The sequence below is a fragment of the Bufo gargarizans genome, chromosome 2 (assembly GCF_014858855.1).
Source record: "Bufo gargarizans isolate SCDJY-AF-19 chromosome 2, ASM1485885v1, whole genome shotgun sequence".
Classification (NCBI taxonomy): Eukaryota; Metazoa; Chordata; class Amphibia; order Anura; family Bufonidae; genus Bufo; species Bufo gargarizans.
This window is the reverse complement of record NC_058081.1, coordinates 134,304,628-134,448,806: the sequence shown is the minus strand read 5'-3', so window position 1 is coordinate 134,448,806 and position 144,179 is coordinate 134,304,628. Positions and strand designations below refer to the sequence as shown.

The 144,179-nt window shown below is 45.7% G+C and overlaps 1 protein-coding gene across 4 annotated transcripts; it reads left to right on the top strand.

Annotated features, from left to right (window-relative positions):
- The first annotated feature begins 62,240 nt into the window (after positions 1–62,240).
- TICRR (TOPBP1 interacting checkpoint and replication regulator) lies at positions 62,241–128,794 on the top strand. Of its 4 annotated transcripts, XR_006387803.1 has the most exons (23): positions 62,241–62,980; positions 71,342–71,588; positions 74,696–74,934; positions 76,299–76,518; positions 86,557–86,686; positions 86,941–87,074; positions 89,559–89,744; positions 90,243–90,394; positions 90,474–90,571; positions 90,651–90,744; positions 101,861–101,940; positions 104,343–104,576; positions 104,660–104,747; positions 105,165–105,246; positions 106,498–106,635; positions 110,511–110,601; positions 111,648–111,709; positions 113,571–113,705; positions 113,789–113,922; positions 114,089–116,210; positions 116,306–116,425; positions 125,935–126,042; positions 128,185–128,283. XR_006387803.1 is itself a non-coding variant. In XM_044279474.1 (22 exons), exons 1-22 carry the CDS (start codon positions 62,318–62,320, stop codon positions 128,322–128,324), a joined length of 5,586 nt encoding a protein of 1,861 aa, XP_044135409.1. In that variant the 5' UTR covers positions 62,241–62,317; the 3' UTR covers positions 128,325–128,794. The 4 variants fall into 4 exon arrangements, 3 of the variants coding, with proteins under 3 accessions (XP_044135409.1, XP_044135410.1, XP_044135408.1); XM_044279474.1 differs by lacking the exon at positions 125,935–126,042 and having other exon boundaries at positions 113,792–113,922; positions 128,185–128,794; XM_044279475.1 differs by lacking the exon at positions 125,935–126,042 and having other exon boundaries at positions 114,089–116,201; positions 128,185–128,794.
- The last annotated feature ends 15,385 nt before the right edge of the window (positions 128,795–144,179 follow it).

Here is a 144,179-nt window from a genome sequence, read left to right as displayed (position 1 = left end):
CAAACCACTTTAGGCCCCCCCAAAAACAGGAACATATCACTTGTAATGAGAAAAAGGATTGCGCTGCAGGAGAAGATTCTTTAAATGTTCTTTTTTTCTCTCTTTTTTTCTTTTCTTACATTTGGAAAAATCTTCAGTTAGATGGACAACATTCAATAAAAAATTCTTTAACAAAAAAATACACTATGGTGTAGTATGTTCTAACACCTATCGCATCAGGTGCATGCGATATACTCACAAAACTCGCTCGTGATGCGCATAGAAAAAGACCGATGCATCTTCAACCAAGGAGCTCTAGTTGTAAAGCAGGCAGGAAAACAGGAGCCGTCGATTCAGGAGATCTTTGTCAGAACCACGATCCCACCAGCAGAGCGTCGTTTTGCGGTATCACCCGTCTCACACTTCCATAGGGCTCAAAGAGGAAGGAAGGCGCAGAAATGGTGAAGTACGTACAAGTGGTTGTAGATAGAATTGGTTTATTGTACTTACAAAAATACAAAGGTAAAATCGTGTTTAAGAACAGTCTTGGTTGCCCGACCCGGGTTTCGCCATAATGCTTCGTCTGGGGCGCCCAGATGAAGAAAAGAAAAAAATGTAAGAAAAGAAAAAAAGAGAGAAAAAAAGAACATTTAAAGAATCTTCTCTTGCAGCGCAATCCTTTTTCTCATTACTTCGTTCAACGGACTTTTCCCACATTGTCCTAGGATGTGCAGCGCTTGAGGGGACTAATTTCCTATACAGAGATTTTTGTGTTTTTATTCTAATAGGAATATATCCCTGCTTACACTGTGCTCAATGCACTAACGTGATTAAAGGGAATAGATTTACACATCCCCGTTCTGGGAAAATATACTATTCCAAGGATTTTTATACATGCACATCTTCTTTTGTGGTTTATCTTATTAAATGTTCATGCGGACTAGCATATGTGAGCGAGACCACTCAAAACGTACACGATTGGATCTCAAAACACAAATCAGACATTAGATGCCAGAAAATGGAACAACCAATTCCACATCACTTTATTTTAGCAAAACATCAGGTTAATCAACTTAGATTTCAAATCTTGGAACATATCCCTGCGGCAAGAAGAGGCGGAAACCGGATTGCGCGTTTGAAATAACGCAAATCCTTTTGGATTTTTGAATTGAATACCCTGTCACTACATGGTATGAACAGGGACTTTGACTTCTGTACCTCATAACTATATTTAATTGCATAGAGGGGCGGACATTTCATCTATGTGATCTTTATCTGTACCAACATATGAATGCTTAAGCTATATTGATGCTAGGATATGACTACTAATATTTTGTTTTCTTTCTTATCTACCCCTAACGGACAAAATGACTCATAAAGTCCATCCCAGCCAGGTAGTATGAGTGATTTGATACAACACTCTGCATTACATAGTCATATAGTCATATGCCTTATTTAATACATGTCTTATAGTTGTTTTACTTACTAATCATGTAATTTCACCCATATCCCTATACTCAGTGAATGTCTATGATCTATGGCTCCCTTACTATAGTTTGCCAGTGCCCAGACTTAATACTCTACTGCTGCCTATGGACCGCACATGCGTGGCTGCGCCGCTAGCGTGGTGACGTCACGCGCATCAGCGAGATGACGTCACGCGCGCGGCAGCCCGGCGGGATGACGCATGACGCAGGACGCACAATGCCACATGTGGTGCACGTCGGCACCCACATTATTTAAACTGTATCTTAGCGACTGCCCAGAACGCCATCCAGCAGACACCATGCATTTAATACTAAGGTACAAACGACATCTGTGACATTTACTCTATACAATGAAATAGATCTGTTTATCTATTTGTTTATCTATTTGTATGTATAGGTGCCTAGGTCCATGTCTGTTTATGTACCTTACCAAACAGATGCCTTACACTTCAGCCATTACAGGCACAGGCATCCATGCTCTCATATATATACAGACATCCCCTACTCATAACTATATGGGTTTCCACACTGAAATTTTTTACTTCTTGTTCCCCACAGGAGACATCCAATCTACCCTGGGATCTTTCATAGCTTGCGATATTCTGCAATCCACTACTGTCTATATAATTGGATTTTTCTATAGCTGGCATCTAACTGCAGCTGCTCCTCTGTATATTGTATTTTATATTATATTATACTACAAAATTATTCTCATGTATATATTCTGTATGATTGTCTTGACATCCCAATGCATGTCATTGATTGAATTAAGTGAAAAATATATCTAGGAATTTATAATTGATTATGCACAAATACCCATGTGTATTATATTTTCTACTTTACCCCCAGGCCGTGAGCAAGGTCCAGAGATAGGACCGAAACATTGGCCAGTTTATATTACTTATTCCTGGATGGATATATGATTAAAAAGCATAATTGATTCAACTCTATATAAAGAGTGCCGTGGTTTATCTTTACTACGTTGACCCTAATTACCACTGAGCACCGTACTGAAGAAAAAGAGGAGTGCCGTCCAATTAAACTTTTAACACTGATTTAATTATCTTTGTAACTGAGCACCCTCCTGATGTCTTCTACCACCTTCTCATATGACAACTCCATAGCAGAGGAGATCGTCTCCCGAGTTAATGTATCCAGCAATTTTCTACACTTCTCTCCGCTGAATTACACTGCGCAACACTTGCAGAGTACCACAAGCAAAAAAAGATCCCAAAGGGGTCTGCCAGTCCATCTTCGCCCAACCCTCTTTCCATCAAACACTGATTACTGTACCAAGTTTGAGTCCATCATCAACAAGTGCTCCCTGGATATTATTGTCCTAAGCATTGAATTCTTGCAACAATCAATCAACGAATCAAAAAAGAAGTTAACGGCTATCGAAACACAACTAGTCTCTACAATTTCCAATGAAGAATGGTCAGACCTCAAGAATAAGATGGATAAAATCCTAGAAGAACACCGCAAATACCTAGAGAATACTAAAAGGAATAAATTCATCCACGACTCAGAAGATTACCAGCTACAAAGAGTCTACCGCTGGCAATGGCAATGTACTTCCAAGGGCTCCGACTACACTGCCTTCATGGGATATGTATCCTCTTCCTCAGGGAGCTACAGATCCACCAACTATCGCAATCAACGTTTTTTTCACAGGTGCGGCTACCAATCCAGGAGAAGAAGACCCACCACATACGTCGAGGAAGGGGCACCCACCGATCGAAACCAGATGGGCATCCAAACTCGCTCGCAGGTAGGAACATAGTTGTGAATATTGCCTCCGGCACACTTTCACCTGCCGAACTCAATGTACTTTCTAAGGGTTTATCCTTTTGCCCATATGGCAATTTGAGACATTTCTCCATGGAACAAGAACTACAAAGATTTTACAGGTCTATAAGACTTAAAGCTCACTTCTCTCAACACTCCACACTGCCATCATCCCCTGTCCCTACCAGTTCCACAGACCTTTCTATTAGATCTCTAAATCTTACAAACAAAAGTAAGTTTGTGCCACCGAAATACTACCATGCGGCAGAAGCTTTTATTAATCTCGTACAACTAGAGATCAATAAAAATGTAAAAGATCTTAAAAGCGGAACTATAGATACCCCACAGAACCTTCCTAGTGAAGAACGTATTGCACTTAATATACTTCAGGAAGATAAACCCATTACTATCAAACCTGCAAACAAAGGTTCAGCCATTGTGGTTATAGATACTTCGGCATATATAGCCGAAATCCAACGCCAATTGACAGACATATCCACATACGAAAAGGTGATACATAATCCTCTCTTTCGTATCAAAAAATAAATTTGTTGTTTCCTTGATCACCATCTCCAGATAGGCACCATCGATAAGGACACGTATACTTTCCTTACTAATGAAAATCCGGTCACTCCAGTATTTTACACACTACCAAGCGAAAAAAATATATCTAGGAATTTATAATTGATTATGCACAAATACCCATGTGTATTATATTTTCTACTTTACCCGGGGCATGCGCAGTAAGTTTGAGTGCACGCTAAAGCTGATATTGCCACAGGTGCTGGATCGCGGTTCATCAGGTCAGTTTTTTCCTGGTTGTCATGTTACTCTTCATCGACATCACTGTTTAAATGCACACGTCACTTTTTAACCATTTCAGCACTTTGTCTATGTAAGATTAAGACGTTTTGGAAGCTATTTAAATGAATGAATTTTACACATATACACGTATGTTACATGTAACTTCACTGATCATATTTGTAATAGCTGGAATAATTTTATTGACACTATCATGCAAGTTTGGAGATCAAGATATGTTTTTATTTTTGTATTCAGATGTTAAGGAGTTAATGCACTAATTATGTATTGGTCACATGATATGACGCAATCAGTTGTGGGTGTATATATATTGTTTACTATGTCCTGTTACTTTGCTTGAGAAAGGCTCTGGTATAGAGCCGAAATGTCGCCATTGCCACTGAGGTGAATAAAGTGTTTTTTTAATTTCATTTTTTTGGAGTGCTGCCCTTTTCCTACCTATTGTTGTGGGATTGACTTTTCCCAGTGGGAAAAGGCTGCGCTGCCTTTTTTTTTATTTATATATATATATATATATATATATATATACACACACACAATATGTGCATTTAGAATGTTAACATTTGTAATAAGCATAGTTTACCTCTCCACTTGTTGCATGATTTCGATGATCAGATGTATCTGGTAATAGGACAGTATACATGTGAATAAGGTTAAGTTTCTCAAATCTGTTATCCATTGAACTCTTAATTTTTTGGGAAGCCATCTTTAGCCTTTTTTCTGTGTTTTTAGAAACCTTAAAATTAAAGAAATAAAAAATATATTATAAAAAGTAAAAATAAAAATAAAAATGTGGACGTGTTATATTTAAGATTCACAAACAAGGCAAAGCAAATCATTTCTGCATCCCTCCCTAATTTTTTTTCTTTAAAGCTAAATCACATTATTACAGATTAAAACAAACAAATGTCCATTCTGTTTTTGGGTTATAAATACTGCACAATACTGTACATAATGCTGCAAATTCCTTTAAATATAAAATTAGAATTTTAATTTACATTACATAAGCATAGTCTTACCTTAAGGTCTGTAAAGTTTAATGTATGATACATAAAAATTTTTGCTGAACAGTCCTTTTTTTGGTGTTCTGTATTATGTTTTTTTTTTATAAAGGAATGATCCTCTGCCTAAAAAAAATGAAAATACTAATACTAAGATATAGACAACTGACTCAAAACCTTTGTATTTTTTAATGAGCTAATCAGTTCTTTAATATAACAATTAGATGAGCATTAGGCCTGAGCTACATGCCAACATGAGCAGAGACACATCACAAATTATATTGCAAAATAAAGATGAGAGATGCATACAACATTACATTTGACATTTACAGCGTAACATGTGATTTTAGCTGTAGCAATTAAGACCTGGGTATTATAATTAAAGTTTATTTTGGCCTACATTACTTGCTCAACTAAAACCAACTGGTTGCATAACTAAACGGCTTACGGCTTTGTTGCATAACTAAATGGCATATGTCATAACTATAGCAGGGAAGGGATGCAAATGAGCTCTTAACAAGCTCTGCCTCTAATGCCACCAGATGTAAGGTAGCTATCCTATGACTTTAACTATGGCAGGAATGGCCAACTTGCGTCTCTCTAGCTGTTGTAAAACTATTACTCCCACCATGCCCTGCTGTAGGCAGTCTAGTCAAGCTGTGAGTTATAGTTTTGTAACAGCTGGAGAGCGGCAGGTTGGCCATCCCTGAACTATAGCTATAGTGACTACTTGGTCCAGAGGTTGAGGGGCCACACTCAGGCAAAAGAACATTGTTGGGTTCTCTGACACATGGCACTATTATTTATACCTCTAATTATTGTTACGTATTCTGCTGTTTTAGTTTATTGTGATTAGGTTGGGGGGCCCCATTTATTTTTGCTATAATGCCCGATGAATTCTAGTTACTCTGCCGATACCATCCTAAGACAGAATTGTACAGTAATATATCCACATAAATCTAAAAAGATAACACAAAGTTCATGTACAAAAGCATTGTAGTCATATACAAATACAGTTTAGTAGGGATAAAATGGTAGCATGTTTCATAAATCAACTATAAACCTTTACCTGTACTCTCACTGCGTTTTTTTCACATTTACGGGTCTTGAAAATAGACCAATCTTTTCCTAGATGACAGTTAAGAACTCTTTTGCCAACTATGACATAAGGAACACTGGAAAGTTCACTGTCAGGATCAACTATTTCAAACAGACTCCTCCAATGTATCCTCAATTTTGAACTAGGCAAAAATTCTACTTGAAGAAACACAAAAAATAAATAAATAAAACATATATTTATATATTCACACACACACGCGGTAACCTATACGAAGATTATTATATTTTGCATATAGAAATGAACAATAGTGTTTCAGAAACAACTGACAACAACTATTGTCTATCCACTGGATATGGGATAAGTGTCTGATTAAAGGTGTGTATGTGCGTGTGGGGGGGGGGGGGGGGGGTACTGTATCCCATTTAAATGGAGAGGCCAGTCTAGTATATGCACTTCTGGTACACATAACTATGGGAATTACGGAGATAACCGTGCTTGTCTATCTCCATAAGCCCTATAGAGTTGTATGGAGAAGCAGCATGCATACCCGACCTACCGCTGCATTCAAAGTAGGTGGACAACGGGGCAGACCAACCACGTACATAATACGAATGAAAAAAATTACTTTGTTTTCTTATAGTGATATAAGTTATACTGGAAATCTAAGTGTTATTTGAAAGTAGCAATTTCTTATTTGCTTTCCTTAGCACACACCCACGCCATAGAACTATCAAATTGTATTAGAATAATTTTATATGACTACACAGTATATCATACCTTGCTTGGCAAAGTTCTTGGTGTGCTTAAAACAAACAAAGTTTGACTTTGTATTTTCTTCATGGTCATTTACTGCAGCGATCAGCTCATCATATGTGTTGTAGCGTTTCAGTAATTTTTTATGAACCAAACCTTCACTGGGCTAAAAGACCAAATAGGAAAATAAAATAAAAAATTAAATCACTGCAAGCAAAAAAATGGATATTATATACACAATAGGCCCATATTTTTAATTAGCTATCTATCTATAAAGATTTAACACTAAACATTTGTATACCTTTTGACAGTACTTTGGCATGAAACATAAGCAAATTTTTGTTGAACCGACACTTTATATGCACGGAGGCCTCATACTTTAAGTGGAAATCCCTTGCAGCGTGGAGCGGGGGCTCCACTCTTGCATGAGAGCCAAGATCCTATTCTAACAGCCTGAACCGGCAGAGGTGCCGATCCGGGCTGTTTAACCCCTTACATTACGTGGGAAATGGCGCCCATCGCATGTAAGCGAACTCCCACTGTCTCCTATCGGCACCACACAAATACGATCGCAGGGTGCCGATGTGTGTAAAGGCTGGCTGAGGTCTAGTATAGGCCCCACATCTGCCTTGAGTGTTTTACAGCAGACTGTGCCTCTCTGGTGCAGCCTGCTGGTCAATGTCAGTAATATACAGACATTAAAATGCAATGATCTATAGAGGTGAATATTGTCTTAAATTCCCCTTGTGGGACTATTAAATTGGTAGTTACATGTAATTACAATGTTTTATACTAAAGTATTTATTATAGAACTAATTCTAACCTTTTCTTTGTCTTCAATTCCATGATCAATTATAGACGCTATTTCGCCTTCTGTTTTATTTGACTCTGTGTCCATGACTAAATGCATAATAAAACAAGGTAGATATAAATAATCAGACACACTGAAATAGTCATTTTTAGAGTTTTATATATAAAGGGAATTTTGTGGACTTGTAAACTGATGAAACATGCTTAGGACAGGCCACAATTATAACTTAGGTGAGCACAACCCCAAAAACACTGTATTCCCTTAATTGTTAAACACCAACATTTTCCTATTCGTAGTAGTGGCTGCATCTGCAACCAGCCAGTAGCGCAGGGGCAAGACGTGAGGTGCACGGTGGACCGATGAGGGGTCAAGTAATAAAACACAGTTCATCAGTTTACTCACGGTTAGCAGAAAGCCTCCCTGGGCTGGCAGCACAGTGTTGAGGTGGACAGCACGAAATCCTCCGGGGCACGCTCTGTGGTAGGGAAGCATCAGCCAAAATGGTGGTTGAGATGCCCTTGATGTTAGGGATGCTTAGGCTGCTTGTTGCAGCTGAGTCCCGTGATGGTTTTTGTCGTGACGCCAGTACCGTTAATGGTGGTACAACCAATAGTAGTAATAATAAGGTAGGCAGTGGTAAGATGCAACTCACAACTTTTACTGTTGATGACTTTGGTTGCAGCAGTACAAAATACAGTCTCTTGATGTTATCAGAGTTGGGCTGCAAATCTACTGTTTCTAGGCTTTTTATGTTCGATTTTAAGCTGTGGTTAAGGTGTACCTTGTTCCTGTTGATGTGCTCAGTCCTATTCCTTGTCCTTTCCCTACAAGCTGAACATTGGGGACAGGTAACATCTGTTTCCCAGAAGCTATAAATCCTCCACCATGTGCAAAGGTGTCTGTGGCCCTGAATAATGGCTCTTATCACCGATGATTCCTTAGGAAGCTTGTTTCTATTCCAGGGAGGCAAACTCTCTCCTACTGGTCAGGGATGCAAGTGTATAGTCCGGCCACAGAAGGAAAATGGTCTTCTGTGCCTCAAATCTTAGTACTACCTCATGGCAAAGTTGGTTCCACTCACTAACCTGTGGCATGGAGTCTTCACTCTACATTCTCTCCCACTCATCTAATCTGATCTACTCAGATCTGCTCTAATCTCCTCCAAAACCGTCTCACTAGGCCTGAACTAGGTATATATAGAACCTAAGTTTTATCCCCATCTAGTGGTGGGATGTATAAATTACACCTAATCTGCCTGGTAACAGGGATTTTGCAGGTACATTAATACAAAGTCACACAATACAGCATAATACAGTTTCAGAGTAAAAAGTGCTTTTAAGCAGTGCCGAAAATTTTCAAGGGTCTCTAGGACCATTTGTGGCCCTTATTCCTCACTGACTGATTATTAAAACTTATACTTTTATTGTATCTTAGTTAAAAATTGTCCTATTATATCAGGAGAACACACTATTAAAATTCCTCAGGATCTGGAGTAGGGGTTCTGTGTTTCACACTTTCAAGTACATTCAAGTACATACACTTTCGTCACTATACAGCTTGCTCTGGAGGTGCCTGATACTTCTCAGGTATCCCTCCTATCTCTACTTCTCTATCTAGCTAAGCTTGGTCTCAGCTGTTTATTTAATTGTATGCGTCTCTGTTTTTTTACCCTATCTCCCAGATCTTGAACTAAAATCTACCTAAAAAATGATAGTTTAATTTCTAAAGAGGAATATAAAGCATTGCTAAACCCGTGCCCCACACTGGCAACTTTTTACGCCCTGCCCAAGGTGCACAAAAATCGAGATCCATTACCGGGGTAGACCTATCGTCTCAGGAAATGATAGCTTATGTGAAGGCATCAGTACATATGTAGATCAGGTGATCAGACCCTTCGTCGCAACCCTTCCGTCATATATAAAAGACACACTTGACATGGTGAGGAAACTCAAGGATGTTGAAGTGGGCTCTAATACTCTCGTAGCAAGCCTCGATGTCGAGGCATTATACACTAGTATAGAACATGAAGTGGGGGTTGAAGCGGTCAAGAAATATCTGTACACGAAAGGGACACAATTCTACAATCACAATGATTTTGTATTACAATTATTACAATTTCTTCTCACGCACAATTACTTTATATTTGATGGCACTTATTATTTACAGACACATGGGACTGCGATGGGCACGGTTTGCGCACCGAGTTTCGCCAATTTATTTTTAGGGAGGACAGGCACGTATTCACAGAGGATAATACACAGTACACAGATTTAATTTTATTTTGGGGTCGATTCATAGATGACATCCTGATCTTCTGGGATGGGACACATACCGAATTCAACCACTTCACGGAAAAATTGAATAACAACAATTTGGGCCTCAAATTCACCAGTGAGATCCATAAAGAGAGTATTAGTTTCCTGGATTTGAAAATCCTACTTCATGGCAGTGGTAGGGTAAAAACTGAAATTTATAGGAAGCCCACTTCCACCAACAGTTTCTTACACTGGCAGAGCTTCCATCCACAGCCATTAAAAGAAGGGATACCCATAGGTCAGTACTTAAGGGCAAGACGCAATTGTACAGATGATGAAGCCTTTCAAAAAGAATGTGAGACATTATATTCCCGATTTCAGATGAGAGGTTACCCGACGAAAGTATTACATCGGGCCTATAATAGAGCACGCAACACAGAGAGGGATAACCTTTTGGTGGAAAAACGAGGAATGGGAGAAAAAGTGATTAGATGTATAGGAACATTTGATGTTCAAAACAGGCAAGTATACAAGATCATGAAGAAACATTGGCACATCCTTAAATCGGATAAAGATCTAGTTCAGATCCTTCCTAAGAGTCCCAGCATCACATATAGACGAGGAACCAACCTGAGAGAAATGGTAGTAAGAAGTCACTTTCAAAGAAGCTCGTCTAAAAAAGAAACCTGGCTCAAAACTACAGGCTCATATCCGTGTGGAGCATGTAGTTTCTGCAAATACATGATACCTAGGAAGGAATTTGTGAACCCAGTAGACGGGAAAACATACAAGATCAGAGAATATATGAACTGTAGGAGCACAGGTTTAGTATATGGCATACAATGTGAATGCAATATGCTGTATATAGGCAAAACCATTCAAGAATTTAGGAGGAGACTTTCAAAACATTTCAGCGTTCTGAACACCAATGAGGAGACACCATTGTCAAGACACTTGCTGAGATTCCACAATGGTCAAACCACAGGATTAAAGGTCTGGGGTATACAGAAAATAAGGCCCAGCCCGAGACAAGGTGGCATTGATAAGAAACTACAAAAAGAAGAAACAAGGTGGATATACCGCCTCCATTCCCTGGCACCGAATGGTATAAATGAAGGGTTCACGTTCGCTCCTTTTTTGTAAATTGGAGATTATAGCATGAAAAATAAAGATTGGTATAAGGATAGAAAATATCAAAGTAAGAAATAACTTAGAGAACACCCCAAAGGAGGGAAAAATAAGGGGGAGAACCCGATCAATAATGTGAATTTAATAATAAGATAAAAATGAACATGGTTTAAAATTCGCATAAAAAGATATAATTGATAACAAGTGATAAATAGTGTATGACAACTTACCAGAAAAAGACGGGAGGACAAGGCATGACATTTTGGCAAGTTAACATCTGCAAGATAAAGAAAGAAGGGAGGTGGTCAGGAGTAATAAAAACAAAAATTTGACCATCAAGAATGACCGAGACACAGGACCCCGGAGATACAAAATGAAGAAAAGAAGCGCCTACAGTAAGAATGGGAAGAAGTAGAATCATGACAAATTAAAAAAGAAATAATAAAACAATAAAGAAAAAATAATATACATATATAGAAAAAAAAATATATAATAATAATAATAATAATAAAAAAATGAACAATATATAAAAAATAATAAAATAATAATTAAAAACAATAAAATAAATATAAAAAAAAAAAAAAAAAAAAAAAGAACATAAATGGGGCTGGTCTCCAAAATAATAGAGTAATAAAGAACACAGATTGATAAATGGGGAATTAAAGGAGAGAACTCACGAATAAATGAGATAAAAGTAAAAATGGAATGAATAGACGTAAAAGAAATAATAATAGAAGAGAAAACTAGTTATTTAAAGAAGCATAAATAGTATTAAAAAAATAAAAATAAATAATATATAAGGAAATAAAAATAAATATACACATAAAAATACTCATATAAAAACAATAACTTAAAATAAATAAAATAGAGAATGAACAATTACTAAATCAACACAAAAGAATGAATAAGTCATTAGAAATAGACACGAAGTAAATAAGAAGGAAGAAAATTCACAAATACAATCATATAAAATAATAGAATGTGAGAGTTAAGTTAGGGAATAGGTGCTATAAACATAATTCTCTCATAAAGTAATACACAATATAGATGATAGGTATAATGTACATAATAGAAATAATGAGACCTGGGAACATCCATAATCAAATACAATAACCAAAGAGTTGACAGGTAGTGGAGTACCTGACATTCTTCCAAGTAGGAACGCAGGTATAGTGTAAATAATTGAAGATAAATCGCAAGTGATAATATAGGAGGAGGTGATCCGGAATGTTTCTAAGTCCAGGCGCATGCGCACTACGACATGCGCGATGTGATGAGGTCATTGTAGGGAGTCGGATGCTGAAAACTGGCCGGAGGGAAGAAGACGATACGTCATAGGTAAGAGACAGAGTGTCATCAGTGAGGGACGGACAGCACTACCATAAGACGCCCTCTGATTGGCCGAGGGATACACCGACAGAGAGAAACGAGTGCCGATTCGCCTGCTGAGTTCCGCCCGCACAAACAGAGGGTTTAAAGGGCCGGGACCCGCCCCCTTATTCAGTAACTGCAATTCCCCTGAAGACGCCGTGGAACGGCGAAACATGTAGGGAAGCAGTAGGTAGATTTTAGTTCAAGATCTGGGAGATAGGGTAAAAAAACAGAGACGCATACAATTAAATAAACAGCTGAGACCAAGCTTAGCTAGATAGAGAAGTAGAGATAGGAGGGATACCTGAGAAGTATCAGGCACCTCCAGAGCAAGCTGTATAGTGACGAAAGTGTATGTACTTGAATGTACTTGAAAGTGTGAAACACAGAACCCCTACTCCAGATCCTGAGGAATTTTAATAGTGTGTTCTCCTGATATAATAGGACAATTTTTAACTAAGATACAATAAAAGTATAAGTTTTAATAATCAGTCAGTGAGGAATAAGGGCCACAGATGGTCCTAGAGACCCTTGAAAATTTTCGATTTGAATAATAATGTGGTCACCTCCTGAGAGACCTATATGTATGTTGGTCGTATATTTAAGCAGTGCCCACACACGTAGTGGGACGCTGCATGGTAAAATGTAAGTCGCCCTCAATGTTGGTAATGTCTGAAGCTGTGGATCTCTAAGCCGTGTCCTAAATACACCAAACAGACACCTCCAAATATGCACATGTGAATATAGACATTGCAATGTATTATCATGACTCTTCAATAACCTCCTGTGAATAAAGGCTTATGCACAAAAATACATTCTAGGCAAATACATAAAATATATCACATACATTTTTCCTTTATGGTAGATGTGTTACGGCCAAAAATGGTTATTAGAGAATGATCTCACAAAGGGCAGTAAAGTCCATGATATGGGTCAGAAGACAAAGTCCATACCTAAAATGGGGTATAAAACATGTATAAAAACATTTTAAAGTGCAAAAATTTTGTTGTCGAAAGGATAAGCACAGAAAAGTATTTCTGGGTATTACACTTTAAATGTTGCGTTAACAAAGTCCCTTGATAACCTGAAAATGGGGTAATAAGGGGTTAAACATGATAAAACACAACTGTAGTGCAAAACTTTCTTGATTCAAGTGGAGTCCTGGATGGAGTCCTTGCAAGAACATAGAGAGGGGCTCAAAAACAAAAACAATAAGAGAAGTCCTCTCAAACAAATGACAGCTCCCGCTCCCGGATCAGAACATGATGACATGTCTGTCGAAATTGGCCTTCCAGAATCTCATGAATCAGGGGATGATCCCTCTGGTTGTCCCTCCATCAATCTCTGTTTGGGTGTAGAGGGCAAGTTAAGTTCCTGCTTCACTTTCTCAAAGATAGGGGGCAATTCCTTTTTCACGTTACAAGCCAGCCAAACTGTAGGGTCACTCCTGGTCATAGAATTTGATTCTGCAGATGGCTTTTTCAGTGTTGAAGAGCCAGCAGGTTCCTCTCCATAATGTGGGATAGCAAATCCCTGTTGTTGCTGTACAGCCAGTTGTTGAAATAGCATAGCACAGTCCTCTGTAGCTGTAGTGATGTTTTGTGGCTTCGGTCTTCTTCTCCTAACCCTTTCCCTTTGAGGTTTAGGCTTCTCATCAGGGTCTCTGGTGACAATGGCAGCTTGCCAAAGAATACTGGTTCCTGCGAAACCAGTAGCATACTGATTCTGTGTAGTATTTGGTGGCACATATTTTGCATCAGACCGCACGGGGGCGGTAGAAAGTTCCTTTTCTGGATCTTCCTCAGACTCAGAGTCCCTATCAAGCTCATGGGTCTCTGTAGGTTGTCCTGGCCGACGTACTGCAGTGGCATAGGGTCTACGTGTACCCTCTGCAGGGGTGAATTCGACCACTTCATTTACATATAAGCTGTGTAGCCAAGGGGGAAGATCTTTTCTTTTCATCGGCGGTTAACATAATAATCACAGTTAGTCGCCATGTCGCGAATAAATCCAAACCCCCGCTGTTTACAAAAGTCCAGCACTCGGCTCAGTTTTCGTACTGGTACCGGGAAATCTTCTACCGGTGCCTCCAGTAACTTGCGAGTCAGTCCCTCATTGTACTTTTTGCAAGCATGGGTGCGCGGAAGTCGAGCGACTTTATCGCTGCGGACAATCTAGCCCCGAAGCACGGTTTGTTCCGTGGTGGGCCACGCTATGGCAGAGACATTATCAACCAAACCGGACCTTTCGTCAACTTTCGGTGGCTGGTGTCGCGGCATCGCGAGTGCATGCTGACCTGCTCTGCTCTCTGCAGATTCAGGGCAGCGGTCCCCACTACGCTCCCTCCAGTGACGGTCCCACAACTCCTGCACACAAACCTGTAGCTCCGGAGTAATATTCGTGGGGATCCAAGTCGGAGCAGCGACCGGGTCCCGTCCGGATTCGATTTCAGGTGCAGAGCTCTCTTGTCTTTCCATCATGCTGCTCCAGCACTTGGCTTCTCTCTCCGTGCAGCAATCAGCGTCTCTGCTTCCAACGTGCGCACGCACGTCACGCTCTTCCTGAGTACTAGGCCCGCCTCCCAGGTCTGTTTGAATGACAGGAGCGGCGCAACCATTATCCACCATACAAGGGGCGGTCTCAGTGAATCGGGCGCTCGGAACAACACTGGTTAGTACTCCAATTGGGTTTGGTGGTTTGGTGACACACAATAATGGAACAGTCTTTTGGGTATCAAGATATTCATAGACGGCAGTGTCTCGGTCACAATATTTAACAGGTGGGCACATTGATACTCCACACATAGTTCCACCCATTCCACTCTGCAGCAGGACTTCTCATAGGGCAGAGGGGGCGGTGCTGCATTTTGCATACAGGTCTGGCCTCTCAGAAACAACAGAGGAAAGGTAGGATGGGCTTGACCAGACAATTTTGCATAAATGGGCGGCACTGCGTTTCCCGCTCTTCAGGGGGTGTCGCTAACTTGTCCACAGTGATGGCGCAGTATTTTTTTTTCAAACAAGAGCTCCGGCGGCCATCTTAAGTGCATATAAACAGTCTATTCACTGACAGCAAGCAGTTTTAATGGCACACAAATGTTGGATTTTCTCACTTTTAACACTGTGATTTTTACTAGTTTGACAAAGGGCAATTCCTAATGTAAGCCCGAAACCTTGCTGCTACACGTCTGCACTAGAGATGAGCGAATCGAAGTTGAACAATTTGATTTGCATCGAATCCGAATTTCCTGACGCTTCGTGGTAACGAATCACATTTTTTCCTAAAATGGCTGCTGCACATGTTAGAATGTGGAGCAAAGAACTCTGGGAATGAGGGATCACCCACAATGCCATGCATGCAGACAATCAGCAGCTAGCCAGCCATATGATGTCACAGCCCTATAAATAGTCTCAGCCATCTTGGATTCACCCATTTTCCAGTGTACTTAGTGCAGAGAGAGACGTCAGTAGGCGCTAGGGGAAGTGCTCACTCATAACTTATTCCTATTTAACACACGTGTGTACCACCAGCTCAGAGGTACTGCAATGGGGAACCCCTGTGCCCCCACCTATACAAATCTATTTCTAGGCTATTGGGAGGACACGATTGTCTTTCCGGACCACCGAATGTGGTAGCATAATAACATCTTACTATGGACTCGTTATATCGATTATGTTTTCATCCTGTGGAATGGCAATAGGGCTCAATTTACCAAGTTCGTTGATGTTTTGAACATGAACGAGGTTGGCCTTAAATTCACGCATGAGATCCAGGAAGATTCCATCACGTTCTTGGATGTGAGGGTCTCCAAACTAGGGGAGAGGCGGGCGCCACTATATTCAGGAAACCAACCACGACCAATAGGATATTGCATTGGGACAGTTGCCACCCTCTCCCCCAGAAAAGGTGTATCCCAAAGGGCCAATATTTGAGAGTAAGGAAAAATTGCTCTAATCCAGAGGAATTCCATAGTGAGGCTAGGAAACTTTACACTAGGTTTCGGGACCGTGGCTATCCACAGGGGGTTTTGAGGAAGGCCTTCCAAGAGGTACAGGCCATGGATAGATGTGACCTCCTTATCCCCAAAACACCAACACAAAATCAGACTTCCATCCAACTGATTTCTACATTTGACAGTGCCAGTGGGGAGATGAAAAAGATCCTCAACAAATATTAGCTCATTTTGTTAATGGACCCGGACATCACTGATACCATTACGAAGTGCCCTAGCGTTACTTATCATAGGGGGAGGAGCCTTCTATGTGACCCCACCTGGAAAAGACACCTGGTTGTCCAGGAAACCCATCGGAATGTTTAAATGTGGAGGATGCAAGGCTTGCTCCTTCATTTCTATCTCTAAAACTGTTACTTGTTCGATCACCAACTGTATTTTTCCAAATTAGGGACTTTATTAATTGTAGGACCAGGGGGATTGTCTATGTCTGCCAATGTCCCTGTCCAAAGGACTATGTCGGCAAGACTACCCGTGAGTTGAGGAGGAGAGTCTGTGAACACGTGAATGACGTCTTGAAGAAAAAGGATACCCTTGTGGCTAGCCATGTAGTGGAGAAACATTCAGGGGACCCCGGTGTACTGCGTTTCTCAGTACTGGAGACGATTCCCCCCAGCACTGAGGAAGAGGCCTTAACGAGAGGCTGATCTTCAGCTGTTTCTTGTAGGTAGATTGTTCCTTTTCCTCTTTCTGAAAATACAGGAGACCCGTGAGTAAAATATATGTTTTCCCTATAGCGGCCATGGATGTGCGAAGCATGTAAATTTTCTTTTGGGTGACGTGTATTTTTGTCACCTGTTTGTAATTAATGGGTTTTGTCCTGTATGAATTCTATGGTATCTATGGGATTAATTTCTTCCCTCCCCATTTTTCGTCTGAGCCAGTGGGGGGATGTGCTTGGATGTGGCATGTGGAGCATTCACTTGAGTGGGTAAAGATGTCCCCATTTATTGAGAATGAGCAGTACATATAATGTAAGCGGAAACTATTGACACTACCATCAGTTGTGCTTTTTATTTATTTTATCACGACATCTAATATCTTTTCTGTTGGAATATTAATTTCCTTTCCCCCCTCCCCCTCCTGGTGATTGGGGAGGTGATTCTGTATTACTATAGCACGGCACTGTAGCCTCCGGTATGTTTATTAACTCAGGAGGGTGGGATTACAACTTACCTCTCACAGTAAAGCGTCAGTGAGCTCAATTGCGTCTCCCTAGCCAGAAGCCAGGTGCGTTCCATGCTGGAATACACCATAAACCCCAACCGGAAGTCCAGTCATTGGGGGCACTATCGTGGCACACTCTACGCCGGCTACTTAAGCGTGCGCCTTCAGCCTCACCGCAGGGCCGCTTTATCTCGGCACCTCCGGTGGGGCTCGACTCATCTGCACACTGACACGTGTGAGTACTGCTTGGACTTCTTTTTCCCCTTTCCTTTACATATATCAGTTTTCTCTATGTTTGTATTATTGACGGAAGTCTTCCTCACTTACCTTTTTAAGAGGAACCTTGTCATCCAGTCTGGATATCACATGTCCACACCAAATATCTTTGCATCAACCGGACCTATCTTCTCCGGGCTGAGGATCAACTTAGGATCATTGTAGGGCAAGAATTTTATCTCCCTTGGTCATTTCCTCATTATTACCCGCTCCTGGACCAAATGATCATTTAAATTAGGGGAGACCAATCAGGGTCATTTTTTTAGAAGGATATCAAAAAAAGTATATATGTTTCAAGGGTTCTAATTGCTCATGTAGATTTTTGACGTGCTAGGAAAGACTTGAAAACTTTTATTTTGCTGAATAGAAGTTCAGGGAAAGATCATTAGAAGTGTAGGGAAAGGATAGAGAGGAATTATTACACAGTATTGAAGCAGAACAGGTTCCAATAGGGGAGTGTACAGCCTGGGTAATAGAAACAATCCTATTACACCTTGCTGCACTGACTGAGGATCCAAATTGCCATTATACAGCTACTTTCAGGTTTGCAATAGATGATACCTCTAATTCCAGCAAACATTACCAGGGTGTATTACCCATGTTGGAAATATGTCTATCTCTTATTAGCCCTTGTGTGGTGCAGTTATAGGTTCTAAAGCCTTTTTGGGGTGTTTTAGTGGAAAAAAGAGCTTATTAGCCATTGTGTGGTGAAGTGAGAAAATGACAGCCTTTTTTGGCGTGTATTAGTGGAAAAGAAAAAGTATTATATACCGTTTAACGGTGAAGTCATATGTTCGATAGCCTTTTTTGGCGTGTATTAGTGGAAAGAAAAAAGGGCTTAGTTGCCATTCAACAAGGCCTAAAGCCTATGGCAGTGATCGGCGACGGGACAGGGAGCTATGCGCTCCCGTGCCCCGCCGCAGTATGTGGGCGTTCGTGTCAGCGTTGGGCCCCCCAGCGGTGCTGGGCCCGGGGCTGCCGAACCGAACGTCCCTATTGTAATCCGCCACTGATGGTGACCGACAACGGGAAGAACATGGTGTCGGCTCTGTGTCAAGGAGGGATAATCCATGCGCCCTTGTGGGGCAGGCAGCGCATGCTTCCTACGCAGCACCGCTGGCAACCTGCGCAAGGCAAGGGACAAGGAGGTAGCCTGCGTTCTCACCTCCATGGCAGCAGGCAAGCAGCAGGGGAGCCGAGCGCCGATAATGATGATCGGTGCTTGGCTGAATTGGGCTGCTGTAAGTCACGTGACGCTGGCCACAGGTTGCCTGTGATTAAGCTCTTTATACGCTCCTGTATTCCTGGCATTGTCTTCCTGAATCCTGACCTAGGCTCTGCTCGTTTGACCTCGCTTCCTGCTCATCCCCTGTTGCTTGTCGTGATCTCCTGGTACTGACTTCCGGCTTGTGTTTGGACTCGCTCTTGTTGCTCCCTTGTTCTGATTTGACTTCCTGGTATTTGACTTCGGCTTGTTTGACTTGCTTTGTGTTCTGTTTGTCCTGTCTTTTGTTTTTCACCTGCACTTACTTAAGTTAGGGACTGCCATCCAGTTGCGCCCCGTTACCTAGGACAGATCGTGCAAGTAGGTAGGGACAGAGGCGTGGGTGGCAGTCAGGAGTGCACGCTTCCCTACCCCCGTTCATGACAGACTCACAGGCGCACCTACATTATGGATCCGATGGAAGTGCTCACTGATCAGGTCCATAACCTTGAGCAAATTGTACAGGAGTTAGGGGGAAAATTACAGCAACAGGAATCTGCTCAGACCCTACCTGTACCGGGTCCCTCCGTACAGCACATGGAACCCCATGTTAAGTTGCCGGATCGGTTTTCAGGGGACTGCAGATGTTTCCTTGCATTTAGGGAGAGCTGTAAGTTGTACTTCCGTTTATGCCCCTATTCGTCTGGATCCGAACAGCCTCCTCATGCTGCTGCTGCTGCGACCTCTACACTATGCCACCTTGCCATTCTGTGGTCTCCTCATGCTGCTGCCACCTCCACACTGTCATTGTGCCACTCCTTGGCCTCCTCATGCTGATGCCACCTCCACACTATGTCACTGGGCCACTATGTAGATTCCTAATGCTGCTGCCACCTCAACACTATGTAAATGGGCCACTCTGTGGCAGTGGCGTTGCGAGGGGGGTTCGGTGGGTGCAGGCCGCACTGGGTGACACCAGTGATGGGGTGACACCAGTAGTGACTCTGATGGTGGCAGCGGCAGGGCACAGGGAGATGAGCTCTTCCATTGTGGAAGCGCTCATCTCCATAGTCATCTGTATCGCCGTCCTCAGATCAGCGATACAGATGACTGTGCTGCGGCGGGAGCAGGGAAGGGAGAGGAGTGTCCCTTCCCCTTCCTCTGATAGGCTGCTGACGTCATCACACCGCCTGAGCCGTACAGCGCGGGACACAGGCCGGAAGAGGCCTGCATCACATCACTGACATGGAGGTAAGTATAAGTTTATTACTCCCCCATGGTATGACCCCCTAGTAGCAGCACCAGCCTCTCCCTGCTCTGCTCTCCCTCTGCCCCTTCTCCAAATCCTTATTATGAAATCTTTCTCATTAGGATAAAACACATCAGCTCCACCAAGCCCCCCAGTCAAAGTGCTGAAGTGGTGTCCGAGATCCACAAGGGCCAAGCCAAGTAATTGTAAGTTTTCATGTGAAATATGTTTATGTTATACACATATAGCATACACTGTGCCACACAATATACAGTATACCTCTACACTGTGTAGTCTGTTCTATAAGCACCATAATCTGGAAGTGCCCCTCCCAAGACCGGGCTCTGGATCCGCCACTGCCCGGTAAGCGATCTGACTGACTGCTGGCAACCCCCCACCGTCGGCAATCTGGGAGGGGGGGTCTGCTGAGCTAACGGATGCCTCTCTGCGGCAGTAGCACCCCCATAGCCCCCATACATGGCTAAAAAATTATTGCTTCGGGGGGGGTGACACTATTTTCTCCCGCACCGGGGGACACCAGCCCTAGCAATGCCACTGCTCTGTGGTCTCCTCATGCCATGCTGGTGCTGCTGCCACTTCCCCACTATGTCACTGGACGACTCTGTGGTCTCCTCATGTTGCTGGTACCTCAACACTATGTAATTGGGCCACTCTGTGGACTTCTCAAGCTGTTCTCCCACCCTCCCGACTCCATGACTGGGACACTATTTTGCCTTTTTGGCCTGGTTGACATCATCATTTATTTGACCCTTGTTCTGATCTGTCAGAAGGAAGGAAAAATGAGATGCACAACGGATCCTGTCTGTGTAGTAGCTGTAAGGCCTGCACGGTCCCATCAGAATAGCATACCTCCCAAGTGTCCCTCTTTTTGACCCAAGTTCCTCTGTCCCTCTTTGATGTTTGAATGTCCCTCTTTTTGACTTGGGGAATTAATGCATAAATGTGCATTAATAAATTTACTGAATTGCTCCTTACTAAAGTCTCGGTATGGTTTCTACCTGTATATTAGACCAGAACTTCATTATATGGTGGAATTTGGACCTTAAATTATCTATAATATTTAAATCGATATTGAAGCGCAAGAAAATAATTGTCCCAGGGGCTCCACACACTTTAAAAAATAAAGGAACTTATACTCACCTTACCGATGCCCAGCTGCAGCCCAGAGTCAGTAATTATGCTTTGGGTGGAGCTAGAGGCGTGGCCTAGTATGAAAAAATTTAAGCTATGAACGCCACACATATTGTCCCTCTTTTTGCGATTTTAAAAAGTTAGGAGGTATGGAATTGGCTTATGATTTGGTAGCCAAAAGCAGGAGTGGGTACAAAACACAGAAGGCATGCAAACATTCCATTCACGTGCCTGTTTTTTTTGGCTTTAGCAATACTGATGGATTACTGACCAAATGCTGAAGGCGGATACTCAAAAGACAGGATCCAATTTTTGGGGGGTTATTGTTCTGACAGATCAGAGGAAGGGCAAAATAATCAGTGACGTCAACACAAACTTACTGCTTAAACCCTCGGCATTCTGTCAGGGGGGCTCTACTTGTATAAGCGTTTAATAGAACAGGTTCTGTAGACATCTATGTGAAATCAGCTGACGACGGTGTAAAAGGAGTGCGCTTTTTCATGTTACAGTAGGATCTTGAGTCTCTGCACGGTTCTTTATACATGGCACTGCGCTGATATCGACCTGTAAGGATGAGTTGACACTTTAATTATTTGGTTAGTTTTGGCCCCGTAACTGCCCAAATAAGTGAAGTGTGCAGTGGTTCTAAGAGCGACGCATGTCATGTGCATGTCATACAGACTCACAGTATTGTTTCACTACCACAGCAGACTCCCTATGCGTGTTACTGCAAGGCACAGTGTTCTACAGGCTCTGTGCAGCCAGGAAATAGCAGTTTTTAACGCAATTCGCCACAAATAAATTCAAATCAAATCTTTTCCGAAAATTTGGCGAACCGGCCGAATCGAATTTTGGAGAAATTCACTTATCTCTAGTCGTGGAGATGGGTCTAGAAAGGGACATGCACCCAACTATAGCCAGTTTTGGATGTGTGCTGTAGCCACCGCTGAATAACCTCAGACGGAAGTGGCCACTGAGCACAGAGTATCTCAGATTGTTATCAGCAGGTTGCAACAGAGATAGAGAGAGACTGGAAGAGTCACAGAAAGGCATAGAAATGGGCGTTCTTTGGCCACATCCCACACTGATAACCACTTCATTGTGAAAAATGCCCCTGCCAAACCAGATGATGAATGCTACACAACTCCAGGCACATTTAAGGGAGGTGAGAGACATTAAAGTGTCATGTCAGACCATTCGAAACGATATAATATACTTAAGCGTAGTCTGCATGCTAGATAACCTGCAAGGGTACCTGACCACACCAGAAACATTCGTAATCGTCTTGCATGGGCTGGCCAGAGAGCATCTACCCTTGACAAGGGACCTGTGGGTCTCAGTGCTGTTCACCGATGAAAGTCGAATTACGCTGAGCATAAATGATGGCCGCCAAAGATGTTGGAGACGTCAAGTAGAGCGCTATGCATGAGCCACTGGTGAGCCTTTGCTGACGGTGATGTTAGAGTGTGGGCAGGTGTGTCTAATCAATACAGAACTGCACTACACATTGTGAATGGTACAGTGACAAGCCCATACTACTTGAAAAACATCATTAATCCAATCATTGTGTCTCTGCATGAACAACACAGGCCTAATTTCATCTTTATGGATGACAATGTGCAAGCTCATCAGGTCACAAACTTAGGGAACGGCTGCTGGAGACTGGGGTACCTCAAATGAAAGGGCCTGCACTTTCCCCAAATCCAAATCCTATTGAAAACCTATGGGGTCAGCTGAGTTACTGTGTAGGGGCTCGTAACTCTCTACCCCAGAACCTCAATGACATGAGGGCCGCCCTTCAAGAACAGTGGGATGCCATGCCCCAGCACACAATAAGTCGACTTTAAACAGCATGAGATGTTGTTGTCAAGCTGTAATTAATGCTCAAGGCCACATGACAAGTTATTGAGACATTGACATTTTTGTGGGGGTGTACCCAGGGGTGTATCTATCACAAGGCAAACAAGGCATTTGCCTAGGGCGGCACTTGCCAATGGGGCAGCAAAATGCCTTGCTTGCTTAGTGATAGTTACACAATATGCTAAATATTTTTATTGCTCCTTGTCTGATCCAATCCTTCACTATGCGAGCGGTATCGCCGGCGCCGCATAGTAAAGGAGTTGAAAGACTTACTTCCTCCTCCTCCTGACTTCCTCCCAACCTCCCCTGCCTTTTGTGTCCGCGCGCTGCCGTCCAAGTGCAGAACGGAACCTGCACACTGTCACCGTGAACACTGAGGCCAGGCCCCGGCCACCAATGCACTGATCCCTGAGCCTGCTGTCTTCAAAAACTGTAAAAGTACTTGAATTACAGTAATTCACAAAAAATCTATTACTTAGTTGTTTTGGGTTAAGGGGGTTGGGACCCATTGAGTGGTTAGAGGGGGGAGAAGGGGTGGATCAAATTTATATTAGGGGGGTGCCCGAGTTTAGTCTCGCCTAGGGCAGCACAAAACCAAGATACACCACTGGGTGTACCTACCGCTGTTGTTGGCTTTTGTTTCAGTAAATAGTTTGAGATGAGGAAATCACCATTGCATGCTTCTACTTACCTGTAAATGCCATACATTCATGATATAATATCAGTGTAGCATGAACTTTTTACATTTTCCATAAATTTCACCCCAAAGCCAAATATCCCTTTTTGTGAGTAGTTGTTGTTTGAATGTATTGATGTCTGTGAACTGATGCAATGGGAGTTGGCATTTTCTTCTATTTTGAAGATTTTGTTGTTTTTTCTTAAGTTAATTGGTGGTCAGCCTTTAAACAGTTTCTTTCCGGTCAAGCAAGTTTTGAAAGGTTACAGTAGTCAATTTCAGCCAAGGATAGGAGAAGGCCTATTTCTGTGGAGTTACTGTGCAAATTATGCTTTTCTTTGTTTTGACGTGCTTGAAGTGTCATTAATCATGGTTACTTTTGTTATTGCATTCTTTGTGGCCTTAAGGTTAAGTGAGGTGGTATCGTTTAACCCCTTGTCACATATTGTACTTCTTGACAGTGGTAAAATTGAGACAAAATATTTCATTTTTATTTATAAAAATACCAAATCTAGCAAAAATTTGGAAAAATTGGCAAATTTACAAATTTCTATTTCTATACTTTATAATAGTAATACCTCCAAAAATAGTTATTACTTTACATTCCCCATATGTCTACTTCATGGGTGGATCATTTTGAAAATAACATTTTATTTTTTTGGGACGTTAGAAGGCTTATAAGTTTAGAAGCAAATCTTAAAATTTTGAAGAAAATTTCCCAAACCAAATTCAACCAGTTCAGTTAGGAAGTCATTTTCTGGGGCTTACATATTAGAAACCACCCATAAATCACCCCCTTTTAAGCTATTCAAAACTGATTTCACAAACTTTGTTAACCCTTTAGGTGCCCGCGAGAATTAAAGGAAAATGGGAATAAAATTTAACTTTTTTTTTGCAGATTTTAAATTTTAATCTATTTTTTCTGCAACACATCAAGGGTTAACAGCTAAACAAAACTCAATTTATTACCATGAATCTGGAGTTTACAGAAACACCCCAAAAAACAATGTATGGGCGAACAGCAGGCTTCAGAGTGGAAGGAGCGCCATATGGCTTTTGGAGAGCGGCTTTAGCTGGAATGGTAATTGGGAGCTATGTCGCATATGAAGACACCCTGAGATGGCCCTACAGTGGAAACCCCCAAAAAGTGACCCCATTATGGAAATTACACTCCTCAAGGTATATTTCAAGATGTGTAGTGAGCACTATGACCCATCAGGCGTTTCACAGAATTAGGAAACACTTGGCTTTGAAAAGGAAAAATTTTAATTTTTTTCAGAAAAAGTTGCTTTACACCCACATTTTCCACTTTCATAAGGGGTAACAGGACAAAATGCACCCCACATTTTGTTCCCCATTTCCCCCCAAATATGGCTCAAAAAATGATGTATGGGCGCACAGCAGGGCTCTAGACTCAAACATGGATTTTGCTGACCTGAATTGGCAGACATTGATTTTAGGTGCCATGTCACATTTAAAAGATTTCTGAGGTCCCCAGAAATTAAAAACCCCAAGAAGTGACCCTATTTTGGAAAAAGCACCCCCGTATGAACATTTTAAGTGGGATAAAGGTTACTTTCCGGCAAACAGGTGTCCCACAGAAGGCAGAAACACTTGTTAAAGGATTTCAAAGCACACATTTGTTTTTAAAAAAATGATTAGCAGACCCTAATTTCTTTTTCACAAGGGGTTAAAGGATAAAATGTACCCCAGTATGTGTTCCCCATTTTCTCCCCATTCAGGAAACACCCCATATGTGCTTGTAGCCTGCTGTATGGGCGCACAGCAGGCAAACAGCAAAGTATGGATTTTGCTGACAGGCCTGAATTGGCAGACATGCATTTTAGGTGACATGTCGCATTTAAAAGATTCCTGAGGTCCCCAGAAATTACCCCCGTACGAACATTTTAAGTGGTAGAAAGGGTACTTTTCAGCTAACAGGTGTCTCACAAAAGGCAGAAACACTTGCTAAAGGATTTCAAAGCACACATTTGTTAAAAATAAAAAATTACTAGCAGACCCCAATTGTTTTTCACAAGGGGTTAAAGGAGAAAATGCACCCCAGTATGTGTTCCCCATTTTCTCCCCATTCAGGAAACACCCCATATGTGCTTGTACCCTCCTGTATGGGCGCACAGCAGGGCTCTAGAGGCAAAGTGAAAAATTTGTTTTTTGCAGGCTTGAATAAACAGACATGGATTTTAGGTGCCATGTCGCATTTAAAAGATTCCTGAGGTCCCCAGAAATTAAAAACCGCAAGAAGTGCCCCCATTTTGGAAAGCGCACCCCTGTATGAACATTTTAAGTGGTGAAAAAGGTACTTTTCAGCAAACAGGTGTCTAACAGAAGGCAGAAACACTTGTTAAAGGATTTCAAAGCATACATTTGTTAAAAAATAATTACTAGCAGACCCCAATTTTTTTTTCAAAAGGGGTTAAAGGAGAAAATGTACCCCAGTATGTGTTCCCCATTTTCTCCCCATTTAGGAAACACCAGTGGCGTACCGCCAATATAGGCAGGGTACGCCACTGCTATGGGGCCCGCGGCACAGGGGGGCCCGGAGCGCACGGAAGGCCCCACCCCCTGCAACTGCACTCACTGCAGGCTCAGCTTAGGGCAGAGGCGGTCCGGCTCCCAGCGCCGCCAATAACACCCAGTCCGCCCCCCCCCCCTTCCCGAGTTCTCACCGGCTCCGCCTCCCAGTGCTTCCTAGTACTTAGCCTGGCCGTGCGCTCCCTCGGCTCGTGCGCCTGCACAGCTTCACACAATGGGCCAATCAGCATTAGGAGTGTGCAAAGATCCTGCTGCTGATTGGCCCAGTGTTTCGCTAGCAGGCAGCAGGTGCGCACCCAGAGTGGAAGAAGTTGAGAGTGACTTGTGCTGCCCGCCTCGCCAGTGTCACCAGCCAGTCCGGACCTGAGCCACTGCCAGCCCGCCCACACAGTAAGACTGCCCCAGCCCCTAGTCACTATCTTTCAACCCCAACCCGGATCATTAAGCTTCACTGGCGTAATTATAAATTACTGGGCCCCACAGGAATTTTTTTGAACGGGCCCCACAGCAAATTTTTGAATGGGCCCCTGCAGTTGTCTGTTACCTCTGAATGGCAGAGACCCTTGACTTCTTCCCTAATACAGTCAAATTATTGTGCAATTGACAGTGTTAAAATATAGTATTACAGTATACATATATTTCCATGACTTGTCTATTGGACAATAATTGGACTGTATTAGGGAAGAAGTCAAGGGTCTCTGCCGGACAACTGGGGGGGCCCATTCAAAAATTTTCTGTGGGGCCTAGTCATTTTTAATTACGCCAGTGTCCCTAACGTATTCAATAGGTCATGTATACATTTCCTTATTGGCAAATAGGGGTGTGGAAGGGGAGGAGCCAGGTCAGGAGGTTGGATGGGCCAGGGTAGTGGGCGGGGTTAGGGGGCCTAATTCAGATTCTTGCTATGGGGCCCAATGATTTCTATGTACGCCCCTGGGAAACACCCCATATGTGCTTGTAGCCTGCTGTATGGGCGCACAACAGGCAAACAGCTAAATGTGAATTTGGCTGGCCTGAATTGGCAGACATGGACTTTAGGCCTCATGCACACGACCGTGGACGGAATGGCACGGACAGCCTTCAATGTAAATGCCTATTTTTGTTCGCAAAGCGCGGACAAGAATAGGACATGTTATATTTTTTTTAGCGGGACCACGGAACTGAGCAACGGATGCGGACAGCACACGGAGTGCTGTCTGCATCTTTTGCAGCCCCATTGAAGTGAATGGGTCCGCATCCGAGCCGCCAAAACGGTGGCTCAGATGCGAACCCAAACAACGGCCGTGTGCATGAGGCCTTAGGTGCCATGTCGCATTAAAAAATTTCCTGAGGTCCCGAGATATTAAAAAACCCATTTGGAAAGAGCACCCCCGTACGAACATTTTAAGTGGTAGAAAGGGCACTTTTGACCTAACAGTTGTCTCACGGAAAAGAATATGTAGTGGTTATTGGAAAGTGGATATACAAGAGAGGTGGACTAAATCAGAGATATAAAGTGGAAATATTACAGGGAGCATAAAGGATAAAATTAAATTAATACTCCATGGATGAGTGTTAGATTTTAAAACACTCCTGCATGCACAGGACAGGTTTTTCAGGGCAGGTTTCGCAGTGGCAAATGGTTAACCTGCAGTACAACAGATTTTTTTGCACCTTAGGCCTCTTTCACACGACCGTTTCTTTTCCCCGTTTATGGGCCGTTTTTTGTGTTCTGTATACGGTCCGTATACAGAACCATTCATTTCAATGGTTCCGCACTTCCATTTTTCCATATGACATATGCAGTATACAGTAATTACATAGAAAAAATTGGTCTGGGCATAAAATTTTCAATAGATTGTTCCGCAAAAACGGAACTGATACGGAAGACATACGGATGCATTTCCGTATGTGTTCCGTTTTTCAGGGTTTTTTTGCGGAACAATTGAAATGAATGGTTCCGTATACGGAACACAAAAAACGGCCTGTAAACTGGGAAAAAAAACAGTCATGTGAAAGGGACCGCACATTGCCGGCACTATAGAATATGCCTATTCTTGTCCGCATTTGCGGACAAGAATAGGACATGTTCTATTTTTTTCGGGAATGGAATTGTGGACCCGGAAGTGCGGGTCCGCAATGAATGGGAATGAATGGGTCCGCAATTCCGTTCTGCAAAATGCGGAACAAAATTTCGGACGTGTGAATGGAGCCTTAGAGCGAACTTTGGAAAAAGACTGAAAAGGTATCGCCGGTCTTTTCAAGATACGAACCACTCAATACTCAGCATCTCTAACCATTCTACCCGAAGGACAAACACCACGCCGCTGCTCCCGCTCATGTGGGACGCCACTTCACGGGCAGGTAGAGCTCGGACGGCCAGTACTTCATCTTCCCACAGACATCAGGATGGGTAACATAATTGACAGCCTGTTATCTGCATAAGTCACTAGCTCCAATCAACTAAATATATGAGCTTGCCCCTGGAGCGGCATATCGCTATCACAGTGGATATTATAAATTACTTTTACCATACACCAGATAGCGCTAGAAATATGTTTTCAAAACAACTTAATTATAGGACAAGGAGTGCATCTAATGTGTCACTGTTATTTAACAAGATATATCGAAACATTCTCTTTCTCGTCATAGATATATATATATATATATATATATATATATATATATATATAACCATCATTCAGTCAAAAGGAACTTTTTTCAAATCAAAAGTAGAGGGGAGACTTTTACAACATTGTACTGCCGCTTACTAGGCTACTGAATTATAAGTGATCTGAATGAATCTGGATTACTGATAACTTCGATGTAACTGCTCCCCCTACTGGACATTAAGGAGAATTACTCCTTTGAAGACTTATTAACAGTAAATCATTTTTATATACTGTGACTTTATTTTATCATTTTTTTACTTTTTTTCTTCCTTTTTTAGCATCTTCTCTATACATTTTTGAAAATTTTAGTTGATCAACTACAATATATTTTTTAAATAATTTTTAATTTTTTATTAATAGAATCAATAAATTGTTAACAGTATTATATATATTGTGGTTATTATATACAATGCTAGGTATTTATGAGTGCCTCTCACATTTACAATTTACTATAATCTATTTATTTTTGTGACACAGGGGTGAGTCGCTGGGTAGAGCACCTATCGAGAGGTTTCTCAGTTTGGTGTAGCCAAAGGTGTCTTTCCTTATCCCCCTTTTGGAACACACCCTGCATCTTTTGGGGGTCCTTCTTTTCCTTGCTGTCTGGGGGACTTGACCTGGAAAATGTTAGGGCCTTGATAACGACCTCTTGGAACTGAAGGAAAGTTCCTGTGTGGTACGTACACATTGCACATTGCCACCTGTACTATGTGTACGGCCAGCTTTTTGTACCACACTTTCGTTTTTCGTATGCCACTGTAGGGCTTCAGAAGTTGATCTGAAAGATCCACCCCTCCCATGTGCCTGTTGTAGTCCAGGATACAAACTGGTTTGGGGACATTGGTAGTGGTACCACATACAGGGGTAGCGGAGCTGGCGTTAGTGTGAATGGTGGTAAGTACAAGGACGTCCCTCTTGTCCTTGTACTTAACCACCAGCATGTTATCATGGAGGAGAGCCCTACTTTCACCCATTGGTTTCACCTCAGTGGTTGCCCTACCAGGGATCTAGGGAGGCCTCTCTGATTTTTGCGCACTGTGCCGCAAGCCACAGTACCTCTGGCAGTTAACTCCTAGGATGGGGGGGGCATTCTGGGGCTTCTGTCCAGGAATCTTTCCCTTCATAAATGCGGAACTCGTGTGTGTACCCGGAGTGACTCTCACAAAGTTTGTAAATCTTAATGCCATACTTTGCCCGTTTGCTAGGCAGGTGCTGGCGGAATCTAAGAGACTCCTCTACACAGACATTTTTATCAGGGTTGTACACCTCAGCAAACTTGGTGTTAAAGTGTTCAATGACAGGCCTAACTTTGAACAGACGGTCAAATGTTGGGTCGTTTTGGGGTGGGCACTGTGAATTGTCATTGTAGTGTAGGAATTGACTCAAATCGCTTCCGGGTCATGATGTTACTGTAAATTGGAGTCTGGAAGAAAATGTTCGAACTCCAATATTGTCTAACATTTTTTTATTTTATTTTTACAACACCCATATGCAGCACGAGTCCCCAAAACTTCATCATCTCTGCTGCACTTACTGGGGTCCAACCTAGGTGTCTAACGTATGGCGATGTAGGGTTCTGAGCAATGAATTGTTGGGTGTATAAATTGGTTTGGACCACCATTACATTTGCAAAGTCTTCAGAGACTTTGAAGAAGATTTTGAAAAAATCTAGTTCAGTGAAGCCCGCACAATCTATTTGTATTCGGGAGCTGCCCTCAAAATGCGGAATTTGGGGCTGATAATCGTCAGGGGGTGGGGTCCATAAGGGTTCACTCTGGGGGGCTGCCTCTGCCGCTACCCTGGGGCGCCTTCTGGAACAGCTGCAAATGAAAAAATAATCAGTGCAGCAATTCCAGATGTTCTTCGTTTCTTCTATCTTCTTTTTTTCTTCTTTGAGCAGAAAAGAGTTAAAACTACACAACTCACATATCGGTGCACTGCTGTATATAATATATATCTGCATATATTATACTTCCTACATAACATATCAGAACACTTCTCTATATACTATATATATATATATATATATATATATATATATGGAAGAAAATTTACCAGCAGCACCACCAGGCCAAAAAACAAATATAGAGGGTGCACTGTCCGAGTATGGTAACTGGTGCTTACCCACTAATACGGAACAAAGAAATCGGACTGCACTCCAGTTGAATCTTCAGTGAAAAAAAGGTTTATTCACCCATAGGTGGCACAAGCGACGTTTCGGCTCGCATATGAGCCTTTCTCAAGCATTGGTAAGATGTGAACAGGTTACATATAAAGGTGTGTCAATCATAACACTTAGTGATTAAACTTAATTGATACTTAAAGACATATCTGCAGAAAAATATTACAAATAAAACAACATACTGCCAATTCAATGTGATTAATAAAGTGAAAGGTACAATAAGTGCATAAAGTGCATAGTGCATCAAAATTATATCTAGATTCATCCAACTCCAAAAGTAATCTCAGCTGTATTCTACTCGGAACGTGATGATTACATAAATCCTAATGATACACATGTGTGGGAGGAGAAAATGAGTTGATTGATACCTTGGGTAGTGCTAGCGACCACGCTGTCCATCGCGCTGTACAGCGCGTCCTTGTACTGTCTATGCGCATGTCCCGACCGGCTGTTGCGTCACTCTCCAGCGCCCTCCATGAGACGCACGTGCGTAATCCAGACACATATCAGTGACGTGGGCGATGCTTGCTGCAATAACTCACGTCAACCTGTGTGTCTATCAAGGGAGGGAGCGCATGCGCATAAGTAATCCCCAATATACTAGCCACCATTTTGGATAAGGGAATACTGTCCTATTGTTAATATGTACTATATACTATATGGACTGCCGTTTTTCGTTCCACATTATGTCACTCCAATATGTCTGCAGGTTGGAAGAGTCCCCTCCCTTTCCAAGCAGGAGACTCAATTCCAATCGTTACCCCAGTCCTGTAAGCGCGTCAGTGCCATCAGTGCTGCGGGTTCCTCACCTGCTGGAATACGTGACAGGGGGATTCTCCCCATCTTCATGTATCAGAACGTTACCTATTAGCAGGTCGGCACCAGAAAAAAGTTATAGACATGAATTACATCCTATTTAAAGATTGGGAGAAAAAGGGGATGAATCAAGGAAAATTCCCTATTTTCAACCTTCGGGACATGTGCAAGACACCACAAGACACCATTATATGAAAGAAAAAAGAAAAAAATATATATTTTTCAACGTAGGCCTCTCATCCACTGTCCAGGTCCATCAACTTTACAAGATACCTTCTCCAAAACTATAAGTGCGCCTAAAATGATAAAATAAATATATATATATATACACACTGTATATTTTTGCCCTATAAGACGCACTCTCCCCCCCCCCATAAGTGTGGGGGAAATGGACGTGCGTCTTATGGGGCGAATGATGCAGTTTACACTGATACACCACCGACCGCATGCTGCACAGCACGGTCGGCGGGTGTATCAGTGGGGAAGGAGGAGGGGCTGGGGGCCGGAATCTTGTTTTGAATGGCAGCGGGGCCCGGTGCACAGACATATTTGTATTCTATGGCACCGGGCCCCGCTCACTGTAGTAATCCTATCTATAACTGTAGGCATTGTTTAACTATAATCTTCAATACATCCATTACTCTTCACTTACTAACGTCCGTATCAGGCAGGAGGCCGGGCGGGTGGTTACTGGCTGCGTAACTCACTACGTCACTGACCTGCTCCGCCCACTTTATGAATGAAGCGGACAGTCCGGGCGCATGATGTAGTGAGTTACGCTGCCAGTGCCAGCCCACCCTCCTGCCTGATACGGACGTTAGTAAGTGAGGATTAATTGATTGTATTGAAGATTATTATAGTTAAACAATGCCTACAGTTATAGATAGGATTACTACAGTGAGCGGGGGCCTACCTCCTTGAGATTGACAGCTGCTCCACTATCTACAAAAATCTCACAAAAAATGTTCTTGCTCTCTAGCGCCACCCTGGCAGGCAGGACAAAACGGGAACTACAAGCAAACGGAAAACCTTCAATTTCCGCATCAACCTTGCCAATAGTAACAGATGGAACGTCTTTAGAGGATTTTTTTCTTTTTGTTTCTTTATTACTCTCAAAAAACTCCCTGAATCTCCTAGAGGGACAAACACTTGCCAAATGATTTATACCTCCACAACAGAAACAAACCCTCCTCTGAGAGCTGAATCCTCTGTTGTTAGAGGCAAGCAAACCCAGCTGCATGGGCTCCTGCTCAGAGGGGATTGAGAGAGACTGAGGCTCCTGCGCACTGAATGAGACCACCGCACTGTCCCTGGACTGAGTATGACAGGAAGGAGTGATCTCTCCTCTCTCTCTCTAAGACACCTGTCAATACGAACGGGCCGAGACATGGCAGAGTCCAAGGAGGTAGCTCTCACATGAAAGTCAAATGCTTCTTTCAATCCCTCTGAAAGACCATGGCAAAATTGACTTCGGAGTGCAGCACCATTCCAACCAGTATCAGCTGCCCATCTCCGAAATTCTGAACAGTATATCTCTGCGGACTGTTTACTCTGGCATAAAAGACTTCAAGCTTGAAAAAGGCTCAAGTTTAGAGCCGAAACGTTGCACCACCTGGGTGAATAAAAGGTTCACTTACTTTTATCCATTGGAGTGCCGCTCGTTTTTCCGGATTTATATATATATATATATATATATATATAAATATATATAGCAGATAGGTGCAAGCCCAAAGGGAATAAGCTATTACCCAAAATACCCCCCCAAAAAAACAGGGCAGCACTCTTGAGAAGAAAAAAAGAGGCCCTTTATTCAGTTCAACAATAAAGCCTTTCTCAAAATAATGGCTCTATTGTTGAGTGAAATGTCGCTGTTACCACATGGGTGAATAAAGGATCTCTTTTTTTCTTCTCAAGAGTGCTTCCCTCTTTTCATTTTTTTAAATATACACATATATATATATATATATATATACATATATATATATATATATATATATATATACGCCGCTCTATGTAGCCTGGTAACTTAACTAAGTCTGAACCCCTAAAAACGGTCGTCCTATTATTGCTGGCGCAGTGCGCCCTCCCCTCCTCCACCCCTCTCTCCCCATCGGTGGCAGCGGCAGCAGCGGCACAGGGGGGAGGGAGAGACTGCTTCCTTCTCCCCTGTGCTGCTGCTCATGTTCAGAGATACTAGACTGCGCAGAAGCGCAGGCCAGTATCGAAAAAATGGAAATACTGGAATCGTATCAATACCGGAACAAGAGTATCGATTGGGTATCAAAATTTCGAGACCCGCAAAAACCCTAATTAGAAATATTCGCAAATTCTCAAAGTTGCGATATTTGCAATAAATATTCGTAATTCGAATATTCGCGCTCAACACTAGATAAAAAAGTTATGAGGGTCAGAATATGGTGATGTAAAAAAGTAAACACATTTTTTGTTTTCAAAGTTGTAATACATTTTTACAGTATTTAGACATAAAAAACCTACATATATATATATATATATATATATATATATATATATATAGTATCATTGTAATCGTACTGACCCAGAGAATGAAGAGCACAGGTCAGTTACCTGTCAGTTTAATATAGCCACTTACCACTACATTGTATGCTATATTAAAGTACAACTTCTCCCGCAAAAAATAAGCCCTCATACATCTATGTGAACGGGAAAAAAAAAATAATTATGACTCAAGGAAGATAGGGAAAAAAGAACATGCAAAAACGAAAAACCTCCGGTATCCTAAGGGTTAAAGGGGCTATCTACCCCTATTATGCCCCCCAAAATGCCCAGGCACTGCATACAGATAATACTTATGCCCAGTGTGGGGGGGGGGGGTGCAGCCAATAGCAGGCCATGTTGGAAATGAGCCTCCCTAGCATCACCCGCGATGCTAGGGAGGCTCGTTCCCATCGAGGCCTGCTATTGACTGCCCAGCCATGTCGCTGGATATTTTCATCTGTGTGATGGGAGGGAGGCAGTGGCGGCTGTGCGGGCATCAGGAGCAATGCGGGTGTCAGGAAATTAGGTAAGTAAGGTGTCTGGGCATTTTGGGGGCATTACAGGGGTTGGATAACCCCTTTAACTCCTTGCTGCTGAAGAGGGAGGGGGAGGAGAAGGAGGAAAGCACACTGTCCTCCTGAGTCCTCTATGAGCCTACAAAGCCCCCCGCTCCCCCCCCCCCCCAAAAAAAAAAGAAAAAAAACACTGCTTGCTGCTGCCCTCCGTCCATCAAAAATATCCAACCATATATGAATTACTGCTGTCCTCTTACTGTGGCACACTACAGGCAACCATGTGTTTATTCTGGCTGGGTTCTTCACTGTGCAGTGACCGGTCCGGGGTGTTGCACTCACTGGCTGAAGTTGAGGCAGCTGGAGATTGCTGGCAACACCTGAGCCCAGAGCTGGAATAAGGCTTAATTTACACATCCGTGGAACACGGTCCGTGAGATACCGGACTGGCATCCTGTTTAGTGCAGGAGTGCACAGCGTCATTGGTTGCTATGACGCCATGCCCTTTGTGCCGCCACCGCAGTACAGTAATGCATTCGTATGATCTATACGAATGTATTACTGTACTGCGGCGGCACAAAGCGCACGGCGTCATAGCAATCAATGACGCCGTGCACTCCTGCACTAAGCAGGATGCAAGTCCGGTATAGATCATACAAGTGTATTACTGTACTGCGGTGGCGGCACAAAGCGCACGACGTCATAGCAACCAATGACGCTGTGTGCTCCTGCACTAAGCAGGATGCCAGTCTGGTATCTCACGGATGGTGTCCACGGACGTGTGAATGAAGCTTAACTGCCATGACGGGTGCGCGCCTCTGTGTGTGCTAAGTTGAGCTAGCTCCTGCTGCCTGCCAGCGATACACTGGCCAATCAGCAGCAGGATCTTTGAGCTGCTAAATGCTGATTGGCCAGTGTGAAATGCAGCAGAGAGCAGACGGGTGGCCCTAGGGTGGCCAGACATCCGGTTTTAGACCGGACAGTCCGGTTTTCTGGCTCCCTGTCCTCCGTCCGACGCAGTGCCTGGATGGATACAGGGATGTCCATCCTTTCAGTAGTTCACACTCAGACAGCAGCACTGCGCTATCTGAGCGTGAGCAGCAGCAACTGACTGAGGCTTCTCTGACCCCCAGTCAGTCACTAGAGCCGCAGACATGGCTCCCTGTGGCTGACTGAGGGAGAGAGAAACACCCCAGCTGCCCCCAGCTCACCTTCCCCTCACCTCCCTTCTTCCCTCTCCTCCCCCCTTTTTTTCACAGCTGGAGATGGGGGGGTGGCTTCACTGGTGCAGGCGTGGCTTCACCAAGGTGGGCGTGGTTTTGGGCGTGGCCGCTGAGGTCCAGCTTTTTTTGGGCAAAGCCAGTGGCCACCCTACGGAGCCCGCAGCCCGGATAATGGAGGTGAGACAGCGGTCGCATCAAAGGGAGGGGGGGTGATGTTGGAGCCTGAGCTTGGAGGGAGAAGTGAACACAAATGTGCGGGCCACTGTCTGTGTCTTGTGCAGAGGGGGTGGGGCCTTCCATGCACTCCTGGCCCCCTGTGCCGAGGGCCCCATAGCAATGGCGTGGTCAGCCTATATTGGCAGTACGCCACTGCCCACAGTGCTATATGATCTCCTTATCACATTTATTGAGATGAGTCAGGGACAGGACTCATCTCAGGTTAATTTGCATATGTATCAAATCGTTTTTTTTACACAATAAAATCACACAGAGCTACGGGGACTGGGTATTGCGGATGTGCTAGCGGCCATCTAGCAACCCATGTCCTTAAGCTCTATGCACAATCCCGGTGACAGGTTCCCTTTAATTTTCCAAGGGTACTTTCACACTTGCGGCAGAGAATTCCGGCAGGCAGTTCCGGACGCAAATGGATGGCATTTGTCAGTCCGTCTGACAAATGCATTGAAATACCAGATCCATCTCTCCGGTGTCATCCGGAAAAACAGATCTGGTATTATTTTTGTTTGCCTTTTTAAAGGTCTGCGCATGCGCATACCATTTTGCCGAAACAATGCCGAATCTAGCACTAATACACTTCAATGTAAATTAATGCCCGATCTGGCATTCCGGTAAGTGTTCAGTATTTTTGGCCCGAGAAAAAACTGCAGCATGCTGTGGTATTTTCTCCGTCCAAAAATCGTAAGAGGGACTGAACTGATGCATCCTGAACGGATTTATCTCCATTCAGAATGCATTAGGATAAAACTGATCTGTTATTTTCCCGCTATTGAGCCCCTGTGACGGAACTGAATACCGGAAAACAAAAACGCTAGTGTGAAAGTACCCTAAAACTTTCACATCTAAGAGGGTTGTGTGTGTTTTATAATTTGCGTTATATTTCTTTTCTATATTCACAGTGAATAAAATAAAAACAAGGTGGCAGTCTACACCACTACTGGCCAAAAGTTTTGAGAATTACATAAATATTGGAAATTGGAAAAGTTGCTGCTTAAGTTTTTATAATGTTATGAAGAGTGATCAGATGAATTGCATAGTCTTTCTTTGCCATGAAAATTAATTTAATCACAAAAAAAACTTTCCACTGCATTTCATTGCTGTCATTAAAGGGATTCTGTCACCTCCTCTAAGCCAAAAAACGATTTTAAAGCAGCCATGAAGCACAGCTTACCTGGATTAGGCTGTGCTCTTTTATCTTGTAATCCGTCCAGCAGTTACTGCAAAAAACGACTTTGATTGATATGTAAATGTGTCCTGAAGGTGCCCAGAGGGGCGTTTTTTTCTTCTTAGAGAGCCCAGTACCGCCCCTCTTTCAGTGCCCAGCCCGCCTTCCTTGTACTGTCTAACCGCCCCCAGCCTGCCACAGCCTCTCCTCCCTCTCCTCCCCCTCCCTCACGCCGAACGAACTCTCGCACAGGCGCAGTACCCACTGAGGGCTGCGCCTGTGCGATCAGCAGGAGACTGAGGGCAGGAGCTTCATCCTCGTCACTGGGCATGCGCCGAGCCCAGTGACGTCCGATGCTCGCTCTTCCCTGCTGACTGAGGGAAGAGCGAGCATCGGACGTCACTGGGCTCGGCGCATGCCCAGTGACGAAGATGAAGCTGCTGCCCTCAGTCTCCTGATGATCGCACAGGCGCAGCCCTCAGTGGGTACTGCGCCTGTGCGAGAGTTCGTTCGGCGTGAGGGAGGGGGAGGAGAGGGAGGAGAGGCTGTGGCAGGCTGGAGGCGGCGGTTAGACAGTACAAGGAAGGCGGGCTGGGCACTGAAAGAGGGGCGGTACTGGGCTCACTAAGAAGAAAAAAACGCCCCTCTGGGCACCTTCAGGATACATTTACATATCAATCAAAGTCGTTTTTTGCAGTAACTGCTGGACGGATTTCAAGATAAAAGAGCACAGCCTAATCCAGGTAAGCTGAGCTGCATGGCTGCTTTAAAATCGTTTTTTGGCTTAGGGGAGGTGACAGAATCCCTTTAAAGGACCTGCTGAGATCATTTTAGTAATTGTCTTGTTAACTCAGGTGAGAATGTTGACGAGCACAAGGCTGGAGATCATTATGTCAGGCTGATTGGGTTAAAATGGCAGACTTGACCTGTTAAAAGGAGGGTGAGGCTTGAAATCATTGTTCTTCCATTGTTAACCATTGTGACCTGCAAAGAAACGCGTGCAGCCATCATTGCATTGCATAAAAATGGCTTCACAGGCAAGGATATTGTGGCTACTAAGATTGCACCTCAATCAACAATTTATAGGATCATAAAGAACTTCAAGGAAAGAGGTTCAATTCTTGTTAAGAAGGCTTCAGGGCGTCCAAGAAAGTCCAGCAAGCGCCAGGATCGTCTCCTAAAGAGGATTCAGCTGCAGAATCGGAGTGCCATCAGTGCAGAGCTTGCTCAGGAATGGCAGCAGGCAGGTGTGAGCGCATCTGCACGCACAGTGAGGCAAAGACTTTTGGAAGATGGCCTGGTGTGAAGAAGGGCAGCAAAGAAGCCACTTCTCTCCAAAAAAACATCAGGGACAGATTGATCTTCTGCAGAAAATATGGTGAATGGACTGCTGAGGACTGGGGCAAAATCATATTCTCTGATGAAGCCTCTTTCCGATTGTTTGGGGCATCAGGAAAAAGGCTTGTCCGGAGAAGAAAAGGTGAGCGCTACCATCAGTCCTGTGTCATGCCAACAGTAAAGCATCCTGAGACCATTCATGTGTGGGGTTGCTTCTCATACAAGGGAGTGGGCTCACTCACAATTTTGCCCAAAAACACAGCCATGAATAAAGAATGGTACCAAAACACCCTCCAACAGCAACTTCTTCCAACAATCCAACAACAGTTTGGTGAAGAACAATGCATTTTCCAGCACGATGGAGCACCGGCCATAAGGCAAAAGTGATAACTAAGTGGCTCGGCGACCAAAACGTTGACATTTTGGGTCCATGGCCTGGAAACTCCCCAGATCTTAATCCCATTGAGAACTTGTGGTCAATCCTCAAGAGGCGGTGGACAAACAAAAACCCACTAATTCTGACAAACTCCAAGAAGTGATTATGAAAGAATGGGTTGCTATCAGTCAGGAATTGGCCCAGAAGTTGATTGAGAGCATGCCCAGTCAAATTGCAGAGTTCCTGAAGAAGAAGGGCCAACACTGCAAATACTGACTCTGCATAAATGTCATGTAATTGTCGATAAAAGCCTTTGAAACGTATGAAGTGCGTGTAATTATATTTCACTACATCACAGAAACAACTGAAATAAAGATCTAAAAGCAGTTTAGCAGCAAACTTTGTGAAAGCTAATATTTGTGTCATTCTCAAAACTTTTGGCCATGACTGTAGGCTTGACCAATTCAGAAGAGAATTGGTGCAGACGAAGGGCCGTAGTGGGGATGGGGGCCTTCGGAAGAGGTTATAACTGTACACCACACTGCTACAGTTTTTGTGATGGAGATGATAAAGTTCAAATACTCAGACACTTGCCACTAGTGTGTTGTACATTTATAATATGTTTGGCAAGGATGTACATAAGCCTGTTATTAGTGGCATACCTGAAATAGAGGCAAACCTTGTGAGTGCTATGGGGCCAGGAACTTTATCTTCTATTCGCTGTGTTAAAACACTGCATCATCACACATCCATTACTAGAGAGAGCTACTTGATTATTACAGCTTCCTAGGTGGTTGTATTAATTCCTATTCATTGAGCTCCCCCTAGTGGTGGCTGATGGCAGACACCTAGCACTTTGTAAAAAAGAGAATCAAGGGAGGTCTCACACTTTTTTTTTAGCACGTTTTATGTTGAAAATAGATAAAACAATTATTGGTTCACATATTTTTATAATATCATGCGCATGTATAAGGTGCCATAAGAAATTGTTATAACATAATGAAAATATATAAAGCAAAATAGCGTAACCAGGTTAATAAAAAAAAAATGCACATAGTTCAATACATAATATTACAGCCTTATAATTTCTTTATTGGTACAAATGGATGTATTATGTTTTATAAAAAACAAGTGACCAAATTGCATCATCATTACATGCCCCTTAAAAGAAGTACAAATCAATAACCTTAGGTAACATAATAAAAAAGTATTTTTTGTTATAGTTTATACAGGTGAAACTCGAAAAATTTGAATATTGTGCAAAGTTCATTTATTTCAGTAATGCAACTTAAAAGGTGAAACTAACATATGAGACTCATTACATGCAAAGCGAGATATTTCAGGCCTTTATTTGTTATAATTTGGATGATTATGGCTTACAGCTTATGAATCCCCAAAGTCACTATTTTGAGGTCCCCTTTGCTTAGGGTGTATGGATTAATTAGCGGACTAGAGTGTGACACTTTGAGCCTAGAATATTGAACCTTTTCACAAAATTCTAATTTTAAGCTGCATTACTGAAATAAATGGACTATTGCACAATATTCTAATTTTTCGAGTTTCACTTGTATATAATCAGGTATTAGAGGGTATTTGCTGTCAAATATCTAGTCACTTTAATATAACATTTACTCATGTACGTGATATATGCACACAAGCTTCAGTGGAGATAATGAGAATATTTGCCTTGAATATATACCCCAGCCTGCAAGCCCATGTCATGGGTCCCAATACTCTACGCGAGTCTCTACTCTATGCGAGTCTCTACACTATCTACATCAAAATAAATGCGTCCAAACTAACAGAAAAAAAAAAAACTATTGTGATCAGAGTCCAGAACCATTTAACGCCTGCCATGTACTGCATCCATTTGCCATTGCAATGCCCCCTAAGGGCTGGTGAAATAGTCTGCATAGAGTTCGAGTACTGATAGTCCAGTGGTTCTAGGTCATCCATGTCAGAAATTGGTCCAAGTCATCATCTGAGGGAGCATCATGAATCCTGATGAAGCTGTGCAGGATCACACATACTTTAATCACCAGGGTTGCATCGTCTGGTGCCATCTGTAAGGATGACAGGAAGACTGTCCATTTGTTGGTAAGTATTCCAAACACGCACTCAACATAACGACTAGAAATGAGTGAATCGAATCCCACGAAGTGACATTCGATCCGAATAAGGAATTATTCAATTCGCCTAGAAGCCGAATTTCCTCGTCCTTCGTGTCAGCGAATTGATTAATCCAGCCTCCATCTTGCTTAAAGATCTTGGCCGTAAATCCCGTGCGGCGCAAGGTTTTGGACGAGATCTTCAAGCAAGATGGCGGCGGCCAGCCCGTCGTGCACAAATGGATGCGGTAGGTTTGATGTAATGTGTTTTTTTTTTTATGTTAATTTCACACTGTTTGTACACTCAGATGCCACGATCATGTATGAATGAGGCATCGGAGGGGTACAATGATAGGGGCGGCACTATCGCAGCTCCCTGTCATTGAACCTGCTACTTACAAAAAAATGCGCTTCGTAGCGAAGTAATTCGCCACAAAGCAATTTTTTTTATTTATTTTTGCCGAATCAGCCGAATCGAATTTTCAAGAAATTCGCTCATCTCTAATACTGACAGGTTCTTGTCAGCTGATAGTTGAATGGTGTCATCCAAGTCACGTCTGAGGAATGGCCACATAACATGGGGTGCCAAAGCAAATCCTTCATTAGCCATGATTACAAATGGAGCCAATGGACTGTTATGGAATATATTAATATAATGGACACTTGCTTGCCACTGTCCGAGACACAACCCCCAGTATGCATTCTCACTATGACGTACTATTAATTGACGTACGTCATAGGTCGGGAAGGGGTTAAACTTATTTCCTGTTTACATTCCTTCTTGCGAAAAAAACAATCATGTGAGCCCATTCCTCGCACTTATATGGAGGGTATATCATGTGAAGCCCCCACCTAATAAATTAGAGTTATGCTTTGACCTTATATAGAGGGTCAGTGTTATTTCTCTCGCCGTGCATGCACGTATCTATCTATCTATCCAATTTGGAGCAGTGTATCAACCTACCTGACCATTGATCAGAACCAGAACAGGTCCAGGACATCCTGGCAGTCTTCTAGGCTCTGGCAGGGCAAGTTGGTTGGCTTGATACTGATCACCCATTCAAGAAGCACTGAAGAAGCGTGCATCGGCGATATCCTTAGTGCAGCAGGATAAAAACCCCAGCTATTTTTAAATTCCAGACCCTAGAATCCACTTCCATAATACACTTAAAGGGGTTGGCCACTTTCTGGCTAGTTTTGACCAATGTGTATGTAAGATGGATATGTGGCACTTACTAATATAGCCATTGTTAATACAAACACATTGTCAGCAGTAGCCAGAAAGCGGCCAACTCCTTTAAATGTTGCCCAGTGCCCAAATCCTTATGGGATTAATAAAACAAAGGGTAGCAGCCTCAGGACTAGTTTACATTTCCATCAGCCAAAAACCAGCTGCGGGTCAAAAAACACGAATGCCATATTTTTCACCCTATAAGATGCACCGGCCCACAAGACGCACCTAGGTTTTTGAGGAGGAAAATAAGAAAAAAAATTTTTAACCAAAAGGTGTGCTTTTGGTGGGTTTTGAACTAATGGTGGTCTGACACTATTATGGGGGATCTGTGGATGACGCACTGTTATGGAGGGGATCTGTAGATAGTACTGTTATGGGGGGGATCTGTGGATGGCACTGTTATGGGGGGATCTGTGGATGGCACTGTTATGGGGGGATCTGTGGATGGCACTGTTATGGGGGTATCTGTGGATGGTACTGTTATGGGGGACCTGTGGATGGCACTGTTATGGGGGGTGGATCTGTGGATGGCACTGCTTTATATGTGTGACCCACAGGTCCCCCACCCCATAACAGTGCCATCCACATATCCCCCACCCCATAATAGTGGCATCCACAGACGCCCTAATATACCATAGCTAAACCTGTGGGAGGGGGAGGGGTCGGTGGCATGCAAATGTGGCGGGGCGGTGCGGTCACTGTACTCCGGCCCCAGCGCTCACTAACTACTTTATTGCTTAAACATTTTATAATAATAGCTTTAATTGACATTCCGATCCCCAGCCCCATCTGTACTACCGTACTTACTAAATGTCCTGTAGCAGGCAGAGCAGGGCGGGCGGCCGGAACTCACTGATGTCACGTGACGTGCCTGCGCCGCCTACTTTATGAATGAAGTAGGCGGTGCAGGCACGTGACGTCAGTGAATTCCGTCCGCCCGCCCTGCTCTGCCTGCTGCAGGACATTTAGTAAGTACGGTAGTACAGATGGGGCTGGGGATCGGAATGTCAATTAAAGCTATTATTATAAAATGTTTAAGCAATAAAGTAGTGAGTGAGCGCTGGGGCCGGAGTACAGTGACCGCACCGCCCCGCCACATTTGCATGACACCAACCCCTCCTCCCTCCCCCGTCCAGCTGATACATCGCAGTCTGTGATGCTGCAGCATCGCAATCTGCGATGTAAAATGGCAGCATTCGCCCCATAAGACGCAGGGGCATTTTTCCACCACTTTTGGGGGAAAAGGTGCGTCTTATGGGGTGAAAAATACGGTAGATGCAAATCAAGGATGTGTAAATCGATTTGTAACGAAACAGGTTCCTTACGAATTTCACAAAAATGTGACCGCCAAAGGATTCCAAAGCTTTTCAAGTTCGCTTTGGATAAATCTACTAAATCAGCACACAGCACTATTTTACTGCACATGTTGGTGGACAAAACCACAAGGGAGGAAGAAAAAAGATGCTCACATGACCCTGGGAGAAAGTGAGGGGCTTGCCCTGATTGACTGAGAGGCTAAAAAACAAGTGTGGCAGCAGGCAGGGAGATGCCTATGCAAAGCGAGCAGATGTCATTCCATGTTGGGGTTGGACAGGGGCCACTCCTATATTCCTATTGCTAGCCTGTTTGCCGCCATTGTATTGGCTTGCACCACCAGTTGTACCACCACCAGCAAGTATCATTTTGTTATAGGCAAAAACTCTCATTACACGTAATGTGCCTGGTTGTCCTGCAGGTGGCAGTGTACCTGGCAGAGATCTTGTCACGGTTGTTCCCGTGACAGGTGCCAGGACATCAGTGAGACTGGCAACACGTGGTTTGATCTAACAGGTTCCTTGTGGATCAATTCTTGTCTGTGTTATTTCTGGTAATGGCAAAACCCTTTGCCTCAGGTGTTGTTTATGTGGTCATTTTACCTTCCCTATTTATTGTGGCTTCCCTCACCATGCTGTGCAGTTTGTAGCTTCAGTCTTGTTGTAGATTGATAGTGTTTGGATCCCAGCGGAGTTCCTGTTCTTCCATATCCATTTGAAGTTAAGTGTCTCCTTCCCAGTTTGGAGAAACTGTTTGTCTCTTGTCTACAGGGTGATTTAGGACTCTAGGTTCCTGTGTATGTACTCACCTACCTCTGGGGTCAGTTCATACTTGCAGTCAGTCAGGACTTGGATTAAGGTTGCTCTAGGAGGTGACCTGCTCCTTTTCCTAGTTTCCAAGCCTTTCCCCTCACCCCTTTCCCTCCTACTTTCGGAGTGGTTTTCCCTCCTTCACTGAAGAGTGACATTATAAACCGACAAACCATCATTCTTTTGCTTGTGTCAGTACAGCCATAGATCCTATCGCTGCACTGACCTAACAGCTGCAGGGGCTGTTTCTGGAGGTAGCTGACCTCTGCATGACCATCTCGCAGATCCAGAGACCACAGGCTGCTGGTCCTAGTGGTGGTTACCAGACCTGTCCTGAACAAAAAGTGGCCCTAGCAGACAGATTCTCTGGGGGTAGTGATAATTTCATTTTGTTCAGAGAGGTGTGCAAATTGTATTTTAAGCTACGTCCACATTCATCTGGGGATGAGAGTCAGAGAGTTGATGTGGTTATTTCGTTGCTTAGAGGGGACGCACAGTCTTGGGCTTTTTCTCTGCGGACCAGATAGCAGTCCCTCCAGTCGGTGGATGAATTTTTCAGAGCCCTGGGTCTCATTCATAATTACCCAGACCGGACCTCCCTGGCTGACACCAAGTTAAGTGGTCTTCATCAGGGAGAGCGCTCTGCTGAGATCTATTGCTCTGAGTTTAGGAGGTGGGCTACGGATACTGAGTGGAATGATCCGGCTCTCTGTAGTCAGTTCTGTCAGGTATTGTCAGAGAGACTGAAGGACGCTTTGGCCTTTTATGAGAATCCTGAGTCTTTGGAAGCCGCTATGTCTCTTGCTGTACGCATTGATAGACGCCTGAGAGAGAGAAATCTAGTGGCCCCCACTCTCAGGATGTACTATCACGATACGTACCGTCTTCCTCTGACAATTTGGGTAAAGAAACTCCTGAGTTCAGGTCTGGGGACGAACTCATGCAATTAAGGGGAGCTACTCCTGGATCTGCTTTTAAGAGTATTAGTTGTAGGAAAGGAGTGCATTTTTTCTGCGGACAAAAGGGACATTTTATCAATGTATGTCCACGCATTCAGCATCAAAAAGAAAAGGGGACGTCTAATTCCCATCTGACTCTTAGAGGAGTAAGAGGGGAGTCAGAGAACATGCATTTGTCTTTGACTGGTAGTACTCCATTTCCCCTGACTTCCGAGGTGGTGCTAGAGTCCAAGACTGTGGGGATTGAGGTGTGTTGTGCATTTTCATAGGTAAATGCATTGATATCTAATTATTTTAGTTAAGATGAATGTTCATTACCTTTAAGAGCCATGCTCGACTATAGTTACAATTTTGTATGTCTTGAGAAGGCCAAAGTAAGGTCACACAAAGGTTTCTACTTTTTAGTGTTATTCTTCTCATGAATGTACCAGTCTGAGAAGAATCCTCCTTGTCTACTGATAAATTTATGAAGGGAGATAAAGATAAGCTCTATGCAGCTGGTGATAATTACCTATACAATTAGGCATTTATTAATGAAGCAAAATATATAATATTCATGTATTCATTTAATGAGCCTTAGTCCTTAGCATAAGACAATCAGTAGAACATATAATATATATTATATTATACTGTTATATGTTATTAAGACAACATATATCCAGTATATTATATATATTTCTCATTAGGAGAATCTTTGTCTCTAAAAGAGTGTCTGTGAAGATGTGTGTTTTGTAACAATTATTCACCTCTTTGATATGACAGGAGGTACTGATATCTCTGTGAGAAAACAAGGCCATTCAAGTTATTTATGATTCACAAATCAACAGTGTGAGAAAGATTCAGAGAGACGCCTAGAGGTCTGTCTCTAATTGCTACAAGTTTCAGAATTAATCCCTATAGCTTTGAATTAAAGCTTCTAAGGTCAAAATGTATAGAATACGTTTTATTCAGACTTACATAAGTTAACCCTTTATACTATGATGCAAATAGCTTACACAGCAGTGCCACCTAGGTATCAGTAGGTGACACATAAGTGCACTCTGGGTAAGGTTATGATGTCATATTTCTTATCAATAGTCACACCCATCCAACAATGATTGGAAAGTTCCAAACTAGGAAGGTGTGTCTAACTGATAAGTTTGTGATCATAAACCATACACAGGGGGGAGACACACACACACAAGAAAGAGGAGAGGAGAAAGAGAGGAAAGAGAAGGTAAGCTCTTTAGAGGTGTCTATCAGGATGAAAGCCATGGTTACATGCGCTATGATGGACCACCCAGCTTTCCTAGGAGCAGAAGTGAGATTTCTACTAGGACTTGGTAAGAGACACAGAAAATGATATTTCATTTTATTAAGACTAATTTGATAATGTGGGTGAAATTATACCATCTAGATTGGCGAATAAATAAATACATTAATTAATTGATCATCTCCATTTTGAGATGAAGTCTTAGGATATTGTGAGACTTCATTCTACCTGCAGAAGAATCAAGACTCATAATCTAGCAAAGCATAAAATGATTTGCTTTCATATATATATATATATATATATATATATATATATCGATAGAACATTCTTCGCCAAGCTAAATGATGGATTCCCACAGGAAAGACTTATTTCAAGTCCTTCCCATTTATAATATGGTCTAGCAAGATCCTAGATCCCTGTTATTTGTCTTAATAGTCTTACCAAAGTTATATGTGTGAAAATAGTCCAAGATGGGGCGGAAGGACACAGTTATCTCTTTTAAGTTATATCCTTGATTGGATTTGCCCATGCCTGAAGTCATGTGATGTGTAGTTGGTTAGAGGTGGGAAGAATGTATTTAGCGTTCTATATTGATGTCTAGGATTAGACATGCCCGTCCTGATAGCATGAGGTTTTCCCTGAACAGAGGTAATATATATAACTTATGTTCCTACTTTGATATCCTAACCTAATAGCTTGGTTATAATGTGACAAGTTATTTCCACTCACATGTATTGTTAAGCTTGTAATGCTTTATATTAATGCTATATATTCATTTGCATATATCATTGTGTTTATTTACTTATATATGTTTATAACCTGGTAACCAATAAATCTGCATATTTTTATTAACCTGTGTATTATTGTATAATGCAGAACTACAGTTTTATCATTAACGTCATATCACGTCAAAAAGAACTCATTTATCTGAGGAAATAGTCAGACTCAGATGGGAATTGTATCAATTAGGTTGTCTACAATTCACCAGGTCATGATTTTAAGAATTTATGACAAATTTTATAAATTTTATTTTTTTATGGTTAATTATTTTTATTACCATAATTAATAATTCTTAATTGAATTATTACCCCCCCCCCCCCCGACAGGTGTTTATCAACAATGGGGCAGGGGTGAATCTGATTGATGGTCAGTTTGTCCGTATGCACGGGTTGTCACGAGTGCATTAGAGAAGAACATTACAGTTTTTGCCATTGATTCTGCACCTCTAATGCAGAAGTGTTTGTCTCAGATGGTGCATGACATCCGATTAAGAGTGGGTGACTTTTATCAGGAGTTCATCTCGTGTTTTGTGATGGAAGGTGTCCCTGCTCCGTTGGTTCTGGGTTTACCATGGTTAAGCAGGCACAATCCAACCATAGATTGGCAAGCTAGACAGATTCTGGATTGGGGTGATTTATTGCGTTAATAATTGTCTGAATATATTTTTTTCTGCTTTAACCACTAAAACATTACCCTCTTTTATATCTGATTTTTCCGGTGTATTTTCTAAAAGTGGATGCCAAGATTTACCTCCACATCAGGAGTATGATTGTCCTATCAACTTTATTTCCGCAGCTAAATTGCCCAAATCTAGGTTGTATAAAATTTCTGGACCCAAAAGAACGGCCATGAGAGAGTATATTACCGAGAGTTTAGCTAAAGGACACATAAGACCTTCCAAGTCTCCTGTAGCAGCAGGGTTTTTCTTTGATAAAAAAAAAGGATGGAACCCTTAGGCCATGTCTGGATTTCCATGAGCTCAATCGGATTACTGTCCGTGATCCTTACCCCCTTCCTTTGATTCCTGATTTGTTTAACCAGATTGTTAGTGCCAAGGTGTTCTCTAAGTTGGACTTAAGGGGGGCATATAATCTGGTCAGGATCAAGGAAGAGGATGAATGGAAGACGGCTTTTAATACCCCAAAGGGTCACTTTGAAAACCTGGTCATGCCTTTTGGATTGACCAATGCTCCTGCAGTTTTTCAGCCTTTTGTGAATGACATTTTTCATCACCTGGTGGGGAGGTTTGTTGTTATGTATTTGGATGACATACTAATTTATTCTCCAGACGTGGAGACTCATCAGGATCACGTTAGACAGGTGTTACAGATCCTAAGAAATAATAAATTGTATGCAAAATTGGAAAAGTGTGTTTTTGCTGTATAGGAGGTGCAGTTCTTGGGCTACCTGTTGTCATCTTTGGGTTTTCGAATGGATCCAGAGAAAGTCCGTGCTGTATTGGACTGGGATCGACCCGAAAATCTATAAGCTCTTATGCGGTTTTAGGGGTTCACCAACTATTACCGAAAATGTATTAAGAACTATTCGACAGTGGTGAGACCCTTAACTGACATGACTAAGAAAGGGACGGATGTCTCAGCATGGTCCAATTTGGCATTACAAGCCTTTTCTGCAGTTAAGGAGTGTTTTGCTTCTGCCCCTATATTGGTGCAGCCAGATGTGTCACAGCCTTTCATTGTGGAAGTTGATGGGTCTGAGGTGGGGGTAGGAGCAGTCTTAAAGCAGGGCCCGTCACCTGGTAAATGGAGCCCATGTGCATTTTTCTCAAAAAAAAAAAAACTCTCTGCCACAGAGAGAAATTACAATGTGGGTAGCAGGGAGTTACTGGCCATTAAGTTGGCTTTTGAGGAGTGGCATTATTGGCTGCAAGGGGCGATTCATTCGGTCACGTTGTTCACAGATCACATAAATCTGGCTTACCTGGAATCGGCTAAACAACTGAACCCGAGGCAGGCCAGATGGTCTTTGTTTTTTACCAGATTCAATTTAATTGTCACTTATCGTCCTGGGGACAAGGACGTCAAGGAGGATGCCTTGTCACAAAGTTTTTCTGGAGGTGGCGATTTTGAAAATCCAAGTCGGATACTTTCAGATGGGGTGGTGATATCCGCTCTATACCCTGACCTAGAGGTGAAGGTGTTAGAGGCTCAGGGAGACGCAACAGATTCTTATCCCTCTAGAAAATTGTTCCATCTGAATTGCATCACAAGGTGTTTGAGGAACATCACTGTACGATTCTTACGGATGACCCTGGGAGCAGATCCACTGCTGACCTCATTTCTCGTAGATTTTGGTGGCCGGGGTTGCGTAAGTGTGTTGAGGACTATATGTCAGCCTGTAGCACTTGTGCATCAGCTAAGGTGACACATACTCAGCCTTCCGGATCTTTACTTCCATTTCCCATCCAGTCCAGACCATGGGTTCATTTATGCATGGATTTTATCACTGATCTACCTAATTCTTCAGGAAAGACAGTGATTTTGGTGGTAGTTGATAGCTTTAGTAAAATGGTGCACTTTATAGCATTGCCGAGCCTTCCTAATGCTAAAACTCTTGCACAAGTGTTTGTTGCTAACATTGTGGAACTACATGGCATTCTCTCTGACGTGGTCTCGGATCGTGGAACTCAGTTTGTTTTGAAATTCTGGAGGGCATTCTGTACTAGACTGGAAGTACAACTGTCCTTTTCTTCAGCTTTTCATCCTTAGTCTAACGGCCAGACGGAAAGCACTAATCAGACTCTGGAGAATTACTTGAGATGTTTTGTCTCTGAGAACCAGGAGGTGTGGTCTTCATTTTTGTCTTTAGCAGTTTGCCATAAACAATCGTAGACAAGAGTCCATTGATAAGTCGCCGTTTTTTGTGGCATATGGGTTTCACCCACAGTTTGGCACATTATCTGGGTCTTATAATTCTGGTATTCATGAGGAGGAGCATTTATTTTGTCATTATTGTCATCTATATGGCGGAAAATTCCAAATAACTTGAGCAATATGGGCAACAAGTATAAACGTATGGCTGACTGGAAACTAATGAATGGTCCGGACCTAAGAGTGGGTGATTCTGTATGACTGTCCACAAGAAACATTAAAGGGGTTGTCCGGGATCAAGATTTTTTTTTTAAACCAGTTAAATCACTATTACTAGCAGTTTGAAGGTCCCCCCAGATGTTTTTAGGTATTTGTACACTTCAGCAGGGCTCCTACAGTCCCCCACTGATTGTTTACCTTTCTGTTTATGTGTCCGGTAACTTCCTGCCTCAATGCTTTCTGGGTCCTATCGGGAGGGGGGGGGGGTCGTGGCTTAACGATGCGATGGGTGTGGCTTCGCGCTGTGAGGGGGCGTGGCTTAGCGCTTCTGTTGCCGCATAGTTACTGCCCCTCCATGCGCTTGGAATAATTAGAGGCTGACTGTGACGTCACCGGGCTCCTTGTGAAGCGGAAGGAGAGGCTTTGCTATGCAGAAAGGGACCCAGTACGTCACTGACTGTATAGAAACTGCACTTCCGGCTGAAAATTTGAGAAGTAAAAAAGGGCCATCAGAAATGTCTGGTAAGGGAAGGACAGGCATGAATGTAATATTTAGGGGACCATTGTACATGTAGACCCAGGTCCCCAATCCCGGACAACCCCTTTAAGTTGAAGGTAACTTCTTGGAATATAAGATCACTGCCATTATTAATCCGGTAGCCTTTCATCTTGAACTTCCTCAGGCTCTAAAAATTCCTAACGTGTTTCATAAATCTTTGTTGAAGAGATATGTTGAACCATTGGAGCAGTCTTCCTTGCCACTCGCTCCTGTCATGGTGGACGGTAGTTTAGAATTTCAGATCACCAAGATAATTGACTCTTGAGTTCTCCGTAGATTTCTTCAGTATCTTGTTCACAGGAAGGGTTATGGACCAGAGGAGAGGATGTGGGTACCAGCATTCGACGTGAATGCCAGTCGTTTGAAAGCTTTTCACAAGTCTCACCCAGAAAAGGTCAGTCCTGGGTGCCCGGAGGTCACCCATAAAAAAGCGGGGGTACTGTCACAGATGTTCCCGTGCCAGGAGATCAGTGAGACTGGCAACACCCCTTGCCCCAGGTGTTGCTTATGTGGTCATTTTACCATCCCTATTTATTGTGGCTTCTCTCACCATGCTGTGCAGTTGATGGCTTCAGTCTTGTTGTGGATTGCTAGTGTTTGGATCTCGGTGGAGTTCCTGTGCTTCCATATTCATTTGAAGTTAAGTGTCTCCTTCCCCTGTTGTTTTATTGCTTGGGTTTTCTTGTGTTGCTCTTTTCCCTGCCATTTGTGTTTAGGCCTGAGGGAGACTCCTGTTCGTTCTACGGTTTGTTGGAACAGGTTGTATCTTGTCCTGACATTAGTACCAGGGTCCTACAGGGTGAGTTAGGACTCTAGGTTCCTTTTTAGGAACTCACCTACCTCTGGGGTCAGTTCATACTTGCAGTCAGTCAGGACTTGGATTAGGGTTTCTCTATGAGGTGACCTGCTCATTTCCCTAGTTTCCAGGCCTTTTCCCCTCACCCCTTTCCCTCCTACGTTCGGTGTGGGTTTCCCTCCCTCACCGAAGTGTGACAGATCTTTAGTCAGAATGGAACTTAATATTCCATTTTCTCCCTTTTTGAGCAGAAGTGGGCTAGTCCTGCTTCCCACCAAGGAAAGGGTGCAGGAAGCTGTAGTTAGTTGAGAGTTGGAAGGAGACCAGACAACATAGTGCATTAAGGGGGCAGGAGTCTTGCAGGGAAAGCAGCTTGTAAAGCACCAGGACTCCTTGCAGTTCATAGACTGAGTATTATAAAGGGGTCAACGGCCAAAGGCTCCGCACTCAACAGTTCCAGAACCTCTAGAAAGTTCAGTAACAAGACTGCCAGTTTACCCTTAGCCTGCTGGAGCCAAGAGAAGGATCAAACATTGTTTGGATGCAGGGGTCGAGTCGAGGGGGAACGCGTGGGAACGGCGTTCCTACACTTTTTTAATGGCAGGAACGCCGTTCCCTTTCATCATGGTCTGTGTGCGGTGGGGCAGGCAGTGTGCGGCGGCAGGCACTGAGATGAGCGCTTCCATTGTGGAAGTGAAGCGCTCATCTCCATGGTGATCTGTTTCTGTTTATATCGCTGTCCTCAGGACAGCGATACAAACAGAAGGCTGCGGAGGAGCAGGGCAGGGAGGTGTGTCCCTTTGCTGTTCCTCTGATAGACTGCCGGCACTACTAGGCCGGCAGCCTATCAGAGGCCGGCGTAGGCGGCGCGATGACGTCATCGCGCCGCCGGCCTGAGCCGCACAGAGCTGGAGTCAGGACACAGGCTGGAAGAGGCCTGCATCGCTCCAAAGAGGTAAGTATAAGTGTTCATTTTTTTAACTATATTATACTGGCACATGATTGGGGAATTTTGGGGGGGGGGGGGGCTGGTATTATACTGGGCTGGCACATGATTGGGGAATTTGGGGGGGGCCTGGTATTATACTGGGCTGGCACATGATTGGGAAATTTGGGGGGGCCCTGGAATTACTGGCACAGATTGGGGGAAGGGGGGGTGTCTGGTATTACTGCCACATGATTGGGGGGTCTGTCTGGTATTACTGGCACATGATTGGGGGGGGTCTGGTATAGTGGCACATGATTGGGGGGTCTGGTCTGGTATTACAATACTGCCACATGGTTGGGTGGGTCTGGTATTACTGGCACATGATTTGGGGGGGGGGGGGTCTGGACCGTCTGGTATTACTGTCACATGATTGGGGGGTCTGGTATTACTGGCACATGATTGGGGGGGTCTGGTATTACTGGCACATGATTGGGGGGGGGTCTGGTATTACTGGCACATGATTGGGGGGGGTCTGGTATTACTGGCACATGATTGGGGGGTCTGGTATTATACTGTCACATGATTTGGGGAGTCTGGTATTATAATGGCACATGATTGGGGGGTCTGTTATTACTGGCACGTGATTGGGGGGTCTGGTATTATACTGGCACATGATTGGGGAATTTGGGAGGCTATGGTAATACTGGCACATGATTGGGGGGGTCTGGTATTACTGGCACATGATTGGGGGGTCTGGTATTACTGGCACATGATTGGGGGGGTCTGGTATTACTGGCACATGATTGGGGGGTCTGTATTACTGGCACATGATTGGGGGGCTGTTATTACTGGCACATGATTGCGGGGGCTGTTATTACTGGCTGATGAGAGGCGCTGGGGGGCTGATGAGAGGCACTGGGGCTCTTATCTGAGGTCTGATTGGGGGTCATTCATATTGGGGTCTGAGCTGAGGTGTGATCTGAGGTCTTATTAACATTGGGGGTCTTATTGGGGCTGTTAGCTGAGGTCTGATTAACATTGGGGGTCTGATTGGTGGTCTGACCTGAGGTGTAATGAAAAATATTTTTTTCTTATTGTGCCCACTTCCAGCCCGGAGCCCAGCTGCCCAGAGCACTGATCCGAAGCAGCTTGGAGAAAAAAGGCCTCACAGTCCCACACTCCTTCTGCTTGGCCAAGCCTGTCAGCACGCCTGAGTCTTCAGAACTGTAAGTAAATTATATATAAGGGGAGTTTTTGTTTTGTTTTGATCACAATGTGTACATTTGGCTCAGTCCGCAGCGACACAAATTACAGCATGCTAGATTTTCTGTGCTTTTTTTTCTTTTCCGCTACACGTAGCTTTCAAAAGCCCATTCACATGTATTGTATTTTAAAGGGGTTTTCCCATCTCAGACAATGGGGGCATATGGCTAGGATATGCCCCCATTGTCTGATAGGTGCGGGTCCCTATAAACTGGCACTTTACAATAAATGTTGCACTGAATTTTCAGCAAAATATTTTTTTTTTTGGGGGGGGGGGGGGGGGTTTGCAGTGGATCTTGGGTGAGTTCTCACACTTTTTTTTTCCCAGGACTTGACCCCTGTTTGGATGAAACAAGTTTATTCAAGTAAAACCATTAAACTTCACCAAGTCTGGACTCTACTTATTCCACCAACAGAATATATATATATATTAGCGGCTCACCGCCCTGCCTATTCTGAAAAAAGATGCCCTGTCTGTATGACTCACCCTGTCAATTCAATGAATATATAGTGTTATAGACATGCACTCTTCACCTGGACCCACTCAGAGACAGTAAATGCATATATATATATATATATATATATATATATAAATTGTATCTGACATATACGTACAGTACAGACCAAAACTCTTCTCATTCAAAGAGTTTTCTTTATTTTCATGACTATGAAAATTGTAGATTCACACTGAAGGCATCAAAACTATGAATTAACACATGTGGAATTATTTAAATAACAGAAAAGTGTGAAACAACTGAAAATATGTCATATTCTAGGTTCTTCAAAGTAGCCACCTTTTGCTTTGATTACTGCTTTGCACACTCTTGGCATTCTCTTGATGAGCTTCAAGAGGTAGTCACCTGAAATGGTTTTCACTTCACAGGTGTGCCCTGTCAGGTTTAATAAGTGGGATTTCTTGCCTTATAAATGGGGTTGGGACCATCAGTTTCGTTGTGGAGAAGTCAGGTGGATACACAGCTGATAGTCCTACTGAATAGACTGTTAGAATTTGTATTATGGCAGGAAAAAAGCAGCTAAGTAAAGAAAAATGAGTGGCCATCATTACTTTAAGAAATGAAGGTCAGTCAGTCCGAAAAATTGGGAAAACTTTGAAAGTGTCCCCAAGTGCAGTCACAAAAACCATCAAGCGCTACAAAGAAACTGGCTGACATGCGGACTGCCCCAGGAAAGGAAGACCAAGAGTCACCTCTGCTGCGGAGGATAAGTTCATCTGAGTCACCAGCCTCAGAAATCGCAGGTTAACAGCAGCTCAGATTAGAGACCAGGTCAATGCCACACAGAGTTCTAACAGCAGACACATCTCTAGAACAACTCTTAAGAGGAGACTGTGTGAATCAGGTCTTCATGGTAGAATATCTGCTAGGAAACCACTGCTAAGGACAGGCAACAAGCAGAAGAGACTTGTTTGGGCTAAAGAACACAAGGAATGGACATTAGACCAGCGGAAATCTGTGCTTTTGGTCTGATGAGTCCAAATGTGAGATCTTTGGTTCCAACCACTGTGTCTTTGTGTGACGCAAAAAAGGTGAACGGATGGACATTACATGCCTGGTTCCCACCGTGAAGCATGGAGGAGGAGGTGTGATGGTGTGGGGGTGCTTTGCTGGTGACACTGTTAGGGATTTATTCAAAATTGAAGGCATACTGAACCAGCATGGCTACCACAGCATCTTGCAGCGGCATGCTATTCCATCCGGTTTGCGTTTAGTTGGACCATCATTTATTTTTCAACAGGACAATGACCCCCAAACACACCTCCAGGCTGTGTAAGGGCTATTTGACCATGAAGGAGAGTGATGGGGTGCTGCGCCAGATGACCTGGCCTCCACAGTCACCGGACCTGAACCCAATCGAGATGGTTTGGGGTGAGCTGGACCGCAGAGTGAAGGCAAAAGGGCCAACAAGTACTAAGCATCTCTGGGAACTCCTTCAAGACTGTTGGAAGACCATTTCAGGTGACTACCTCTTGAAGCTCATCAAGAGAATGCTAAGAGTGTGCAAAGCAGTAATCAAAGCAAAAGGTGGCTACTTTGAAGAACCTAGAATATGACATATTTTCAGTTGTTTCACACTTTTTTGTTATGTATATAATTCCACATGTGTTAATTCATAGTTTTGATGCCTTCAGTGTGAATCTACAATTTTCATAGTCATGAAAATAAAGAAAACTCTTTGAATGAGAAGGTGTGTCCAAACTTTTGGTCTGTACTGTATCTATTAACACATCTCTAGAGATATATAAAATTGAAAAAAAAAAAAAAGTCAAATAATGAAATAAAAATGATCAAATAACTATCACATTAATTATAGACTGTATCAGTGATACATCCGATAGAATCGCAATGTCTGTCATCCATACATCGACCATAACCATAAGACTACAATATGTCTGTCATGGAAGGTGTACAGAAAACTAGAAGACACAAAATGAAGATCCGACTGACTGGTTCCAAAACTAAGGAACTAAAGGGAGAGCCCTGCAACAGACCTGGCTCTCTCCCTAACTGCTCAGCCTACGCAAAAATCTAAATGGTAGATGATCGCATATCCTCGTTCCTCGACTGTATAACACCTGAACACCCTATAATAGTGAGGGGACACGACCACCGGCTCCCTACACTTGATACGGAGGGAGTCAGGGTCACCTGGGATCCAGCAAACAGGAAAACACAAATGAATGAACAAAACTTATCTGTAGAAGACTCAGTAGTAGCATCCAGCATGCACACACTCCAGGAAGTTGTATAAACCGCAAAGTGATGCAGTATGGGAAGGGATTTAAAGGGATGCAATCAGTGCAACTACATGACAGCTGAGAGAGGCTAACGAGATGAGAAAACGAAAGCAAAACAAAAGGAACCTCAAGGAGGAGGTTCTGAAGAACGTCTGTAAGAGCTTCTCAGATGTCTGGTGGTGACAATGTCTTAATGTAGATGGTTCATTCTAATCACACGTAAAATAAATGTTAAAAGATGTAACTCAGTATTCTGAATTAAAATGTTGCATATTCAGCCATCCCAACCTGCAAAAACTCATTTCAGGGAGGTGCACTTCTATTTCAGGGAGGTTTTCTTTTCTTTTTTCTTTCACAAACTTTTTATTACATTTTCCAAACATATGCAGTATCTGCACACTTTGCTCTATGGTGTGGAGGACTGGGCTCATTACCCTGTCCCAAATTATCATATTTATGTATATGATTAAAGGGATTCTGTCACCACCTATAAGCCCTGTGAGCTAAACATATACTCATGTCCAGGGTAGCATTCTGATTTCTAAGGTGGCCTTATAAAAGCTATTTGTGGCTTTATTCTGCGGAAAAACAGGTTCTACTGTTGCACTGTGCACACGCGCCGAGAAGGGGACACTGCTACAGGTTGCCGGAAAGGTTTACTGCGAGTAAACCTTTCCGGTATATATTGTTTCACATGCGGGCGTCAGGGAGCCGCTATATAATAGCGGGAGACTCCCTGAATGTCCGGGAGACTTGAGATCCCTACATATTTATACACTATACTGTATATGCGACAGACACAGTATTGAATGGATGTCATCAGTGTCTGTCACATAAAATATAGCAAATATTGTGAGCTCAAGTGTATTATTAAAAGAAGGGTGGAGCGCTCCACGGACATTGCAAGTACCACTTTACCAAAGCTGACGGCTTGAGTGTATCTGCGCTGCACCACGTGGACCGCCGGGAACTGACAGCGGTACCACGTGAGACGCCGGCACAAGCGGTCGCAGCTGGGAATAGCCAGCATCACTCACCAATCATGGAGTTGTGGCGGTAAGGCAAGTTACATTGTCTCCTCATTGTTACCACGTGGGATGCACGGTCGGTTTACATAATACCACTAACAGCGAGTACACTATATGGATCGTTATTAAGAACTTATTATCAAGGAAGGAACAATAAAAGAGAACCTTGAACTGAATACAATAACCAACGCCAATGTAATGCATTGAAACAACCATATTTCATATATCTTTATATTTCGATATGCGGCTACAGTGAATAATCTATTTAAGAAATGGAAAGCTATTAATCTTTCACTTGACCCCACAATATTTGCTATATTATGTGACAGACACCGATGATATCCATTCAATACTGTGTCTGTCGCATATATAGTGTATATATATGCTACATTTTAATTTAGAATACCGAGTTACATCTTTTACCACTTATTTTACGTGTGATTAGAATTAAGCATCTACATTAAGACATATTCAAGTCTTATGGTTACTGTCTATGTATTTTTTAACACTTTATTATTTTATTTCATTATATTTGTTTGATATACTTTTTTTTAATTTTAACTTTTATATATCTCTAGAGATGTGTTCGTAAATACATATATGTCAGATACCATCAAATATATATGCATTTTAGTCTCTGAGAGGGTCCAGGTAAGGAGTGCATGTCTATAACACTATTTATTCCACCAACTCCATGCCTTCATTGCTGCTGAGCCTGACCCCAGAGAGCGACAGTATCCAGGTAGGAGCACTGTAAAAAAAAAAAAAAAAACTATTAGGGCTACCGCATACCACTTGGCAGCCTAAGGATCCATTCACACACCTGCAATTCTGTTCCGTATTTTGCAGAACGAAATTGCGGACCCATTCATTTCTAGGGGGACGCACGATGTGCGGCCCGGATCCAGAAATGCGGACCCGCACTTCCCTTCCTGAAAAAAATAGAACATGCCCTATTCTTGTCTGCAAATGCGGACAAGAATAGGCATATTCTATTAGTGGCGGCGATGTGCGGTCCGCAAAATGTGGAACGCACATTTCCAGTGTCCGTGTTTTGCGGATCCGCAAAACACACGTGGACTTGTGAATGGACCCTAACACTGGGACCCGATTGCCCTGGGGGTCAGCCCACTGCAGAGTGTCTGACAGAAGGTGATTTTACACAGTATACACAAGCAAGCATTTATTCTAGTGTAACAGAATAAAAGAAATAGAAAGAAATAATTGAGGAACTTTGATTAGGGAAAGCTCTGAAGGAGTGAGGGTCTGGGCATATTGCTTAATACAGCTGCTGCAGCACCTCATTCCAGCAGTTTTGTGTTACAAGACCAACCACCTGCAAGAAAAAACATTTTTGTTTTCTTCAAAATTTTAGGTATCTATGTGGGCGTATTGCCAGCACAGCACTCCAATAGTATTCTGCTGCTGAGAAATCGCACATTTTTTTCAAATGCATTTTATTTATTTTTTAAATGCGTTACATTATAGCAAATACTTTTTATTCTAGTGAAATTAAGTGCAAATTACACCATAGACAGAAATATTACCGGCCTTTCCTGCATTTTTATATTAGTGGAAGGGGGAATAATCGCATTACAAGTTTGCAATGTGTGTTTTAACAGTAAAGAAGTATTTTGTGAACTTGCATTTTTAAACGCTAGTATCACAGTAGACAGAAGTCTTACCGGCCTTTCCTGTATCATTATATTGGTGTTTAGTTTTTTTTTAGTTTTTTTTTTTGGGGGGGGGGGGAATAATTGCATTATGAGTTTGCAATGTGTGTCTTAATAGTAAAGAAACGTCTTTACACAAATAACCCAGTAGGCAGAAATCTTAAAGGGGTTGTCTCTTCATGTACAGTGGGGGCATATCGCTATGATATGCCCCCATTGTCTTATAGGTGCAAGTCCCACGGCTGGGATCCGCACCTACACTCACCTAAAGAATTATTAGGAACACCATACTAATACGGTGTTGGACCCCCTTTTGCCTTCAGAACTGCCTTAATTCTACGTGGCATTGATTCAACAAGGTGCTGATAGCATTCTTTAGAAATGTTGGCCCATATTGATAGGATAGCATCTTGCAGTTGATGGAGATTTGAGGGATGCACATCCAGGGCACGAAGCTCCCGTTCCACCACATCCCAAAGATGCTCTATTGGGTTGAGATCTGGTGACTGTGGCGGCCATTTTAGTACAGTGAACTCATTGTCATGTTCAAGAAGCCATTTTTCCAGTCTTCAACAGTCCAATTTTGGTGAGCTCGTGCAAATTGTAGCCACTTTTTCCTATTTGTAGTGGAGATGAGTGGTACCCGGTGGGGTCTTCTGCTGTTGTAGCCCATCCGCCTCAAGGTTGTGCGTGTTGTGGCTTCACAAATGCTTTGCTGCATACCTCGGTTGTAACGAGTGGTTATTTCAGTCAACGTTGCTCTTCTATCAGCTTGAATCAGTCGGCCCATTCTCCTCTGACCTCTAGCATCAACAAGGCATTTTCGCCCACAGGACTGCCGCATACTGGATGTTTTTCCCTTTTCACACCATTCTTTGTAAACCCTAGAAATGGTTGTGCGTGAAAATCCCAGTAACTGAGCAGATTGTGAAATACTCAGACCAGCCCGTCTGGCACCAACAACCATGCCACGCTCAAAATTGCTTAAATCGCCTTTCTTTCCCATTCTGACATTCAGTTTGGAGTTCAGGAGATTGTCTTGACCAGGACCACAACCCTACATGCATTGAAGCAACTGCCATGTGATTGGTTGACTAGATAATCGCATTAATGAGAAATAGAACAGGTGTTCCTAATAATTCTTTAGGTGAGTGTATATCGAGAACAGAGCCCACAAGGTGCTGGCTGGAGGACTCCGGTTCGGCCACCATTAAGCCAGCTCCCCATAGAAGTGAATAGGAGCGAACCGCGCATGCACAGCCTCCGCTCCCATTCATTTCTATGGGGCCAATGGAAATAGCCGAGACAGCGCAGTGTCCCGGTGTGAAGCTGAACTCCGTTCAGATTTTCCATAAACTGTCGGTTTGCGCATGCGCTTTTCGTCAAAACTCAGAAACGCCTCCTTACGTCATTAGCAGTGCAACCGGAAGTTTGGCGGTAGGGAAATCTCATGAAGTAGGGTAATGTAACGCTACACCCGGACCCTCAGAAAATGATTGGAGGGCGACTGCGCATGCGCAGTGCACCCTCCTTCACTTGCGGGCTCCGTACTGGATATAGCAGTGACAAAGCACAACTTTTTAACAAGTGACAACTGCACACCTTATATTCCCCAGGCTCACTGTCACTGAAATAGGTGCAACTACATTGCACTTGCACTGAATTTATTACCATGCCCAGTGTTCATAAACTCAGAGCAACTCCGCTCTAGAAACTATTGACTACAACTACAATGACAAATCCCCCTTTGCGCCTCTGCCGCGGTTATTCAGTCGCACTGCGCAGACACGCTCTATTATCTCGCGTTCGGGTGAGCGCACTGACTGCATGTGCTTATTACACCCCCTTCCAACAACCAAAACCTCGCACACCCGCTCCTATGACGTTACTGACAACTAGGACCCTTTAAATCCGAGCACCAGCCAATCACAGAGCTGCTACCGCAAAGTGTCATTCGCTAGGACCAATCAGCACAGTTCAGCGGAACAACTTCAGTCACGTGTTCCTTCCACTGTCGCGTTTTAACTTCCAGCTACAGATTGACCAATCAGACGTGAGCATTCCACGCTCCAGCCAATCAGCGCTTACGTTAGTCTAACGCGCGGCCGGTTTGATCGCAGTGACTGAAGTTGTGGAAAATGGCGGAGACGGTGGATGAGGCGCTCTGACCCCGTTCTAGGAGGGTGTAATGGCGTCCTCTCACAATGTGGTGTTACTGGTAGACGCCGCGGACTCGTCCCTGAAGAGCCGGGTCAAGCTGCTGTCCTTGCGGCTGCTGAACTTCTTGACGTGCCGTGCAGGCCTCGGCCAGGTCCGCTGGAGTTACCGCTTCTTGAATTCGCTGGGGGGCCGGTGTAGGCCGCCGCGACGCTCCGAGCTCCGAGAACTGGGCCCCCGCAGCTGGGATGAGTTTGAGGAGGAGCTGGAGGCCTGCTGGGAGCGGGCCCGGAGCAGCCGCAGCTCGAGTACGCAGAGCTCCCGGGCCTCCCTCACACACACCGCGCTCATGGACACCTTGTCCGACTTCCAGTGGGACCGGCCGGACATCACGTCTCCAGCCAAGCCGGCAGTGCTGAGGGCCCGCCGGGGAGGGCGGCTGATGGCTGCGGAGGAGGCCCTGAAAGCAGACTCCGCCTCGGAGATGATGGCCAGCCCCGGCTGTAGGAACGCGGTGTTCATCCTGTCTCCGTGCCCCCACTCCCGGGCACAGCTCACAGACTTCACAGCCCCCGGGGAGGAGGAGGCCGGCCTCCAGCAAGTGACGGACAAGCTGCTGTCCCGGGCCCTGCAGAACATGGTCAGCAACAAGAGGGTCACCCTGTACTGGCTGGACACCTGCGACTGGGCACAGGTGAGGACTGGCGCTGTGCACTGCTGGGACCGTGTCCTGGTTCTATACCATAGACTTCCCAGACGGTAGCACATTGTGGATTGTGTCCGGATTTAGGGCTCTCACCTCTTCTGATCCATGATGAGACCAGAAAAAGTGAAAGAATCCGTTAAAGGGGTAACTAACCCGTATAATGCCCGGGCCCCAGTGTATACATTCTGCTTACCAGCTCCCTGGCACCTGCGTCACTTCTGATCCCCACACGGCTGCAGCTGCATCTCCCTGGCGCACAAATCAAAATATCAGATGACGGGGAGCAGTCGATAGCAGGCCGTGGCAGGGGCGAGCCTCCAAAGCGTCACGTGTTATGTATGGAGACTCGCCCCTGTGGGTGCTGGAAGGCGGGGTAAGTATAACCTATGAGGGGCCCAGGCATTGGGGTGGTTGGATGACCCCTTTAAAGAGGACCTGTCACCTCTCCAGACTTCTGTTTTATTACTTGCAATTCTGGAGAATCTATTCTGATCACTCTGGTGTTCCTGTATCATTCCTGCTATTGCCAGCAGTCTGCAGTAACAGTACTGCTGGGTGTTACCAGTAGAGGGTGTGTCTGACTCTGTCCAATCAGTGCTGCTGGTGTCACTGTGCAGGGATACACCCCCCCCCCCCCCAACTGGTAACACCCATCTGTACCTTTACTGCAAACTGCTGACAATTCATTCATAGACTTCTGACAGGAATAATACAGGAATGGCACATCATGGAGCAGGCATGCTCAACCTTCTGCCCTCCAGCGGTTGCAAAACTACAATTCCCAGCATGCCCAAACAGTCTACAGCAGGGCATTGTGGGAGTTGTAGTTTTACAGCAGCTGCAGGGCCGCAGGTTGAGCATACCTGAGTTCTAAGAATAAGTGATACTGAATAGTTATTACATGGTGGATGCAAGTATTTATATACATATCGGGCTACTTTCACACCTCCGCTTCCGTCACAATAATACAACAGTCTACATCAGTTATGAACGGATCCGGTTGTATTAGCTTTAAAATAACCATGATGGATCAGTCATGAACACCATTGAAAGTCAGTGGGGGATGGATCCGTTTTCTGTTGTCCGAGAAAACTGATCCGTCGTCATTGCTCTCTGAGGCCAGTGAGGTCTTCTCAGAGAAGACCCTGGTACAGAGCAAATACGCACCCTCGTTCAAAGCAGCCTTTAAAGATCTCACCAATATCTACAAGGAGCAAATATCCTCATGGTGGGAGATAGTTTTTCTATCGATTGTATCTTAAAAATAAAATCGTACCTAGAGGCCTGAGGATCACTTTGACTCCAGCAAGTAGATGTAGGTCCACCTCTCTAATGAGTAAGTGGGAGGACGAAGCAACCAAAAGCTCGCTGCGATTTATGCAACTCTTGCTGGAAGAAGAGAAGGTCAACCTGGTAAGCCTTGAGAATAAACTCAAGGATCAGATTGAACTTACACAAAAATTCAAGAGTGAGACAGAATTTAATAACAAGGAACTTCAACTTAAAAACACTATAGACAAGATCCAGTTTCACCTTAAAGAGCGTAAACATCGCCAGTTCAACAGGGACCTACCAGAAGGATTTAATTGTTATATTACGGCTAAGACTGAAAACCTCATCTCAGAGAATGAATTCGACTTTTTGTATAAAAAACATCCCACTGTAGCCACCTTTTATAGTCTACCTAAAATTCACAAGGGTGGCATCCTGGTCAAAGGGCGCCTGATTGTATCAGGTGTGAATAGTCTAACCCAGAACTTGGGAATTTATCTAGATCGCATTCTAGCACCATTTGTCAAAACACTGCCCTCATACCTGAGAGACACGAGTGACCTTTTAGGTCGCCTTGAGGGGATATCTTTGGAGGAGGGTACATCTCTGGCCTCAATTCATGTAGAGGCCCTCTACTCGTCCATACCCCATGCACTGGGAATGAGGGCAGTGGAGTCATTCCTCATTACCAGAGGACAACAATTCTATCCCCATATGCTTTTATCTTGCGTTTACTCAATTTTGTCCTGACAAGGAATTATTTCTTGTTTGACGGGGTCCGTTACCACCAGCTCAGGGGCACCGCGATGGGGAGTTTGCGTGCCCTGTCGTATTCGAATTTGTTCCTGGGCTGGTGGGAACGGACCCTATTCTTTAGTGATGTACCCAGCAAATATATCCCATGTATCGCCACATGGGCCAGATTTATAGACTACATCTTTGTTGTCTGGACGGGGGGAGAAAAGGATTTCTCAGAATTTGTGAAGGAGCTGAATGTCAACTGCCTTAACATGAAATTCACTTCAGAATTTAAAACAAACCTTGCCTTTTCTTGACATCGTGATTTCAAGGGGCAAGGAGGACATGATAGAAACGCTATAGCGATTGTATGTGCGACAGTTATTTGAGGACCAACCTTATAAACTCTGATACTCCATCCGGGGGTCTGCAGACCAATGGAAAATGGATCAGAATTGAACCTATGTAAAGGGTTAACCAGATTTGCCCACTGCTTTAACCATTGTATTGTAATATACTCGCCTCATACATGTGCAGCATTGAGCATGCGCTACTAGCAACGGCTGCTGCTTCTTTTGTCATTCAGATGTTCGAGTCTCCGCCTCTTGGAGACGTCTGGATGGTTACCTAGCAGCAGGGATACGCCGCTGCATCAAGCACTTCCTGAAGCAGCTCTGTCATGTGACTGGGGGCCGAACAGGTGACGCCTCACGTGACTATTTTGATGACGCTCTATGACGTGGGGGGGGGGGTGATATGGGCGGAGCTACACTGCTTTTTAAACGAGCCGCGAATGCTGCTCCATTGCTACTGCCACATGCGGGACACCGAGGAGCAGCATCTGCCTCTCTTTATCTGGGGACAGTTGACATCTAGAACTGGACAGATAAGTTATGTCTTTGTGCCTGTACATCATAACTGTTCAGCACTAGGACACATATCCATTGAATAGTCTTAACACGTACTGGTGATATCAATACCAGGAGGACTGTTGCAATGTGTGTCAAGTAAACATTTCAATGAATAATATTGTTTGTAATCAGATCCGGGTTGCGTTAATTATACCTGGACAGCAGTCACACTGATATATAGATTTACCTATCAGTTGTGACTGGTGACCTAAAAGTTTGTCTGGCCACTAATCCGGGTTGCGCTATTTGTACCTGGACAACACTCACACTGATGGTTAAATCTATGTCAGTTGTGACTGATGACCAAAGAACTTTCCGGTCACTTGAACGAGGGGGAAACTTGGCCGTATATCTCTGCAATTGAACATCTATATGGTTGAGGCCCACATAGAGACCTAGTTGCGAAGAGGATCACAGTGTAGCCACCTGTGAATGGGATGGACTACGGTGTACAAGCCGGGATGGTGGATATTAGGTTCTCTGTGTATTCCTCACATTAGCTAGTAAGTGACCTTACATCAAGGGGTCTCTTGGATATGATTTTGTCCCCTGAGGAATCAGAAACTATTGAAGAAATGCGTCGGGACTCTGTATGTATCTGATATCTATAAAGGTACTATCTATGTACGTGTATTGATTGGACTAGGTGCCGCAGGCCATCAACGGCTACATTGCGACACACCTTAATCAAACCTACTATTCTTTGCCAGTTCAAGTGCTCTCCTTACAACCGGTGGATTTTTATGTGATCCTGAGGACCATATTCTGTCTGTCGGGCAAAGCTGGAAAGTCCATGTTTAGGGAGGGTGACGACAGGGTTATCACACTAGATAGGGGGGAGGAGAGGTAGAGATAGGGACACCTAGGGTATTGACCCAGCACTGTGTCTTTCTGTCTTGGTACCTCTCATCCTATCTGTGTTATTTTGCTATCCCTGTGTTGGTCCTCACCCATCTCCTAGTGAACATTGTTTTCGCAGGAGATTAGTGTAGCCGGTGGTTACATTTCTTGAGTGTTTATTATAGAAGGGCCCATTATTTTACTCTTGGACATTAATAAATGTTAAGTTTTAATAAGCTACCCATTAGTTGTGTGTGTATGTATGTATGTAATATATATATATATATATATATATGTGTATATGGGTTTAGCCCACTAGCAGGAACTGTAGTCTGACCTACTTTAATTGGTTGTGTTATAGAAAATCCGTCCCCATTGACTTACATTGTGTGTCAGGAGAGATTCGTCTTGCTCCGCACCACATTGCGGACAGAAAAACACTTGTTTGCAGAGTTATTCTGTCAGTGACAGGGACGCAACCGAACAGAATGCATTCTGGTGCTCTCCGTTCAGTTCTGTCCCCATTGACGATGAACTGAAGCGTTTTCCTATGACGGATCTCAATAGCGGAAAGGGAAAGCGCAGATGTGAAAGTTGCCTTAAGGGTTATCTGGGACTTTGATATTGATCTATAGTAGGTGGAGGCCTGACTACCGACAACCCCCAACGATCAGCTGCTTGAGCAGGTTGCAGCTTACCAAGCGCTGTCCATTGGACACTGGCTGTGCTTGGTATTACAACCCAGACTTGTCCATTTGAATGGGATTGAGCTGCACCTACTGCCACGTGACCAAAGAACGTGACATCACTGACCTAGGAATGGGCCACACTCGCTGAAATAGATTATCGTGGGGTGTCGGGAGTCAAAACGCTGATATTAAACGGGTTTTTCTGGGATTTTGATACTGATGGCCTATCCTCTGGATGGCTCATCAGTATCTAATCGGTTATGCTTGGTTTTGTGCTCAACCCCTTTCACTTCAATGGTGCAGGGCAAGGGTTGTTTGTTTAAAAAAAAAATATTACACTGCTAAGTGGAGGCTTCTGCCTAGCAGTGAACTTGGTGACGTCACCAGCACTACTGGGCTAGCTTTTGCGCTGCCCTTGCTGGCTCTATTTTCATCGGACCCATATAGGGGGACTTTCACACTAGCATTTTTCTTTTCCGGCACTGAGTTCTGTCAAAAGGGCTCAATGCTGGAAAATAACTGATCGGGTATATCCCCATGCATTCTGAATGGAGAGTAATCCGTTCAGCTGTACATGAAACTGAATATAAATTCAATTTACATGTACAGATTTCCTTTATCACCTATGACTGCACCCCTGGAGAGACCGCCTCCACCTCCTCAGGACAGGAACCAGAACCGCATTTTAAAAGAGGGGATGATCGCTCCTTTAAAATGCGGTTCTGGTTCCTGTCCTAAGGGGCAGGAGGGAATCGGATCCGTTGGATATCAAGAAAAGAGCTGCAGGGACCCCGGCTATAAAAATAGTGTGTAAGCCTCCTCGTGGAGCCGCTGCAGAAGTTTGGGCTCTCTTCTGTCCTTACCCCTTCCGTCCTCCTCCCCGGTTCTTGGGAGTGTTTGGGCTCCTGAGAACCTCTGCGGCAGTGTTCGCGTGTTTGGCCGTCAGCCCGCGCGATAATCTGCGGGTACTTCCGGGTTGCGGCGGTGAGAGGAAGCTTATGTTGCAGACCAGAAGGGGAGGGATGCCGGGTAGCGCGCACCAAGGAGAAAAGCCCAGCCGGCTCACTGTCATGCTGGGTGAAGAAGCCATTCTGGCTGTTTCCTGTATGAAACATGGAGCAGGCTCAGCACGCTGAGACCACCAATGATGCATCGGTACCACGGTGGAGTGAGAGGGGTTATACCCCAGCAGATATTAATTATCTTAATGCTTATGGGGTCATTTTCTGTTGCCTAGGTTTCAAAGGAGTCTTGTAGGAAGACCTCCATAGTAAGGGAGAAGGGATGTGGTGTATGTAAGAAGAAGCTTCCTTCTGCCAGGGCAAAACCCCCTGTGTCAGGGATCTATCGGCAAATTAATAGAAGAAGCTCCATCTTTTATGGGCCGAATTAAACAGAAGATACGTGAAGAGGTCAGGGAATCTGTTAGCGGTCTGAGAAGGCACCACCCCAGTACTTCCACAGCTGCTGCAAAAGACTCCCTCCTCCAGCGATAGTGAGATACTTTCTGGTCTGGAAGGAGGAGAGTGGAGATCAACAGAAGACTCTTCTGAGGACAAGGCTGCAGGAAGACTACTTTTTCAGGTGGAAAATGCTAATTCCCCAGTAAAAGCGGTACATGCTACTATGGGGTTGGACGATCAGAGGCCACAGTATTCAGTCCAGGGCTCTATTTTTGAAGGGTTAGCTCCCAGGAAGAGGAAGGAGTTTGATGTGCATAAGAACAGCCATGATTTGGTTGCCAGAGAATGGAAAAGGCCGGATAGTAAGTTTTATCCCTTTTTTGGAGAAGTGGAAGTATCCGTTTGAGGAGTTGTCTGCACCCTGGGATAGAGCCCCAAAGTGTGATGCCCCGGTAGCAAAAATGTCTGAAAAATCTGCACTCCCCTTTGAGGACATGTTGTTTTTTTTTTTGTTTGTTTTTTTTTATTAAAATTGGGAAGCCTCTGTGGTGGCTTTTTAAACTTGCTATTGCCAATGCGTCTGTTGCCAGATGACATCACTAAAAGTATGAATGGGGGAGTTAGAGGCTCACATTAAAGGGGTTACCCCTAGGGAGCAGTTATTGTCTTCCTTCCCTGTTATAAGTAATACCTTGAATTTCTTAGCTGACACTTCTGCAGATACCTTAAGATTTTCCGCTAGAGCTTCCACCTTATCCAACTCTGCCCTGCAGGCTATTTGGTTGAAAAGCTGGAAAGGGGATGCTAGTTCCAAGGCAAAACTTTGTGCTATCCCTTGCCAAGGATAGTTTTTGTTTGGGCCTGTCCTGAATGACTTACTAGAGAAGGCCTCGGACAAAGAGAAGGGCTCTCCCTCTGTTAGACACCCAGGAAGTCTTTCCATCCCAGATTTAATACAAAACAAACAATTTGCAGGTCCAAATAAAAAAAAAAGGGGGTTTCTTTTTTCCGGGTCAGACACCACAAAAAAGCAGTCCCAATGACGCCAGAGCTCCTGACGGAGGTAGTCTGTCTACAGTTACCTTCTAATGAAGGTCTTACCTTTTGGTCGTAAGGTACTTCAGGCTGTGGTCCCACCCTAGACAAATTCTTGCCTATTCTCTAGAGGTGCTGTCATAGGTGATAAAGAAATATTGGATTACACTTACCTTACTTAATCTGTTTTCTTTGTGTGTATATTTCTTGGTTCTTGAGAAAAGGACTGGAGATAGAGGGAATGATCCCTCCTTTAAAAGGTGGTTCTGTTTCCTGAGGAGGTGGAGGCGGTTTCTCCAGGGGTGCTGTCATAGGTTCAAAGAAAACCCATTACCGGTAAGTTTAATCCAATATTTTTTATTTGGACTATGCTTCATATAGAAGAAACCTGTGCGGCCCACTAGAAGGTCCCTTTAACACTAGCATTATGGATTCTCTCAGGGTCTGTTCAGGAAAAAACTGATGGTTTTGCACACAAGTTCAGTCAGTCTTGTCTGCAATTGTGTTCAGCGTTTCAGAAAAAGTGATGAATAACAGTCTACATCTTCTAGTAACTTCAGTGGAAAACGCATTTATATCCGGATGCAATCCGCTTTTCACTGAAGTTCCATTAATTTCTTTGGAATGAGTGCTGCCTTTGCTTCACACACCGCACCGTAGTGGTAAACTTGCTCGTGTGAATTCGCTTCTGTATTTTCATTTTAAAAAAGCCACTGTGCGCATTTTGCACCACAAATCCAGCACGGCTCTACTTACGCTTAGTCAGACAGCAGGGTTGCTGTTTGACTCCTGGGTCCCGCCGCCTACTAGGGCATTGTCACCACACTGCGCCTATTTGCCAGAGTAGGTCCCACTCTAAGAGGCAACCTTGGTGTGGTGAGTGGGCTTATGCCTTTTGATCAAAATATACACTAATGCCTCTTGTACAGCATGTAGTATGGGGGCTGTACAGTTAATATTGCGCTGAGAAGTGAGTTTAATTAGATCTAAGTATAGAATTGTGGATGTGCGATCCAGTTCTGTTTTTCTTTCCCTGATACCTACTTACGCTTAGTGTTGGGGTGTGTTCACATAAGTGCGATAGTGGTGCTGTCGACAGTGGGGGAAAAAACGAGTTACCGAAAGTAGAAAGTTATGTCTGTATACGACCTAAGTGGCCAGTTTTCCAGCTTTCTCATGACCGCTGACTGGCCTATCCAAAATCTCCTCACATTTATTGCTGGGCAGCAGTGAAAGACTGGTTTGAGCTCCACCGCCATTCTCGCTCATAGCTGGCTGCATGAGATTGGCATGAATCTAAAGAATTTCAGCAGTGATTTGTATGTGCGAGTATTCTCGTGTCTGATATGGTTGTGGTGTTTCCACAAATGTAATGATGATTAGTGAACAGTTCTTGTCAGTTGCTGGCACCTTTGTGCTGCTCAGTGTTTGCTTGATGCTAACTATTGCCTTTGTCTCTAGGTGTGGCAAACCTGTGATCATTTTGGGTACTGGACCATGGTTGAATTAATGCAGCACGTTGGTGGCAAGATAATACCATCTGAGTGTTTACTGGAGTCCTGCCAACAAGCCCCAGACCATCCATTCTCCTCCAGCATGGTGCTAAATATTCCCTCTGATTCTGTGCTGGCTTCACTTCTCAGCAGTGAGATGGAGCAGGCATGCTGGTTTCCACAGCAGGATGGAGTAGTGACCTTTACGACACCTGGTAAGAGACCTCTACATAAATATATGTACACATGGATCATATAGGGACTAATTATAGAACTTAGCTAGAATAGCCAGGCGTCTTAGGCTATTTTCACACTTGCGTTCGGGGTTCCGCTTGTGAGTTCCGTTTGAAGGCTCTCGCAAGCGGCCCCGAACGGATCCGAACAGCCCCAATGCATTCTGAGTGGATGCGCATCCGCTCAGAATGCATCAGTATGGCTCCGTTTGGCCTCCACTCAGCAGGCGGACACGCGAACGCTGCTTGCAGCATTTTCGTGTCCGCCTGGCCGTACGGAGCCAAACATCAGCTGTTTAAAGAGAAGGCCGCACTCTGTGTCAGCGCAGACTTTCATTTATTGTTTACCTGCTCGCCGTAAACATGGCAGTGGTGAGCAGGTGTTATTACCAGAAGCCGTCCCATTCACCTCAATGGCGAGCACGTATACAACGAAGGTTTGGCAGCCCTGCCGATCTGATATTGATGACCAATCCTGAGGATTAGTCATCAATATTAAAATTTCCTGGACGGGCGATCATGGGGACCACAGCTATATGGTACATATGATGGCATACATACATTATCTACTATATGGACAGTGCAGGAATTGTGCCTGCGATCAGTTTCACCCTGTGACAAGCATACCCCCCATCTGTCCCGGATCTGGTGACAGTCCTGGATTTCAGCCGATGTCCTGTGGACCCAGGACAGCAGAGAAATGTCCTGCTTTTAACCCTCTCTTCCCTTTAATAAATAAAAATTACTTAAATGGTCTAAACGTTCCTAAATTCCTGTTACTTGTTGAACTCAAAAGGGGGTTCCTGAATGTTTTTGTTTTAAATGGGCAGAGATCATAGGGCTGAATAAAACTAATGGAAAAAAGACTTTTTAATAGTCTCAATGCTCCAGCACCACCTGCATAACCCCTGGCTGTCAAGTTCCATATATTGTTCACTTGCCTGTTGTAGTCTCTCTCAGGCCTCAGCAGTCTTGTGTGCACGAAGGGCATGTGAACCCTGAGGTCAGTGGTTGGCAGTAGTGATCACATGAACAGTGGACAAAATGTCATCATTGCGTAACGAGTGGTGGCACATTGAAAGGGTAGTGTTATACTGCCCCTGCTCTGTGCCCACATCTAAACAGTTCAGTCCACGTCATTGTTTTAAAGTCACTGCCATCGTACCTGCAACATATTAGTACATGGTAAATGCACCTCCTGAAGAGCAGCCCTAATTGCATTTCATTCCTGAGTGTGATCCCACCCAATACATGGTACGTCACCTTACATCTTCCAGGGACACTGCTGCCTCTTCCCATGTCATGAGTGGGCCTAGGCGCACACACCCCCAGTCACGTTGTCACTCACTTAGGGCTCATGCACACAAACCTAATGGGTTCTCAATCCGCAAGATACAGAGAGGAAGCACTATGGAGCGCTTCTGTTCAGTCTGTGCCTCCGCACCGCTATAAAATAGAACATGCTAGATTTTATTTTTATTTTTTTTCTGTGCATTGCTGGCTGCTCTTCGTGGTTTGCAGCACGTTAGTGTGCATGAGGCCTTACCAAGACCATCCCTTCCTTTGCTGCCCCTCTCCTGAGCTTTGCCCGTAAGGACAGCTCTATGAGCTAAAATGGCGTCAGATTGTTTTCCCTGCAGTTGGACCACTCGCTTCTCCAGAGAACCGTCCCATGTCTGCCATGTGTAGTCTGTGCCTCAGACAGGACCTCCAGTAACTGTGTCATTAGGACACCTGAATTATCGGGAAGCCCTGGACAACCAAATAAGTCTAAAATCAGATTTAATGGATGTCAGTAGTTCATCACATAAAGGTACAATGACATAGGTTAAAAAGTATGAAACATATAACAACATAAAATTGTTCTATGGAGCACAAGGATGCGACACTAGGCAAATGACACTTGTAACCTTATAAAAGCACTCGGTGGTAAGTGGCTAGTTGGTTGTCCCAGTGAAGCAGGAAATATAACGTGCCTTCTGATTGGGGGACGCTGAGAGAAAATGTCCCTTGTAGAGATGAATCGGTGGTGGTTAATGGGATGTAGGGGCGTATCGCTTATCCCCTGTGGTAACAGATATGTCTGTATCCTCCGATTCTCTGACAGATATATTCCCCAAACAATAGTGGTATAATGAGCATAATACATTACCGCCGAGTGTCGGGTACCTTTATTCCCCGTCGCCTTGACTCACCACTGCGTCCCGTGTGATCTCGCGGTCTGAACGCGTCCCACGTGACCTGGCGAGACAATCGCGTGATAGGATAATGTCCACGTGATCGGCGGATACAACCCTGGGAGGGATCAGATGTTATAATCCTAATCTCCAAGCGGAATTCTGTGTTCGGCAGATAAACCCTTGGTTGCTGAGTCACTGCTGGATGAATAGTTGTTGGCTTATATAAAACCACAAGAAATAAAGTTTGTATGAATTGCTTGCGTCCCCCAATCAGAAGGCACGTTATATTTCCTGCTTCACTGGGACAACCAACTAGCCACTTACCACCGAGTGCTTTTATAAGGTTACAAGTGTAATTTGCCTAGTGTCGCATCCTTGTGCTCCATAGCACAATTTTGTTATTTTGTTTTATACCTTTTAACCTATGTCATTGTACCTTTATGTGATGAACTATTGACGTCCATTAAATCGGATTTTAGACTTGGTTGTCCAGGGCTTCCCGATAATTGAGTGCCCCTCCATTTTTTCATTTACCTTTCTATTATCTTCTGGATTTGGGTGATCCTTGAGGAGCGCAACATATCCATAGGAGGTCTATAGGTGTCCCCATCTTTTTTTTCCCACTACCAGTGTCATTAGGACACCTGCCATAATTTTCATTCATATACCTTAGTGTTTTGTGATGGCAAATACTGGCGTAAGATGTTGTCCACATGTGTCATGTATAAAAATGAAATCCAAAGACAATCTGTCAGATGGCGGACCCTGATGGAGTGCAGCTGATCCCATCGACAATAATGTGGGTCTGCCACGTTTCTCTCAGTGTCCATTATTTTACTTGGACAAAATAGCACCACTTGTGAACATGGCCGAAGAAGTTTATCAAGCTTATTAATGCTTCTTTTTCAGATGTGAATGATCCGTGGGAATGTGCAGTCACCTTGGAACCAATTTCAACAACCCAAAAGCTTAATACAAATGTACTGAGCATCCATTTAAAAGGCACCATACAGAACTGGAATCCGAATCAAGCTGGGCCTCTAAGAATGGAAAGCTGGCTGCTGCAGAGCGTGTCCAGCAGTAGTCAGTCTTCAGGCCTGCACTTCAAGCATCTCCTGAACGCTGCCTTGTCTAATGGACTATTCTTGGTAAAGTCAATTGTATCCTTGGGTTTAACTTCTGCACAGATCTCAATACACAGATATGTTACAGCGCGCTCTGTTCAGCGTTTAGGATTGTGCCTTTTTTCGTCCTTTCAGTTCACATGGTATATTGTACAAACCACAATGTCTGTGTGCCGGAGATATGGAAATTCTATTCAAAGCTTCATTTATTTTCTTCTCCTGCTATTATGTGCTTGCATACAATAAAGTACCAGGGATATTCACCCTAATGCCTTGGTAACACCTAGTGGTGTTTTACTGTTGCCATTTTTAATCTAGTTTTGTAAAGTGAAGCCACTTGTCGTCACAATTGTGACTGTGGTGGACCTGATTACCCAGCAGCTCCGTCATGTGAGCCAGCCAACTTGACCAACTAGTCACCTAAATTGAGCTGTTTTTCTGGAGGAGTATTTTTTGTTGCTGTGTAATAAAGACCCTCAAAGGGGTTTTAAGAGACTTTGGTATTAATTGCCATTGCTTAGATTAGTCTATCAGTAGACTCTGTGCACGTCTGCCTATCAGATGTTTAAAGGGGCTGAAGCACTCCGTCGTGCATTTTGTCTCCAGGCATATAGCAACGTACATTTTTAGCACCTGTGTTGGGTGCTGCAGGACCATGCACAGCCACTACAAAATGTTGTTTAAACTGGTGTTGGATCCTTAAAGATAAGACATTGATTGCCTATGCTAGGTATATTGTATACATTATTATTGAAGTCAGATAGTCACCAGAAATGGCTTAAAAGGGGTTTTCCGAGACTTTTACAGCTCGGCTCCATTCACTTCTATGGGACTGAGCGTGAGACCAAGCACAGCTGCTATACAATGTACGGCACTGTGCTTTGGGGACCGCAATCTGCTGGGAAAGCGGCAGCATTACAGGCACCACAAGATCTTTTTTTTTTTTTTTTTTTTTTTTTTTTTTTTTTTGCAGGGTAAAGTTAATAGCAGCTGTCACTTTTGACACTGTGCTTGTAGATAAAAATTATTTTTGTGCAAATAGTGGCAAAAAATGTGTAGAGGCAATTGTGACAGATTTCAAAGATGATGCACATGTGTGTGAGCTGGCCTAAATGACAGTAAGGGCTCATGCACATGACTCATGGTTTGGTCCCGCATGCGGACCTGTTCACTTCAGTGGGGCTGTTGCTCCGGGAAACCTACCAGCGCATACGCCAACCATACTATAGATTTGCAATTCACCCAACAGAGGCCAGATGAGTGCCTATACAGTGGCATACGTTGCACATGAGAATTTATGTAAACTAATACGTCCTGCGGTTTCCTGCTTTCCCTACAGTGTCGTTTTGGTTGTGTTTTTCATCATTTCTCTTCTCTTGATCTGCCAGGTTGCTGATGTATCTGCTCCTAAAGATTTGCTGCCCAGAACAGGCATTCTCTCTCCTATTGCTGAAAATGCTGCTGTTCTTAATGTGATCTGTAGTGATCCGTCTGAGATTGACAGACTCTGTGATGAAACTGATCAAGACGTCTCTTCTGATCTTCCCGATATTGTAAATGCTGTTCTTAGCCATGTCTTTAGTACTGAAGAAAACACTACATCACCTGGTATTTATTTTTTATCATCTGAAATCATATTTTGCTTCTTATGTGCTAGAATCTTGTGCTATGTTCTAAAACTGGGCAACTCCCATGAGCAGTTTAGCCAATACATCTAGAAAATGCCCTTTTGGCTCATAAGGTTTTTGGTTATCTGTTGTCCTCATTATCTCCTGGTCCTTAAAGGGACACTGACAGCCCCAATTAGCATATTTAGGTATTTATACGTGACTACAGGTGTTATAAAGTCTATTAAAATTATCTAAGTATCAACCCCCTGTCCACCTTATAAGTACCAAAATATAAAGTTATATAACCTGCTTGTCCGGTCACCAATCTGCCCAAGGGGCGGCGCTTCATCACAAAATGCGCCCAGCCAGCCGCTCCTAACTGCCGTTCTGAAGCGCCGCCCAGCTCATCAATATTCACTTAGCTGGGCGGCGGCAACAACTCTCCGGACTCAAGTGCTGCAGCCTCTGCTTTATGCGCATGCGCCGGGCACTTGAGTCGGAAGAGTTGTAGCCGCCGCCCAGCTAAGTGAATATTGATGAGCTGGGCGGCGCTTCAGAACGGCAGTTAGGAGCGGCTGGCTGGGCGCATTTTGTGATGAAGCGCCGCCCCTTGGGCAGATAGGTGACCGGACAAGCAGGTTATATAACTTTATATTTTGGTACTTATAAGGTGGACAGGGGGGGATACTTAGATAATTTTAATAGACTTTATAAGACCTGTACTCGCGTATATATACCTAAATATGCTAATTGGGGCTGTCAGTGTCCCTTTAAAAATTTACCGTATTTGTACGCCTCTGCTTTACCACTTTCACACTTCTTCCATACAATATTACATTGTAATATATTTACATTATGGTATAATTGCAATATATTAAGGGCTCATGCACACTGTTGTATTTTTTATTTCTCGCCCATTTTCCTTGGGGGACACAGACCTTGGGTATAGCTCAGCTCCCTAGGAGGCGTGACACTAAGTAAAACTGTTAAGCCCCTCCTCCATCAGCTATACCCTCAGCCTGGAGATAGAGGCTACCAGTTTTAGCTTAGTGTCCAAGGAGGCAAGACACTCCCTGCTACTGCAGGGCTGTTTTCTCCTTGTTGTAATTTTTTTATTTTATTTTTGTTTTTTCCTAGGGATACCAGAGACGCATTGGGCCTCTCTGCTCTCCCGGGGTGAGCTGCGCCAGTGCCAACTATCTGCACTGCTGCCTCCCCCACAGAAGCAATAGGAGGATCTGGGCAGCAATGGCTCCCCTACATCCCGCCAGCTAGGGGGTCGCCCGCATCAAAGCCCCTCTCCCAGCTTCCTGCCACTGCGGTGCCAGTAGCTGAAGGGGCGACCCTGCTGGAAGGAACTGAGGGTGAAGACAGGTAAGATGGCTTTTCCAGCCCATACCCTGTCCCTATTTGCACTGGGTTTGGGGGGGCACCCGTGGTCGTCATTTGAGCGCTCTGTAGATCTCCCCATCTGCGGCTGCTTCCGCTCCCCAATGGCTGATTGTACCCCCACGCTGTTTATAGGGCCCGGATTACTCTCCTGACATCCTTCTCCCTCCCCGCCGCCGCCGCTCCGTGCGTGATCGGGGGGCGGGGCTTAGGCCCGACATCGGCGGTTCGGGCTCGGCGGGGGACATTGTGACAGAGGAGGCTCGGTGAGGTCACCCACCTGCATATCGCCGCGCACTTGGGCCTGCGGGCCTTATTCTACGGACAAAGGTTTTCGTTTCTTCACGCTCCTGCATAAGCCTGAGAGTCACGGCAGCAGGGGGCGTGCTCTTTTTCGCGCGCGCGCGCGTCATTGGGGGCGGAGTTACGTTCTCCTTCACAGGAGACATTCAAACGTGTAGGGGGCGGAGCTTCTTCCCGCGCCTCTGCTGAGGTTTTTGCCGCGCTTCCTCACTCCGTTCTGGAAGCTGAGCCACGTGGGAGACTCCTGGTGCATAGATTGCGTTTCTGGGAAGCACGCTCTCTGCTGTTGCTGCCTTTCTGCAGCTGTTGATCTGGACTTCACTCCTGACGTTCTTCTGACACTGGTAGGACAGTTAACCCTCTCCTAACCCTCCTGGTCATAGCTGCTGCAACCCCTTGTGGTCTCTGTATCAGGGTACGACCACTTTTTCAACATGTCAGATCCCACGGGTGCCCCCAAACCCTGGTACCATGCCTGTACCGCCTGCAAGGAACTTTTTCCGCGTGGGCAATCTGAGCCGCATTGCCTTGCATGTCAGGCCCCGGTGCAGGGCCCGCTTTCCGCTGCGCCCCCTGGTGCCTCTGAACCCCCTGACTGGGCTAGGTCTCTGTCTCAGGCGGTGGAAAGCCTTACACACGTAGTGGGCCGTCTCGTGGATAGACCGCCTCTCCCGCAGGCTGCCACAATCCCTGTCGCACCCGCTGGGACTACCGTTTCTGCCGCCCCCACTGATTCCCTGCCTCCCAGCGAATCTTCCAGGGCCCGGCATATTCAGAAACGTTCAAGGGTTGAGCGCACATCTTCTCCAGATGCTTCGCTCTCTCCGCCATGCGTGCGAGCTCAGTCAAGTCTATCCTCTCAAAGGGATACGCCTTCTGAGGGAGAACTGGCGGATTCGGACGTGGACATGGACTCAGAGCTTCCGTCCAAATTGGCGTCCGCGGTGGGGCATCTTATCACTAGCATCCGTGATACCTTTCACATACACGATGACCCCCCCAGCTCTGAACAGGCCGGCGTGTCCTTTCTTCGCCCCAGACAGGCCTCCAAGGTCTTTCCCATCCACGCTGATTTTTCTTCTGTGGTGTCCAAGGCTTGGACCCGGCCTAACGTCCGCTTTGTTACACCCAAAAAGCTGGACATTTGTTATCCCTTTCCAGCGGATTCTGTGACCACGTGGACGTCCCCGCCTAAGGTTGATCCTCCCGTGGCTCGCCTGTCCAAAAGCACTACTATTCCTGTACAAGACGGATCTTCCCTCCAGTCTGCTGAGGACCGTCGTACGGAATCCCTCTCCAAGGCCATATTTACTGCCTCTGGTTCGGCCCTTAGACCGGTCTTTGCCTCCGCCTGGGCTGGTAAAGCGGTCTCTGAATGGGGTTTGCAACTGGAACGGGAGTTAGGGTCGGACGTCCCTCTACAGGACCTCCGTTCCTTAGCCCAACTAATTGTCCAGGCCGGAAAATTTGTCTGTGAGGCCTCTCTTGATGCGGGTGCCCTCATTGCCCGTTCCTCTGCCCTGGCAGTTTCTGTCAGGAGGGAACTCTGGCTGAAGGTTTGGGCGGCGGACGCCGCTTCCAAACGCTCTTTGGCTGGCCTACCATTCACGGGTTCCCGCTTGTTCGGAACCCGTCTGGACGAACTTATATCTGAGGCCACGGGTGGGAAGAGTACTCACCTCCCCCAGTCCAGGCCGAGGGGCGCCCCCCGTGGTCGCGCTGGTTCGTCCCGTTTTCGGTCCTTTCGCAAGCCCACCGGGTCTAGACCCGCGGCCGGTTCTTCTTCCTCTGGCCCAGCCCAGGATAGACGCAAGAAGCCGTTTTTTCGGACGCAATCTACCTGGCGCAAGCCCCAGCCCACACGGGCTCCCACAGGCCAGCAGCCCTCTGCCTGAAGGTGCGCCCCCACCCACCCGGGTGGGGGGCCGCCTTCTACTGTTCAGGAACGTATGGCGGGCCCACATCTCAGACGCATGGGCGCTCGAGGTTGTATCTTGCGGATACAAGATCGAATTTGCGTCCATTCCGCCAGACCGTTTCTTCCGGTCCCGTCCTCCGCGGGATCCCGTACGAGCGGCCGCCTTCTTCACGGCCATTCGCTCTCTAATGGACAAGGGTGTCGTCGCCCCCGTGCCTCCGACGGAAAGGTTCAGGGGGTTCTACTCGAACCTCTTTGTGGTTCCCAAGAAGGAAGGCTCAGTGCGACCGATCTTGGACCTAAAGCGCCTGAACCGTTTTCTCCGACTGCAGAGATTCCGGATGGAGTCTCTCAGGTCCGCGGTGGCCTCCCTGGAAAGAGGGGATTTCATGGCCTCAATCGACGTTCAGGATGCATATCTCCACGTTCCGGTTGCTCCATGTCATCACCGCTTCCTGCGCTTCGCAGGTGGGGGACGATCACTTCCAATTCGTCGCCCTTCCCTTTGGTCTGGCGACGGCTCCTCGAGTATTCACCAAGGTCCTGGCCCCTGTCTTGGCCCTTCTGCGTTCAAGAAGTGTTTTTCTTCTCCCTTACTTGGACGACATCTTGGTCAAGGCACCCTCCTTCTCTCAGGCATCCGGCAGTGTGGGACTCACTCTGGAGACCCTGACGCGGTTCGGTTGGATCATCAACCACCCCAAGTCTTCCCTTACCCCCTCCAGACGGCTGATCTTCCTGGGGATGCTCCTGGATACGGAGTTGGCGGAGGTCCGCCTCCCGTCGGACAAGCGTCTGGCCCTTTGCGGGTCTGTTCGCAGTCTCCTCCGTCATCACCGCCCTTCCCTCAGATCCAGCATGCGGTTGTTGGGGAAGATGGTTGCCTGTTTCGAAGCGGTGCCGTTCGCACAATTCCGATCCCGCACCTTTCAGAGGGCAATTCTGTCGGCCTGGGACAAATCACCGAGGAGTCTGGACAGGACCTTTCTTCTGCCTCCCCTGGCTCGGGCTTCCCTCAGCTGGTGGTTGCATATCCCTCTACGGGGGAGGTCCTTCCTCCCACTGAACTGGCTGGTGATTACCACCGATGCCAGCTTACGGGGGTGGGGGGGGGGTTTTCCCTCCCCGGTCCGTCCAGGGCGTTTGGTCTCTATCGGAGTCCAGACTTCCAATCAATATTCTGGAACTGAGGGCGATTCTTCTGTCCCTCAGACACTGGACCCATCTACTGAGGGGCCACCCTGTTCGGATCCAATCGGACAATGCCACGGCTGTGGCATACATAAACCATCAGGGAGGCACTCGCAGCGCTGCTGCGATGCAAGAGGTGGCCCTCATTCTCCTCTGGGCGGAGGCGCACGTGCCGGCCTTATCCGCGATTTACATCCCGGGGGTGGACAACTGGGCGGCGGATTTCCTGAGCCGGTCCACCATCGACCCGGGAGAATGGTCCCTGCACCCAGAGGTGTTCGAAGCCCTTTGTCTTCGCTGGGGTCGCCCCGACGTGGACCTCATGGCTTCCAAATTCAACCACAAGGTCCCCCGATACCTGGCCAGGGCACGGGACCCGAAGGCGTACGGCGCCGACGCGCTCGTCCTTCCGTGGCGCGAATTCTCCCTTCTGTACGTCTTTCCTCCTTTCCCCCTCCTGCCACGGGTTCTTCGGAGGATCGCGGCAGAGGGCGTTCCCGCGATTCTGATCGCCCCGGATTGGCCCCGCCGGTCTTGGTACGCCGACCTAATGTTGCTGTTGGCAGACGCACCGTGGCCACTGCCCTCCAGGGAAGACCTTCTCTCTCAGGGACCGATCTTCCACGAGCATTTAGGCTCGCTACGTTTGACGGCGTGGCTATTGAGACCGCCGTCTTAACGCGACGGGGTTTCTCCGCGGACGTAGTCCGCACCATGATCCGTGCTCGTAAGCCCGTGTCCTCTAGGATCTACTATCGGGTTTGGAGGTCCTATCTGGGGTTCTGTGAGTCCCGGAGCATCCCACCTCTCCGGTTTTCTCTTCCCACGATCCTGTCCTTCCTCCAGTCGGGTCTGGACCTGGGGCTGAGCCTCAGTTCTCTGAAGGGACAGATTTCGGCGCTGTCTATTCTTCTCCAGCGTCCCCTGGCCCCTCTGGGGCCAATTAAGACCTTCTTACAAGGGGTGGCTCACTCTGTTACCGCCGTACCGCCCTCCAGTTCCATCCTGGGACCTGAATGTGGTGCTCTCGGCGCTCCAATCAGCCCCCTTCGAGCCTTTACGGGAGGTCTCCCCTCGCCTTCTGTCCTGCAAGGTCATCTTTCTTGTGGCCATCACATCTCTCCGACGGGTGTCGGAGTTAGCGGCTCTTTCTTGCTCCGAACCTTTCCTGATCTTCCACCAGGATAAGGTTGTGCTTCGGCCTGTCCCGTCCTTCCTGCCAAAGGTGGTCTCCGCCTTTCACATCAATGAGGACATCGTCCTTCCGTCGCTCTGTCCCTCTCCTTCCCACCCCAGAGAACGGGAACTGCACCGTCTGGATGTGGTCAGGGCGTTGAAGATTTACCTGGAGGTCACCGGATCCTTTCGGCGCACGGACTCCCTGTTTGTGGTTCCGGAGGGTTCGCGCAAGGGTTTGGCGGTCTCCAAGGTGGCTATTGCCCGTTTCATTAAACTGGCGGTGTCTGAGGCTTATCGAGCCAAGGGTAGAGCTCCGCCTTTCAGCGTCACTGCTCATTCCACCAGAGCAGTCGGAGCTTCCTGGGCGCAGAGGCATCGGGCCTCGGCTGAACAGTTGTGCAAAGCAGCCACTTGGTCCTCTCTGCACACTTTCACAAGGTTCTATAGAGTGCATACGCATGCATCAGCGGATGCTGCTTTGGGCCGCCTGGTTTTGCAGGCAGCGGTTTCCTGATGCTCCGGTGGTGGTCCGCCTTGGGTTTGTGGTCCCTCCCTTCTTGGACTGCTCTTGAACGTCCCAAGGTCTGTGTCCCCCAAGGAAAATGGGCGAGAAAAGGAGATTTTTGTATAACTTACCAGTTAAATCTCTTTCTCGCTCTTCCTTGGGGGACACAGCACCCACCCTTCTGTGTTTGGTTACGGGGTTATGGTCTGGCGCCCCGTTGGGTTGCTGGCTGGTTGTTTCCATTGTTGGTTGTTATCCTTTCACTACTTGGACACGCAACTGGTAGCCTCTATCTCCAGGCTGAGGGTATAGCTGATGGAGGAGGGGCTTAACAGTTTTACTTAGTGTCACGCCTCCTAGGGAGCTGAGCTATACCCAAGGTCTGTGTCCCCCAAGGAAGAGCGAGAAAGAGATTTAACTGGTAAGTTATACAAAAATCTCCTTTTTTATTTTTTTCTACGATTCTGTGTGCATTCCATGTCCAAGACTGTTCCACAAAAAATAGAACATGCCCTATTCTCGTTCGCCATATGGAAAAGTATAGGACTGTTTTATTAGGGGGCAGATGTTCTGTTCCGCAAAATGCTGAGTGCACGTGGCCGGAATCTGTGTTTTGCGTTTCCGCGCATTGTGGACAGCAGAACATACAACGGTCGTGTGCATGAGGCCTAGAGGGGTACTCTGACCATCAGTTTTATAAAAGGGGTCTCCCACATTGACTAGTCCAAGCCCAATGGACCCAGACATTTTACATTTCATTGTGGCGCTCCCTAAAATCTCTCAGAAGTCCACCGTCCATGTTTTGGGGATTACCATTCGGGACTTCACTTTCCATGGCTTCCTACTACAATTCACATCTTTTATTTCTCTGACCTCCCTGCCAAAAGTTTTTTACCTGCCCAGTGGTGGCCCCCACCACCATAGTGATCTCGGCTTAGATGTGCCACTCTGCGCTGAAGAGAAGGATTCAGTGCAAGAATCTAATGTCATATAAAATTCCAAAAAACTAAATATTATTTGTCGTTCATCATCTTCAATGCGCAACTCGTCCTAAAAATTAAAGTTTATGATTTTTGCCTACGTGTACAAGTCCCCTTGGGCGGACTAATGGCCTATTTCTGCACAGAGTGTGAATAGATCAGTAATTGCTGATCTTCTGCGCTTACTTCCTCTCATACATGAACACCTTTTCAGGAAGGCCAAGTCTCTGAGGTTTGAAAGATTCCCAAGATCCAAGGGACTTATATTCTACACAGCATTTGTTTCAAGTCATGATTTACATCATATATATCGCAGGGCTCCAGATGGCGACCAAAATGGTCGCAAATGCGACCTAGAATTGCTAAATGGCGACAAGACTTTGTAGTCTTGTCGCCATTTGCACCTAGACCTCTGCTGCTTTCACATTACTGACATTGCACTTGCTACTGTCAGCGCCTGCCATGTTCTTCTCAACAGCACAGGGGAGAAGGAGGCAGTACCAATGGGGTGATAGCAGGCAGGAGGAGGGGAGGGGCTATGGCCACTGCACCACCAATGAATATCGTTTATGCTGAATACAAACGCAGGCTGCGGGTGCCGGACATATCCCGCACCCGGCCTCTGTCTGCGCGCTGCGATCCGCCGCTATTAAACAACCCCCCCCCCCCAGGTGGGGCATCTGAGGGTTTAATAGCGGCGGATCGCAGCGTGCAATCATAGAGGCTGGGTGTCGGTATGGGAACCCAGTGCATCCCCCCCCAACCACAGTATTGTAAAGTAAAATCATTGGTGGCGCAAAAAAAGTGCAATTTGCCTTTTTTTTTTTTTTTTTTTTTTGTCACCTTGTCAACAAAAATTAGGTTAGGACTGTTCTATTATGGTCCAGACGTTCCATAAAATCTGGAATGCACGTGGCTTTTTTTTTTGGTGGTTTATTTTTTTTTCACGTGGTATGAGTATCGCAATACTTTTTTATGGTATCAAAATAGTCAATTTTGGTATAGTGACAACCCTAGGTAAGACGTGTGTGGTTTTTTTTTTGGTCTGGAGCCCTGTATCAGTTAGTGTTAATTCGCCAGCAAACCCAATACAGTACCTAGCCAATGTCTGTAATAATGGTAGCTAACATTTCTTCGTTACCTCTGTTAATTGGCACGTACCCTTTATCCATGAAATGTGATATATCCTGCTAAATTCTTCTTTGATGATTCGTTTTTGCTAGTCTAGCGAGGGTGTATGTTACATGATTAAATTTGCGAATGAGAAAACACCTTGGTCAAGGGATCCCGTGCAGCTACCACTTCCAGAAGGTGCTGTACATTGGGCACATGATCCCAGCCTGCACAAACATGAATCTTGTGAGAGATTCTGACTCGCATGTGCTTCGGGTTCTAACCTCAGGCTGGGACCATGTGCCAAATGTACAGCATGTGATTTCAGAAGGTGACAGCCACACAGGATCCCTGTGTGTTTCAGATAACCCCTTTAATTATGGACCCTCCTGCAGAATCCTTATGTTCCCTCTAATTAAAGACCCTGGGGTCTCTGTCCCTGCAATACAAGGATCCTTATCGGAATTTGGTAACCTACCTTATCTTTCCCACTACATTATCTTTGCCACACCAATTCAGTCCCATTACCGGATACCTTTTTTACTCAACTCCAAAAAAGGTGTTGGGCAGGATGTTGTTCAAGAACTCAATTTAATGTTGTGACCTTAAAGGGGTTGTGCCTCTTCAGCAAATGGCATTTATCATGTAGAGAAAGTTAATACGATGCTCTTATTAATGTATTGTGGTTGACCATATTGCTGCCTTTGCTGGCTGGAATCATTTTTCTATCACATTATACATGGCTCGTATCCATGGTTACGACCACCCTGCATTCAATCAGTGGTCATAATGCTTAAGAATAGTTCATTAATATGATAATCCTGGAAAACTTTAAAACATTATGCCCCCCACAAAAAAATACACAACTTTGCTCTATGGTTCACCTACATTCATTACTGTTATAATATCCTTATTTACTGTATTGAAAGGAATCTGTCATCAAATCCACCCTATTTAAAACCAGCTTGCATGTCTGATGAGCCCTTGCCAGCTAAAATCTAATGCTCTTCCTCCTATGTCCCTCTGTGGTCTTATTGCAGAGAGCAGCTTTTTAATCAAATGTAAAGAAGTCCCTCGGTGCAACAAGGACATTGCCATTGCACCACTCACTCTTTACATGCCACACCCCACCACTTTGATTGTCAGGTCCAGATGTGTAGAGTTATTCACAACTGTTTGGCGCAGTGCAGGGATGAAGGTCATCAGGCGCCCGCTGAGCTACAGCCCTTACTTAACAGTCCTTTACTCTATGTATTTTATTTTACATTTTTATTATTCTGGAAAACTAATAAAAATTTACAGTTTAAAAAAAAAAATCATTGATGTATTCTCAAGTTGGTATGGGCAAGGTGCAAACTGTTGCCATACTGTTCCTTTAATTGTTACTTGGGATATTGTTAAAACATGAATTTATGATTTTTTTATTTTGAAACCACTTTTTTTTTTTTTTTTTTCCAGAAGTCTTAATGCCAGAGTGGATTAAACAAGAACTGTCTCAGAGTAGTCACTGGAGCTCCTCTGCTATTGAAAGGTGGTACCCATTATCTGGACTGTCTGGTGCCAGCAGTAATCTGATGGAATCATTTCGGTAAGAAAACTATCAGATCCACTTCTGTCTCTTTAATACATGGTTATTGGTCGATGGTGTGACTGGTATCTGGCCATGTGAATCTCCAACGCCACTGTTCTACTTACCTAGCAATGTCTGCTGCGTGCTGTTGGGTCTGTTATATTTTTCCATTAGGCTAGTTTCACACTAACTCTTTTAGATCCGGCAGGCTATTCCCTGCTAGAGTTCTAGGCTTTGAAGATATTAGTTTATTTTTTATTTTCAAATTTCAGGTTGATAAGTGCAGCATCTTTTGATCAAGATGACCAGAAAAGTGACCAAGAAGTAGCACATTGCCTCTCTGAAATTTACCAGAAGAAAACTGATGAGTCTGGCACTACAATACAAGGGGAGAACCAAAAGAAGCGTAAGTTCCTGTCAGTCTTATATTTTTTTTTTTTAAAGCCAGAGTTCTTCACTTTACTCACCAAAGTGGAAAAAAGTTCAGGAATGTTGGGTATCGCAAGCCCTCTCCAAAAGCACAGGGGCCACCATAAACCTTTCTACATAATCTGAGCCTTCTGTGCTGAAACTTAGGAAGTGCCAGATTGTGCTCATGGGCTTTTGAGACACTAATTTGAATAGCTTGCACATAATTCACAATAGATGTATTTTTTGACAAATTTTTGTCTTCATAAGACATCACCTTAACCGCCTCCGGACCGCCTAACGCAGATCTGCGGTCTGGAGGCGGCAGCTGGGCGCTCAACGACGCATCTGCGCATCATCTCGCAATACCCGAGATCTCCTGTGAACGCGCGCACACAGGAACTGAAGGTAAGCGAGTGGATCTCCAGCCTGCCAGCGGCGATCGCTCGCTGGCAGGCTGGAGATGTGATTTTTTTTTTTTAACCCCTAACAGGTATATTAGACGCTGTTTTGATAACAGCGTCTAATATACCTGCTACCTGGTCTTCTGGTGGTCCCTTTTGTTTGGATTAACCACCAGAGGACACAGGTAGATCAGTAAAGTACCACAAAACACCACTACACTACACCCCCCCCCCCCCCCCCTGTCACTTATTAACCCCTTATGAACCCCTGATCACTTCATATAGACTCCCTGATCACCCCCCCGTCATTGATCACCCCCCTGTCATTGATAACCCCCCTGTAAGGCTCCATTCAGACATCCGTATAATTTTTACGGATCCACAGATACATGGATCGGATCCGCAAAACACATACGGACGTCTGAATGGAGCCTTACAGGGGGGTGATCAATGACAGGCGGGTGATCACCCATATAGACTTCCTGATCACCCCCCTGTAAGGCTCCATTCAGACATTTTTTTTTGGCCCAAGTTAGCAGAATTTTTTTTTTTTGTTTGTTTTTTTCTTACTAAGTCTCATATTCTACTAACTTGTGTCAAAAAATAAAATCTCACACGAACTCACCATACCCCTCACGGAATCCAAATGCGTAACATTTTTTAGACATTTATATTCCAGACTTCTTCTCACGCTTTCGGACCCCTAAAATGCCAGGGCAGTATAAATACCCCACATGTGACCCCATTTCGGAAAGAAGACACCCCAGGGTATTCCGTGAGGGGCATATTGAGTCCATGAAAGATTAAAATTTTTGTCCCAAGTTAGCGGAAAGGGAGACTTTGTGAGAAAAACAAAAAAAAATCAATTTCCGCTAACTTGTGCCAAAAAATTCTATGAACTCGCCATGCCCCTCATTGAATACCTTGGGGTGTCTTCTTTCCAAAATGGGGTCACATGTGGGGTATTTATACTGCCCTGGATTTTTAGGGGCCCGAAAGTGTGAGAAGTCTGGGATCCAAATGTCTAAAAATGCCCTCCTAGGCTGCAAAAAAGTGTCACACATGTGGTATCGCCGTACTCAGGAGAAGTTGGGGAATGTGTTTTGGGGTGTCATTTTACATATACCCATGCTGGGTGAGAAAAATATCTACCAGATAATTTGCCTGGTTTGATGGGGTCGATCATGCTGACAGATCCTCCTTAAAGTGTACCTCCAATTATAAAACATTTAGATGGTGCATGTGAATATAAGATGTTTTATAATATATCTTAGAAATAGGCTTGTCTGCTTTTAACATTGACGTCTATGGCGAGAAGAATGTTTAAAGGGAGACTGCTGGATAATAGGCACACAAACTGCAGTTTCTAGTTGAATAAAGATCTACCACTGTTCAGAGTAAAGGGCCTATGACAAGAGGCCGATTCTCTGCCAGATGGTCGCTAATAAGTGTTCATAGGAACACTCGTTAGTGAATATCTGGCGGTGTAAAGGTGCCGCTGGTTACCAAAAACAGTAACACTAATTCATCTAGTAAATGCATCATTCATTAAGTCACAAAAATAGCTTCCCAACAGCAGGTCCTCTCCATACTGTGGAGGAGATTGCTGCATGTAAATGCAGCTGTCGCCTCCACTGATGAGCAGGCACTTGTCGAGAAGGAACCATTCCTGCAAAATTGACCTGTGTAAAGGGGCCCTTAGGGGATAAATCGCCAATTATCTGGCAGCAACCTCCTCATCCCTCCTTTCTCCATATACTTTTATATGTGAGGATGGAGACAGAGAAGGTGCTATATGAGGCTGAGTGAAGGGAAGAAGGAATAAAGGAGCCTGAGTAGCATAAGAGGAAGCATTTTCTTAAATAAGATATAATACAAAGTTTCTTATATTCACCTATATGTTTATGAAAAGTTGCTTACAGCTGGAGGTACACTTTAAATCTTGATGAGGTGCCACTGTAATCCAACTACTAAACACTATCTAAAATTGCTCTGCTCCCAGGTTCTGAGAGTGCATTCATGACTTTACTGTTAGCTGGGAGTTGCTTATTAATTTTTTTTTTTTTTTTTTTTTTTAGGTCTTCCTCCTACTCCTATGAGACAGAAGATGAAAACGATGCCCCGTGCATTGCAAATGTTAAATGCTGCCAGATTAAATTCAAAGGCACAGAAATTGCAACCTGAAGGTGCCCCAGTTGAGAAGAGTTCTCAGGCCAAGAGGAGATCTTCAGAGAAGCCTGAAGGAAAGACAAGGAAGCCAACAGGTGAGCCTTTTTTGGCATCCTCTTTCAAATACTTTCAATTTTATTCACAATAGCGCGAAAGCACTCATAGATCAGATGTAATTTGGATTTTTGTTTTATTGAAATAATGCCACACAAGGTATTCACATTTGGGAGTAATTGCAACGTTTTAAGGCAGAACTGGGTTGCTGAAATGTATGGCATACATATAGATGGTGGTGGCATGATCCATACAGGAGAGAGACAGTGCTGTAGCACAAATGTATACGAAAACTTTTAGATTGTAACAGTATTTGTCACTTTGTAAAGGTTTACAGATGTTACTGATGAATGCTTTAATATGACATTTGGCATAAGTTGTCCAGTGTCCGAGAAAGGTCTGTTCCATATAGAATGGTCGCACATCTGTTTGGTTTCCTTTGATGGTACACTTATAAAAGCAAACTTTACAAATTTTTATATACAGTATCCCATGCTCATAATGTGTCTAAATATTTGTAACAAGCATATTTTATATAGGTTTCAAGTCCGAAGAGGAGCTTTGTTCCTTTTTAATTGAGGACCATGATAAAATGGTGTCTGGAGAAGAGGATTCATTGCTGTCATTTGTCCGGAATGCCTTAACCACCATCAAGTCCTTCTTGAAATCAGTCAACAGTAAAGACATAGAGGTGAATATAACATTTCAGGTTTTGTTTCTGTGTAAATGCATGAGGAGATGTGGTTGTTTGCATTTCTTATATCTTACAGTCTGACTGCATGGACAAGGTCAAACTTCTACTGAAGACCAGTAAAATGATAAGACAACTATATGGGCAAAATCAGAACAAAGCAGCTAAACTTAGAGAGTAAGTAAATCTTCTGTTGCTCCAACTTTCAGTACTAGGTAAAGCACTTCTGTTACATAATCATGTGGTTTTATTTTAGATGTCAAATTCAAGCATTGCTAAGACTGGAAATTTGTGTACAGTGTCCATCTGTCCAAACTGATGAAGATAGGCTGGAGCAAGTTGTTGAAGAGGTAGGTAGCTTGTGCATTATTAGGGGTTGGTGTGGCTCCATGATACTGATGAGCTATCCTCAGGATAGGTCATCAACATCAGGTTGGTGCCATTCGGCTCCACCACTGATCATCCTTTTGAAGAAACCTTGCTTGTAGGAGCACTGCACTTTCTTCAATGTTTACATGAGTATGCTGTCTGCTCTGGCAGTGCAGGCATATATTACAGCTTGAGCTTACCCTCCCATTTGCTTCAGAAACAACACAGCGGGGTTGTCTCGGGTATCGAAATTTCGATACCCAATTGATACTTTTATACCAGTATCAGTTCAGTACCGGGATTTTTTTTTTTTTTTTTTTTTTATACTGGGCTGTGCCGTAACTAGGTGCACGATATGGGAATTTTGTGCGATTGCGATTAGGGCCCTAAAAATTGCGATAACTGTATGCAATATTTTAAGGGAATTGTGCTAGAGGTCTATTTGCTTGGATTTTCAAGGCAAAAGCACACACAAATTACTGATAATACTGAAATGTAGTTATGCTTAACTCAAGAACTGAAATGCACAATGTTTTTCAAAATAAAACATCTTTTACTAAATTAAATAACATATTTGCATTACTGCAAAAGTACAAAATACAAAACTTGCTATTTTCTTAATAGCACTGCACAGAACAGATAAATAAAATAGAATAAATAAAAGAACATTTGTTTTGTTCATTAAAATAACGACTTGCCTCCAGCCCCTCCTCCCTCCCCGCACTGTAACTGATGTATCGCCGGCCGCGCTGTGCAGCATAGCGGCCGGCGATACATCCGTGTCAACCACGTAAAAAGTCAACCATCGCTTTATAAGGCGCACTGCCATTTTCCCCCGCTTTTGGGGGGGAAAAGTTTGTCTTATAAAGCGAAAAATATAGTAATTGCAGCATTTTTGGGTCGGCCAATTGGCGATTGCGATATGGCGATTAATTGCGATTGCTTTGGCGATATATTGTGCAGACCTAGCCGTAACAATTTTTTTATTTTTTATAGAAACTGCGTGGTTCGCCATTTTTGTCACTTTGTACCCCCAAAAAATTGTATAGGACTGTTCGATTATGAGCCGGATGTTCCATAAAATGCGCAACGGACGCAGCTTTTTTTATTTTTTTTGTGTGATTTAATTTTTTTATTTTTTTGGCATGGTATAGAGTATCGCAATACTTTTTTTTTATGGTATCGAAACAGAATCCATTTTGGTATCGAAACAACCCTGCAACACAGTGGACTGAAGCAAAAGCAGAAGGCTCCATCTGCTATGCAGTGACCACAGTGCACTGAGCCTTCTGCCATCCGTTGTGGTTTCGCTACCAGCAGCTGCCACAAACAGCTGATCAGCAGGGGTGCAGGAAGTTGGACCCTCGCTGATCTGATGTTAATGACCTATCCTAAGCAGTGGTTTGTAAATATCTTGAAACTGGGCGACCCCTTTAACCACTTCAGCCCCGCTAGGTGAAACCCCTTTCATGACCAGGCCACTTTTTACACATCGGCACTACACTCCTTTCACCGTTTATCGCTCGGTCATGCAACTTACCACCCAAATGAATTTTACCTCCTTTTCTTCTCACTAATGGAGCTTTCATTTGGTGGTATTTTATTGCTGCTGACATTTTTACTTTTTTTGTTATTAATCAAAATGTAACGATTTTTTTGCAAAAAAAGACATTTTTCACTTTCAGCTGTGAAATTTTGCAAAAAAAACGACATCCATATATAAATTTTTCGCTAAATTTATAGTTCTACATGTCTTTGATAAAAAAAAAATGTTTGGGCAAAAAAAAAATGCTTTGGGTAAAAGTTATAGCATTTACAAACTATGGTACAAAAATGTGAATTTCCGCTTTTTGAAACAGCTCTGACTTTCTGAGCACCTGTCATGTTTCCTGAGGTTCTACAATGCCCAAACAGTATAACTACCCCACAAATGACCCCATTTCGGAAAGTAGACACCCTAAGGTATTCGCTGATGGGCATAGTGAGTTCATAGAACTTTTTATTTTTTGTCACAAGTTAGCGGAAAATGATGATGATTTTTTTTTTTTTTTTTTTTTTTTCTTACAAAGTCTCATATTCCACTAACTTGCGACAAAAAATAAAAAATTCTAGGAACTCACCATGCCCCTCAAAGAATACCTTGGGGTGTCTTCTTTCCAAAATGGGGTCACTTGTGGGGTAGTTATACTGCCCTGGCAATTTAGGGGCCCAAATGTGTGAGAAGAACTTTGCAATCAAAATGTGTAAGAAATGACCGGTGAAATCCGAAAGGTGCACTTTGGAATATGCGCCCCTTTGCCCACCTTGGCAGCAAAAAAGTGTCACACATCTGGTATCGCCGTACTCAGGAGAAGTTGGGGAATGTGTTTTGGGGTGTCATTTTACATATACCCATGCTGGGTGAGAGAAATATCTTGGCAAAAGACAACTTTTCCCATTTTTTTTATACAAAGTTGGCATTTGACCAAGATATCTTTCTCACCCAGCATGGGTATATGTAAAATGACACCCCAAAACACATTCCCCAACTTCTCCTGAGTACGGCGATACCAGATGTGTCGCACTTTTTTGCTGCCAACAGTGCCAAGGTGGGCAAAGGGGCACATATTCCAAAGTGCACCTTTCGGATTTTGCAGGGCATTTTTTACACATTTTGATTGCAAGGTACTTCTCACACATTTGGGCCCCTAAATTGCCAGGGCAGTATAACTACGCCACAAGTGACCCCATTTTGGAAAGAAGACACCCTAAGGTATTCCGTGAGGGGCATGGCGAGTTCCTAGAATTTTTTATTTTTTGTCGCAAGTTAGTGGAATATGAGACTTTGTAAGGAAAAAAGAGAAAAAAAAAAAAGTCTCATATTCCACTAACTTGCGACAAAAAATAAAAAATTCTAGGAACTCGCCATGCCCCTCACGGAATACCTTGGGGTGTCTTCTTTCCAAAATGGGGTCACTTGTGGCGTAGTTATACTGCCCTGGCAATTTAGAGGCCCATATGTGTGAGAAGTACTTTGCAATCAAAATCTGTAAAAAATGACCGGTGAAATACGAAAGGTGCACTTTGGAATATGCGCCCCTTTGCCCACCTTGGCATCAAAAAAGTGTCACACATCTGGTATCGCCGTACTCAGGAGAAGTTGGGGAATGTGTTTTGGGGTGTCATTTTACATATACCCATGCTGGGTGAGAGAAATATCTTGGCAAACGACAACTTTTCCCATTTTTTTATACAAAGTTGGCATTTGACCAAGATATTTTTCTCACCCAGCATGGGTATATGTAAAATGACACCCCAAAACACATTCCCCAACTTCTCATGAGTACGGCGATACCAGATGTGTCACACTTTTTTGCAGCCTAGATGCGCAAAGGGGCCCAAATTCCTTTTAGGAGGGCATTTTTAGACATTTGGATCCCAGACTTCTTCTCACGCTTTAGGGCCCCTAAAAAGCCAGGGCAGTATAAATACCCCACATGTGACCCCACTTTGGAAAGAAGACACCCCAAGGTATCCAATGAGGGGCCTGGCAAGTTCATAGAATTTTTTTTTTTTTTCGCATAAGTTAGCGGAAATTGATTTTTTTTTTTGTTTTTTCTCACAAAGTCTCACTTTCCGCTAACTTAGGACAAAAATTTCAATCTTTCATGGACTCAATATGCCCCTCAGCAAATACCTTGGGGTGTCTTCTTTCCAAAATGGGGTCAGTTGTGGGGTGTTTGTACTGCCCTGGCATTTGAGGGTCTCTGCAATCATTACATGTATGGCCAGCATTAGGAGTTTCTGCTATTCTCCTTATATTGAGCATACAGGTAATGAGATTTTTTTTTCCGTTCAGCCTCTGGGCTGAAAGAAAAAAATGAACGGCACAGATTTCTTCATTCACATCGATCAATGTGGATGAAAAAATCTCTGCCCAAAAAAAAAAAATGGAGGGGAAAGGCGTCTGCCAGGACATAGGAGCTCCGCCCTACATCCATACCCACTTAGCTCGTATGCCCTGGCAAACCAGATTTCTCCATTCGCATCAATCGATGTAAATGAATAAATCATTGCCGGGATTTTTTTTTATATATATATATATATATATATATACAAAGTGCTTGCCAAAGCATAGGAACGCCGCCTCCTCCTCAGCTCGTATGCCTCGGCAAACGTATCTGTCACTGCAGAGGAGAAAATCCCGTCTTGCAGCGCCGCATACACCGACTTGCGTGTAATCTGACAGCAGCGCAATGCTTCTGTCAGAATGCACATCGGTGCTGCAGCTAGTCGATCGGTTGGTCCACCTGGAAGGTAAAAAGACAAAAAAAAAAAAAAAAAGAAAAAACCAGGCCACAACGCAATAATTTTATTAACTTTGGAACAGAACATGTAACTTTAACTTTTGGAACTAAACATTAACCTGTTGCTTACCTGTGTTTTTTTTTTTTTTTTTTACCTTTATAGAACAAACCTCTCCTTCCCCATGGGTCAATGTGCAAAGCGCAAATCGCCCAAAGATGTGGCGAAGTGCGTTATGCACTTTGTCCCATGTGAAAGGAGACGTTTGCAGCAGCTGTGAGTGAATGGGCCCTAATAGCCCTGTGTGCCTATCCTGGTGAGATGATCCCTATGCTAGGTGTACCTGTGTGTGGTACTTTCGGAAACACTCCCCTAAGCATAGGGCAGGGTGGTCGGGACAGTCAGGACAGAAATAGCGGGTGTCACGCCTTATTCCACTCCTGCTACAGACACGACATTTTTTTCGGGGTGGCGGTCGGTTTGAGGTACCAGCAACGACACTGGGGAAGTGTCGCTCGTGTAGACGGCTAACTACACTGGTGGATGGGGCCACGGAACCTCCTGGATACAGGAGGTTCGCGATGATCTCTTCCTGAAATTTGAGGAAGGATCCAGTTCTCCCAGCCTTACTGTAGAGAACAAAACTATTGTACAGAGCCAATTGAATTAAATATACAGACACCTTCTTATACCAGCGTCTGGTGCGTCGGGAAACTAAATACGGAGCCAACATCTGGTCATTGAAGTCGACCCCTCCCATGTGGAGGTTATAGTCGTGGACTGAGAGGGGCTTTTCAATGACACGGGTTGCTCGCTCAATTTGTATTGTCGTGTTTGCGTGAATGGAGGAGAGCATGTAAACGTCACGCTTGTCTCTCCATTTCACCGCGAGCAGTTCTTCGTTACACAGTGCGGCCCTCTGCCCCCTTGCAAGACTGGTGCTAACGAGCCGTTGGGGGAAGCCCACGCGACTAGTTCGCGCGGTACCACAGGCGCCAATCCGTTCTAAAAACAAATGCCTAAAGAGGGCCACACTTGTGTAGAAATTGTCCACATAAAGATGGTACCCCTTGCCGAATAAGGGTGACACCAAGTCCCAAACTGTCTTCCCACTGCTCCCCAGGTAGTCAGGGCAACCGACCGGCTCCAGGGTCTGATCTTTTCCCTCATAGACCCGAAATTTGTGGGTATAGCCTGTGGCCCTTTCACAGAGCTTATACAATTTGACCCCATACCGGGCGCGCTTGCTTGGGATGTATTGTTTGAAGCCAAGGCGCCCGGTAAAATGTATTAGGGACTCGTCTATGCAGATGTTTTGCTCTGGGGTATAAATATCTGCAAATTTCTGGTTGAAATGGTCTATGAGGGGCCGAATTTTGTGGAGCCGGTCAAAAGCAGGGTGGCCCCTGGGACGGGAGGCGGTGTTGTCGCTAAAGTGCAGGAAACGCAGGATGACCTCAAATCGTGTCCTGGACATAGCAGCAGAGAACATGGGCATGTGATGAATCGGGTTCGTGGACCAATATGACCTCAATTCATGCTTTTTTGTCAGGCCCATGTTGAGGAGGAGGCCCAGAAAAGTTTTAAATTCGGAAACTTGGACTGGTTTCCACCGGAAAGGCTGGGCATAAAAGCTTTCCGGGTTAGCGGTGATAAATTGTGTGGCATACCTGTTTGTCTCTGCCACGACTAAGTCTAAAAGCTCCGCAGTCAAGAACAGCTCAAAAAATCCCAGGGCCAAATCGATCTGAGCTGTCTCAACCCGAACTCCAGACTGGGCGGTGAAAGGGAAAACTACGGGTGCGGCTGAAGTTGGGGACTGCCAATCAGGGTTTGCCAGCACCTCTGGGATTCTAGGGGCTCTACGGGCACGTCTTTGCGGTGGCTGCGACGGGGTCACTACTGCACGTGCCATCGTACCAGCTTCAACTGCCCTTCTGGTGCTCGCTACTTCACCAGGTTGTACGGCAGTGCTGGTACTAGGTCCAGGAAGGGCTGGGCTGCTGGTGTATGCCTCACCACGTAATCCGACAGCACCAGCCCCACTCTGCTGCTCTTGAAGCGGATCCTGCGCAACCTGCGGTCTAGCGACACGGGGCCGGGTACGCCTGGTGCTATCAGGGACCTCAGCCTCCTCGTCCGAACTTTGGGTCAGAGAGCCACTGCTTTCTACAGGTTCGTATTCTGACCCGCTGGATTCATCAGATGAGGGTTCCCACTCCTCATCCGACTGGGTCAGAAGCCTGTAGGCCTCTTCAGAAGAATACCCCCTGTTAGACATGTGGGCAACTAAATTTCGGGGTATTCCCTGAGACTACCCAAGAAAAAAAAAAGCAAGCCTGTCTTACAAATGGGAGGCTAGCGAAGTACCGGAGGCCGCTGCGGTTGATAAAAAATATCAAAACTGATTTTTTTATCGCCGCAGTGCGTGTAAAGTGAATGTGCAGTGATCAAAAAAAAAAAATTTTTTTGTCACTGCGGTGGGGCGGGCGTGGGCAAACGCACGTGTGGGCGACCGATCAGGCCTGATCGGGCAAACACTGCGTTTTGGGTGGAGGGCGAACTAAAGTGACACTAGTACTATTATAGATCTGACCGTGATCAGTTTTGATCACTTTCAGATACTATAAAAGTACAAATGCTGATTAGCGATACGCTAATCAGCGAATAACGGACTGCGGTGCGGTGGGCTGGGCGCTAACTGATCGCTAACTACCTAACCAAGGGACCTAAACTATACCTAAAACCTAACGGTCAATAACAGTGAAAAAAAAGTGACAGTTTGCACTGATCACTTTTTTCCTTTCACTAGTGATTGACAGGGGGGGATAAAAGGGGTGATCAAAGGGTTAATTGGGGTGATCTGGGGGCTAAATGTGGTGTGGTGGGTACTCACAGTAGATGTGCTCCTCTGCTGGAACCAACCGACCAAAAGAAGGAGCAGAGGAGCACAGCAGCCATATAACCCCATCATATTTACTAATATGTGGGGTTATATGGCTGCTGATTGTTTTTTTTTTAAAATCAGCAGCCTGCCAGCCAATGATCGTGGCCGGCAGGCTGCTGACGAAATAGTCTTCTGCGAAATCCCGGCCCGCGATGCGCATGCGCGGGCCGGCTGTGACGTAATCTCGCGTCTCGCGAGAGGACGCGCCGATGCGTCCAGGAGGAACTAAACAACCACCTCCCGGACGCATCGGTGCGTACAGCGGTCGGGAGGTGGTTAAAGGGGTTGTTAATCTCTAGGGCAGACCTGACAGCATGACCAGATCTGCGGGGGGAGTCATACTTGCCTTATCTCAGTTACTGACTTCCTACTCCTTCACTCCCGCTGTGGCTCTTGGGTCTCCCATTGTCAACATCAAATGATTCAGTTACATGACGGATGGGAGACGTGGCCACATGACCGGCACTGCACTGGATGTTGTCACAGGGAGACCTGAGAGCTAAAGCAGCCTAGGGTTGGCAAAGGAGCCAGAACCCAGTAACAGAGATCAGGGAAGTATGACTCCCTGCTCAGATCCGATCACGCTGAAGGTTCTGCAAGAGACTCCCCCCAGGTGGTGAACAAGCTTTTTTTTTGGTGTGTGTTTTTATTTTTTATTATATAATTTTTTGTACTTTCATGTTCTGCGTGGTGGTTGGCATCTGCACCTTTTGTAGTAACTTCTGGAAGCAGCTTTATTTAATTTTTTTATCTGAAGATCTATGGGAAATATGAAACTGTTTGTGGTAGCATTTTTCTCGTGAATGGCATTGAGGGACAGAGCACCATGGGTATATGCCCAGCTGACACTAGAAAGAAAAGTGTTGGCTCCACCCATCTAGGCTGTACCCTCTGCACACGCAGAAGCTAGCTATTTATTTTTTTTTATTTTTTTTTCCCTAGTGTCCGTAGGAGACATGACCTGCTAATTTTTCGCAGGTCCTGCTATTTTTTTCATTTCTGCAGGTTTCGGCCTGCTGCAGGATGGGGCTCCATCGTGGGACACCACTTTAATTGCACCCCCTGCGGGCGCTTGCTTCGGTACCTATGCCAGTCACCAGATCTGCCAATGTTGAGTCTGCCGAGGGGTGACCTTCCGGCGCCTGAAGATGGTGAGTATTTTCAAACCATCCTCTTTCTGGCCTATTCCCTTAATTTAGTCCCGGCCTCTGCTCACTGCTTGCCTGCCGTTCTTCTCCAGATTCTTCCCCTGTACCTGACACGTCTCCCCGCTCCTTCAGCCCCCAGTTCTTGCTGGGACTAGGCCGCGCTTTTTCCCAGCCTGCTTTACGGCCCCAAACTCTTTCCTGGCCTCCAGCTTCCCTGCACGGGCGTCTCTTATCCTAGGGTCCCTTATGGCACCTCCGGACGGCACCTGGTCCCCCTCGATTGTCGGAAGCGCTCAGTCTGGGCTGCTGCATAAATTAAAAATCCCACTAGGCCGCATTTGTCTGGCCCCCCCCCCCTTTGGGGTAGTCACGTATTTTGCATGTTCCACTTGGCATAAAAAGACACCGTGTGGTCAGCCTGACCCCATCTGTGCGCGCAGTGCCTTGTCTCAGACCCTCCCATAAGCCCCGGCCGTCTCTTCCTTGTCGGTCCCTCCTGAATGGGCCGCTTCCCTGTCCCAAGCCATAGGGATGCCTGCCAGCCTCTCCCAATCAACTTGTCTAGTCACTTGATCGCTTGCCTGCCCAAACTGCGGCCGCAGGGATCCCCCCAGGGACGGGGCATGCTCTCTCTCTGACACCAGGTCCCGTAAGCGACCTTGAGTGCTCTCAGCCGGTTCCCGCTCATCCTCAGCTTCCTCGGTTCACTCCCTGGAGAAGTCTGAAATGGGCGAAGTTTCCTCTTCTGCCGTTTCTGCCGCTCCTGGGGACACCTGACTCTGATTCCGGATCTGAGCAGAGCACTTCTATGTCTGCGGCCATGCAGGACCTCATAAAGGCAGTCCGAGTGCAGTAGGAACCCTCCTCCTCGGTCCAGGAATCCGTGTCATTCCACTGTTCCAGAAGACCCGCTTTGGTTTTCCCTAACCATGCGGACCTCAACACACTCCTGACCAAGGAGTGGCGTCACCCTGATAGGCGCCTTCAACTCTCCAAGGCTTCGGACACCCTCTTCCCCTTTGTAGAGGAGTCTATCAACCTATGGTCAGTGCCATCTCAGGTAGATCCCCAAGTGGCGAGCCTAGCCAAGGCCACCCTTCCTTTGGCTGATGCGGCTTCATTGTCGGATCCTTCTGACAAGAGGGTCGACTCTTTAGCCAAATCTGTTTTTGTGGCAGCAGGGTCTGCTGTCTGTCCAGCTTTTGCTGCGTCTTGGGTGGCTAATGCATGCGTTGTCTGGGCAAAACAGCTCATCCGGTCCTTACCCCAGGATTCTGCTCAAGGCAAGCTCCCCGCCCTCGCCTTTCAAATTCTCGAAGCATCTCAGTATATCTGTGATGCTTCCATGGAATCGGCATGCCTCTCTAGCAGGGCAGCCGCTAACTCCTTGGCCATCCGCCGCATGGTCTGGCTCTGTACCTGGGTGGCAGATGCAGCTTCCAAGAAGGCTATCTTCTCTCTTCCCTTTCTGGGTGGTAAACTCTTTGGGAAGCGCTTAGAGGAACTCCTTTCCGAGGCAACGGGAGAAAAAAAGTTCTCTAATACCCTAAAATCGCCGCCGCCTTCCTGGGTCGGCTTCGCAGTCGCGGAATTTTCGTTCTTTTTGGGACTCCTCCAGCTCAGACAAAGTCACCTAGGCCTTCCTTCCAGGCCAAGCCCTTCTGGCACGCTAGACCCAAGCCTTCTAAGCCACAGCCTGCAAAGACTACCTCTGCCTGACTGTGTCCCCTCTCAAGTGGGGGGGGAGCTTGCTTGTCTTTCAAGAAGTCTAGCAGGCAAGCGTGGATGACGCATGGGTTCGGGAGGTTTCCTTCGGAATCAAAATATAATTTTCCGCCCTCCCATCGGGTTGTTTTTTTTTCCAGTCTCCACCCAGGTCACCCGCAAGGGGCGGCCAATTTTTTTCAGGCCATTAATTCTCTTCGTTCTCAGTCATTGTTCCAGTCCCAAACTCGGAACGTTTTCAAGGGTTTTACTCTAACCTCTTTACGGTTCCCAAGAAGGACCAGTTGCTACGCACCATCCTGGATCTAAAGGCCCTCAACCAGTTTGTCAGAGTCCGCCACTTTCCAATGGAGTCCCTCAGGTCGGTGATTGCCTCCCTTGCTTCGTGGTGGGTTCTCTACATTTTCAGTTTGTGGCATCTGCCCTGAGAGATCCTACCCACTTTGGTTCATTTTCAGTTCAGCTTCCGGTTTTCTCTGTGGTTTTTGTATGACTCTCTCTTTGGTTTGGGACATGTTGGTTTTTCCTTTTTTTTTTTTTTTTTTTTTTTTTTGTGCTTTGTGCTCATACTGCTTTTCTACCTACTGGCTAGCTTCTGCGTGTGCAGAGGGTATAGCCCAGATGGGTGGAGCCAACAGTTTTCTTTAGTGGCAGCTGGGCAAATACCCATGGTGCTGTGTCCCCCAATGCATCCTACGAGAATTTTTTTTTACGGTGAGTACAAAAATACATCTCTGTAGGGGGGAAAACCGCAGTAAAGAACATGCAAAAATGCAGGTGGCAAAAAAAACAACAACTTGTAGTTATCATGGTGTTTTTGTTTTAGGGGTAAACTGTAAGACAGAATTCATGTGTGTAAGGACCCTCAGTGAGTTTCTTGGTTTGACTCTTTATGCCCAATTTGAACTTATGAGGGTCCCCTGTTCTACCCCTCTTCTGTAGTATTTTTGTTTTCATTAATATGTGTACATTAACTGAGTTTTCATATTTCAGATTACAGACATGCTCCGAATTATTTCATTGACAGAAGATCCCTCATATTTGACCCAATTTTTGTCTGGAGTCTTGAAAGAGTATGTGTGTTTGTTTTTTTTTGTTTTTTTTTTTTGTTTTTTTTTTCTTCTTCTTGCTAAATGTTTTGGAATAGGTACTGACCATTAAAGGGGTTGTCCAGGTTCAGAGCTGAACCTGGACATCCCTCCATTTTCACCCCGGCAGCCCCCCTGACATGAGCATCGGAGCAGTTCATGCTCCGATGCTCTCCTTTGCCCTGCGCTAAATCGCGCAGGGCAAAGGCATTTTTCTGAGTTCCGGTGACATACCAGGCTCTCTATGGGGCTGACGGGCAGCCCGGTGACGTCACCGGCACTGATGGGCGGGATTTGGCTCTGCCCTAGCCAGTAAAACGGCTAGGACAGAGCTAAAGCCCGCCCCTCAGAGCCGGTGACGTCACCGAACACACTGCTGGGCGGAAGTTACCGCCCGGCAGTGTGTTATTGAAAACACAAGAGCCTGTGCCCTGCGCGATCTAGCGCAGGGCACGGGAGCGCATCGGAGCATGAGATGCTCCGATGCCAGGCTCAGGAGGGCTGCCGGGGTGAAAATAAGGGTATGTCCGGGTTCAGCTCTGAACCCGGACAACCCCTTTAAGTGACTTTCCCCTTATGAGACCGGCTACCTATATCGCTGACAACTTAAAGAGGACCTTTCACCAGAATAAAACTTCTAAAGTAACTATACAGGCATGTAGAGCGGCGCCCAGGGACCCCCCTGCACTTACTGTTATACCTGGGCGCCGCTCCGTTCTCCCGTTATTGCCTCCGGTATCTTTACAGTTGGGCTCCACCCAGGGGAACCTGCCGTCGGCTCATTCTCCCATGCTGTAGCGCTGTGATTGGCCAGCGCTGCAGCATGGGAGAAGGAGACGCCGGCAGGTTCCCCTGGGTGGAGCCTAACTGTAAAGATACCGGAGGCAATAACGGGAGAACGGAGCGGCGCCCAGGTATAACAGTAAGTGCAGGGGGGTCCCTGGGCTCTGCTCTACATGCCTGTAAAGTTACTTTAGAAGTTTTATTCTGGTGAAAGGTCCTCTTTAACTTTATTAGATTACTTAAAGGGGTTGTTCACCTTTTGGGTGGTCTTACTTGTAAACATGTATAGGGAAACGTACTTGCCTGGCACTGGGTTCCATTGTTCTCTCCCAGCTGCAGCATCACCACAATCCCCATGTGTCAACATCCTGTTTGACCAAGTTCCGGGGCTGCTGATGCAGTGATGTTACATGAGGGACTTGATATTGACTGCAGCGGCCACGTAACCTCTGTCAAGCAGGATTTTGACACACAGCGAAGCAATGACTGGGAACGATGGATCTAAAACCAAGCAGCGGGGAGCAGGTAACTGTGCTTTCCTCCGCATGTCTGGGCATACTTTAGAAAGGTTCTGGCAGAAAGGCACTGTAGGTCAACAACCCCTTTAAATGGGTTCTCTGGGCCTGTACCTTTTTAAAAGCCTCTTTCAGCTAACCTGTGTAGAGACGACACTTTATGCAGTACTTTTCTGCTGATTCTGAGATCCAGGTTGAGATTACGTAACAGCCCAACTGGCTGCAGGCTCTTCCTCTTGTGACCAGATGTACTCCTCTTTCTTTCTGTTCGGCTTCATGATAGTTGAACAGGAAGAAAAAGGAGCACATTTGGTCACAGGATGGGCCTGCAGCCTGTTGAGCGGTGATTTAATCCCTGTTGGCTTTGCAGAATTGGCAAAGCGACGGAAAGATAAGTACTGCTCTAAGTGTCTTCTCTCCACATGTTAGCTGATGGAGACTTTTTAGGTGCAGGTCCAGAGAACCCATTTAAATTATGTTTATTTTATTTTTTTATGTACAGAGTTGTATCAGTCATACTGGTCATCACTGTGTCTGTGCAAACTTTGCATTAGCAAGGAATGCTAGGAGATTTCAGGTCTGAAGCCTTCAGCACTGTGAAGGCATTATGTCTATGATGGTTTATTCATCCAGGTCATGATATTTCAGTAGTAGTAAATCAAAGCAACTTGATATATATCTCATTCAACTGGTGACTCATACTTCAGTTAGCATAATCAACAGAAGGCCAAGGACCTCACGGAGGTAATAAGTTGATTGGATTCACATGATGTAAGCTAAACTGCCTTGGAGAGGTGTTGGAACAGCATTATAAGTGGGAGACATGTTGCATCCCTTCACCTCTATTCAAGCTTACTCAAATCCAGTTGCTTTGACTTACTACTGATGTGTGAATGCATGATTTAAATTTTATTTTAGACTAGAGCTGCAATCCACACTGTTTCTCAATTTAACATATACAGTATAGTAACTATACAATAGCTTCCAATGGTAGACATACACTTTAAATCCTAAACTGTTTGACCATTAACACTTTCTAAGCCAAAGTCCAATTCTTGACACTTTTTCTGATTTTTGTTCTTCTTACAGGTACATAGGAAGCATTCCCAAAATTTTGGCAGATATATATTTCAGTCTGGGTACACAGCTTCCTGAACAGTTGAAATTGGTCCTTCCTGCAGATGTAGATGATTCATTTATGTTAGATGGGAAGACTCCCGGGTATTCTCAGTCCTCTATCTCAAGGGTTCCAAGTGTGCCTCCAGTAATAAATGAAGAGGATCAGCTCGAAGAACTGCGAACCAGATCCGCTAAAAAGAGAAGGTAGGCGTCTTCTGAATACTGTATGACTGTAGATATTTGTTTTATCATATAACCTTAATGATATGTCATGTTTGCGTCCAAAGAACGAGCACTATGACAAGACATAGAAGTATAGCAGAGCCCTCACAGAGTTTGAGGCAGATTGAACTACCAAAGAAGCCACTTACCAGGGTAAGATATAGAATTGTTATATAGATATAGACAAGGTATAGAATTGTTCTTGGCAAATGAGCATGCTCATTTTAATTAAAAAATTACATGTTGTATCGTACTTTTATATTTGGAGAAAAGGAAATTAGTGTTTATATGGACCTATTAGGATGGCAAACATCTCACAATATATTCTACGTTTTTTGTTTTTTTGTTTTTTTTAAATACATTTTAGTCCTGTTATGCCAAACTTAGATTGCTTTCTTTGGATGACCATTGCTTCAGTGTATATTATAAGGGCTTTACTTTTGTTCTGTTTTGGCTATATTGAGTATATAAATCATAAAAAATGGGCTTCAGTCTGTGCAATAAGGTATAATTTTAATATGCAAAATTGTGTATAATTTTCAGTGCATGTATGTTTCATTATTATTCTAGGAGAGCTCAAGCACTAATCTTGTTGTAATGGTTGAGAAATTAAAATTGCCTCTGCCAGCACAGATCCAGAAAGATGGTGAAGGTAGGGAGTTATGCTCTACTTTTTATCTCCTCTATAAACAGACAATAAAAACATTTCCTGACTTTTACACTTATTGAGTTGTGCAAGTTGCTGCTTGGAAATTATTCATGTAATATTGTGTATGCACTAGGGCTGCAGTAATCAAGTATTCTATCGATTAATACAACGATTAATCGAGTACTCTAATAAGAAAAAAAACAAATGAAAGAACATTTTCCTTTATATAAAAACCATCAGCCCCCTTATGTCTTCAGTCGTCTGTGCCATCAGCCCCCTTATGTCTTCAGTCGTCTGTGCCATCAGCCCCCTTATGTCTTCAGTCGTCTGTGCCATCAGCCCCCTTATGTCTTCAGTCCTCTCCCCCTGTAATACTTACCTTTCCTGGCAGGGTGCGCAGATGACTGATATGGAGTCCGCAGGAGAAGGACTACAGTGTCATCTTCTTCCCAACATGCACTGGGACCTGACTTCACACAGCTTAAGGCAGCGCACGCTGACTGTGTGCATGCAGGCCCAGGACAGTGCAGCCCGGGCTTCACTTCACTCACGCTCCATGGTCACATGATCAAAACGAATCTGCATTGAGGATTTTTGTGTCAATTACATTGAGTAATCGCTGCAGCCCTAGTATGCACTGAGCTGCAGTAAGCTGAAAGGGGTTCTGTCCCACCTTGGGCAGATCTGTGAAGGGAAGTATACTTGACTTCTCGCCACTGGCTCCCCTGCTCCTTCTCTTCCTGGCCTCGGCTGCTCTTCTGCACTCCCAGGATTGTAAGCTTCTGTTTTGACAACGCAGCAGCCAGTTACTGGCCGTGGTGGTGACCTCCCTTTGAATCATGTCAAATAGTCATGTAATGCAAGGGGAGCAGGTTGCTGCTGTGGACAGCAATTGGATGCAGCAGCATCAAAATGGAAGTTTGCATCCTTGGAGTGCAGTGGAGCAGCTGACCCCAGGGAGAGAAGTAGCTGGGAGCCAGCACTAGGAAGCAGATAAGTATGCTTCTGTTTGCAAGTGTGCCCAAAGTGAAGCCACATAATATGACGGAGCTGTGATGGGGAGGGCTCAAGAGCTGTGCCCTTACTATCATTTGTGGGTGCCACCTTTATTATACATCTGGCACCCTGCTCTCGCTTCTGGGGTCGAAGAGCATTCTAGCAGTTTAACTCCCTTAGATTACACCTTTGCAGAAGTTCACAAGCTTGTTGATGCAAGAATTTGAAAACTTGTCTTTTATTTTTTTACTGTTTTAGTAACCAAAGTAAGAAGAAATTTATTTGTCCGAGAGAATCTCTCACCAACAAGAAGTAGTAAGATGCTACGAAGCCAGTCTGTATCGGCAGTGGAGGGCCTAAAGCATAAGCGTAGCAAGAGTCATGATGATACTAAAGGTAATTTATTACAAGTTTTTGTCCTACTTTTGTTTTAATTGCATTATATACAGGTCAAACTGGCCACTCTGTTTAAAGAAAGGGGGAAAAAAAAAAAGTAACCAATGTGGTTGGGTTGGGGGGCGGGGGGCAGGTGGGTGTACCTGCACATTCTCATACTGTCCAGTCTGCCAATGTCATTTATTATATGGGGAATTCATGGAGTGGGGACAGGACCTCTTTAAAGGAGTTGCCTCACCAGTTTAGGACTTCCACTGCTCACTATCCCTGAACTTTCTGATAATTTTAATCATTTTCGTTAGCAGTTTCGAGCTATGGTAAACATGGTTGCCATCCTCTTCCCCCATCCCTTTATACCAGATAAACCAGGGCTTGACAAATTTCCTTGGAATCTAGGAGCCAGCTAAAAAAGTTAAAAGCTGTTTTTTTTTTTTTTTTTCCTTACCTTTTTATAAAGCCTTATTTTCGGCGACAAAAATAACGCCTCTAAAATTAACATATAAAGAAGTCTAGAACCAAACATGGGCATTGTTTATCAGTGTACTGTGACAACATTGTGTGTATAATACCTGTGCTGCAGCTGACAGAACTGAGATCCCTTCCCCAGGATGTTTGGTCCGGGCTCATCATTTATCTCATAGTTTTTGTCTTGTAAACTTATTTTGTGACTAGATAAATACTGAATCAGCGCTGGGTGTGAAGAGAAATGTCCCTCGTTGCCGCCTGTATCCGCCATCACTGCGGGATCACTGCTCTTCTGCTGTCCTGGATTATTTGTCCTGTCCGAGGGATAATGGAGTCGCAGTTGTTGGCGTTTCCGGAGCCGTCCTTGTGCTCCCTCCGCTGTGGACGCGCATTGAGTCCAGGCCGGGATTCGGTTCCAGCTCTTGCCGGATCTACATCCCGTGCTGTGATGGGGAGAGGGGGTGGGGCTGCGGTCCTGTTTGTCGGAGGGATTTCTGAGTCCTGTGAGTGTGTTAAGCCTCATGCACACGTCCATGGAACACGGACCGTGTGATACTGGCCTGGATTTCTTCTGAGGGCAGGAGCGCACAGCGTCATTGGATGCTATGACGCTGTGCGCTTCCTGCTGCTGCCGCCGCCGCGTCATAGCAACCAATGACGCTGTGCACTCAGAAGAAATCCAGGCACGTGTGCATGAGGCTTTACGGTGATGAGACTGCTCCTCTCCGGGAAACGCTGGAAGAGTCTTTGTATGGGAAATCGGAAACCCCACTGTAGTCACCTGCGCCTCTCCCGGGACATGTACGTGGCAGCGCTCTCCACATGTCGTGTGTCACTCCGCAGCCAGCTGACACTGACAGCCAACGGGGAGAGGGAGGTGATGTCACTCGGCTTAACCCGTCATGTGCACCGCCTGTCACATTGTTGTCCTTGCGGTCTTAACCCTCCATTGGCTGTGCCCAGCTGCTGGTGTGCTGGGCCTATTTTCAAGTAGGGGCAAATACCCAGGCGCCAGGACAAAATTCCTGATCGACCTGGGGCCTGGGATTGGTCGTGCCCTGCAACAATTTCCTATATCCTACGCATGTCGTGCAACAAAGCTGAAATGGCGCTTATTCTGCTGTACCTTAGTCATCAAAGTTTGCACCAAACACAATACATGTCCCTGCGCTGTCTGTCAAGGCTCTACCATCACTGTGTCTTTGTGCTGGTAGGAGCTGGAGTTGTGTAGAGCAGCTCCAAGGCTACTGTGCTTGTCCTGAAGCTGTTCAACACAAATTGACAGTGCAGATACAAAGTGGCTGGCAGGGGAGCTGCTGCAAATGTGTGCCAAAGTGCACTGCCACAAACCTGGCCACGAAAAATGCAGAAGATGTGTGTGCCCACGACTGCTGGATTGCAGAGGTGGCCATAACCCCTGGAAGAGAGCAGTTTATAAAAGGATGAAAAAATATTTTCTTTGGACGCGGCCAAGGCCTTTGATAGCATAGAGTGTAAATTTTTGTGGAGTACGCTGGAACAAATGAGTTTTGGGCAGAGGTTTATTGCCTGGGTGAAGGTCTTGTATTCCGGCCCCAAAGCATGCATTAGGGCGAATGGTGGTGTGTCCGCGAAATTCCAACTTCAGAGAGGCACTCGGCAGGGATGCCCCCTGTCTCCGCTATTATTTGCATTGGCCATAGAACCACTAGCTGCTACGATACGGGGTGCTCTAGATATCCAGGGTTTTAGATGCGGTGGTCTACAAAATAAAGTGGGGGGGGGGTGTGATGAATACCCCCCTTGTGCCCACTGACGTGAACCACGTCGAGCTCACGAGACCTGGTATGATCACAGGGTTTACCAAAAACTTGGCCTCCAGAGGAGCACGTAAGGTCAGGCTGGTATAGTTTACACACACACCTCCTGTCCACGCGGGCACAGAGAGGCAACAAGCTGAGAGCGCCTTTTCACTGCCGCAGTGAAAACAGCACGCCCTCAGCTCGGGTAACTGCCACCAGTTTCTCGTTTGATATAAGCCTGGTCCGCTAACGGGATTATATAGGGTCAGAAACCAACCCGCGGTAGCTTATAACTAGGACGTGGGGATTCGTGATCGAGATACAAGATAGCACAATATTAAATTATAGATTTAATAGCCGTATGGGCACACTAGATTTAACACGATATACACTAAGAATATATACAGTGGTCTGAGGTTACAGGTTATATGGTTAAAACAGGGTTAAGCAGTGTAAAATTCAGTTATAGTTTTTTGTTTTTTTCCCCCCTCTCATCTCCCTTTGCCGTTCTTTATCTCTTGTTGTTGATGAGTAATCTATATTTCTTATTCTCTTCTTGTGCTGGATCTTTTCCAAAGGGGTGGCTACTCTGTTTTTCTCTTGCAAATTGGTCCACATATGCTGCCTCATCTACCTGGGAGATCGACTAGCCCTCCGCCATCTGCCCAGTGATTTATTCAATATTGCCAAGCGTTTTCCAGTGTTCAAAAATCCCATCCTGATAATTACACATTTGGTAGGGTCTTGTCTGCGTCCCCTTGTTGCTCATTTGCCGGGTCTTGTTCATACCTCGATTCTACAGACGCTTTTCTGTGGGTCCTATTGTCATGCAAGATATCTTGGCCTTCAAGTCCAGGCTTCACCCGCAGGTTTGTGATCCTCGATATCCAGAGGAACCTTCCGGACATCTTCAGTCGTCAGACGAGCTTCTTGTGGATATTCTGTGCTACTAAAACGCATCTTCTGAAGTCTCTCAAGCCCTTGGACTTTCTTTAACTGGGCTTTCCTCTTTCTACCTAGTCTAAGCCACGGCATATTCTTCGCTCTCTGGCTGGCCTTTCAGGTTCACGCTCTTCCTGTCCCATTCAGGGGTTCTTGTGCATCCGATCTTCTGGCCAGCCTTGGCTTTTGTTCTGGATTATGTTCCCTCCCCATGGTACTGCTTTAGAACGTCCTATTGTCTCCTGTATCCCCCAATGATATGGGCGAGACAATAGGATTTTTGTCCTATTATAAAATCTGCCAGAAAAGGATTTTGCAGGTGAGCACATAAATCCTATTTTTTCAGTGTTCAATAAGTAAGTGGAATTCAGCAGCTGCCATTGTCACTGAAGTATGGGATTTCCAGAGACTGCCAAGTACGGGAACTCTATGTCCAGCAGCCTCATATTGTTGAATGAAGGGGTAGTGCGCTTTTATATCTGCCTCTGCGTTTAAACAGGGGAACATGGGCCCTCATTCTAGAGATCGGTGGGTCCCCAGCAGACCAGGCAACCTCCTTTTTTAAAACACAGCCTTGTACTTGTATATATGCACTAGTTAAGCTACATTCTGTTTTTTGTTTTTTTATTTTCAGTATAAGCCGTATAAGCAAAGGTTTGTGATTGCTGTTTATTTCCCATTTGTTAGATCATTATAAACTGTTGACAAAGAAAGTGACAGAAACGCCTGCACACAAACAAATGTCCAACAGGCTACTGTACAAGCAGATTAAAGGCCGGTAAGTGGTGGATGGATATAGATAATATATTCTTATTTATATTATTTTTGTACGAACATAAAAAATCTACAGGTTACTGTACATAATTTACTGTGGATTTGACCAAGAATGTCTCCTTTTTCATTACCAAGGGTAACATATGAAACAAATCCTGACCAGAATAAAGCTTTCTGAGGGTTTGAAAATGTGCAGCAAATGTTTTATCACAATGGGTGAAACAGATTTGGTGTGTTCCTGCTTTTAGATCGTTAGGATAGGTCATCAATATTATATTGGTGGGCGTCAGGCACTCGGCACCACCCACCTTCCTATTTTTGCCAGCCTTTGGCTCTGGAAACACAAGGCTCCATCGACTTTGCAGTGGCCATGCCAACCTCTTTTGGCTCATCTGCCTCTAAGCTTCCAAGGTTTCCACTCCACTTATGTCACGCCAGTGCAGCGTATTCCCGCTGTGTGCTGTCTGCATCAACCTGACGTCAGGGCAGAGGCTAAGGAAGCCTTGTATGGTTGTTGATTTACATTGGATTAAAGCTGCATTCCTGGACATTTAATAAAAATGAAAATGACAAAGATGTTTAGCATGCTTTTCCAACATTGCAGATTAGTTCAAACAACCTGACCGACTCCATTTAAAGATTTTACAAGGATTGTAAATGCGGTTAAGAGTGAAAAATAGAAATATATATGCACTGAGAGCCACCACCAACAGAGATGGTCAGGGCCCTGGCTTATTGTAAAACCAATGGGCTTTTAAGTCAGTTTTCTGGCCACATGGGCATTCTCCTTACAATTTTGCACACGTTCAGCACTAACATATGGAGTTAAATGAATTATTGACTAAAAGATTACTGTCTATAGTTGCCATAAAGTTTTTTTTATTGTTTTCCAAGTCTCTGATATCTAATAGCTGGACAAATCTTTTAAACTTTAATTTTTGTGATTAGGTTATATTCCTATATAAAACCTAGCAGACAAAAATCAAACGTATAAATTGAAAAGATTACATGTATAAAACATCACTCCTCTTTTTCACATTGCTTTGGTAGGCGCAGTGAGTCTACATCAGATGTCAGTGTTGTTGAAGAATCTCCAGAAAAGGATTTAAGAGGTAACTGCTTTCTTATACAATAGGCAATCTGATCCTCAGTTGTACCAGTGTTATACAGTATTGGTGTGAGTTATTACATTTGAGGTAGACTACTTCATAGAAGTCTGTGTATTCATTACAAAAGCTATCTAGCTATTATCTCCTGTACTACAATCACCCAGGTGTAATATCAAAGGCTATTTGCTATGCAAACTTGTCATCCCTGGTGGAAAACTTAGGATTTAAAGGTAATCTGTTGCCACAATTGACTATCTACAGTAATACATCAGTAGTACTGCTGATATGGAGTAGAGATCACAATTTTTTGTTTTTTGTTTTCCTGCTGCCCCTGGTTCCCCCCCGCTGTCTGTGCTCAAAGCTGCACTGAACTTAACAGTCCAGATTGCTGGGCTACTCTAACATAATAGAGAGGACTTGTGCACGGCAGTTCTGAGAGCGGCAGCAGAAGAATGGGGGGGTCAGTGTGAAAAAACAAAATGTATCTGGACTCCATATCTGCAGTCCTACTCATGTGTAACTGTAGATAACAGACCAAAATCAGGGTGACAGATTCCCTTTAACTTACTTACCATCTTCAAACTCCTACTTGATCTCTGACACAAGCAAATAGACACATAAGTTAGGCTTTGTAGGTTGGTCTTTTTGGGGGGATTGTTTTAGTGGCCTTTTAAAGTTAATCTGTCAGCACATATCTCTGTATTAAATGAAGAGCACTGTCAGATTTATTGTGTTCTGCTCAAGGTTTCTGCCCCCATCCAGAATTGTGGCAGAGAAATCTCATCTATTATCATATGCAAATGTGCTCTTTGGTGCAATAAGGGTGGCACCCTTGAACCTTGTTGCCCTAACAGTTCTGCCCTGTATCTTGGATAACACTAAATAAATTTGAAAATCTCCTCCAGCATCCTAATAAAACGTAGTCTTTATTTTGTTACCGGTTAAAAGTACATATGAGACTTCACCACCCTCCACTGCAGGTTAACATGTTTCAAACACAATGTTCTTAATCATAACCAGTAGATATCACTGCCAAGTTGTGAGTGACAAGGCCAGGATGGCAACGTAATATCACATGGCCTTGTTTTCACACATGAGCCGTCGCAGTACAACCCTGGAGCTTGACAGAGCTGAAGTTATCTATACTGTGCATCCCTGTCTAGCCTCAGGCCTGTAAATAACCGTAAGTTGAAAAATCTGTAATTTTTAATCATTAGGACTTTTTTATTTATTTTTTGACAGTATATGGAACATTTAAATGGTGGTTTAAAGAGGACCTTTCATGGGTCCAAACATTATAAAATAACTAGCAGGATATGTAGCGCATTGTGCAGGGATTTAATATTGCTTACTAGTTTGTCTTGCCGCCGCTCCGTTCGCCTGCTGTGCCCCCCTGCAGTTTTCCCAGCTGGTATGCTAATAGCATCGGTACAGGGAGGAGGAGATTGCCCTGTTTCTCAATAGACGTTTCCTTCTGCTGTAGCGTGGTCCAATCGCTGCGGAGAGCTTCACAGCCAGGGAGAAAGAAAAACTCATCTTCCTGGTCTTCAGTCTCCGGCTCCCTGTACCGATGCTATTCAGGAGCATACCAGACAGGAAAACTGAACGGAGCAGCGCCCAGACAAACTAGTAAGCGATATTACATCTGTGTACAGTGCCCTACATAACCTGCTAGTTATTTCATAATGTCTGGACCCGTGAAAGGTCCTCCTTTAAAATAGAACTCGTGGACATTTTATGCTTAAAATAAGTTCATGGAAGCCAGAGAGGAAGAAGTGAAAGCTGTTCTGCCAAAATTCGCTTGCTGAAAAAGTTGAATGACAAAGTGCTTCTTACTGATTGTGTTAAATTTTACTTTCCCCAGAACTTGATGTAAGGAGAAGTCCACGCCTTAAGCAGCTGGCATTTGCAAGGAGAAACTCTTCTTTTTATGCATCACAGCCAAAATCTCGTAATCTGGAGAGAGTCCACTCTGCCACCCAGCAGATGCTTACTGAAGGTTAGAACAGCAGGCATTTTGAGGGGTAAGGGAATGTGCTTTTGATGAAATGCACTGAATTCACAATTGCCACACTTTATTAGTAGGCAGCGAAACCCAGCCTGAGGCTAAAACTCCTAAACGCTTGCTATTTGGAGAGATGTTGGGGCTCAATAGTCCTCCAACACGACGAGCGAGAAGAAAACTGTTGGCCGAAATAGATCCTGGTAGCAATAAGGTAATGTTGTGTTTTATTTTTTTTATTTGCTGTTTTATGAAAGTTCACAAATCTTGAGAGCTGTCATGATTTATATTTCAAGGAATGGCACAGTAGTTATCAGATATTTCACATTTGGTTTTTAGTGTTAAAGCACTTAAGGTGTTTTTTTTTTTTTTTTTTGTAGGTATTGGGAAAGTCTCAGAAGTTAACTCCAAGAAAAACACAAAAGGAGCAATCAACTGAAAATAATAAATTCCTACGAAGATCTCCACGTACACCACGCACACCAAGGACGCCTTCCAAAACTCCAGTGGAGGAGAAAAGTGTGGCTAAAAACTCGGGAAGGCTTTTCTCACCATGTAAACTAGTGGAAAAGACTCCCTCTAAATCAGCTGAAAGAAGAAGCGAGCGTTTGGCTCAGACAACACCTAGCACAAGCTGCTCACCAGTGATTTGCTTAATTTCACCATTAAAATCTATAAGGCAGCCATTTACACCTCGAAAGGAGGTAGTGGACAGGTTTCAAAATCAGGTTTTCAAAAGTCCACAGAAAACGCCTCAGAAGGATGCAAACACTAGCACACCTGCAAAGAGAACATCTATTTCTTGCACACCCAGGAAGTCTCCTAGATTACAGAATTTAAATGTACAGTGTGCTACACCAACTAGGTGTGTACTTGGAACGCCGCAGAAGGTGTCTGAAACCCCAACACCAAAGAAACGAGCAAAGAATGTTGCATCGGTGTTACCATTTACAGTAGAATCCACTCCTGAAAAGGCAACTTTCTTCTCTCCTAGAAAAGCTGCAGACTGTTCTCAATCACAATCTGTGAAGACATCTAATGTAGACATTCTGTCCATGAGACCTTGTCCGCCTACACTAAAAACTCCTAGAAAATCCATCCTTAAAGATGTTAAACCTAGTATTCAGGAAGATGCAGCTACTCGTGAATACACTTTTCACGCTATCAGCAGCAAAGCCCTTAAAGAAGCAGATGAAGGTCCAGTAAAACTAGGTTTGCCAACTACATCCATTTTGCAAAAGACTTGTGAAGCTGCTAAGGTCTTGTCTCCTCCAGTTCTAAAAAGCTCTTCTAAATACAAACTTCTGTCACCTAATAGCAAACTTGAGCCTATTGTGTTGTGTGAAAGGATAGATTTGTCCTCATTGGAGAGCTCGGAGGGTACCCAATCTTTTGTTAATACCTCTCAGACGGATGACAGTATTGACATAACTGAAGCTAAGATTGTGCCAACAGAAAGCTGTGATCTTAAGATGAAAGTTTTAATCAAGAGGAAATCTTCTGATGCAGGTTTATTGGACCGCTTGCCAACCACACCTAAAGATGGGGGGGATTCTTTGTGCACGTCACCTTATGGACTACGATGTACTGTCGACAGAAGGCAGAGAGAAGCAGCTGCGCGTCTTGGAACACCACAGATTCCTGCTAAGTTCTCGACTCCAAAAAGCCAGAAGAAACTCCATCTTCCTCCCGTTTATGAAGTTGAACTTGAGATGCAAGCATCTGGTTTACCCAAGCTTCGATTTAAAAGAACAGACTCTAATTCCACTATTGATATGGGTATTTTGCCAAAAACTACAGAGTCTCCGAGCGGACCTCGGTGTAAAAAAGGAAATGAAAGCCCTTTTGGTGAGAAGTGGTGTAATAAGCATGCTATGAAGTTGGAGTCTGCTTGTGCTTCTCCTTGCATAAGATCGTCCCATAATACACCTGGAAAAAGTGGACTGCAAACATTTATCTGCCAGACATATACACCAAAAAGGAGCACTTCCAATACTGCTTCTCCATCACAGACAGAGGCTGTAAGTCCATTGACTCCATCACCAAAATACAAAGATAAAAATGGCAGTGATGTCATTAATAATTGGCCCCGGAAGAAGAAAGCATTTCCAGTCAAATCGGCTTGTGTTCTTAGGCAAGAAAAGGATCAGGACTATGTAGGCAGTGCTCTGTCAGGAGAGGAAGGCAGTCTAGAACATGAAGTAAATCAATTTTCCCCTTTGGGAGACATCATAGTAGAAGGCGTTTCCAAGCTTCCTGAGCAGTCACCAGTCTTAGAATGGAAAGGTCAATCTGAAATTGGGGCCACATTATTTAAATCTAGAAAGCGATTCTTTGATTTCATGTCTCCGACAAAAGACGAACCGAACTGTAAACGATCCTGCACGTTGAGTGGTGTCTGTGAGGACATAGAAGAATATGTTGTCTCAAGTCAAACACTGTCATCAGATATGAGCTCCTCACAGCAAAGTTCCTGTGAAGATGAAGTCTTCGGTATTTCAAGTAAACTCTTATACTATTCCTATTTAGTCAATGTTTTTTTAAATATATGAAAATATTCAGATTGGTTGAAATTTTTTTTATTTACTTTTTTTCAGCCTTTACCCCACCAAATAAAGTATTGAAAAATTCTTTGTCAGCAAGCGGTCTTTTGGCCCTAACACATTCACCAATGCTGTTTAAGGGGAAAACTCCTTCATCTAAAAGAAAGAAACAAGGTGAGGACCTAATAATCCACTGAGAAATGGTTGACACACCATTGTGGAATTTATTATTTTGCCAAATCCATGATTTTTAACCCCTTAAGGACCAGGCAATTTGTTTTCACTCACTGCCTTCCCATAGTACTAACTTTTTATTTTTCCATTCACATAGCCTTATGAGGGCTTATTTTTTTGTGGGACAAGTTGTACTTTCTAATGGCACTATTTACGGTTGCATACCATGTAGTGGGAAGCGGGAAAAAATTCCAAATGGGGTAGAATTGGGAAAAACGCTATTCTGTTTTATTTTTTTATTACACTGTACACTGTGGTTAAATTCATTCTTCAGGTCGGTACAGTTCAAACGATACTACATTTTTCTTGCATTTTAATACTGAAATTTTTTTTTAAACCTTTGAGGAATTTTAATTTTTATTTAGAACCATATTCTGACCCCTATAACTTTTTTTTTTTGTAGTGTTTGTACGGGGCTGTATAAGCGCTCATTTTTTGCGGGACTCTTTTCTTTTCAGTGATACCAATTTGTAGTGTGTGCGACTTTTTATAAAACAAAACTTTGTAGTTGAAGTGACAATTTGCCGTATGCCGTTAATATAATATTTTAATAGTATTGGCATTTTCATACGTGGTGATGTTTATTTTTTTTTATTGGTTAAGTATTTTTATTTTAATGAAAGGGGGCGATTTGAACTTTCTATATATTGGTAAACCTTTTTTTTTTTTTTTTTTTTTTATAACCACTTAAGGACCACAGGTTTATACCTCCTAGTGACTAGGCCTTTTTTTTTTTTTACAAATCTGCACTTCACAACTTTAACAGTTTATTGCTCAGTCATGCAACTTGGCACCCAAATGAATTTTGCCTCCTTTTCTTCTCACAAATAGAGCTTTCTTTTGGTGGTATTTGACTGCTGCTGAGATTTTTTGTTTTTCTAATATTAATCAAAAAAGACCGCAATACTCAGAAGAAGTAGAGCAATGTCTTTTGGGGTGTATTTTTACATATACCCATGCTGGGTGAGAGAAATATCTCAGTAAATTGACACCTTTTGTATAAAAAGTTGTCATTTACAGGTATTTCTCACACACAGTATAGGTATATGTAAAAAACACATTGCCCTACTTCTTCTGAGTACGGCGATACCACATGTGTGACACTTTTTTGCAGCCTAGGTGCACAAAGGGGCCAAAATTCCAATGAGTACCTTTAGGATTTCACAGGTTCATATTCTGAACCACTGGATTCAGCGGGTGAGGCGTCCCCATCGCTTTCATCCATCAGGGCCAGAATCCTGTAGGCCTCTTCAGCAGAATACCCCTTTTTCTCGCCCAGTTTCCTTGGGGGACACAGAAGACCTTGGGTATAGCTCATCTCCATAGGAGGCGTGACACTAAGTGAAAACTGTTAAGCCCCTCCTCCACAGCTATACCCTCAGCCTGGAGAGAGAGACTGCCAGTTTTTGCTTAGTGTCCAAGGAGGCAAGACACTCCCTGCTACTGCAGGGCTGTTTTCTCCTTGTTTTAAATTTTGATTTTTACTTTTTTCTTTTCTTTTTGTTCCAGATCATCAGGGACAACAGAGACGCACTAGACCTCTCTGTTTCTCCCGGGGTCGAGCTGCGCCAGTGCCGGTCATCCGCACTGCTGCCTCCCCCACAGAAGGCAAGGTGGATCAGGGCAGCCCAGCTCCCCTACATCCCGCCAGCACAAGGGTCGCCCGCACGCCAAGTCCCTCTTCCAGCGTCCTGCCACTACGGTGCCAGTAGCTGAAGGGGCGACCCTGCTGGAACGGACCGAGGGTGAAGACGGCTATGGTGAGAGATTGGCTTCTCCAGCCCTACGTCCCCCCCCTCACCCCTCACCCCACCCCGGTCTCCTGCGTGCCTGACTCCCATACTGACAGGGCCTCTGGACCCTTTTGTCCCTGCTAGCCCTAGGCTGGCCCCTGGCTGCCACAGGGCGACATTTTGCTCCCATAGGACATGGCACCCTTCTTCCTGCAAGAAGAATGCCTGGGGAGCTGCAGAGGTTCGCACCTAGCTGCCCCTGACGTAGGGGTTAGGCAGGATTCCCACCCTCACAGACCCGGTCTCAGGGTCCCCCTCCCTCTTACCGGCCACTGCTTCAGGGCCACAGGGCCCGCGCCTTGCTGCCCCTGATCCATCACGGGCACCGGTCCGGTCAGCACTAATATTCCGGTGCGGCCGGGCGCCGCAAAAGATTTTAGGTTCCGCGGCTCCCGCGGCGGTCCGCCATTCCAGGCCTCCTTACTTCCGGCAGGCGGGGTGGGCTCCCGCGGCCAGCGAGCCACCATTCCAGTCCTGTCTCTTCCGGCCGGCCGGGTGGGCTCCCGCGCCGGCGAACCGCCATTCCGGGCCCCTATCTCTTCTGGCCGGCGGGGTGGGCTCCCGCGGCCGGCATTGGGCTATGCCCAGCAGGTGGCGGTCGGCGGGGCTCCGCTACTTGGTCCCAGGCTTCGGCCTGCTGTGCCGCAATCCCGACCGGCCCGCGGGGTGGGCTCCCGCGGCCGGTTTGAAGCGCCGTTCCGCCGCAGGTCCCGGCGGTATGACGGGCCGGGGGCCGCAATTTAGCCCCCGGCTTCGCGGCCTACTAGGCCGCAATCTTCCGGTCTCTGGTGGAGGGGGCGGGAACTTCTCCAGGCGCGAATTTTCCCGCCTGGAGGTTCCTCCGCCCCCAGGGGATCGCACGCCGCCCTCCAGGCCGGATCCCTGTTAACCCTTTGGGTGCAGGCCGGCTCCCAAAATTGGGTCTGTATAGTTGGCCCCCCTTTTTTTCTCAGGGCCCCTATATGGTGGCTCCCCTTTAGCCTCAGAGGCTGAGTTGAAATAATAATAATAAAAAAAAAAAAATGAAATAAAAATAATAGATCCTGATTTCTATTGGGCTGCGCTTGACGCTGCAGCCTCATCAGTAATGCTGCATGTCTGCATGACCTCCTTCCACAGGCGGCATGGTGTTGCGCTCCCAGCCTGCGTCGCTGCTAGGGCATTTCCCCTTTTAGGCGGTTTTCTTGCCTCTTCCAGGATACGGCGCTGGCCAAGTGCATTCGGCCCTCTGTAGGCAGCATTCATCGTCTCTCCAGTTATGGTGCCTGCCATGTGCATTCCCCCCCCCCTCCTAGGCGGGCTACTGCACTCTCCCTGGCTGGCCATGTGCATGACCCCCTTCTTAGGCGGAATGCTGCACCTTCACCGGATACGGTGCTGGCCTTCTGCACGACCCCCTTCCATAGGTGGAACGCTGCACTCTCTGGATTTGCTGCCGGCCATGTGCGTGACCCCCTTCCGTGGGCGGAACGCTGCACTCACTGGATTCGCTGCCGGCCATGTGCGTGACCCCCTTCCTGGGCGGAACGCAGCACTCACTGGATCTGTTGCCGATCATGTGCATCCCCCCTTTTTTAGGCGGGATACTGCACTTTCACCGGATACGGTACTGGCTGTGTGCACGACCCCCTTCCAGGCGGAATGCTGCACTCTCGCTGATGTGCTATGATGTACTTATGTACTATGTTATTATGCTGCACTCTCGCTGATGTGCTATGATGTACTTATGTACTATGTTATTGTGCTGCACTCTCACTGGTTGCGCTGCCGGCCTTTTCTTAGGCGGTATGCTGCACTCTCATTGGATTCCCTGCCGGCCTTAGGTATGCCTCCTTCCCTCAGACAGCATACATACATCCCTCTGTCTTTGGGTGTTTCCTCGCAGGTACGTTGCTGGCCACGTGCATGTACCCCATACATGGCAGGGTGCTTGCACTCTCGCTGGATCCGCTGTCGGCCATGGGCATGACTCCTCTTCCGTAGGCAGTGTACGCACTCTTGCTGGATTCGCTGCCAGCCAGGGGCATGCCTTCCTTCCTCAGGCGACATGCACGCGTTCTTAGTGACTGTGGTTGTCTCTCGCCAGTACGTTGCTGGCCATGTGTATGACTCCCATGCATGGCGGTGTGCTCGCACTCTCCCTGGAGGAGATGCTGGCCATGTGCTTTACCCTCTTTTTCTGGGCGGTGTGCTACACTCACCGGATACATTGCTGGCCATGAGAATGGCCCTCTATCATGGGTGGAACGCTTGCACTTCCATTGGATACGGTGCTGGCCATTGTGCGTGACCACTTCTCACTTCAAGGGCAGAATTTGGCACGCTCCTGGGATTCACGGCTGTCCTTATGTGGCTGGGCTGGACTTGTACATGTCCCCATTCATTGGCAGAGTAGTTACACTCTCGCTGAGTTCAGTGTTGGGTGTATTATTGCACACTCATTTAATGCTAGGATACCCTGTGCATGTTCCCCTTTCACTAGATGGACCTCCTGCATTCCTGCTGGTTTATAGGGTATGTCCTGTTTCTCTGAAGTAGGTTCGGCCTTAGGCATCACTCCCTTTTGGGACCGGTCTTTGCACTCTTGTAGTTGGCCAGGTACAATTTCCCCCCTTTCGGGGTGGACTGATTGCGTTCCGTCGCATGCTATACTGGTTTTGTGCATAACTCCCTTTCAGGTTGCACTTTGCGATTCCGTACATGCTGTGGCGCTCTGGGACGAGCCCCCCTTTTTTCTAGGTGGGTTGGCCTTCTCGCTGCTTGCGGGGCTGCTCGTTCGTATGCCTCACCTGCTTCCTGCGGCATACCTTTGTTTCTTGGGAGCCGATGCTTGCCGCCAGCCTTGCACTCGTCCCTAGGGAGTTCCTTCTGTCCTCTTGACCGGACAGGCTCTATTTCTCTCTGCTGCACCGAGCTGGGTGGTGCTCATTCATTTAGTTGGCCTTTCATTCCAGGGAGTGTTCGTGGGTCCTAGATGCATGCCCTTTGCGTCCTTCTGCAGCATTGCTTCCCTGCGCTAGTGGTCCCATGGTCGAGAGTGCTGTTGTCTGCGGGGCCTCTCGAATTCTTCATTGGCGCTGTCAGGACTGCGGTTCCCTTGCCTGCCGCAATTTCCTCCTCTTCGGATGCAGTGTGGTATGAGTCCTTCCTCTTGGCGCCTCTACGCTTCTGTCTGATCTGCTGCCGGGTTCGGGCTGCTCTTCTCGGGACGGTCACCCAACTTCTCTTGGGTGCTGGATTACCCAGGTCCGGAGGACCTCCGCCTTGGGTTCTTCAAGGTATTCGCCTTCTGCGAGGCGGTGGACCGGGCGTCTCACAGTGTAGCGGGTTCTGTTTTTGAGCTGTCTTATGGCTTCCCTGTTGCCCACTCCTCCTCCTTTCGGTTGGAGGGTGTTATGTCGGCCTCTGTCTCGACTGCCTCTTTTCGCCGGCTTTGTTTGGCTCCCGCTCTATACAGATCACTCCGATGTGGCTTCCCGCCAGACTTCGGAGGCTGTGTTTTCACTGTCCTCCCCTCTGGGGTGAGCCTGGTTGTTCCTGTGGATGGTTCCGGTGTTCCTTTTGGCCTCGTACTGTCTCCCTTGTTCGCGCTGGCTGTATTAGCTGTGTGCTTATTTACCGAGTCTACCGCGTTCTGTCCTCCCGCTGGGTGCGGATTGCGTGGCCCGTTCTAAGACGATGGTCCTGATGTAGACTTACCTTCTCGGTAACTTGGGGGGACTACCTTTTCGGTTCAGATTGTCCTTTGATCCCACACAGGGGCTGTACAACGTGGTTACATCAGCATGGTCTTTAGCCTGCCTTCTCCTGGCGTCTGGCGGATCCTTTTGGGTCTTTCCATCTGTCCTTCTGCTCCCCATTCGGGTGGATGCGGGTCAACGTTGTTCGGGGCCGACGGGGCTAGTTTTGTCGACCCTTCTGCCCGTGTTACTGGTCTGCGCCTGTTCTCATTGGGTTTTCGCCTGCTTGCCAGGCGACTCCAGCGGGTTCACTGCTGTCCACTCCTGGCTGTGTCTCGTCCAGGTTCTGTCGTAAGATTTAGGGTTTTTTGTCTGGGGTTCTGTGGAAAGCTGTGCATTCCCCACTCTGAAGTTCTTTCCCCATGGTTCTGTCTTTTGGTTGAGGTGTCAAGTGTCGGCGCTGTTCTTCCTCTTCCAGCGTTCCCGACCCTCTGGGCCTGCCAAGACCTTCTTCCTCGGAGTGGCTCTTTGGTTCCTCTGTGCTGTCCTTCGGTACCGCCCTGGGGACTATATCCAGAGCTCTCGGCGCTCCAATCTTGCCCTTGGAGCCGTTACAGGAGTTCACTCTATCCTTCTGTCCTGTACGGTTGTGTTCCGTATCAGTCGTGTCTCTGACGGGTGCCGGCATGGCCCCCTTTTTTTGTTATGAGTTTTCTGTCTTTTCCAGGACAGGGCTGTTCTGCATCTCGTTTCTTCCTTCCTTCCTTCCTTCTGAAGGTGGTGTTGCCTTCGCTTCAACACCTCACCTATTTGGACGTTGTTTGGGCCTGGCCGTTGTTTACTTGGAGATCTCCGACTCTTGCAGTCGTTCGGCCTCTTGGGTTTCCAGGAGGTCTGTGCATAGGGTTGGCAGACTCCAGGGTGGTTTTCCTCCGCTTGATCAGATTGGCTATTGCTGAGGTTACCGCACCTAGGACAGGATCTGTCTTTGGTGTCCCCGTTCCTTTCACCAGAGCGGTCGGTGCCTCCTGGGCCGGAGGCATTGGGCTTCGGCCGTGCATTTGGGCACGGTGCCACAGGTCTGCCTTGCACGCCTTTCTGAGTTCTACAGGGTGCATACTCTGACTTTGGCAGATGCTACCTTACCCCGCCTGGGTTTACAGGCGGCGGTTCATTGATGCCTTTCGGGTGCTTCGCCTTGGTGTTGTGGTCCCTCCCCCTTTTGGACTGCTTTTGAACGTCCCAAGGTCTTCTGTGTCCCCCAAGGAAACTGGGCGAGAAAACGAGATTTTTGTATAACTTACCAGTAAAATCTCTTTCTCGCTCTTTCCTTGGGGGACACAGCACCCACCCATTAATTGTTTTTTCTCTGTGCGTTTTCCGAGTTTTTGTTACCCGTTGGGTAGTTGGCTTGTTGGTTCCTTGTTGGACTTTGCCTTTTCTCACTGCTTGGACACGCAACTGGCAGTCTCTCTCTCCAGGCTGAGGGTATAGCTGTGGAGGAGGGGCTTAACAGTTTTCACTTAGTGTCACGCCTCCTATGGAGATGAGCTATACCCAAGGTCTTCTGTGTCCCCCAAGGAAAGAGCGAGAAAGAGATTTTACTGGTAAGTTATACAAAAATCTCGTTTTTGACATTTTGGGCTAACTAAATTTAGGGGGTATTCCTCTGAGACTACCCAGGAAAAAGAGCACACCTGCCTAGTAAAAGTGAGTGCTTGCGAAGTAAAGCTGCGATCGCTAATAAAGATCCAAAAAGCTCAAAAGTGATCTTTATAGCGCTGGAGCGATTTTACTGTGTTTTTGCAGTGATCAGAAAAAAATAGTCACTGCGGTGGGGTGGACTGAATGCAAGTGTGGGCACAAGATCAGGCCTGATCGGGCGAGCACTGCGTTTTTTTTAGAGCCTAAGGTGACTCTAAAGTACTGATATAGATCTGATTTCGATCAGTCCTGATCACCTACAGATACTATATAGTACTAGTGCTGATTAGCGACAGCGATGACTAATCAGTGAGTGCGGTGGGCTGGGTGCTAACTGGCGTTGATAAAGGATCCTTACAGGGGGGTGATCAGGGAGTCTATATGGGGTGATCAGGGGTTAATAAGTGACGGCGGGGGTGTAATGTGTGTGGTGCTTGGTGCTACTTACAGAGCTGCCTGTGTCCTCTGGTGGTCGATCCAAGCAAAAGGGACCACCAGCGGAGCAGGAATATCAGACGCCATTTACAAAATAGCGTCTGAAATACCTATTCGATTGGTTCTTTTAAAAATCTACAGCCTGCCAGCCAATGATCAGCGCTGGCAGGCTGTAGTTAAACTTGAATACTGCGCAATCCTGTGAGCGCACGTTCACAGGAAATCTTAGGTCTCACAAGATGACTGCAATAGGCGTCGCTGAGACCTGAGAGCGCTGCCGTCCGGACGCCTATCAGTGTTAGTGACGGCAAGCGGTTAAGTCACCTTGGGTGACAATAAATAGCCATCATTGAAGACTTAATTTGGATTATCACAATACAGTGATGCTACCTAGTAGCCTGTATTGGTATATTCCTGAAATAGGCAGGCTTCGTGTATTTCAGCAAAGTAACACGTTCCCCGATCTCAGCCGGGGAGCGCTGTTACCGGACCAGGGGCGCGCCACTTCCGCTTCCAGACTGATCAGATGCCTTTCTATGGTTTCTCTATGGAGAATGCAGCTTTGTAGTATGTTTTGTAAGTTTTCTTGCAACTTTTTTTTCCTACAGGGAAACAGTGAAGTTTCTTTTCTACCACATTTTTATAGGAGATCACGCTTTGCTGCCACAGAGACCCAGCGTTAGGGTGCATTCACACGACCGTAAGTGTTTTGCAGCCCGTAAATTGCTGATCCACAAAACATGGATACCCACAGTGTGTGTGCCGCATTTTGCGGACCGCACATGGCCGGCGTAATATAGACAGTGTGGACAAGAAGAGGACCTGCTCTATATTTTTTGCTATACTTAATTTTCTTAAACTGGAATACTCCTGTATCTCTTTTGGAGACCTAGCCTTATATTTTAATGAAAGTTGAACTGGTTAGAATGTAATATTAACCCCTTAATGACTGTCTACACACCTTGTTACGGTAGTCACGAACATGCCTTCTAGGCCACCACTTACAAAAGCCTAGAAAAAGTTCTTCATGGGCCTCCCTGGCAGCGGAGAGCAGGAGTCCGTTCTCGCATGACAACCAGGCTCCTAAAGGCTTATTTACTCCTAAAGGCTTATTTGCATATTAAAACATAATTTTTCTCAACAATGCAGGGACCGACACTGATGCCTTCAGCTGCCAAGTGCATATACAACAGGTCTGCCAGTTTCATAGGTACAGATCTGCTGATAGATGCCCTTTTAAGTCATTTTCTGAAGAAACATCCCCTTTCATTACAAAGCCCATTTTGGCATTGAGGCCACAGTAATATATATTTTTTGTTATTGCATTGTCACATTCTTAGACGCATTGCTTTTATTTTTCCATTAAAGTATATATTAGTTAATTTTTTATTAACTCCTTATGAAAGGGAAATGCATTTTGCTGTTTACATCAAGTTTAAAAATGTATGTGCTGTTTGTGCAGCATAGAGAACATTCTAATCAATAAGTTATATGTACACCATAATAGTGTCACTAAATAAAACAAGCCTTTATATGTCTTCATTGAAAAATAAAGTTATGGCTCTCGGCAAGACCAAAAAAATTGTTACAAGAGCCGTGAGTTATTTTTTACATTGTTGTAGTCATATGTGGGCTTTTTTTTTTTTTTTTTTGCAGGATGGGATGTAGTGGTCACAATAAGTGAAAACAAGTGTTGGCTGATAACACCAGCTAAACACCTGCAGAAACTGAGCTAATCAGCTTTAGCGTAGTAGGCAGTAGTCTGTTCATTGATATTTTTAGCCTATTTTTTTTACTTCATCTTTTTGATTGGAACCTCCTGTTACTCCACACTCAGGGATGGAGACCAACCAAGCCTGCCTTTCGTGCCCTACCACCACAAGAGTAGACTGAATGGCAGATCCTAAATCTTCCGTTACCTGCCAGTGATCCCATCACCTCACATGTAAGCCTTCCTTTTCAGCATATCTGCCCTCCCCAAGGGGCAGCATAAAGTAAGTGACCCAGCTGGGACAGAAGACCTTGGAAACAAAGTACTCTTCTGCCCAGCGCCCTCTGAATGCAAAAGGTTCTGCTCAGAATGCATCAGTTTGCCTCCGTTCCATCTCCATTCCACTTTGTAGGCGGACATCAAAACGCTTCTTGAAGCGTTTTGGTGTCCGTCTGACGAAACTGAGCCAAACGGATCCGTTCTGACACAATGTAAGTCAATGGGACGGATCTGTTTTCTATGACACAATCTGGCACAATAGAAAACTGATCCGTCCTCCATTGACTTTTAATGGTGTTCAAGACTGATCTGTCTTGGCTATGTTAAAGATAATACAAACTGATCCGTTCTGAACAGATGCAGACGTTTCTATTATCTGAATGGATTCGTCTGTGCAGATCCATGACTGATCCGCACCAAACGCGAGTGTGAAAGTAGCCTTACTGACTCTTGATATTCCTGTGGCAGAAATCTCATCTTTACTGCTTCAGAAAGCTGCTCGGGCCTGACTCGCATTTAAGTTACTTCAGGGCAGCCAGATACATCAGCTTCTGGATCTTTTCCTAGCAATTCAACCTTTCCTCATCTTGCCGTTTCCTGGCCACCCGGGAGAACCGACTCCCTCCAGCATCCTGGTCAGACTCTTGTGACGAGATGGCCACACACTGTAGTCCTTGTGCTGTAAACTAACCATGAGCGGGAGGTGGACCTTGTGGAGTACCTCACCCATCCTCTTCTATCATGCCAACCTTAAAATAATTCCTCTAAGTCCTCTTTGGGCTTTGTTCCCAGCCTCTTTACTCATTTCCCACTGCCCCTCTGTGCCGTCTGAAGTGTTGTCTGAGATTTCTCCCCTCTTTATGGCTCCTCTTTTCCACAGCCAGTCTCGTACAAACTGTGATATGCCATTTTATGGGCAAGGACCTAGGCTGCACTGACTCTCAACTAGGCGGATTAATGGGCATATAGATTGTTTTGAGTTGCTATCGGTAAGAGAAAGTCTTCGCAATATCCCCCACTATAGGTGGAGTAGTTCCATTTTCACTAGTACTGTACTCTGGGTATCGGACTTTTCCACTTCTAATGGTGGAGTTTTTGCTCTCATTTGATGCGATCTGTCAAGCCTACATGGCCCCCAATGTGCTCCAGACATTCACATTACCTCTCCTTAAAGTGCAGTGACTCTGTCCAATCACTTGTCACCTCATTTGTCATCAGGACAGTGTTTTTTTTTTTTTTTTTTTTTTTAGTTGGGAATTCTTTAACTTTTTATTAGAAAAGTGTTGCTAAGGAAATTCTGTCCAGCATTTTCAGCTTGCCTATCACAGCCCCTTGCCTTGCACGCCTAATTATTTTACTGAAACACTAGGGTTATATGCTCCGTACAGCATTTCATCTGCTGCCCTTCTACTTTCCCAACACTTTTCTGATCAGTGCTGGAAGGTAGTGAGAGGAATAGAGCTGCCAGCGATCAGTGGAACAGAAATATAGTACACTTACTGTCGGGACTGAACCATGGCAGCTTTCTGTTCCCAGTGCTAACAGATGTGCTGGGAAGATAGAGGGGAGCGCTGTTGGCTGCAGATATAATACAGTATGGAATAACATAACATTAGGTTTTTAGCACAATGAATTGGATTTGTAAAGCAGGGAGAGCAAAGGCAGGCTGAGAAACCTGTCTCTTTGGCTTATGGTCATCTGTGTTCAGCGTTCGGTAGAACACTGAAGACTGAATAACCTTAGTGGTGCTTTGTTAGAGTACTTTATATGCTGTTTTAATATAATTTTACAGAATTCCTCAATAAAGTATATTTATATTACTGTTCCTTTCACATTATAAAATAAAAGAAACCGCAGTTATACGTCTAGCTTTTTCTCCGTTCGGCATTTAAATTGGTAGAACAGGACGTGTAGTTACACTAGACAGCATGCCGTAAAACAATGAAGAGGCTGCAGCACTCACACGAATGCCTCTTCAAACAGTTGATTGGCAGGGGTGTTGGTTGTTGAACACTGCCAATCTGGTATTGATGACCGATCCTGAGGAGGGGGGGAAAAAAAAATCTTCTGCAGTTAACTTTTGTGTTGTTTTTCCAGATTGCGAGTCTCAAAGTAGCACTCCAGAAACAAAAAGACCAGCTCATCAGGCTGCTAACATGGAGGACTCTCCTTTCAGGCAACTATCTTCAAAACGTACCATAAGCCGAACATATACAAGGAAAAATCTCATTACTTGACGTGCATTGATTATATTTTTTTCTGAAACTCTGGCAGTCCAAAAGGTTAGGAAAGCCATGGACATGCAATAACTCCTAATCACTCAGATGATTGGATTCCAGGAGAAGAATCTAATGTCTGGCCGGGTTTATGATTCTGTAACAGTGGAAGTGTAGCTGCAAGTGACGTGATCATAAATTACACAGGAAGAGAATGCATCCTGTAATGCATGGGGAATAACACCCTCCTTTATGCAGAGGTTTGTGTATGTTCTCTATAGCTTCATATTTTTTTTATATATTTTTTTTTTACCTCTGAGAGGATGTAAACGTGTGTAAATATTTGAACAAGATTTATCTTAATGTATCAATGTGTTTGTCAGAATTTGTGTGTTTTTGGACAGATGTGTAGTTTGTATATAAAGCAGTGTTAAAATCTATATATACCATATTGGAAATGTAAAATTTTTAAATAAGGTACTTTTGTAACAATAAACTATCATTTCAAGAACACGGTCTTGTTCCTTGTCTTGTCAGCCTTAAATTCAGGAAAATCTGAGGTTAGGTTTAGTCTTGAACGAAGCAAGCTTCGGATGCTTCATCCAAAGTCGCTTTGTTCAAAACTTCAGAATAATACTGTACGGAGAATAGTCTCCGTACCATATTAAAATGTATGGGCTCTGATGAATGAGGTACTAGTCGGAACAAAAGCAGGGTTCTGTTTTAAAGTAGTTTTTCACTTGAAAAGTCAACTACCAAAGTTATTCAACAAAGTCAAGCGTGACTTAATTCGGCTCATCAGAACGCATACATTCTAATACTGTACAGAGACAGATCTCCGTACAGTATTCTGAAGTTTTTAACGAAGCTCCTTCTGATGACTCATCCGAAGCTCGCTTCGCTCAATACTAGATAGGATAATCGCCCTGCCCTCCTGCAAAGATAACACTGGCTCAACCTGTTCATGATGTGTGATGCTAATGATGGTATAGCACAGGAGGAGAAAGTAGGATGAAATCAAAAATGGCACCCCAACAGAATTGCACAAGTTGGATAAAAGATGCACCTTGCACAAGCTATTTTAAAATGGTAGTTTAAAACTGCTTGGGCCTCATTTATCAAATGTGTGCCATAGGAAGACTGTCACCCATAGCAACCAATCTGTGTGCTCCTTTTATATTTATTTATATTACTGCTCAGACATGCTCTGGGGCCTTACTGTTATACAATTTTGATAAATTAGGCACATTGTTCAGCTTTGAACACTATATGGTTCATTCAATTGATCTCATAAAAATAATCATAATGGTCATTTAAAGGGTTTTCCCTCAATAACTATTTATTACCTATCCACTATTACCTATTATTTTTTAAATGCATAACTTGCAGACTTGCCCGGCCACCCGCCTGCCCCAGCCTGCAGGTGTGCCATGTGGCCCCGGCCCTCACCTCCTCACAGAGCAGCACGCAGGTTCAGCAGCAGCATGGCATTGGCAACAGACAGTCAGGGGGATGTGACTGCCGAGTGGCGCTGCCATGGCAGGCAGCATCAACTGGTGTAAACTGGGGAGCGGAGGTCTGGAGGCGGAGCTGTTGGTGGTGAGTAACTGTGTGTGTGAGTCTGAAACATCAGATAGTGACAGACTCACGCAGCCAGGTCCAGACCAAACCGTCTGGACTGCCGTAGGTGGCACAGACAGGTAGGTCAAGGTGATCTCATTGAGCGCAGACTGCACAGAAACAGAAGAACATTAATTGGGGTGAGGCAGGTGACTGCAATGTGACATTAATGGAGGTGGGACAAGACAACATTTGGACAAATGTCTGAGTAGCCTGTCTGTGCGGCCCGCAGGGAGAAATGTATGTGGCATGGGGGGGGGGAGGGGTGAAATGGACATGATGAAGGGGGGAGAAATGTGGGGGCTTATGTGACATTGGTGATTTGACATGGAGGGGGGAAAATGTGAGATGGAGGCCTCGAAGGGGGAGAAATGTGACATGGGGGCCTGATCTGAGGTGTGATTAACATTGGGGGTCTGATTGCTGGTCTGACCTGAGGTGTAATGGAATTTTTTTTTTTTTTTTCTTATCCTCCTCTAAAACCTAGGTGCGTCTTATAGGGCGAAAAATACGGTCCTCAAACCAGCGATTGTCTGAAGCAGAGCAAAGATACCAGGACCACACAGAGGAGAAGCCAGCTCATGCAGACGGGACCAGGGCCAGGTGAGCTGCGGGGGTGTGGGGGCGCCAAAATGTAGCTTCGCTTGTGTTGGCAAAAATCCTTGCACCGGCCCTGGTTTCCTTCACTGACCATCCTCCCCCAAGAAGTCAATGTGGACCAGGGCAGCCTCGCTCCTCTGCTTCACCCCAGCCTAAGGGTCACCCATATCTCCAAGCCCTCAGTTCAGTTCCAGCTTCCTGCCAGTGGCTGAAGCGGTGACCCTGCTGGTTCTGCCGGACTGAGGGTGAAGACAGCAGCAGGATGAGTATATCTCCCCCCCACGTTCTTTCTTTATTCTGTCTCAATGGTGGCCATGGCTGGGTGTTTCTACGATGGGCCGCCCGAAGCGCCGAGTCCCTATGCCGAAGCATGTTCAGCTCCAGTCCCTTTTTAAGTAGCGGCTGACCGAACATTCGTAGTCGGCCGCAGCTAAGATTTAGGCCCCGGCTTCTCGGCCGCAGCTAAGATTTAGGCCCCGGCTTCTCGGCCGCAGCTAAGATTTAGGCCCCGGCTTCTCGGCCGCACAGGCCGCAGGCGGTTCCTCCCTCATGGGGTGGGGCTTGGCTTCCCGTCACTGCAGTGGGCGGTTTCTTTTCATTCCCACGCTTCTCACTGCTGTCGCGTCTGAGTCAGTCATTCAGCCCTAGTCAGCCATGTCTGATCCCACTAATGATCCCCGCCTGCCTATTGTTACTCACTTTTCATGTACTGAATGCAGTCTAAAGTTCCCTCGCGGTGAGGGGGTGTGGCCAACTGAGGATGTGAGCAGACGTGCTGTGCAGAGCTCCTGCACAATCTCGGCAGTTTATCCTAAGCAGAACCCCTAAATCCGATATTTACCCGGCTAAGCAGAAGCCTCGGTGTTGCTGACACCTGCTTGTCCAAGATTTGGACCATTTTTGCTGGCCTGAGAGTCGTGATGGCCCCGAAAAGAGACACTAAAGGGTCGAGCAAGGAGCTGCAAGATGGCGCTGGACCCGACCCGACACGGCACAGTGACCGCTCAAAAGAGATGCAGCGAGAGCTGGGGAGATTTGCGCACACGACAGAACCCTCGTGCCCCACTGATCCTAGTGGGAAGAGAGGCAGGCCATCTTCCCATGCTGATCGTGAGGGAGAGGAAGACAGGGAGAATGCTGGGTCTCCTCATGGCTCTAACAGGTATGACTCACTGCGGCCTAGCACAGATACCGATAGTGCGGACATTATAGAATCGGACATAGAGGACCCTACTCTTAAAGATGTGCTTAAAGCCATCACTAAATGTGGAAGATCACTAACGGCCCTGAGGATGCAAGTGGGTTCCATAAAGGAAGAAGTGTCCATAGTGTGTCATGACTTAAAGCGCTTGGCAGACCGCGCGACTGCCCTGGAAGGCCAGGTGGGAGAAATTGAAGATATTATACCTTTTCTCAAGAGAGACTCTGCTGATCATACCCAAAAACTGTCTCTTTTAATGGCTAAACAGGACGATCTTGAAAATCGCTCACGCGGACATAATGTTTGCATAGTGGGAGTACCAGAGAAGGTTGAGGGGACCACCCCAACTGAATATTTTGAAACGTGGGCGAGAGACACCTTTGGGAAGGAGGCTTTAACGCCTCTCTTTGGAGTTGAAAGGGCCCATAGGGTCCCTACCAGGCCGTTGCCACCAGGCGCTCCTCCCAGACCGGTTCTTATGAAAATTCTCCATTATATAGACAGAGACATACTCCTGAGAAAAACCCGCGAACCGCCTGATCTAACCATCAGTGGCCAAAGAGTGTTGCTGTTTCCAGATTACTCTATGGAGGTCCAAAAACGGAGGGCGAGGTTCCTAGATATAAAGAAACGACTGCGTAGCCTGAATATCCCCTATTCGATAATGTATCCAGCACGGCTACAGATAGTCGCCTTGGGAAGAACCAACTTCTTTGAAGATCCTAAGGAGGCTCTACGATGGTTGGACAGCCATGAGAATCGTTTGAGGATGCTGACTGATTGGCGGTTACTATGGTTTATTCTGCTTGTCTGAGTATACTGAGCGTATGTCTGTGAGATGAGGTAGTCATGTACACAGGGTTAACCGTTATATTATCCAAAATGTACTGTTCTAATTAGTAACATGCTAGTCTCTCTGTTAACATTGCTTATGTGCTGGGTTCGTTAAGTACTGGGCAGATTATTGAGGAGATGGTGCGGGGAGTGGGAAGCAAGTGTATTGTATACTTTGGTGGGCAGTGCATAGTATTGATGGCTAGTTTGAGCCATGCCTCATCACTGGACGCTTTAACTGTGCCGAGGAGCTGGTGGTTCTGATTAGGTTAATATATTAAGCCCTCACGGGAGAAAGCACGGGGACCTGTCAGACACACCAGTGACCTTGTTCTAGATTACTTGGGTACAGTTTTTTTTTTTTTTTTTCTTTTTTCCTTTCTCTTTCGTTTTTGTTTTAATGTTAGGGAATGATGTTTGCTCTGTAGCCAGGCTATACAGAAATATGCAACGAACTAGTGTACTTTTGGGACAGGAAGAGCAGCAGAAGCTTGTTGCTAGGATATTTCAGACTCAGTTGCACTTCACCCACATAAGACCAGTTTGTCCATATGGCTAGCAGGGTGACATTCTTTAGCTGGAATGTTAGGGGGATTAAGGAAGCTAATAAGAGACGGGCAGTGCTGGATGGTGTGGGGAAGTACCAGCCCTTGATCTGTTGTCTCCAAGAGACCCACTTACTGCCGGATCAAACTGGCATTCTTACACAAAGATGGGCTGGACACTGCTTTCACGCCACCTATTCTGCCTCTGCTCGAGGGGTGAGCATTTTGGTGCATAGGTCTATTGCATTCTCATGTTTCTCCCAGAGTATTGATAAGGAGGGCAGATACATTTATTTACACGGCTCCCTTTTATTCCATTGAATGCGTGATCATTGGTGTTTATATTCCCCAGCAGTATTCCTCTCAGGTGATGAAAACAATAATTTCCTTGATAGCGGAATGGCCTAATGTACCTATGATAAGTTTTCAGGCCAATCAAGTACTGTGATACTGTGGTTATTAATCCAGGTATTATGAGTAAGGATCGCTATTGTCTCTGATCTGAAACTCAGACTGGACTGTAACTGACTCTTAATTGCACTGAGAAATAATGGTAATAATTTTAACCAAGCTAGACCTTTTTTCTTTCCATTAATCCAGGTATTGGTACTTACTGTCAGTGTGGTCCTGCTGATTTCATTTTTTCCAGCATCTCCATAAAGCTTGTTAGCAGAGGGAAAGATGAATTGCTCTAAAATTCCTGGTAGATGGCTGCACTTTGGATAGAACACAATGGACCAACAACAGCAGATGACATAGCTCCTCAAACTTCACCAGACCTTAAAGAGTAACTAAACTTTTAATATGTTCTCGCTAATAAAACTATCTCTAATATGCTTTATTAATGAATTTTCCATTTTTACTCATTCATACCTATAGCACACCATTCACTGGTGCGTTCTCTGTACACCGCTGAGCTGTCATTACATTACATTTTATGAATGGGCAGCAGCAGCTCTGTGAGTATGGGCAGGAGCGCATATTGCTGCTCCTGCCTGTGCTCCCTGGAGGATTACTAACTCCTGGCATAGCACATGGATACCCTGTACCCATGTGCTATGCCAGGATTAGCTGAGCGGAGCAGGCTTCTGTATGCTAAGCTGAGAGAACAGAGTTTTGAGCGCACCAGTGAATAGTGCAGTTTAGGCAGGAAAAAGAGTAGTAAAAGTAGAAAATGTATTAATAAAGTATATTAGAGAGAGTTTTATTAGGGCATTAGAGAGAACATATTAAAAGTTTGGATAAAGGTTTAGTTACTTTTTAAGCAACTAGGATCGTGTGCCTCTACACTCTTCCTCCACACTCTGGGATCTTGATCTCTAAATTGAAAACAGAACTTTAGACCACTATGCAACAGTCCAGTCCTTTTTCTCCTTAGCACAGGTAAGACACTTCTGATGTTGTCTCTGGGTCATGTGTGGCTTGACACAAGGAATGTGACTAGAGATGAGCAAATTTCTCAAGAATTCGATTCGGCCAGTTCGCTGAATTTTCAGAAAAAACTTGGTTTGATCCGAATTTATTTGTGGCGAATCGCGTTAAAAAAAAAAACTGCTCTTTCCTGGCTGCTTTTATAGTGGTGTAAAACACTGCCTTTCAGTAACACGCATAGGGAGTCTGCTGTGGTAGTGAAATAATACTGTGAGTCAGTAAGACATGCATATGACAGGCGTTGCTCTTAGAATCACTGCACACTTCACTTATTTGGGCAGTTACGGGGCCCAAACTGATCAAATAACTTAAGTGGGAACTCAGCCTTACAGCTCAATGTTGGCGTCAAGAAGAAGCGCACTCCTTTTACACCGTCGTCAGCTGAGTCCACATAAATGTCTATAGAACCTGTTCTATTATACGCTTATACAAGTAGAGCCCCCCTGACAGAGTGGAGCGGGTGTCAGCAGTAAGTTTGTGTTGACGTCACTGATTATTTTGCCCTTTCTCTGATCCATCAGAACAATAACCCCCAAAAAACAGATGCTGTCTGTGGAGTATCCACCTTCACTCGGTCAACATTTGGAAAGTTATCAGTATTGCTAAAGCCCCCAAAATAACAGGATTGGATCAAAAACAGATGACACGTGAATTAAATATTTCTCGTACATTCCATTGGGGGACACAGACCATGGGTATAGCTTAGAGGTATTACTAGGAGGAACACTATGCAAAACGAAACTCCTCCTCCTCGGGCTATACCCCCAGACACCTCCAGGAGGACTTCAGTCTTTGCTTAGTGTCCGTCCAAGGAGGTGACGCTTATTCTTCAGAGGGGGACGCAGGTCAGCATTGCGCTTTCCTGGCCCCCGTGGAGTGTCTGCCACCGTCTTTCGACGTGTCCTGGCTACCTCCCATCCCCCCACAGAAGAAAAGTGGATCCAGGCTCAACATGTCAGCTCTGGCATCCCACCAGCTGCTGGGACGCCTGCTGCCTACCCTCCTCCAGAGCACTGTTCTCCTGGATTGGAGTCAGAAGTCTGAAGAGGTGCATCCCTGCTGGTCTGGACATCGAGGGAGCATGCTGAACAGATAAGTATTGCCCAGTCCCTCCCTCTCCCTCTGTGTCTGTTTGTCTGTGGCTACCTGTGTGAGCTTGAAGAAGGATCCTGATGGGGGCACTTTCCTTTGGCATCTCTTCCCCCCCTTAAACTTCCATCATAACTGTGGGCTTCAGCGCTTCTCTCTTCGGGCCTTGGCTGATGCGCTCTCACAGCGCCCGCCGGCAGGCCGCTCCTCCATGGCCTCATTAACCCCTGCTGCGCCGCGTGAGGGGAGACGGGGTGTTTGTTCAAATCGCGCGCGCACTTATTTTCCCGCGCTTTTTCCGCGCCATGATGACGCGTTCGGGGGGGCGGAGCCTCGGCATGCCGCTCTGACTCCCCCTTCACCGGAGACTTTGTTTGCTCACGGCCGTGCAGCTCCTCATCTCTCTACACCGGAGACTTCTGCTAGCGTTGCCTGGGTGGTAGGATAACAGCTTGCTCTGCTCCTGATCTTTGCAGCAACTGGTAGGAGATCTTTTACTGTGGGGTTCAATCATGCCAAAGCCTGGGGCACTTAAATCTGCCAAGGCCTCCTCTCAGGCTCTTTTGGGGTCATGCAAGGTGTGCCTTCTGCCTTTTTCTGCCTCTGGCACCTGTGACTCGTGCCCTGCTCCTGGACAGGATCAGCCTCCTTCTCTTGCTCAGCCCAGTCCTCCCTCTGCCCCTGCGGAATCGGCGGTACCCACCTGGGCTTCCGCCATGTCTAGTGCGGCAGCGGATCTGGCCCTAGTTGCCAAGGCAGCCATGTCCTTCATGGAGCGTATGGCAGCTACTACTCCAGTAGCATCCACAGCTCCATCTCCTCTCAGTGATTCTCACAGGGGGCGTCTGACGTCTAAGAGGCAGCGTGAGCGGCAGCATTCCTCGTCGGATGACTCCGCTTCTCCCCCACGCCTTGAGGCATGCCCGGTTGACTCTCCCTCTCGTGGGGAGCGCAAATCCGAAGGGGAATTGTCCGGATCGGACGAGGCCACGGAGCGGGAACCCCTGCCTAAGCTTTCCACCATGGTATCTGAATTGGTGGAGGCTGTCCGTGACACTTTTAATATCCAAGGAGATTCCACTCCCTCCACTAGTCGGGAGTTCTCCCTCTTTCCGCCCAAAAGGCCCGAATCCGTGGTGTTTCCCGTTCATGAGGAATTCACAGCGGTCATATCAAAGGCTTGGGACCGACCCAATCAGAAATTTTCGGCCACCAAGCGCATGGATACGCTTTACCCTTTCCCCTCTGACTCGGTGGAAAAGTGGACTTCTTCCCCTAAGGTAGATCCTCCGGTGGCCAGGTTGGCCAAGAACACGGCCCTTCCTGTCCTAGACGGTTCCTCCCTGCAGGATGCGGTGGACAGACGCCTGGATTCACTTTCCAAGTCCATCTTCTCTCTGGCGGGCGCTTCCCTGCGACCGGCTTTTGCGTCGGCTTGGGTTGCCAGAGCCCTTACGGCGTGGTTGCGGCGCCACCACCAGGATCTGATGGAACAGGGCGCCCCTGCAGACACTTTGGAATTTATTCTCCAAATGTCTCAGGCTTCTAAATATCTCTGTGAAGCTTCAATGGATATCGGTTCCCTATTTGCCCGTATTTCGGCCCTCTCGGTCATTCAGCGTAGAGAGGTTTGGTTGAAGGTGTTGGATGCTGATGCTTCTTCCAAGCGTTCCCTCGCTAACCTTCCCTTTGAAGGATCTAGGCTCTTTGGAGCCCAGTTGGACGAATTCATTTCTGCCGCAACGGGGGGCAAGAGTACGCATCTGCCTCAATCCAGATCCAAACGGCCCTTTCGATCTCGGGCTTCAGGGTTCCGGGTCCAGTCCTTTCGTCGCTTCTCCACGGCCAGGGCATCTTCGTCCTCGTCGGCTGGGGGATCCCAGGAATCCCGCAAGAAGCCTTTCTTCAAACCCCAGCCCTCTCGGCGACCACGGGCAGTCAACCCGTCCCCCTGCTCCCAAACAGCCCTCCGCATGAAGGGGTGCCCCCACCCCTCGTGGTGGGGGGCCGTTTGCTCTCCTTTCAACAGGTCTGGAGGGCTCACGTTCAGGACGCCTGGGCTCTGGAGATTGTGACGTCCGGTTACAGTTTGGAGTTCGCGTCCAGCCCGCCGGAACGTTTTTTCCCGTCTCGCGTTCCGGGGGATCCAGCCAGGGCCTCGGACCTCCTTTTGGCGGTCTCCTCTCTTCTGGACCGGGGTGTCATTTTTCCCGTTCCCCCGGAGGAACAGGGAACAGGTTTTTACTCAAACCTGTTCGTCGTTCCGAAAAAGGAGGGGTCGGTGCGCCCGATACTGGATCTGAAGCTCCTGAACAAGTTTCTACGGGTGCGGAGGTTTCGCATGGAGTCCCTTCGCTCCGTTATTGCTTCTCTGCTTCCAGGGGAATTTCTCACGTCTGTGGACATTCAAGACGCCTACTTACACGTCCCGATTGCGAAGTCTCACCATCGATTTCTGCGTTTTGCCATCTGGGGTCGTCATTACCAGTTTGTCGCCCTGCCTTTCGGGTTGGCGACCGCCCCTCGCGTTTTCACCAAGGTTTTGGCGCCTCTCATGGCGCTTCTTCGCACCAGGGGCATCTCGTTGTTGCCCTACCTGGACGACATCTTGATAAAAGCCCCGTCTCTTCCACAGGCCGAGGACAGCGTCCGAATTACCGTTCAATCTCTAGAACGGTTTGGGTGGCTGATCAATCTACCAAAATCCTCTCTGCACCCTTCCCAGAGACTCTCCTTCCTGGGGATGATTTTGGACACCTCGAGTTCTCGGGTGTTTCTTCCGGATTCCAAGTCCTCTCAGATTCGGAGGGCTCCTTCTACAAGCTCCTCGTCCCACCATTCGGGAGTGCATGCGGGTTCTGGGCCTTATGGTCGCCTCCTTCGAGGCGATTCCGTATGCCCAGTTCCACACTCGACCGTTACAACACTGGATTCTTGCCCTCTGGGACAAGACCTCTCGGGGTCTGGACGCTCCCGTCTGCCTGTCCCGGCAAGTTCGGTTGTCTTTCCCTTGGTGGCAGGCCTCCCCGAATCTCTCATCAGGGAGGTCCTTCCTTCCGTTCTCCTGGACGATAGTCACCACCGATGCCAGCCTCATCGGTTGGGGAGGCGTTCTCCGGAACCTCACAGTTCAGGGGGTCTGGTCGACGGAGGAATCCCGTCTTCCGATAAACGTTTTGGAACTAAGGGCGATCTTCAACTCCCTCTCCCACTGGACTTCCCTCCTTGCGTCTCGGCCGGTGCGTGTTCAGTCGGACAATGCCACGGCTGTGGCCTACGTCAATCATCAGGGCGGAACGCGCAGTCGGGCAGTGATGCAGGAGGTGGTGAGGATCCTCCTATGGGCGGAGTCTCATGTTCCAGTGTTGTCGGCGGTGTGGATCCGGGAGAGTGGTCCCTACATCCGGAGGTGTGCGAGGACATCTGCCGCCGATGGGGCCGTCCGGACGTGGATTTAATGGCGTCCCGGCTAAACAACAAGGTGCCGGTGTTCCTGGCCCGCGCTCGGGACCCAAGGGCGTGCGGAGTGGACGCGCTGGTGTCTCCTTGGCAGCGATTCAACCTCCTCTATGTCTTCCCTCCACTTCCTCTGTTGCCGAAGGTGCTGCGCAAGATCGAGGCGGAGGGGATACCGGCCATTCTTATCGCTCCGGATTGGCCTCGCCTCGCCTGGTTCTCCAACGTTGTCCGAATGCTAGCGGACGTTCCGTGGCCTCTTCCCGACAGAGAGGATCTTCTATCTCAGGGACCGCTCTTCCACCAGAATTCACGTCAGTTGCGTTTAACGGCGTGGCTGTTGAGACCTACATCCTGAGGAAGAGAGGCTTCTCTGATGCAGTGGTGAGAACCATGATCTATTATCGCACCTGGAGGGCCTATCTAACCTTTTGTGAGAAGTCGGGTTTTCCGCCGCTTCGTTTTTCTGTTCCGGTGGTGCTGGCCTTTCTACAGTCCGGCCTTGAGGTGGGACTGTCGCTCAGTTCTTTGAAGGGTCAGGTTTCGGCCTTGGCGGTCTTTTTTCAACGGTCTATTGCCTTTTTGGGGCCTGTGAGAACCTTCCTGCAGGGGGTGGCGCATTCGGTTCCTCCGTATGTTCCTCCCTTACCCCCCTGGGATCTTAACCTGGTCCTGCGCGCCCTTCAGGAGGTGCCTTTTGAGCCTCTGAGGGAGGTCTCCCTAGTCTTCCTCACCTGGAAGGTGGTTTTTCTGGTGGCCATTACCTCCATCAGGAGGGTTTCGGAGCTGGCCGCGCTTTCCTGTCAGGAGCCTTTTCTGGTCTTCCACCAGGATAAGGTGGTGCTACGGCCGGTTCTTTCTTTTTTGCCCAAGGTGGTTTCTCCGTTCCACCTTAACGAGGATCTTGTCCTGCCCTCTTTTTGTCCTTCTCCGGCGAACCCCAAGGAATGTGCTCTCCACTCCCTGGACGTCGTCAGGGCCCTGAAAGTGTATCTGGGGGCCACCGCCTCCTTTCGTCGTTCGGACTCCCTCTTTGTGGTTCCCGAGGGATCTCGTAAGGGTCTGGCGGCTTCCAAGGTTACTGTGGCGCGGTGGATCTGTTCCGCTATTGCTGCGGCCTATCGCGCTCGTGGTCAGGTTCCCCCGTCGCGGATTACCGCTCACTCCACAAGGGCAGTGGGTGCGTCCTGGGCCAGACGCAAACGCGCCTCCGCCTCCCAGTTGTGTAAGGCTGCCACTTGGTCGTCCTTGCATACGTTCACAAAGTTTTATCAGTTGCACTCGCTGGCCTCGGCTGATGCTGTCCTCGGGCGCAGGGTATTGCAGGCCGTGGTGCCAGTTTAACGGCTGGACGTTTTTTCTCCTGGCGGTGTTGGTTTTTCCCACCCCATGGACTGCTTTTGGACGTCCCATGGTCTGTGTCCCCCAATGGAATGTACGAGAAAAGGAGATTTTTGTGAAACTCACCTGTAAAATCTTTTTCTCGTCTTTTCCATTGGGGGACACAGCTCCCGCCCACTTTTTTCGTTTATGCTCAGGGTGTGTTGGTATGATGGTTTCCACTGTGGTATTTTCAGTTCTCCTTCTCCTACTGCTTTTGCAACAACTGAAGTCCTCCTGGGGGTATAGCCTGAGGAGGAGGAGGAGTTTCATTTTGCATAGTGTCCCTCCTAGTAATACCTCTAAGCTATACCCATGGTCTGTGCCCCCCAATGGAAAAGACGAGAAAAAGATTTTACAGGTGAGTTTCACAAAAATCTCCATTTGCATGTCTTATGTGTTTGTACCCACTGCTGCTTTTGGCTACCAAATCATAAGTCAATACTGATGCATAGGGACCATGTCATGCTGGCCAATGACGGTGTAGAGGTGGCGGCAGCATCAGGAGGAGGTCACAGGGTGGCAAGGTGACAGTGTGGTGGTGGTGGCAGCAGCATTAGGAGACCGCAGAGTGTCAAGGTGACATCGTGAGGAGGTGGCAGCAGCAAGAGACCACAGAGTGGGGAGGTGGGTGGCAATACCAGTACCAGTTGAAGATGGTGGGTGAGAGAAGGAGCATTTGGCTTCAGGTGCGTGGCAGCATCAGAATAGTAGCTGAGGCAGGTAGCCAGAAGAAACTGTTCTTTTTTGTCAAAGACGGCTCCATCTTCAAATGCTTTCAGTTCACTTGCGGTTTTCCGGATCCGGCGTGTAATTCTGGCAAATGGAGTACACGCCGGATCCGGACAATGCAAGTGTGAAAGAGCCCCTGACTCGGAGGGACTCCCTGCCTCCATCTCCACTGCATACTGCCACGGTGTGTCTGGGTCCTCTGCCTCATCACCCTGTAGTTCCTCTGCCTGCTCCTGTTCATCCTCTTCCTGTCACCTGTGTAGAAAACCCAGCCATTTCGCTACACATTGCTTGTGCTCCAATTTTCTCCTTCTCCCGTTCAGCCACCACAGGGCTCATGTGGCCATGAGATCTAGGCACCACGTCTCCAGTCCCCTGACCAGCCAGATTTACCAGCATCTGTTCCAGGACATGAAGCAGTGGAATGACGACGTTCATGCCGTAGTCCTGACAAATAACGTGGCCTCCTCAAAGGGCTGAGCAAATGGCAGGTGTCACAGATGAGCTGCCAGTGGCTGACATCGAAGTTACCTAGGGGAGTACTCCTGTCCACTTGGATCATGAATAAATCGTTTATGGCCTTTATCTGCTCGTATAGTCGTTCCAACATATGGAGGGTGGAAACGTCGCATATCAGCCTATGTTGGGGGATGCCGTTCTACCGCTGCAGCTCAAGGAGGGTGTGCTTTGTGGTGTACGAGAGGCTGAAGTGCATGCAAAGTTTCCTGGCCATTTTTAAGATGTCTTGCAGATGGGTGAAAGACTCCAGGAACCGCTTGACAACCAAATTGAACACGTGTGCCATGTAGGGCGCATGGCTCAGCCCTCCTTGATGCAGCGCCAACACAATGTTCTTCCCATTGTCGGTCACCATGCTTCCGATTTTGGGTTGTTACGGAGAAAGCCAGGATTTGATTCCTTGATGAAGGATACAGAGCAGTTCCACCCCCTGTGTGACTCAGTTCGCCCAGGCAAACGGGGAGCAGAACAGTGTGCCAATGTCATGCCCTGCACAGGTGGTATGCTGGAGGGGCACTGTAAATTGTCCCTGCTATGGAAGCTGAGGACACGGTGGAGGATGAGGAGGCAGAGGCAGACATTGTCGCAGGACCAACGGCGTGAGAACGTGGAGGCAGAAGCGGCGTCACCTGGCCAAGTTGCTGGTGTGGCTGTGCAGGAACCACGTTCACCCAGTGGGCCATAAACGACATGTATTGTCCCTGACCGTAGTTACAGCTCCACACATTCGCGCTGCCGTGCACTTTGGCAGACACTGACAGGCTCAAGGACTGGCCCACCTTCTGCTCTACATACTTGTGCAGGGCTGGTACTGCCTTTTTGGCAAAGAAATGACGGCTTGGGACGCTCCACCTCGGCTTAGCACAAGCCATCAGTTCTCTGAAAGGTGCAGAGTCCACCACTTGGAAAGGGCCCAGCAATTGGCCAGGAGCACATTCGGCTTCTGAGCCGTTTGATGAGTGCATGCCTACTGTTGTCTCTTGTCAATCGCTTCAGTGATCGATTGCTGATAAAATGACTGAAGAGCAGGGGCATCAGGATCAGCAGATGATGGGAAGGACAGACCGCTCCCTTCGGCTGAGGTGGTGGAGCCTTGACTGCCTGAAATCGGGTGTGTGCCACTGGGTTGCTGCGGCAGGCTGGACCACCACAGGGGAGCCATGGTTTTCCCAAGCCACTTTTTGGTGATGCTGCATATGTTGACGCAGGGCCATGGTGCTAACATTGGCACCCTGGCCATGCTTCACCTTCTGCCCACAGATTCTACAAATGGTTCACCTCTGGCGGCTTAACAAAAAACTGCCACACCACCGAGTAGGTGATTTTACCCCCAACACTCTGCACTGACTGCTGCATCTGCTTCTGTGAACCCCTACACCGCTATTTTCCAGGCAGGTAGGCTCCTGTGAAGTGGTCTACCCCGGGCACGTTTGGCTCCCACTGCTGCCACCCTGCTGACTCCCGGCCACGCTAGCGACTTGCTGGCTCCGCCGCTGCCTCATGGGCAAGCTGCCACCCTCTTCTCCTGATGATGATGAAGCCCCTAATTCACCCAGCTTCCAAGTGCAATGTGCTACATCATCATAAAGTACTGTCTGCATGTCACTGATGTCCTCCTCAACGGTCTCTGGGTCAGTAGCCAGACCGCTTGCAACACCAGTTCCCACGGCACTCTCCTCATCACTACTTGCCCGCCTACTGGAGGAAGCGGTGGATGTCTCCTCCACATCTTGGCTGTCCATTAGCTGCTGACTGTCCTCTCTTTATAGTGGAGCTGAGCCCACAGCATATTACTTCTCTGGCTGAGGGAACAGAAAAGGACAGAGACAGGTTGAGGACAGGTGAGGGCACAGAGCCTGCTCCCGGGCCATGCCAACTAAGGGTTGTTTCTGACTAACCCACCGACTCTTGGCTGGGGGTGTCTGATGTCACTTGGGACGAAGTGGATGACCGAGTCAACCATTCAAAGCCACGCCCCCTTACTCTGCTGCGACCTATGCCAGAAACATTTAGACTTCTGCCACTTCCCTGTGCAGGGCCTGGCACTTCTTTGTCTGACATACTGTTAGATCAAATAAATAAATAAAAAGGAAATTAAAACACCCACAAAAAAGTCAGTAATTTTCTAAATTCACCACACAAACGTCTAATAAGCCCTTTTTTTCCCACTAATACACGCCAAAGAAAGCTTTATTTAGAACATATAGCTGTACCGCTGAATGGCAAATAGGCTGTTACTTTTTTCCACTAATACACGCCACAAAAGGCTTTAGAACATATAACTGCACCGCTGAATGGCAAATAATATATATTTTTGTGCCACTAATACACACCAAAATGGGCTTTAGAGCATATATTTTTTTTTTGCCACTAGTACACGCCGAAAAGGGCTGTCATTTTCTCACTTCACCACACAACGGCAAATACTTTTTTGTGTCACTAATACACGCCAAAAAGGGGCTTTAGAAC

Bases quoted from the DNA above. Each gene is read 5' to 3' on its own strand.
- TICRR (XM_044279473.1), top strand. From the start codon at position 62,318: ATGGCGTCCTCTCACAATGTGGTGTTACTGGTAGACGCCGCGGACTCG. The intron at 62,981-71,341 runs GTGAGGACTGGC...CTTTGTCTCTAG, and splicing joins ACACCTGCGACTGGGCACAG to GTGTGGCAAACCTGTGATCA. The intron at 104,577-104,659 runs GTAGGCGTCTTC...TTGCGTCCAAAG, and splicing joins AGATCCGCTAAAAAGAGAAG to AACGAGCACTATGACAAGAC.